The sequence below is a fragment of the Paroedura picta genome, chromosome 5 (genome assembly GCF_049243985.1).
Source record: "Paroedura picta isolate Pp20150507F chromosome 5, Ppicta_v3.0, whole genome shotgun sequence".
In the NCBI taxonomy this organism is placed as follows: domain Eukaryota; kingdom Metazoa; phylum Chordata; class Lepidosauria; order Squamata; family Gekkonidae; genus Paroedura; species Paroedura picta.
In genome coordinates this window covers 62,800,764-62,944,942 of record NC_135373.1, presented here as the reverse complement: position 1 = coordinate 62,944,942, position 144,179 = coordinate 62,800,764, and the positions used below count along the sequence as shown (strand labels likewise).

Below are 144,179 nucleotides of genomic sequence, written 5' to 3'. Positions count from 1 at the left end.
AATAAATACAACAGCACATTAAAAAAAAAAACCCACATCATCAGGAACAGTCCTACTCCAAAAGAAATCAAGCATGGATTTTTAAAAATCTAGTGCCAAACAATTCTCAAGTTTAGTTATGTAATAGAAATTTTATAAACAAGGTGCCATGACAATAGCAAAGGACCGCATCCAAGATCGTCCTTATTGTTTCCTGTACACAGAGGTGAAGCAAGGCTGTGTTCTTGAATGACTGCTATGATTGTCATGTGTTTACTGGTACTGTAGTGGCCAACAATACTTTTTTTCAAAAAAATTGTTTTCAGCAATACCTTGACATCATGCTATTCTAGGAATGGCTGGAAAATAAATGGTAAAACTGGGTTCCAGGTTTTCCCAAGAAGTGATGTCAGTCTTCTCTAAGAATTACCATAGTGTTTCTAGTGATTCCTAGATAGGTGTGATGTCACATCTAGGTTTTCCAAGAAATATCATATTATTGCTGATGGTGGCCCCCCATGCCCACCCCCCATACCAAGTCACCTTCAAGTTGCCAGGCCAGGCTTAGTAAGTCTATTCCAAAGTGGCCGTTTTCTCCAGGGGAACTGATCTCTGTCATCTGGAGATCAGTTGTATCTGGGAGATCTCCAGGCCCCACCTTGAAGGTGGTGACTGGTGGGTGGCCTATGGGCAAGCAGAGGCAAACTTTAAAAGAAAATAAGGCTTTGTTTACTTATATGAAGTCCTTGCAACAGAGTTCCTGGCATGTTCTTATCACAGAGTTTCCAATGATCCCTAAAGCTATCCTTTGTCACTTCAGTGTAGCTTTAGGAACAACTAGGAAGTAACTGAAGCATTACTTTCCTTTTAAATATTTCACCTGCCACTTCCCAGTAAACTTTTTTCTCCAAAGAAAACCACACCTTCTTAAGAGAATGCAATAGAGTTGGCAACTCCTGTTTGGGAAATTCTTGGAGGTTTGGGGGCAGTGATCTAGGAGGGATGGAATCTCAAGAAGAAGAAGAGTTGGTTCTTATATGCCGCTTTTCCCTATCCAAAGGAGGCTCAAAGCGGCTTACAGTCGCCTTCCCTTTCCTCTCCCCACAAAAATACCCTGTAAGGTAGGTGAGGCTGAGAGAGCCCTGATATCACTGCCCGGTCAGAACAGCCTTATGAGTGCTGTGGCAAGCCCAAGGTCACCCAGCTGGTTGCATGTCGAGGAGCACAGAATCGAACCCGGCATGCCAGATTAGAAGTCCGCACTCTTAACCACTACACCAAACTGGCTGGAGCTCAACAAGGAAGTGTTAGGTTTGCCAATTTCAGTTAGGGGGATTTATGGAGATTTGGGTGGTGGAGCATGGGAAAGGTACAGCAGGATATAGTACTGTTTAATCTATGCTCCAGCCATTTTCTCCAGGGGAATTGATCACTATGTCCGGAGATCAGTTATAATTCTGTGAGATCTCCAGGCCCCACTTGAAAGCTGGCAACCCTAGATGTGATGCCTAGAGTCTATTCTCCAAAGCAGAAATTTTCTCCAGGGGAGTTAATCTAGGTAGTAAGGATATACATTGTAATTCTAGGACAACCCCAAACCCTACCTGGAGGTTGGCCACCCTGGGCTGTAATCCTATAGGACAGAGATTCCAAAGGAAGTCCACAAGAGCTCTGAAGTGACATGGTATGGGAGTGTCTCAGCTGTCTCAGCACCTCCTCTTCTTTCTGGCCTACAAGAGGCAAAACCACCATAGTAGTAGTAAAGGCAGGGGGAGGTAGCAAAAGGAAGGCTAAGGGTATGGGCAGTGTTGTCACTTCTGGCAGTTAACAGCTTCTGTGACTCCTCTTACGTCTGAAAACTTATTATTGTTGTTGTTGTTGTTATTTCAATTTATTACCCTCCACTCCCAAACGGCTTATGGTGGGTTACAATTATCTGAATAAAATCTCAATAACCCCCCCCCATTAAAACCCCCAGACATAAAAACATAACACAGACACAACCAATCACAATAGCCAGTTTGGCATAGTGGTTAAGAGTGCAGACTTCTAATCTGGCATGCCGGGTTCGATTCTGCACTCCCCCACATCTAGCCAGCTGGATGACCTCGGGCTCGCCACAGCACTGATAAAGCTGTTCTGACTGAGCAGTAATATCAGGGCTCTCTCAGCCTCACCCACCTTACAGGGTGTCTGTTGTGGGGAGAGGAAAGGGAAGGTGACTATAAGCTGCTTTGAGACTCCTTCGGGTAGAGAGAAACGGCATATAAGAACAAACTCTTCTTCTTCAAAAAAAAGGAGATACGATGAGAAAAAACTAACTCAGCTTACTATCATTCCCCCAATAAAATTCTCCTAGAGGAGGGTGGGAAGAGGGGCACAAATAGAACCCACAAACAGCCACTCACATTGCTCAATCCTTGGAGGGGGGCCATACAGACCTTCCTTGCCATGGTGGCCTTAACCATAGATCTGGTGGAAGAGCTCTGTTTTGCAGGCTCTGCAAAATGGAAGAAGCTCCTGCAGGGCCCGCAGCTCCTCAGGGATCTTGTTCCACCAGGTAGGGGCCAGGACCGAAAAGGCCCTGGCCCTAATCAAGGCCAGGCATGCTTCCTTGGGGCCAGGAGTGTCCAACAGATTAGGCATAGGGCAACAGGTGGTCCCAGACCATGTAGGGCCTTAAAGGTTAAAACCAGAACCTTGAACCAGGTCCAGGCAGCAACCAGCAGCCAATGCAGCTGCCTCAGCACTGGCTGGGTATGGGCCCTCCAAGGTGTTCCCGTGAGGACCCTCACAGCTGCATTTTGAACCAGCTGCAATTTCTGGATCAAGCCCTAGGGCAGGCCCGTGGAGAGCAAATTACAGAAAACTATTCTGGAGGTGACCATTGCATGGATCACTGTGACCAGATGTTCAGAGGACAGGTAGGGCACCAGATGAGCCTGGCAAAAATGGACAAATTTCAGGGGATTCTCCATGGTTAAAAGGTTGAAAAAGGATGCTGTAGGCACTTGAAAACAAATCTGATTATAAGAACCTGCTAATTAAACATGCATAAGATTGTTATAATAGTGGTAAATTAAATTAATTTAAAGACACTCAGCACATGCTTTCAGTCAATGCATTATCAAAACTGCTGGAAAGAAGTAACTTCTGAAAGCAAAGATGCTGGGGCTCCTGAATGGATTGTTGATGAGAACAGTAGACAAGATATGCCTTCAATTTCTTCATATGACCAAGGGCAACCTTCCTTTATTTTCCATTGGAGCATGAAAAATTGACCTCTTGAGCTCCAGCCTGGGTGAACTGGACTAAATTGAGACCTACAGTGCTTGTTGCCTTCTTTGTCTTATAACTTCTGATATATATGGTCAGTTCTGGGATTTATTGAAGGCAGAGTAAGCAACAGGATTTCTGCCCTCCACTAAGTTCTCCTACAGTTGTTGTAAAAATACACTGGCAAACCAAGATGATCCATTAGACCAGCCTTTCTCAACTTTTTACAATTGAACCCCACCCCCCCTGAAACATTCTTCATGCTTTGATAAAACCCAGGAGTGGCACAATTGTGCAGAATATGGATGGAAAGCATACCTGTATACATGCCCACCCAGGACCCCTCCCCTTCCCACCATCACTAGCCCCATCATTTGGCCATAATGGGAGTGACGAGGTTGATATTGGTCATATTGTCCTATAAATGTTTAACAAATTATATGTGTGCGTGTGTATATATATATATACACACATGCCCCTGGAAGTGACATCACTAATGCACCCTTAGCCCTCCTTTTGCTCCCTCCCTCCACTTTTACTACTACTATTGCAGTTCTGCCTCATGCAGGCTGGGAAGAATAGTAGGAATGGAGAAAACAGCCCAGACCCCACCCCCCACCATAACATGCCAGTTCACAGCTTCCATGGACCCCCAGGGTCCACCGACCCGTTTGGGAATCCCTGCTTTAGGCTATGTTCTAGATCTGAAAGAATCACTTGAACCATGTAGCCCTGATGGGTATCTACAACATTTCCCTCCCATTACTTCCTGGATAGGCAGACAGTAGAGATAGAAATGTTCTCATGTATTTTGAGCATTCACGCATCCAACAAGATGCAGAAAACCTTACACTTCCAGAAATGAAGGGCTGAAAGTTGAAGAATTTGTGTGTGAATATTAACAAAATTTTGGATAGCTATCCATAACACCAAAAGCAGAGCCTCCACCCATGAGCACGACAGAACATGCTCCCAGTCTCCCTGTCCATTGCAAACTTGGCTACAGGTAATATCTTGCTATGCAGAGGTAATCAAGATGTACATTGTTTTAATACTACACAAGAATGTGCTAAAATATAAGTAGAGAGTCAGCTTTAAAAAAGGGGGGGAAGCATCTGTTAAATGTTTGACTCCATGACAGTTTCTGTATCTAATGTGCAGCCTTCTCACTACAGATGCTCACAGTGTATTGTGATTTGACTTGCACCCCTTTCAGAGGAAACATTTGTCCTATATTTTTCACCCTTCTGGACTAGTGACAGCTGGTTACAGGCTATAAGGGGCTGCCTTCTTTTGAAGTTTACCCTCATATCTTAATCAGATTCACTAGACCAGTGGTCCCCAAACTTTTTATCACCGGGGACCAATCAATGGTTGACAAATTTACTGAGGCCCGGGGAGGGTAGTCTTTTGCCGAGAGACAGCGCCCCTGACTTCCCGCCACCCACTGGGGGCACTGCCAGCAGCAGCTGCGCAGTGCCATGCCAAGTGGGAGCCCCAACCATAGAGACCACTGGAGAGCACCAAAGGTGAGCTGGCGGCAGAGTGGCAGGGCAGCCCCTCAGAGAGCAGCCGGGGAGGAGGACAAGGAGGAGTTGCGGCCCGGCACCGACTGATCCACAGACCGGTACTATTCCCTGGACCGGGGGTTGGAGACCGCTGTACTAGACCCCCCAAAAAGAAAGAAAAAAAACACCCAACAACTGCAATAACTACTTATGTGGCACTATTTATAACTGTATTTTTTACCTCTGAAAAGCAGTCAAATTACAAAAACTTTGGCTGCATTTGGATTTGTGGGGATTTAAAAATTTTTGAAATGAATAAATGTGTTTCCTATCTTCCAAAGAATCTTTGTCCTGCCTAAGAAGTCTTCCTCTAACTTAAGGAACTCTTCTGTGCCCAGTGGTATGGTGGGATCTGCCCTATTCAACCCAGATGGCAAAACATCTGGCCCTTTTCAATTCAGACAGCAAAACAATTGGTTCATGCTCTGGTCACTTCTCATCTTCACTCCTGCAACCTTCTTCTCTCTCCACTGTTGCACTGCACCGTCATTACATCAATCCAGCCTCACAATGCCACATAATAATTAACCTCTCGTCATTCTAAATATGTGACACACATCTGTAAATCCATACACTGGCTTCATACATGTTTCCAGATTCAACACAAACTCCTGAGTAGAGGCTGTGGATCAGTGTCAGAGCATTTGCAGGGCTGAAGAAAATTCCAGGTTAATTTTCTGGCATTTCCAGGTGAAAAGATTAAGTAGTAAGTTATGTGAAAGATCTCTTCTTAAGAGCTGGTAGAACTGCTGCCTTTCTGAGGAAAACTGAATAGACAATACAGATCTTGATGGACAAAGGATCTGATTTAGTAGAAGGCAACTTTTGTGTTCCTCATTCTTACTTCCAAAACCTTTAGGGATCTTTCTATCCTCCTACTGTTCCACACTAATATCCTAATGCTCCACACTCATAGACTTTGCTCTTCCAGTCCTACAGCCATCCAAAGACCATCTGCTCACTCTTTACTAGCTTCTCAAATCAGTCTCCTTGTTTTCTGATGATTCTGAATATCTCTTAGTGAACAGACATGCAAAAGAGTATAGTACATCTCACTTTATAATAGCCACTTACCTGGATTATATTGGACTCATAAACAGAGGGTATATAAGAATAAAATGGACTCCCCCAGCTGTGGCCATGGGACAACAAACTAAGGCCCTCTTTCCCTTCAGCCCACCCTTCCCTGAGAAGATCAGATACATATTTCTCACCTCCTTCTGTTTTATTCACACAACACTGTCATGAGGTAAGTTAACCATGTGACTAGTCCAATGTCACTCATTCAGCTCTGTGACAGAATGAGGACTCAAACCTAGGACTCTCCAGTCCTAAACTAGAGCTTTGGAGAAAGGTTTCTTTCTTACTTTTTTTTTAAAACCCTCTTTACATCAGGCAATACGGATTTACATTTACAACATTCAAAAGCCATAACAAATACTCTACCCAGACATTACATTATCAGCCAGAAATGTGGACCTCAGGCTAGTCACATATATTTTCGCACTGGCAGAAGAGGGACTTTTTTGCCAGTCCCCCCAGTCTTACAGCAGACCTCCCTCATGCAGTTTCTGGATAATTCCCACTTCCCAGGACTAGCATTGTAGAGGGAATGTGGTACTGGCAGCAGGAATGGGGAGATGATAGTCCCTTCCATCAGCATAGATTTACCTCAGGATCCAAGTCGTTCATACAATTCCATTTATCATATTTGGTTGGCCCTAATTCAGCTTTTTACTCAGTCAACTTAGTAGCTATCAGTAGTGACAAGCTTGAAACACTTTCATAAACAGCAGTTCCTCTAGATCTTTGGGTTTTCCATGATGATGATGAGGAAAATGCATATGCTAACATTAGGATGTAGGCAAATCCTAGAGAAACAAGCCTAGATGCTCAAAGACTTTGCTCACTCTTGCTTGCCTTCGTGCATATACCTAAGTGTTTATCCAGTTAAATGGGTAGGTTTGAAACACCAACACCATTTCTGCAAAAGTGCAAGCCTCTGTATCAGCAGTCTTAATTAATCAAAGTTTGTAAAACTTCCCACAAAATGGTTTGTCTTTGCAGGAGTATGTTCAAATTCAGTGCCCCATTACCCCTTGCTTTTGGAATTCTACTTTCCCTAGGAATTTTCCCCTCTTCAGCTCTGAACTCAGTTTTCCAGTGAGGAATTCTCAACTTTGAATTTTGTTTCCCACCACCCTTTGGTGTCATAAGAGTGACGTGTCGTGTGGCATTTTTGCCCCCCCCTCCCTCAGGTTGTCCCTGGAACAATCTGCTAATTTTTAAAAACCATAATGTTGATTGCGTTATGACACTATTTTTTAAATTATAATCTAGCAGTCTCATAATATTCGGACAAAGTGGGCAGCAAGGTTTCATTTAATGACCCATCCACGAAGTTCCTTTGTTTCATTGTGATAGATTTTGATGCCACACTTGTGTTGTTTCTTCATCATCATCCCCCCCACTACCTTTTTTTCTTATCCCCTTTAGCTCCTGGTGTGTTTTTTATTCTTTTTTTTGCAACGTTAATAATGTTATAACATTACTGCACATGCAAGAAGAACAAAAAAAGGAGCTTCTGTTGTTAACAAAGTACAAGGACACATTTTGTGTTCTTCATAAGTACTGAATGACACTGTTATGAATTGGAGCATATAGTCCTGACAATCGGCAGCCATTTTATTAGCTGTTTACTAAGGGGGAGCAGGGGATTTTTTAAATGGCAGCAACTATGCTGTTCCTCGCAATATATCTAGCCTTTTTAAAACAATGTTATCATGTTATACTATTGCATATGCACACACAAAAGGAGGTTCCGTTGCTGACAAAGTACATGACAACATGGCCACACAACCCCTTTTCAAAGGAAATATGGAACATATGGGGAGGTTGGAGCCAAACTAAAGAACAAATGGAAACCAATGCTGTTTGGTGCGAGGTGTGTCACCAAGTCGGAGCATCAGCTGGGGATTCAACTCTCCAAAAAATTGTGGCAACACTGAAGTGCAGAAAAGATTGGAGGTTGCTATCCTTTGAAAGATGGTAAATTGCTCAGGTAGTGATTTTTAGTAGAGGCCTGCAGAGTTTATTTTAAGTAATCCTCTGTGAATGATGACAGAAACATGCTATGAATAACTCTTCTCCTTGGAATTTCAAAACTGCTTTGAACTTGCAGGAAAAGCCTAAAGAATTCAGAGGCAGACTTCATCCATGTGCCAGGCCTGCACAGCAGATGATACATTAGTGTTTAAAGAGGAAATGTCACAGAGAGGAATGGTGAACATTGAGATCTCAAGCAGACAAACTATGCTGTTCCTCAGAACTGAAAATACCAAAATTTTGAGAAATTCAGAGTACTTTTTAGAGGTCTCTTTCAATATGTCATTGAAACCCAGAAATGCTTCATTTTATTTTGTGATTTCCAAAAAAGATTCAAATGCAATCTTTCCATTCTTCAACCCCATCTGTATAGCTGTTACACAGTTCTTATACTGGCTGCTTTATGATTACAAGGTCTGGCCGGAGCCTGGGGAGACCAGAGTTTGGGGAGGGGAGGGAGTTCAGTGGGGATGTCTACCTATATAGCCCATCCTCTTAAGCTGCCATTTTTCCTCCGAGGAGACAGATCTCAATAGTATGGAGACACCCCGGTGTCTTGAGTTGGTAGCCCTTCAGTCGATGGGCCTTATTTTTTCTAGTGAAGCAGCTAGGGATTGGAAGAAATGACTCCCCACAATTAAAGTGAGTGGGCAGTTGTATGTGTGTCTGAAAAGGCAGCATAATTTGAAGAGACAGAGAAGCCATCAGATACCTCTTGGAGTTGGCTGCAGCCCATGAAGGATGCAGATCTCTCTCTGAATCTGATGTAGAATAGCAGAACAGCTTCCCTGTTTCACATCTTCTTTGCTCTTATATATCTGTAAATGACGTAAATGCTATTTAAAGACTATATGTTTACAATACTCATCCCCCTGAAAGGAACCAACCAAGAGTAGGCACTTGCCTCTGCAACTTCTAAGCACTCAGAGAAGCAGACTGCAGGTAGTCATAATATACTTAAGTGCATTCAGTCATGCTTGAAAACATTTTAAAACTAAAATTCTAGAGCAAGATTAGGAATGGGGAAAGGAGCTGGAACTAGAGTTACTAGCTCCAGTTTGGGAAATACCTGGAGATTTGTGGGTAGAGTTGGGAGATGGCATGGCTTGGGGACAGAACTCAATGGGAATGTGACTCCATATAGTCTGCCTTCTGAGTCTGCCATTTCCTCCAGGATAATGGATCTCTGAAGACTGGAGATCAGTTGTGATTCCAGGAGAACTCCAGGCATCATTGGACGATACAATAGTAGCTGCAGTTTTACGGTCATTCAGAAAATGGTGGATCTGAGGGTACAGCCAAGCACAAAAGCAGCCTACATTGTTCTGCATACTTAACTAGGAGTGAGAACCATTCTGAGTAAACAGTCTATGGCAGAACAGCCCCACTGATCTGGAAGAATGGCTGTTTGCTGTTCTGAGACATGTAGGTGCCCAGTGACTGTACTGACTGTCTACCAGGCAATGTGCCATATCTGACACCCAGAGGGGTTTCTCTTGCATTTCTCCTTTGGTACACCACTGCTAATAGGTCATTTTGGGAATCACAACCCAAGAGGGCCAGTACTTCTAGTTTCCCTTCCGTGTTGCCATTCTAAGGCTACACCTAGTGCTTTAGTCTCCCTCTATCCAAGGTCTGTTTACCAAGGAGATGGATGGCAGCATTTGCACACTCCTGGGAAAGCCATGATTTAGCAACTGTCATGCTTTTCCTGGCACCCATTTTAAGTAGTGTTCTTGGATGGTCTACGTGGTTAGGAAATCAAATACCAGTATTTAAAATATAAAATAATTTATTAAAACTAAAAATCCAAGACACATGATCACTGCACAGCAACAAATTGGGCAAGGAATACAAAGGAAAGATGTAAGTCAAGTTTTCTCAGCCCGAGTGTTGTGAAATTCTGGAGATGGCACTAGTAGGATTTCCCAAATGGGAATTAATTTCTTAAATATTGGTCACATTTGTTAAACATTCATTTGCTGGGTGATATGACCATATATGGTCAGGATGACCTGCTCCCTCCTCCCTCCCAAAGTGGCCAATGATAGGCCTGGAGAGGTTGGACATGTATGCAGTTATGCTTCCCAACAATAGTCTGCATGATTACACCAGTTCTGGGGTTTCTCAAAGCCTGAACAATGTTTCAGGGGTTTCTCAATGGTAAAGATGTTGAGAAAGGCTGATATAAGTACCCAATGCTAATCTTTTTATATACCCTACCTGACCTTTTCTAAAGCAGGCTCTTTAACCTAGAAGTTACATTTTTCTAGAAGCTTGCCTATTACCTTGGGGTCTACATCTGGGCAGCCATCTCAGTGCCTGCTCCACATGGCAAAGGCTGCCATCCAAGATGGAGCTCAGTGTGAGAGCTCCTTCCTGCAAGGTAACCTCAAATGGAATAATAGTAAAAAAAAAAGAGGAGAGACCTCTGTAAGAAACCACAAAAGGTACTAAGTGTCAGAGGCCACACAAAAAAATCGGCAGTGGAGTCAAGGCATCTCAATGGTGCAGCTATAGCACTGAAGTGCTATATTTATGTATCTCTATAGCTCTCAAAAAACCTCCGAGGAAGACCACACAACGGAAAAGGATTGGGGGGGGGGGGAGTAACACTGTTTACAATTACCATTGTGCTTTAGAGACAGCTCATTAATGGAAGGAAATTTGTTGTATGAAACCGCCATCCCTGTATCATTTAACTCAAAATCTGAACAACAACAAACAACAGGTATCATATGACCAGGATTCTCTGGATCTATCAACCCACACAAGGCCTAGACTCACCATTAAATACAGGATTTTAAAAAACAATAATAATGAACATTTCTTTATACAACCATTTCATTATGGAAACAGCACCAAGTAATTCAGAACTCCCCAAACCTAGAAGAAAATTGGATGTAGAGAATACAGAAGTAGAGGATTAAGGTGCTCCTGATCCATCAGCTATGGTTATGGAAACGGGAACTATCATGTCTGGACTGAAATGTGCTGTCTGCACTAACAAGGGTTAAGCATTCTGTCTCCATCATGTCCCTATGATTCCATACACAGAAAACCATGCATAAAGACCTAAAACAGCTTGGTGCAGTGGTTAAGAGTGGTAGACTCTAAACAGATTAGCAGAGTTTGATTCCCTTCTCTTCCACATGCAGCCAGCATCATAGTGCTCAGACCGAGAAGGCCTATCAAAGGTCTCTCAGCCCCACCTACCTCACAGGGTGTCTGTTGTGAGAGGAAGGGAAGGTGATTGTAAGCTGCTTTGAGACTCCTTTGGGCAGTGAAAAGCAGAGTATAAAAACTAACTCTTCTCTTTCTTCTTTGTACTGAGCTAACAAAAGTCAATAACTTAGAGCCTGGCATGTAGTCATACCTCCCAGTTTGATTGCTATAATAAAAGCTGCAATGGCTTAGGTTTCAGAAATGTATTCTGCTCGGTCATGGAGCTTTTTGATGTCTCTCTGTCTCTTGAAAGCTGGAATCCCTTTAATCTTTCAAAAATAATCACTTTAAAATGTTTTTTAGGCTACGTACTCTTTACCACTTGATGAATCAAATCAGCTTCTTTTCTGATGATCACTTTTGGTTTGGGAATAAACAACAGGGTCATCAGATATCCTTACAGACAGAAAATAGCTGTTCACCACACAGGAATTAATCAGATGTTACCAGTTGAACCCATGGGATCAGAGGGAAAGCAGGAATGACAAACGCCACATGTAACAATGCATGAAATGGAGGACAACTCCTGATCCTCAGTCAACAAGTCACATCCTGATCTGGTTTGTTTTTGAATGGAAATATAGTTTGGCATAATATGATAAAATGGTCTACGCACTTGTGGGTGCATTACAGCTGGGTCAGTTGCGTTTGATGTTCTCCCTTTGATCTTGTGTGCAATCATTGCACTTTAAGCTTAGATCTAGAATACACATCTCTAGTAAACAAGACCGGTTCCAGGCCTTTTGATCTGCAAAATGACTCATTCATGTACAGTTCACACCAGGTTGGCACTTTAAAAAGAAAATGTCTCTACTATTTTGGGGGTTTGTCTGACACTCTTTAGCCAATTGCATTCTAACATTGGTGTACTCTGTAGTGCAGGATATCTGTGTATGGAAGTTTGTGGGAAGTTGTGTTGAGGCCTGCCTAGAACTTGTATCTGAGGATTTTATATTTAATCGTAAAAGATCAGAACACGGTAGCAGGTTTATAAAACTATGAATGGCTAAGCTAGAGTAAATAGACAAATTCCACCTCTTTCATAACACTAGAAAATGGAATCACCCACTTAAATTGAGTAGCAATAAGATGTGACTCCCCCATGAAAATTAATGTAGTAATGTCTGATTTAATAGGTGCCTAAAGGGGGATTTTATTCATGTCTGGAGAATAGGACTATCAGCATTATCAAGACCTTCCATGGTTATAGCCAATATACCTGTGAATGTTTGTTGCTGGGTCTAAATAGCAAGGGAGAGCTATTTCCTTCATGGCCTGCTTGAGGGTTTTTAACAGTCAGCTGGGCAGCCACTACAGGGAGTGCAAAACTGTAGCTAGACTTTTGATCTAATGCATCACAGCTGTTATATTCCTCCCTCTGAGCAAGAGGAATGTGTTGCTTCAGATAGCAAATTCTAGTGTGCCAACTTTTCCCTACTCTCAATCAATACCTCTGTGGGTACGTATGTTGAAAAGGCTTTCCCATTGACCCCCCCCCCAAGTAAGATCCTCTTACTGACATACAGCCCTGTTAGAAGGCTAGGGCAGAAATGAGTTGGATTTATCATGAGTTAGCAGGCTTACAACACAGCAGAACCCACCAGTTTTGTGGGTGCTAGCAAGAGACAAAAAAAAAAGGCAGAGACCTGGAACTACAAGAATCTTGACAGGATTAAGGGATCATCTGAGTTCTATTGACATTAATACAGTCTCTCTCTGGCAAGTTGCATTTGGGGGTAGGGTGTGGATCAGGGGTAGTCAAACTGTGGCCCTCCAGATGTCCATGGACTACAATTCGCTGGCAGGGGCTCATGGGAATTGTAGTCCATGGACATCTGGAGGGCCGCAGTTTGACTACCCCTGGTATAGAGGATGACCAGCTCTGAGTTTTATTTTTCAATATTCCCAACCTGCTCTTTGCTACGGTCTCCTGGCTTCCCCTGGAAGGGTGGCATCAGGCCATGAGAGGTACAATTGCAGGGTTTGGCTGGGTACTTCTCTAGCTTTGAAGCAGTTGCAGAGCTGCAAGACAGATGCTGGTTGGGAAGTTTGGAGAAAAGGCACCTATAATAGGGAAGGGTCCAATTGGCCTTCAGCAGGGTCACTATGCAGAGGCGGGCAAGTAGTCAGTTTAAAAAAATAGTGACTATTCTTAAATTGCCATGAACGTAAGCAGTGGCTTTCAACATCCCTTTCATGAAACACAGGCTCAAAAATGCAAGATTAAATCAAAAGACCTATGTCCTTTATTTCTCCATTCAAAGTTCTCTAAAGTTTAACACATGCTTAAATTAGACATATCGGATTTCATCAGGGCTCTACCTCACAGGGTGACTGTTGTGGGGAGAGGAAAGGGAAGGGAATTGTAAGCTGCTTTGAGACTCCTTCAGGTAGAGAAAAGGATCATATAAGAGCCAACTCTTCTTCTGCTTAAGTTCCTAGTGGCTGTTCTTTACAGGTTGATTTATACACTAAATTTTCTCCTAGAAGCAAACAGCCTCAATTGTAATTAGGTGCAGTTGTGTAGAGAAACTCAAGCACTTGTTTCCTTGGCAAGGAGAACCACCGTAACTAAAGAAAAAAATATGCATAGCCAGCGCTGTCTTGTCCCTCTCTTACCCTTACAGGTCCCTCCTTTGGATACCAAATAAAGAAGGGCATTCTCCTGAGATGGTCACTGGAATGATAAAAAAACTCTTGCCAATTGAAGGGCTCCCTCTACTGGCTCAAACTGAGAATGTTTCTAATGCTGCACTGCAGTCTATTAAAACACTGGAGGACGGAGTGCTTTTCAAAAGCCAATGATTATCCATCTGGATAACATCCCCTATGTAGTAACAGTTCCACTGGAAAAGGGGAATTTTGTTTATAACACTGTCCACATTTCTGACCTGAGCCAACCAAACCTACTACACTCATGCATGTAACTGCTGCTCTGTTGAGTACAGATGTTGATTTCTACTTTTCTATATCTGTAATTTCCTATTTTTTCTACAGACATGCTAATCATATACTATTAGCATGCCAAAAATTTGCTCATTACTGACCTTCGCTAGCCGATCATCTGAAGAAATAGTTTCCTTTGTGTAGACAAGTAACATTGGATCAAGATTATGTTAAGCAAGACAGATCCTACATCTGTTAAGACAGTTGCCTCAAACCTGTTAGCCATTCTATGGGACAACGTTTTGGGCATGAGTTCTGTAACTGCATAAAAATGTTAATGTCAATGTTAATGTTTTCTTTTTGTCAATTCTTTATACCAATAAAGGTATTTCTGATTCCAATTCCTACTTTTATCATCTCATTACAGCCTGCACTAGCTTTTACACTATCATAACAGATGGATGTTCCTCACATTTCTGCTGAGTGAACCAACTTCCTCTTGCAAGCCAGCTCCAGCCCTCTGCCTAGGTGTATCACTAAATAAGGCTTGCTATATTTATACTTCCATGCATCTGATGAAGTAAGCTCAGGCCCACAGAAGTTCTGCCAGAATAAGTTTTGTTGGGTGCCACTTGACTCCTGTTTTATGTTGTACACTTTGAGAAATCCTATCCCTGGTTCAAGGCTTATACTGTCTGCACATGCTGAATACACATGTTAAACTAAGGTCACTGCACAGCTCACTTAGAGCCACATTCGCATTTACCATCAACCAAAAAAGTGGCACAATTACTGTCTGCCAATATTCTATACATTCTATCCATTTGTTGTTGCTGTCAAGTCACAGCTGACTTATGGTAACCCCATAGGGTTTCCAAGGCAAGAGGCAATCGGAGGTGGCTTACCAATGCCTGCCTTTGCATGATGATCCTGGTATTCCTTGGTGAAGAAGAAGAAGAGTTGGTTCTTATATGCCGCTTTTCCCTACCCAAAGGAGGCTCAAAGCGGCCTTCCCATTTCTCTCCCCACAACAGACACCCTGTGGGGTGGGTGAGGCTGAGAGAGCGCTGATATCACTGCTCGGTCAGAACAGTTTTATCAGTGCCGTGGCGAGCCCAATGTCACCCGGCTGGTTGCATTTGGGGGAGTGCAGAATCGAACCTGGCATGCCAGATTAGAAGTCCGCACTCCTAACCACTACACCGCACTCCTAACCACTACACCAAACTGGCTCTCTTCCAAATACTAGCCAGAGCCGACTCTGCTTCATTTCTGAGATATGAGACTGGGCTAACCTGGATTACCCAGGTCAAACATATTCAAATGAGTACCCAAATATATGCACATGACCTCCTTAATTTCCAGAGTGCCTCTAAATATGTTGGGTTGTCTCTACCCTTCACTGTTAAGCCTTACCCAGCCTTTGACTACCTGAAGCAGTGGGAAGTGCTTCCTTCTCAGTATTCTCACTTTCTTTCAGATGCCAGACTCTCTGGTAGGGGCAGGGATTCCCTGTTGCAAGGCTCCACCTCTCCACCAACATTTCAGTGATGTGCTGGTTTTGTGACTTCAACAGGACCTGGAAGTGACAGAAATGTCTGGGAGATACTCTGGTTTGATGGGGGGGGGGGAACTCTACAGTAGAATAAGCAATAATATATTGGGGGAAAATGACTGAAAAACACAGAATGTATTCAAGCTTAAATTCCCAGTGGAAGCTAAGATCTATTAGGTGTTCTGCCTAACAAATTACCACAAATGTTATATAAGACAGTGGCTAGAAATATTTATTCAGCAGAATGGAAACTAGATGTCAATCCACATTTAGAAGAATGGAAAAATAAACTTGTTGAATATGTAGCAATGGCAAAATTAACAACCTATTTGAGAAATAGGTCTATTACAAAATTTGAAGGATGGTGTATTATGTATGTAATCAAAAAAGGCAAGTGTACTATGCTAGCAGCAGACAAACAGAATGAGAAGCAAACTAAAACATTACATACAAATGTATGGTAATAAAATAGAAGTAGATTTAAAATCTGTTTTAATTGTAACATCTCAAATACAAACTGGTTCTTGATATGAGATATAATAGATCTACCTTTGCACTTCAATTTATGAGTTAAAGGTTAAGTAAACTAATTTTTAGCAGTGGCAAAAATATGTGAAACTGAACACATAGTAATAATGAAACAAATAATATAATCAAAATAATTAGTTATAAAGTTTGAAACTCAAAATGTTGAACACAGTTGTATCCCAACAGAACTGCCATATTATGAATGTCTTAAAAATAACTATGGAGATGTAAGGGAAAATGTTTAGCTTTCTATATTTTGTACATGATTGTCCTTGACAAATGCAATTATGTTGTATAACATCCCCTTTTCTTTCATTTTCTGTATCCCCACTGTCTTCCTAAACAAAGAAAAAAATAACTGTTTGCTCCCAGAAACCCCCCCCCCCAACCCCTGCCAGCTGCTCAGAAGACTTAGTAGGTCAACTAAGGGAGAGATTGCCAAGATGCCCCAGTACTGTCTATGGAGAAAACAGAGTAAAACCACTACCACATAATTGTGGCTGCTGTACTCTTTTTCTAAGTAGCTACTGTGGTGTGGCATCTATGCATGTGGGGGCATAGCTGTACTGTTTTCCCTTTGTGAACATGTTACTCTCCTGGTAGCCACCTTGATGCCAAGATGAGAGTGCAAACACTGTGGAGATGGATAGTAGGTTTTTGAAGACTGACACTTTACTTTCATCTCTGGTCTGAGGCCTGAAGCTTGCAGCATACCTGTCCTCCAGTCCCTGCATGGCTGTTTCAAGGTGGAAACATACAGGTGTCTGTATTGGGCTACATTTTAGATGAGTCATAGGTCACTCCCAAGCCACTGAGCATCACTGATCAAAGATGACTTGTGATCACCCACAAAGGACTTACTCAGAACAGAAAATAAACAGCCAAGTTTGAATAACTTTGGCCTTTATAAACATTTATTATTAAAAGTAAATTACATAAATTTCCAACAAGTATCTTGTTTCACACAAAACACACTCATCTACCAGTGTCATAAAGTTGCAAAAAAGCTGACAAAATTGTCCTCATGTTTCTTGTATAAATCTCTTTTGGCTATTGCTGGTGCTTGTAGAATCCATACCTGGTTCCCCTTTCTAAGCAATAAATGTGTTGCCTACATATTGAAAGACATCTAAAACCACGTTCATCTTTGTCAGTTCCTGCCACAGTGTCAGTTGCTCTCTGGGGCCTATGCATAATAGATGACATGATGTAAAGTTGGAGCTGGGAACAACACCTGATCTTTGGGATGTGCTGGTAGAATTATTCCCTTTTTTTAAAAAAAGGAGGAAGTCTCTTTGCTCCCAAATCCAACACAGGAATATCATTATTAGCATACCAAAATTTGCTATTAACGTCTCCACCATGGTTCTTTCTATCCTCTTGAAGGATGCTTGAGATCTTTGCAGATGCAACATGCTGTATTTTGTCCCTGTAAAATTAGTTTCTAAAAATTTCTAGTTTTTAAAAAGTTGTACCCTACCCCCTTTGATATCAATGCACTGAAACAATTGTGCTCTTGCTAATTCTTGAACTGTGCAATTCATGAGGCCCTGATCTACAAAAACTATTAAATTCTACATGTGAGCTACAGATTCTTGTAGGAGATGCACTGTGCTTCAAGTTATCAGTTGAAGCACAAGGACCTACATTCAGTAAAATGTTCCTCTTTTAGGGATGGATGATAATGAAGGTAAAATGTCATCTGTGAGTTAAAAGTGCCGCTGGTCGCATAAAATCAATAAAGGAAACACTTTGCACAAAGTATACATAATGTAACAGCTAAAATAAAATCTTTATTGAATGCCCAGTTAGATGTTCTGTTTGCATGTACAAGAAGTCTCTTTCAAACAAAACTTCCATTTTAACAGTCTTGAAATATTCTAATTGTAAAAAAAGGTCTACGTGTCCAAAGTGACTTAAATTTGCCAATTCCCTTTACCAGATTGTCCCACAAAAGTTATTGGTCCCAGACTGCATTCAAGGTAATTGACTGTGGTGAAGTTTATTTACCTCCAGCTACCTCTAAGATAATTTAATGGCCATATATATATATAACCCAAATCCCCCCACAGAAACGCAGTTCTAAGGGCAATTTATCACCCACTATCCAAAAAGAATCATACTGGAAACCAGCACTTCTTTAATACCATGTATACACCCTAAAAATTGTTCTTTCCAATAATTTAAGGGTCAGGGTATCAGTGTCTCTCATCTTGGAATGAAGATCATAAGTCCTCATGGGTAGCACGTGAAGATGTGTTTTCTGATGCTGCCTCTTCTGTCAAAAGTAACATAATCCAGTTAAAAAAAACACACACGTCAACACTGTTACATTATCATCATCATCTAGAATATGGGAAAGAAAGTGTAAGAGCTGCAGGATCCTGATGTGTCCTTACCTGCTAGGGGCACTGTTTTCCCTCTCATGGATCTCAGACAGAGGACAGCAGACATTGTTCATCCTCATGCTCCTGATCCTGCTTGCGCTAGACCAAGGAGCGAGAGATGTCCTCTTGCTCAAGCAAGAACCCTATTTGACAGCTATTACTGTTTCCCTGGCTCAGGACTGCTTCCCAGGTGACTCTCTCATGATGGTTCATTGAAGGGCACATCACCACTAGCAGCATTAACATGAAGATGCAACTCTTACTACTGCCTTGGTGAGGCGACATAAAGGAGGGCTCCTTGGATCTCCCAATAAGATTTCTCTTGAAGGAAAAGCTCATACATTCTCTTGGCAACACTGGAAAGTGCAGGTGGGAGAACAGAATTTTCTTTGTCTTATCAAATCATCATTTTGAGCAACAGAGAGCACCAGGGCAATTTCCCGCTCCCCGCCCCGAATTTTGAATCCAAAGCAACGGCCAAGTTGACATGCTTATAAAGATCTTTGGGAGCCCCACGGATTCATAAATCTAAGAATCTGAGGGCAGAACACAAAGGCATCAGGTACAAGGAGCAGTCAGTGGGTCAGCCTGTCAGCCTGGGACTGCAAAGATGCCTTAGTCCAGCCCAGTCTTCACAGTTCCAAGCAGCTTTTCTATAAAATTGGATTTTCTATATTTCTCTATCTCAGTGGTTTGTAAGCACACTCACCTGTTTTTATAATTGGAGCACAGACACCATCCTGTTCTTCAAAGCCCTCTGAGCAGACACATTTGAAGCCCCCAGGAGTATTAACACAATCTTCATTTTCTCTCACACACACTTTTTCAGGCAGGGCACATTCATTCACATCTAAACAAAAGATATATGATCTAATATTAGGAATCCTGTAACATTTTCAAAAAAGGAATTATCAGCTTCTTGATTAGACAGGCCCTAATGAATTATTTTTAAAAATGTTTGAACAAGAAAATCATTGAAGTTCTGCATTCTATTTAAACAAAGTAACTGGGCCAACTGATAACTTAGAGCAGAGGATCTTAGCCTCTTTTAGCCTGTGGGCACCTTTGGACTTCTGACATCAGGTGGTAGGTACAACCACAAAATGGCTGCCACAAGAGGTGGAGCCAACCACAAAACATCATAGAGTGAGATTAAGCATAACTCTAATATTAACCCTTCAACATTTCAGAAAGAAATTTTATTTAACAGGATGAATATATTTTTCAAAATATATTCTTACATATTCACAACTTATCTTCAGTCACACAGTGAAGATCCTTGTGCTGTGGTGGTAGCTGCTTTTTAAAAGAATCTGTACAGCCAATCAAATCTCCAATGGTGAATCAGAAAAGCCCCATCTAGTTCTGCTCACTTTCTAGGCACCAGAAAAGTTGTTGGCAGACGCCATGGTGCCCATAGTCATGTTGGGGAACCATGACTTAGACAAACTCCTCCCAATAAACAATTACATTATTACAAGTGTAAAATCATGCTTAACCTTTTGTCCCCCCTTGTTCCCATTGTTCCTGTTTACAACTGAGAATGTCAGTCTTTTTAGGACTTCATACAACTTAATACAAATTGGTTGCACTGTGTCACTCCCCCCTCTCCCAAAGTATGGCTACTACCCGCTTGCCACTATGTGTGCTACCGAAGGAGATATGGGGCAACCTGAAATGCCCAGTTTTCCAGCTCAAAAATCTGTTTGCCAAAAGGCTGGCCAGTTATTCTCCTCCCCATCCCACACACATTATGGGAAGAAAACCAAGAGCTACGTTTTGAAGATTTTTAGGAATGCATTTCTTCAAACTCTTACTGTTGGGTTCGTGGCTTGCAAAAAAACAAAAAACAAAAAAACCAGAAAGCATATGGAACACGCAGATTTCATAGATTAATGAATCCCCTGAATGGCATAATATTTCAAAAAGATAACAGGATGGATCCAACCATCATTCAAGGACCTTCTCTTCAACTTAATTAGCTCATCTTCCAACAGAAGAGCCACAAGGTGGAGGAAGACTCCTTAGGCTGGAGGAATTGTTTCCAAGTTTGTTGAGCCAAGTGATAGAATGCAGGTAGCATCCACATCATTGTCTTGCATGCACTGTACTAGGCAGGGGGGAAAAACTCATGTGTAGCTTTAACTGCAGGAAGTATTACATTTTCGCAAAATTGAGAGGCTTGGATTAAAGAATAATTCTTGGTTTCCTTGAGAAAAGGCTCTTCTGCTTTTTTAAAAATTGTTTTACGTTTTATTAAAATCAATGAAGTTACAGACTTCCACATAAAGTGCAAAGCAATGAGACTCCTTTGCCACACATCTAGCTCACAAGTGCATGTGATCACAGAGCAGCCAAAACATGGGTTGAGAAATGAGTATGAACTTTTATTATAAGTTTATTACAAGTGCCTGAGAATCAATGGAACCCACCCCAAATTAAATGTCAACCTCAGTATACAGAAACAAACTAACCTGTGCATTTTTCATTGTCCATTTCATAGCCAGCTATGCATCTTTTACATTTGCCAGGACCTTCTCCTGTGCACTCCAAACAACTAATGTCACAAGCTGAAACACAAAATGCAAACTCAATAACGCACCACAACTAGAACACAAGGACAGTCAGGCAAAATCCCATGAAGGTAACACAGGCTGTGAGTACCAATAAGGAAAAGACGGTCAGTAACGGCTACTCTCATGCTTGAGATGTTACAGATGTTACTAAGAACAGACAAAATAAACCCTATAGAGCTTCTATCCAGATGTCTGCAAATTAATCCTTGCCATTTCAGCCTACATTGTTCCTTTGCCAAACATACCTTAAGTGATCAAAACAACCAGCTATGTAAAACACTTCAATTTTATATGAAAAATTGCAGAACAAAAATGCCACAATCAAAGCGTCATGTTAGATTCCTCCTCTTTTCATTCATTTTCTTAACTCCATCCTTTATTGCAGCCCATTTCAATTTCTTTTGCTCTTACTGAGCTTCACGCTAGGATTAGGGTTGTGCAAAGGGGTCCTGATTCGGTTCTATTTGGGTTCGGATAAACCCGATTCAGACAGATTCAGATCCGAATCGGCCCATTGGGATCGATCCGAATCGATTCAGATCAATTTGGAGCCATCTGAATTGATTAGGAGCCAATGCACGTCAATGGAGCCATTGACTTGCATTGGAAATCCTTTGCCCATCTTTCCCAGGGGCTGGGGGGAGGGAGGTGTAAGTTGCACCCCTGAAACATCTTGGGGAGCTCAGGGAGGGTCTTCCCTGACTCCTCTGCAAGTTTCAATAAGATTGGACCAAGGGATCCAATCCTAGGGGGTCCCAAAGAGGGTAGCCCTATCCGCTCCATTGGATATAATAGAGCATTAGATTCTTTGGTTTTAACTTGATTCCCCATAGACTTCTATGGGGAATAGTTTTGGGAGCCCCTAGGATGGGACCCCCTGGTGCAATCTTCCTGAAACTTGCAGGGGTTTCATGGAAGTCCATCCCTGAGCTCCCCCGCAAGTTTAAAGAAGATTGGACCAAGAGGAGCTCCCAAAGAGGGAATGTTGGCAGACCCTCTTTGGGAGCAGAACCCCCTGTTGCAATCTTCCTGAAACTTTCAGGGGACTCAGGGAAGACCCTCCCTGAGCTCCCCAAGATGTTTCAAGAAGATTGGACCAGGGGGTCCTGTTCCAAAAGAGAGTGACACCATTCCCCATAGACTTTAATGGTGGGGAAAAATAATTTCAGCAGGTTACTTAACTAGGAAATTGGTAATTAACCTGATGAAATTATGTTTTTCCAAACATTAAAGTCTATAGGAAATGGTGTCACCCTCTGTGGGAGCCCCTAGGATGGGACCCCTTGGTCCAATCTGCCTGAAACTTCGTGGGGAGCTCCGGGAGGGTCTTCCCTGAGTCCCCTGCAAGTTTCAGGAAGATTGCACCAGGGGGTCCCATCCTAGGGGCTCCCAAAGACCATTTCCCATAGAAGTCTATGGGGAATGAAGTGAAAACCAAAGAAACTAACGCTCATTATACCCAATGGCACGGATAGGGGTACCCTCTTTGGGAGAATGGAAAACTCCGTTGTATTGCTGTTTTCCTTATGATCTTATTCTCAAACTTCTAAAAGTCTATGCTGAAAGAAACCCAGAAGTCATCTTTGTTTTATCCAATAAAAAGCTAAACGTTGTACTGTTTGGTAAGGGTTAAGCATATGTTAAAAGGAAACCTTTGCAGGAGAAGGAGCCATCGGTGTTTAGACAGTACTGGTCACTGCTACAAGGAGAGTCTTCGACAGTACATTCATCCACATCTAAAAAGAAATGCAGAAGAAAAGAAATACTCAGACTAGGCAGATGAGCAGAAAAATCCTAGCACTTGGACTGAACACCAGACCACTTTGCTTGGTAGTTCTCTGGCTGAGGAGTGGAGGTACTTGCCTGGCCTCAGCATGTTGCCAGTACATTTAGCCTAACACTGTCTTTGACTTCCTGCCCTTCCTTGCTGGCACACCAACATCTTTACGTGTAGGCAGCCTAGCATGTTCTGATGTATGTCACCTACAAAGAGCATTGGAGTTGAGTGTAGAGTGCAGGACTAGGATCCGTGAGACTCAGGTTCAAATCCCCACTCTGCCATAGAAGCTTGCTGGTTGGCTTTAGGCCAGGTACACTTGCCCAGCTTAGCGCTGGTAGTACTCTGCAAGCATGTCTAGAAAAGTACAGTACATTTCGAATTGGGTCTTGAAAATTACAGCATGGTTAGAAGTTTCCCACTGTCAAAAGTTTGAGAACCTCTGCCGTAAAAAATGGTTAGTTGATAAGCGGGTTACAAGGTGGAAGATCAAATTCACCTGTGTTTGCATATTATCAAAAACTTTATTTTGAGATTCTGAAGTGTGACACTATAGACAACTCACACAGCTGAAAGCAAAGGCCATGTTTTTCTTTCCAATGCCCTATTATAAAACTGTATTTTTAAAAGTGTACCCAGTAAGTCATCGACACAACAGATGAACACTAAGAGGGGGAAGGTAAATACTGGGGGGGGGGGGAATGCAACACATGCTTCCACACATACAGAAACTCAACAAAAGCACAGCTGAAACACTGCCCAACACTAGCTTAAGAGGTGATTCTATCTAAAGATGGAAATGCTGTTTTATTTTTTGACTGCCTAGAGGTTGAAATGCAGAGCTAAAGCCGATTAGTTCCCAGTGACATACTTGATCAAAACACTCTCCTGCAATCCCAGAATTAGAAATATATCTTTAGTTGTGTCTTCATACAGGGGCTTTCCTGGTGGTGGGAATCCCCTTTATTCTGTCAGAATTCAATTTTTAAATTCAGCTCTTGTTATGGATTCATTCTCTTCCTGGCAGCCTTACTCACCCACACAGGCATTTTCGTTTTTGGTCCAGCCTTCCTTACAATCCTGGCAATCTGTATTTCCTGCGCCTGTGCAAGTTTTACATGAATCATGACAAGCTATGAAGAGAAAGCAACATTTTATATCCTTAGAACTTAATATTACATCATACAAGATTTTACGATTTTGCATGCTTCACATTTGGTTCACCAAAATATACAACTTGTAGACATAATTTACACACACGCTAAATACTCATACTTGGATTATAAAACAAGAATGTTTTCTCTCTTGATTTTCTCACACATTAGTATTTGGGGGGGGGGTTTACCACTCACACATGCACATATCATCAGTACACCACATAAAGATCCTCAGCAGTCATCTTGTAGATCGGTGGTCCCCAACCACAGGGCTGTGGCCCGGTGCCGGGCCGTGAAGGCCCTGGCACCGGGCTGCAGCTCCCTCTCCTCGCTCCCCCCCCCCCCCGCAGTAAGAAACATCCCAGGCCGCAAGCTTGCAGTCTGGCAAGCTTCTTACTGTGGGAGGGGGGGGGGAGAGGGAAGAAGGGCCGCGCACGCGCGCATTTTATGTAATTATTTATGTATTTGTTTATTTTGCGTGGCCAAAAACGCGCATGTGTGGCACTTTCGCGCAATCGCCCTCCCTGCTGCCACCGGTCCCCAGCCTGAAAAAGGTTGGGGACCACTGTTGTAGATCACGCTTCAAGCAATTCCTTGTGTCATGCACCCAGTTCCAATCACAACACCAGTAGTTTGTGTCTGAGGGACTAGTCCAGTGTCGTTCTAAACCCAGCAAAAGGCATGTGTCCAACCAGTTCAGTCTACATTTGATGAATGCCTACATCAGATTTCAACAGAGATGCCTTTTCTTTGGGGAGGGAGGAACCATTTGTGGATTTCAGATCCTGTGTTTGTAACATCCTCAGTTAGCAAAAAGCAACTATTGAACTTAGGACACTTACATATGGAATGGAAAAAAGAGCAACTTTAAACAAGATGTCATCTTCAAATTATCTAACAAGTTCACTGACATGTCACTTAACTTCTAACACAACACCTAAAAATAATGCTTATTTTTTCCAGTGCCACATTCATTCATTCTAAGTGGCATTTAACGGCCTTTCCTATCATGTATTGTGTTTAATATTATATTGCTTTGTTATTGTTATTAATTGTGGCATTGCTCAAGGGCTGATAGATAGAAGGCAAGGCAGTTTCAGAAGTACATTATAAAACATACTAGGGGCAAAGCACATTTTATCCAAGAATACAACGGGCGTTAGAGCTTGGCAGTGGGAAGAGGAAGGGGGACGGGTGCAGTCTGTAAGGGCATGGGGTTGAATGTCTGTGTTGTGTGCGAAGTTGTGGTGGCAAATGAGGGCATGGGTGTGGAGATATGGGTGTCAATAACCTGTGGTTTGCAATGTTCGTTGAGTGTGGGAGAGGACTGACCTTTGGGAATTGTGGCATAGTGGTTACAGATGAGCTTTCCAGAGCCATGTCTTCAGATATGTGAAGGGAAAATCAGACTGAAGATTCTTCTTAGGGGGAGATTACTTGGCAACCAATTCCTCCCAGTTCTGCGTCATTTCCCTTCTTTTGTGAATTAGGCCACAGACACCAAAATGTCCCCCTGCCCTAATACACATGGGGTAGTCACAGTAAACATGTGTCCACCCTGTTCCTTCTGTCTCCATTTTTTCACTGTTGATAAAATGTTGTGTGCACACATGCTTCTTTCATGGTTGCTCCTTAGAAGAACTGGATTTTAGTATCCTGTTGTTTACTACCCAAAGGAGTCTCAAAGCGGTTTACAAACACCTTTTCCTTTCGTCTCCCCACAATAGACAACCTGTGAGGGATGTGGGGCAGTGACAAGTCTGAGAGAACTGGGAATGGACTGCAGTGACCCAAGCAGGCCTCAGGTGTATCAAAGCATTTTCCAATTGTCTTCCCTTCCTTTCCCCGTAGCAGACTCCCCATGAGGGAGGTGGGGTAGAGAACCTCACATGGAAGCTGGCAACCCTATGAGGATGTCTCTCTGTGCACAGCAGTCTTGACCTTAGTAAGGTTTTTTATACTGGTTTTTTATTTGCCAGGCCAAGGTTGAAAAAGTCACTTCAATTCCCATGTCTCTCCAGCCATTTACTTGTTCACTATTTACAGTCTCAGGCTGTAAATATTTATTTAGATCTTCCTGCACTTTCCAGACTCACAGGACTGATGCTGGTCTGTCTTTCTGTACCCCAGAATGCAAACAGTTGCTGGTATGGGCTGGCCATAGCCCATAGCCCAGGAGGGACACACCTGCACCATTCACTCCCAAAAATGGCTCCTTTGAAGGCTGGACTCTGAGGCATTGTACGATTTTTAAGTCCCACCTCCAAACCTCCAGGAATATTTCCAACCCAGGGGTAGCCAACCTCCAAATGGGGCCTGGAGAGCTCCTGGAATTACAGCTCATCTGCAGAGTATAAATATCAGCTCCCCAGGCAGAAAGGGCCACTTTGGAGAGGGTTGTGGTAGAGAAGAAACATTTAAGGCCTCCCACATGGGTTGTTGTTGAACTGAAAGACTTGAGGCCTACTGCACAGTGTTGTTGTGCAGATGAAACAGGAGACAAAAGAACTTCTTCAACAGCATTCAGTTTTGTCTGCAGAATAACTCTGCACAGTGGTCTCAAATTTGCAGAGGGTTACAAAGAAGAAATAAACATGGCTTGGCTGTGTCTAACCCCCAGCCACAGCAGTATTTTAAGTGAAAAGGGGCTTTTCTGTGGCCTGTCAGCCAACTGTTTGGCAGAAGGGGAAAGTTCCCCCCCTCAAAAGTTAGGCCCACACCCATACCCTCAAACTTCCCTGTGTTGCTGTTGGAAATACCTCCCTCCCCTCAGTCAGGGGCTGCTAAAGGCTCCTTCCCAGCAGGCCTGAAGGGAGGGGGAGGGATGGAGAACACTCACCAGCCTCCTGATAGCTCTGTCATGGTTCTGAGGGAAGGTTACAGTTGGACATGACAGGACAGCCTTGGGGTGAAAAGGGCTGGCGCAGCCTGTCCAAGCCTCTATTCTCATTGCCCTTGGCAGCCCTACTGACCTCCTCTTCCTGCAGTGGTCAGGGGCAGACTGCCAGGCATGTCTCCAGATTGCCCCGGCTGGGTAGGCAGGCCCTGTCAGAAATTTGCCCTCGTGCCTCCCGACTGGCTAGAACTCTGGTGAGGGCCCGCCCACTCACCGTCCACTTAGGCCTTAGCCTTTTATGTTTATACAGCAACAGCTGTATAAAGATACTCAATACTTCCACTAATAAAAATCCGCATAAAAATTAAGAGCTCCACTACATTTTAGCATTTGAAGAACAGCAATTAATTGGCTATTATTCCAGAGAAAGTCTCAGGCTGGAAAGCAATGGAAGCAATGAGTTGGAGGCAATGAATCCCTTCTGCTAGCAGAGATGCTTCTCTTAAATTGGAGGAAAGAGCACTGGTCAGTGGAAGAGATCCGATCCATAAAGTGTTATTTTAAACTGAATATGGGTTGGTTGATATAAACTCATTTTAGAAGTCAAGCAAAATCCTGATCAAAATAATTAGTCAAGTTCAATTAGCCTTTTACAATAAAACTTGAAGGTATTCTATAAAATGCACAATTGAAACAGCAAGAAACAGAGACCATATAAAAGTCTTATTAGGTTACTGATTCTCTAAAAATTGCTAAATTTGGGCTATAACCAATATCAACCAAACACATAAATTGGTGGTTTTGCATTGTGCGTCAGTTATCCCCATTAGTTTCAATGGAACAAAACAAATTTAACCACTTACCTACCTAGTTCTGAATGTTAACCAAAATAGAATTTTTTCAATATTTAGAACCAGACAGTTACAAAAGTATAACCGATGTATCCAAAGTGCATGTGTGTACGTACCTGTACAAATGGAATGTGTGTCATTTCTGTGAGAGCTGTAGAAGCCATCGGAGCATTCTAAACAAAATTCTCCCTTGTATTCCTTGTTACAGCTGCATGACCCATCACCATCTCGAGTGCCATCTCCATCGCAACGGCCGTTTCCGTGGCAAGGCCTTTCTGACCCACCAAGGCATGCTTCAATGACAGAGAGCAGGGTTTTAGGAGCACAGGACCAAGTACAAATCTTTCAAAGACTTCTGCTTACTGTCATTAAGCTTGCTGGCAAGTTTAACTTCACTTTCAGCCAACTACAATAGGACGTCACTCGCTCAAGCCTATTGTGTCCTCGACCCCTGCTGATATCAAAACTCCCCACAAGCCAATACTCCCCCGCTACTAATCTTTTAGGCAATTATGAGAGCTCATTTGCCCTGCTCCAGTAATCACTAGAACCCCCTGCTCATCACTGACACCCCTCCTGATAATCACATTTCTCTGAAGAATCTTGTGGTACTCGAACGTAATACATTTAGTAGTCTTCAAGGTGCCACAAGATTCTTCTGCCGTTTTTGCTGCTTCTAGCTCCACAAGTCTCTGGAATATTAATATGACTTAAGGGATGTTCAGCAAGTAAAATGTTCCCAGGAATGCTTAGTTTGCAGAGGACAGTGCTGGGGCTGCTGGTTTTATACTTCTGGCAGCTGCTCCAGCTCTACCAGTCTTCTCTCCCCATCACATTCTCATCTAAGATTTAATCTTCAATATAAACTCAGCACTGAAGAAACAAAACTACAGTATCATGGCATAATGCATGTCAATACTTTATTACTATCATTCCTTCATTACCAAGACAATCAGGGCCATAGGTCCCAGCTGGGCAGCAAACTTCAATCTTCTCTATACAAAGCCACTTAAACAAGTCAGTGTTTTTGTTTCTCCTGTAAAGACAATGAGATGATTTTAAATAAGCTTTACGATGACTGGATTTCTAGTTTTATATATCTATAACAGTAACCTTGCTTTAAAAAAAATAGGACAAATAGTACAATAGATTAAGGCTAAAAATGCTTATCTCTGCCCATGACAGATCAGCCTCACTCCTTATAAAAGTGTGCAATTAATCTGAACAAACCTGCACATTTATAGGCTTATGACTCTTCTGCTACAAATTTCTTGATCTCACACCATTCTTCAAAACAAAAGTCATGGTCTCTATTGTAGAGAGAAGACAGAATGTGATGTTCCTGATTCCTCCCTTTGGGTAACCATCAGAGCTGTTACCCTATCCCAAAGGTTCACCACCTTTTTGAATTCATGGTCACTTCTCAAATGGTAGCAATCACAAAGCTCCTTTGGGGAATGCAATTTTTGCTTCTGAAATTCAGTTTTAGACATAATCATTGATTCCTCAAAACAGCATAACAGTTGTGCATGTGTTATTTTGCAAATTCAGCCTTCACAGGATTTGTTTTCTTTTATGCACAAGGGGTGTGTGTGTGTGATGTCCTCCAGCCGGAGGACAGGAACATTTGGGAGAGACATTGCTTGCCTCTGAATGTCTGCAGAATAAAATGTCTGCATAACCTGGAACTGGTTCAAATCAGACTTCGCATGCCAGAAAAAAAGAGAAGTGAAATTGCTGGATTTCAGGAAGAAAATGGATAAGGAGGTGCACAAAGTGGAAATGTGAGATAGTGGAGATGGGAAGTGACACAGGTGCTGGGCAGACCATGGGCCTAGAAAATTCAACGCCAAAGAACCTGTCTAAGCATTCCATCTCATTCTCATTATGCCTTTTGTCTGGATTACATCTAACTTTGGGGCACATCTTGATTTTGGGTGGATCACGAGACTCCATTTGATACAGCCCAAAATCCCATTTGCCTTTTTAGCCATCGAGTCACATTGCTGACTCATGTTCAATGTGTAGTCTAAGACTCCCAGGTCCTTTTCGCACATACTACTGCCAAGACAAGTCTCCCCCATCCTATATTGGTGCAGATGGGTTTTTCCTATCTAAATGCAGAACTTTACATTTGTCTCTATTGAATTTCATTTTGTTCAGTTTAGACCAGTTCTCAAGCCTATCAAGATCATCCTGTATTCTGATTCTGTCTTCTATCGTGTTTGCTAACCCTCCCAGTTTAGTATCATCTGCAAATTTAATAAGTATTGCCTCTATTATGATTATTATTATTTATTAGAAGAAGAAGAAGTCTATTTATTAGGCTTGTTACTTGCCTCTCCCTGGAGGCTTGAGGCGAGTTACAGCATAAAACCAGAGACCAGTAGTTACTTTACTTCTGGTATTCTCTTATAAATTTACACTGTTATATAATCATCACAAGATACCATCCTTTCAAGAATGTACACTCATTAGCACATGTGTAAATTATTCTAGTGCCTTTTGAACAAAAGAGATAAGATATGAAAAGAAATAGATGTTCTAGACAAAGATGGGTTAATCTTGTGTTTTACTCAAACAGGTAATAAGCAAAACATTCTCCAAGCAGTAGTTCACTTTGGCCATCTCCCTACAGATTGTGAGATATATGGCAACTGGCAAATATAATCTTCATTCATGGATGCTCTTTGAAATGCATGACCTCAGGTTAGTTCTGTTACAACAAGCTTCTTATCAGCTTTATTGGATAGAAATAGACAATATGCTAAGAATGACTTACCAGTAAGCTTGATACCATTTAGGACACCATACTTATTTTTTCACCAACATAAGGTTACAGTTTCAGATGTAGTATTGTACAGGAATATACTACCCACTGCACTTCTGGCCTGCTACTTAGCAGGTACTCACACCACTTGGGGATTTACAGACATTTTAAACTATTACTAAAAGGTATCATAAACCGCAGACTAAGCAGTTTTATTTTACTTTGTTACATGGTTAAGGACTAAATACAAAAATAATGCAATCTAGAATGAAAAAAAGTTGCAGATTTTGATTACATTATGCCTTGTAGACATTTTTCTGAGTTCTTGGGTAATAATCCCAGAATATTAGAACTAATCATCCCCAGTAACGCAGAATTGAACTACAAACCTCCCCCTAAAAAGAGAGAGCCCCTCCCACACACATATTTAAACACTACTGTTCAATGATGAAAGATGTTCCCATGCTTCTTTAACATATTTTGGGGTTAGTTATGTAAAATGTTTCGCTGCCTTTCTATTTTACAGAACTCAAGGCGGTTCCAAACTCATAGTCCTTTCTTTGAATGAAACAAAGACTGCCACAGGCAAGTTGGCCTAAATTCCTCCTGTTCCACAAAGTATTGAAACTGAGGATATTCAATAAATTTATCAACTACTGTCATGTAGTCAACTTCTGCAGATTTCAGTACTTCTATGTACAGTACACTTGGAAGAAACTCCATTTAATAATTAATATCATTGTATTGGGTACAACTATTAGACACGAATATGCAATTTTTAAAGGATTCCTGAGTTATTACTGTCACATAAAACACAATTTGGGATATGAAGGAACCGAAATGTACGATGCCAGCATTTAAGTTGGATCCTCCCTATCTTTTTAACCTCACATCTATCAAGCCATAAAGCTCAAAATGTCAAGTTTGATTCTAACATGATTTACACATTTGCATCAAAAAAGTTTGCATAGCTATTAATGCTTGAGGCTTTTAAAAATGGCATTGAACAAAACTAAAGCTTTATAGAGGTAACTGAAGACAAAAGCTGGCTTGGAGATTTCTAGAGCTAAGTGAGGATATACAAGGAAGAACAACTTGCCCTTCTGATCCCAGGTGGAGCTGTCAGGGCTGGCAGTTAGATAAACTTCTTATTTCTGTAGTGGCAAATGAAGCAGGTCTGATCTGGAATTAATAAGAACCTTATCACAGATTCCTACCAAGCAACACTGACAAAGTTCATCAAGCACACTGCAGGAGCATTAACCCAGACTTCTGAATTCAGCTGAAGGCTGCTGACATAAGAATACTTTGGGCTCACACACAGAAGTCAAGCTTCTCACTGGTTCCTTCTGTAAGATGCTATAGGGTTGCTACTCTAACAACTACCTGCACTAGTCGTGTGAAAAAACAGAGGCTAGCCTGCTGATTCTGAGGGCAAAACACAACAGGCCATTTTGCTTCATGCTCTTTTTCAAACCCAAGACTGGGGAATTTGCCAAGAACTATAGATTTAACTGGGTACTCCACTAACTGTGTTTTACAATGCCCCAGTTGTGCTGTTTGAGTTATAACTACCTCCATTCTAAACATGCTACATTACAGGAGTCAGGAGTCTTCTACAGGAGAAGACAGGAGTCAGAATCATCAAGCCCATTTCATATTTATACAGAATTTTCAAAATACCCCAAAATACACAGCTGCTCTGTAAAAGAAACCTTTGGCAATCTTGTGTCTCATCTAGCACCCTCAGACATACTAGATCATTTCATCTAGGGAGTCTATTAACCTGGCATAGCACTGCTAGTTTACCTAGACCTTAAAGCCTATGAGTAATGGACTGTCCTCTTACTTCCAGTAACAAAATGTTGTGCCAACGCCTTCCTGCTTACCATTTGAACCACCAAGCTTCAATGTGTTCTTCATGCTCTTCCACCAGGTTGTTGCATTCAAAGTTGCTACTGTCACACAGGTTCTCTATTATCTCTACAAGTCGGATTTCACTAAACAATGAAAAAAGGGAACAATACTGATGATAACACATATGCAATATTCAGGTTGCAGTTCAGGTTCTATCATGTTACATTAAAACTGTATTTGCAAATCCACAAGCCTCACCAAGAAGTTGAAAGCATAAGGGACTGATACTACAGTAAGCAGCAAACAGAAAGTTTGATGTATTTAAAGCTTTGAGTGTCTGATGGAGATGGAGAGAGACCTCAGTTCGGGGGGGGGGGGGCTTCCTAGTTAATATTTCAAATTCATGGCCAAGAGTTGGTGTATTACATAGCCAAATTGGTGTATTCAAGACAAAATAACATGCTGGTGCAGACAACCAATAAAGTGACTTTCACAAGTTGACGGTAGGCAGTGCACACCTTATAATCCAAAACAGCAGCATTTTGCATGGAGGACGGGCAGTCAACTGATAGGCCAACATGTGCACAGGTGGGAGGAAGGGGTTACATACAAAGGCACCTTTAGGGAAGACATTTCTATTGAACTGAATATTTGATTATGCTCAACTGCCACTATTTGAGATAAGAATTCATACTGAAGCAAGAGTTGGAAGGGTGCCTGGTAGCTCTTAAGCAACAAGAAGCTTTTGTCCTTGCAAGTAACAAACAGTAGTTTGAGAACCACAAACACCTCTAGGACAGAAGAGATCTAAAATGTACCATTCTTTCTCTTGTTTTCCATAGCACTACACCCACCTCCCCTCCCCTCCCCTCTTCAATCTACTCCTACTTCTTAGCCCAGATTCCCATGTAGAGTGGATTGGCCAAAACTAGCAGCACAGAACTATGGAGATTCCTGTCCTCACTTGGATGGCCCAGGCTAGGCAGGGTCAGTACTTAGTACAGGGTCAGTACTTAGGCAGCAGAAAACTACCTGTGAGCCTCTCTTGCCTTAAAAACCACACAAGCTGCTCTAAGTCAGCCATTAGTTGATGACACTATATTTCCATGGAAATTTGTTGCAGGGTTCTGCCTCTGGATTTTGAAATAAGAACAAAGACCAGGGTAGAAACACTATAGAACTCAAAACAGTCTCACAAAGTTTGATGACTGTCAGGGACAGGCAGACAGAAGGGACAAAACTGGACAGCAGAAGGACTTCTGTGAGGAGAATGGTTTGCAGTACTTTCCATTCAAGACAGAAATCTGTTCAAATGCCACTTATCCCACGGGCCTACATACTCTCCACTTCTTTTTTTCATCCAGTTTCCAATTCTCTCCCCTCTTCTGTCATCAGGGCATGTTGTGACTTCTGAACCAGGATTTCCTACCACACATGGCTATAAACATACTTCAAGTCACTTGAAGGCAAGTCCAAATGACATTTAAGTACAGATTGCCATATCTGGAGATGCCAGTAAACTACCAGTAACATAAACCAAGAAAAGAAGGTGGAAATACACATGCAAGAAAGTACATGTGAATTGTGACATCTGAAGTGATTGACAGATGTTTTCAACCTGCAACCCAGAACATGATTTTTAGTCCATTTCTTTCTCCAACAGAATTGCATGACACTATGCAACAGCCTAGTGACAAGATCTTCAAGTTTGGTTTCAAACATCAATCATGTACTACAGAAAATCACGTGCTACAGCTTCTACTGGCTACAAAGCTTGATAGTTCGTTACTGATACAGTTTAAAAGATTTTTTCAGTAGATTAAAATACTCCCTACTTACATATACTGCTTCATGTAGTCCAAGGCATATAATAAATTGCAGCCAAGAATTTTCCCTTGTTGAAAGAAAATGCACCCACACTGTACCTGGTCTCATATTTAGATAGCGTTTTTTCTTCCCAGGCTGTATTACCACCTCCAAAGTTCTTTTTGGCTGTATCTGTTAGACCCTGCAGAACAAAAGTCCATACTTTTAAAATGCCAGCATTTCCCCAAAATAGGCAGCTATCATTACTGCACCATCAAAAGGACACGAAAAACAATATAATAATAGCGACATCTGGCCTTCATATCCAAAATCCACAGACTGGGTCCACACAGCTGCCAAATAGACATTCCTGCAAACATGGTTTGCAGAAAAATCTGGCTTTAAAAAAAACAAAAAGAGGGAGAAAGAGAGAACATTGTGGAGTTTAAATTTCCCCCATTTGAGTTGAACGACATTTTGGCATTGAACATCACAAAAATAATTTCACATTAAAAGTTTTTTTTAAGAATATAGGTCATGTTCATACACTCACAGCTTACCTTTGTAAGCTCTTCCAAAGCTTACAATATTTATTAAAAAGGAAGGCAACCCGCTGTTTAAAAAGGTTATAGACAGAGACCGAAGAAGTCACGGCTCACAACCACACACGAAAAAGAAGCCTAGCCCCCGGAACGCACACGTCCTCTCGCTCCAGACCCTGCGGTCAGTTTCCAACTCGGCTTTTTCGCGGAGGGAGGTTCGAGCCCGCTGCTCGCGGATGACATCCCGTGTGCCCAGAACGGGCGCGCTTACCTGCTCGAAGCGGTCCGCTATCCCACGGCAGGTGCTACAGGCCTGCCGAAGGCGTCGCTGAGAAGCGGCCAGCCCTGGCGGCAGGGCGAGGAGGACGACGAGGACGAGGGGCGAAAAAGCGGCCGTCAGGCGCCACGTCCGCCCAGCCCTGTTACGGCCCAAGCCGGGCACCCGCCTCATAGCTCCGACTGCCGCCCAGGGCCCCGTTCCCCCGTCAGTCGGCTCCATCGCCGGCCCACCCCAGCCAAGACATGCTTCGACGAAGGGCCGGCACGAGCGCCGGGCTCCGCGCTGAGACCATTCCGAGTTCTGCTCTAGCTCCGCCCCCGCTCGCCCGCTTTAACCAATCGCGAAGCACCTCGCTGCTCCGACTGCCGGCACGTGGCCCAATCGGACCGTGCCACGCTCCGAGCCAATGGGAAGCTCACATGCGAGCGAAGGGGCGGGGGAGAGACGCCTTGACGCTTTGGGTGGCTGAGGGAGGAAGCGTACCTGGCCTTCGTGTTCTTCCTGGGCAGGGATTCTCGGCTGCCATGTTAAGTCCGGGCAAGTGTTCCTTGGCCTGGCACTTGACGCTCAGGCAAGTTCTTCTGTCTGCCACGCTAAAAGAGAGGTGAGCGGCGGGGACTTCCCCCTGGACAGGGATTTAAGGGGAAATGCCTTCTGAAATGTCGTTGCATGACAAAATAATGTTGAGTTCCTCCTTGCCCGGGTAAACCATGGCAGGAAGCGCCTGCCTCGCTCTTTCAGGACGGAGGGGTCATCTGACTGGCCTGGTCCCTCCTCCCCGTAGCGGGAAACAGCGGGTATCACGTGACTCCTGGAGTTCCCTGTCTGGAGAGGCCACGTGGGTGGTTTTACGGGTAAGTCGCGGGGAGGCGGAGGGATGAAAGTGGCCGCCTTGGGGTGGGTTCCAGGGGTGCTGGAAGGCGCTCTGGCCTGGCGCTCAATGTAATCCCGCCGAGACGATAGGGAGGAAGGAACGGCATAGTCTGCAGCTGCTTATCCCGGGGTGGGGGATCGAGGGAACATTGACTGGAAACTCTCCTACGGCATGTGAGTAAAATTCTGAATCAAAACACGGAGCCAGAAGGAAACTGGAATCAGATCATAGGATTTTGCAGCAGGACGAAGACAAGGATGATTTCTGGAAGTTCTAAAGGGCTCCGTGGTGAATCTCCTACATTCATTTTTTTTCTCCTGAGTGTGTGTGTTTTGCCCGAAAGACAACGTATTTATGAAGATGCCCTATCAGTTGACGTTAGTACAAGTATGCATTATACAGAACATGCCCCTTTAAAATGTCACAGCTGCAACGAACATCATGACTAATTTTTGAATCCTCTTAAAATGAATAAGGGCCGGCACGATTATTATTTGCAATAATAATCCTTGCAAAAAGAAATCTAGCCTAGCAAGAAAAGAGCTTAGGTAGGAAGAAAGCCAAAATAGCAGATTGGGATCCACTGATATGCTCAAAAGTGATGTGGAGTCCTGAAAAAACAATCACATGTAGGGAAGTGAGCAGAGTTACAACTTCACTCATGCTAAAACCAGTGGGCAGTAGACCAAAAGAGCTAGGGATAGGATATGCAAGCCAAGCACTGGGAGATACACGCAATTCTCATCACTATCTTGCTGCTCCTTTCTGGATGCCTGCAGAGAGAAAAAGCTGCATGGTATCTTGTAACAGGTGATCCTTCTGAAAGACCGAAAAACACCGCTCTGTATGATGTCCGTGAACCAGCAGGAGGAGCACCACAACCAACCAAAGAGGGCCTGAACTATGGGTTGGAGAGCCCTGGACTAGACTATAAATTGAATGCGGAACATTGCACGTGGGGGATATTAATGGTTCCTGATGAAATAAGTTTTTCAAAGGCATGTGCCTGGCTGCCATTGAGAACAAGATGCAGGGAAAGACTGACGGTACAATCCTAAACTGGTTTCTTCCAGATCCTACTTACATGTATTCAATGTGGCTTACTCCCAGAAGATCATCTTTAGGACCGGGATGGCTGTCAGGTTACAACGTGAAAGGCCAGAAGAAGCACAAACTGGATTTCATCTTCAAATATCATTTTCTTCTCTCCCGTTCTTTTCCCTATCAACTGACCTGAACTAATCTAATCCCCACTCCTTTCCCACAATGTAAATGTTCACCTAAACCAGTGGCTTTCTACCTGGGGGTCAGGACCCCTTTGGGGGTTGAACGGCCCTTTCACAGAGGTCGTGGCAGGGCAAGCAGCTTGGCCGGGGGGATGCCATCCACACAACAGCCTTGTGAGGTAGATCGAGATAGAGCATTCGTCTGTCTGGAGCAGCAAAAAAGAGCAAGATCAGCCTGGTGGGAAAAGAGCCAGAACTGAGAAACCCCTGGGGAAAAACAGTTTATATTCAATCATGAACAATGGATCTTCACAACATTGGTCAGTTTTGGTTTAATTTTTGTGAAAGAACACTTGCATAATTTTATGGTTGGGGATCACCAAACATGAGGAACTGTATTAAAGGGTTGCGGCATTAGGAAGGTTGAGAACCACTGACCTAAACCCTTTAAATCAATTAACCTTCTATTCATTCCAACCACTCACCCCAATTCCATCAGCCCTCACCATCTCTCTTTTTCTTCTTTGAGAAGAGAGTATTGAACTAAGGGAGTCATGAAGGGCAACTTGGGGTACCATCAGAAGCAGTCACTTGTACCTTAAGAATCAGCTTGCCACTGCTACCACCTCTCTCATTACCTATTTTTCTTCCAAGGACATCAGGAGTTATAAACTAATAATGACACAATCATCTTCACTCAAGGCTGGCAAATGTTTGATGTCAAGCTGAAGTTTCCTAATATTTCTTTATTGGGGCGGGGGGGGTACTAACCTCCCACACAGAAGGGTTTTTGTAGAATTGTGGTACGGCAAGGATTGGAAGTAGTGCTAGATCGAGACGGGAGGAGTTCATGCTGGTGGATTGCACTTCTGTCTCAACACCAGAGGAAGTGTATATCATGATCTTCAGGTCACTTAGACCTTCAATGCAGAGGAAGGGGATTGTATTCACTAGTGCTGTTCTCCCATTGGGGTGTTCCCTACTTGTTCCCTCAATCTATTTACTGACTTGGGAAGGCAGCAGCACCAAGCACCTCCTCTGTGGCCAGTGGCTGCAAATATTTTAATAGGCACTTTCATGCCCCACCCCCTGATGCCTGGGTTAGTTGACCATTGGAGGTTTCACATGCATCTACCTGGCAATCGCCACCCCCCCGGCTCCTCTCAGCCAGTCAGCCCCTTAGCCATTATTTTGCTCTCTAGCTGCTCCAAGCTGCTAGTGGGGCCCCAAGGTCATGATCTCACCAGTCAGCTGGGCCATGGTGAAGTGGCCAGTCTTCATATCACAGGCACATCTATGTTCATCAGTTGAGCCATGGGGATGTTATTGAACGAGTCTCCAGTAGCCCCCTGAATTGTGCAAAAGCTTTTTGAAAAATAAGATGTGACTCTGCTTTTGAAATGTATGCAAGTGAATGAAAGGGGGGTCAACATAGAGCATCTCCATGTTTCTTTAGAAGCAAGAATGATACCATATAGTCTACCCACCCAATGTGGTGTAGTGTGGTAGGTTCATTCTCAGCCCTGGTGATCTTGGGCCAATTATTTTCAGTCTAGCTTCTACCTTATGGAAGTGTTTTGAGGAGTAGCTGGATGGAGGGGCATGAGCTATTCTGTTCTAGGCTTCATTGGTAAATGGACAGAAAAATGTGAAATAAATGCCCAGATACTAGTACAGAGGTGATGCAAATAGATTTTGTGATATTTTACTGTGTCAAAGCATTCATAGTGAATGCTCAGTCTTACAGTTTTGGGATCTGCCTTATGCCCACAGTGTGGACATTAAAAATGCTTGTTTTCACTTTTGATCTCACAATGATAATATAGATCGGAATTCTGAATCCAGTATGGCTGAGAAGAAAACTACTGGAGGACAGCTCCTACTGCTTTTCTTGATCATCACAGTTGCTTTCACGCATTTAGCCATTTGCCCATTTACCAAAGTAGAGGAAAGTTTTAACCTGCAGGCTATTCACGACATTGTGTACCATAAATTGGACCTTAAGAAGGTAAATTTAGTCTTCAGCTCTCTCTTTTTAAAATTATGATGAGCATGCTGTTGAGTTGGGGGTTTGCTAGAACTAAAAGTGAGTTTCAGACAACCAGTAGGATCTTTAAAGTTTATTAGGATTCCATATTATTAGGCTTCATAAATTACTTCTCCTCCCCTGGAAGTGGGTACAGAAGAATGAAAACAAGGACTTGAATACTACCTTCTTTCCACTCCCCCCCCCCTTATAAATGTGGTTTTGTGGTGGAGTGTTCTTCACGCACTAGGTGCTGCTCATGTGTTTCGCATGAGCAGAAAGTATTTAATGATGAAGGAAAAGCACTCAGCAGTCTCTGTAAGGGAAGACAGTACTGCTCAAGCAGAAGAAAGGTACAAGCTGTTGGAGTTAAAACTTGGAGGCAAACCCTACCTTCTTATTTGTTAGTTATGCTGCTTCTACATTGATGTACCCAAAGCAGCTTGCAGGTTTACAAAGGATTTAAAATATCACCTATAAATCTGGCTCCACACTTGGTTGGACTTGAGAACCAGCTTGGTATGGTGTAGTGTGACTTCTAACCAGTGACATCTTGGTGTCGTATGAATTAGCAGCATGACTTCTGACCTGGCAAGCTGGGTTTGATTCCCCACTCATCCCTCACATGTAGCTAGCTGGGTGACCTTGGGCTTGCCACAGCACTGATAAAGCTGTTCTGACTGAGCAGTAATATCAGGGCTCTATCAGCCTCACCTACCTCGCAGGGTGTCTGTTGTGGGGAGAGGAAAGGGAATGTGATTGTAAACCGCTTTGAGACTCCTGGTAGAGATGTCATATAAGAACCAACTCTTCTTCTTTGGGTGGCTTCAAACATCCTATTTTTCTACAGAAGGTGGTGATGAAAGAATAAGATAAGTTAATTTGTATGTGTATTTCACATATACACAGTTGAATATTAATGGAGAAAAGAATTGTGTCCCTTCAAAGGTTTGACATCTTAATTTGACTTCCTTTTCACCAAGATTATAAATAGTCAATCTACAGGCTAGTTAAGCAGAAATATTTGACTAAAAGGTAGTCACGGGTGGTCTTCAGATGTGAGCCTCTACTTAATTGTTCCTGATAATCTCTGAAGACAAAGAACAAGAAGATTGTATGTAACAGTACTCCAATGTTAGGATGAAGGATTTGGATGGAAAATAGTAGATATCAACCTGCTCCATGTGAACGGATTCCTTGAGTTCATTCCTGACCCTCCCTGAGAACAAGGGCCACACAGATTGTGTGAACTGGTGCACCAAGGCTACTGTGTTCTACAGTATTCAAGAATGTGGCCACAGTACAGAAACTGTTAAGAGAGTACCTGTGGTGTTGTTGGTATGTACTGAAAATTTCTTCAGAAAAACCCTGTATGAGGATGTTCAGGAAGGACTGTGTAAGGGCCATACATGTGTGAACTGACTCTTAGCTTGCAATCCTGTGCTCATTTACTGGGGAATAAGCCCCAGTAACCTCAAGAGGACTCTGATGAGTGAACTTATGATTGTTCTTGAATGAAGTGTTTCATCTTAAATGGATTGTGATTCTCAGTAAAAATGAGTTGAAGTGTTCATTCTGGGAAGTGATAGTTCTTTGTGTGATTGTAAGTCTCATTGGAGTTGTAAGACTTTGTTGTTGTTCTAGTACACATTTTACAATGCATTCCTGAACTAAGCTAGACTAAGTCTATTGAAGTCAATGAGTTTAGAAGCCTCTAATCCTGTTTAGAATTGCTTTATTAGAGTAGTGCCATATATTTCAACAGAACATGTATGTAGAGAACTAGAATTAATTTTTATTTCCAGTTGTGACTGTTTCTGCATTTTCTTTATTTATTTTAATTGCAGTATGATCATCATGAATTTCCTGGAGTTGTCCCAAGAACATTCCTTGGTCCAATATTTATTGCCCTGCTTTCCAGCCCAGCCATCTGTGTGCTGTCTCTGTTGCATATGTCTAAGATCTACACCCAGCTGATAGGTATTCAGACTCTTATTTAAGTGAAGGAGGACTTCTTATGGTTGGATTGTCTCCCTTAATGTTATCATTAATTGACTGTAGAGTCCAATGGCGTTAAATAATCAAATTATTGGAAATGTTTGTCATGTAACATTCAGCTTTACCATTTCTACCACAGATGATAAATCCATTTTCTTTTCTATTCTAATCGAAGTTCGCGGAAGCCTGGGGCTGTGTGTGATTTATGCTTTGTGGCGGTTGCATAAAGAAGTCAGGAAGCAGTTTGGTTCAACCGTATCTGTGGTTTTCTGTCTGATCACTGTGACTCAGTTTCATCTGATGTTTTATTGTACTCGGACCCTCCCTAACGTGTTTGCCCTTCCTGTTGGTAAGTTACTACTGTAAGTCTTGCCTTTTGACCGAATTTTGTTTGGGGGGTGGTAAAGTGCTGTCAAGCTGCAGCTGACTTAAAATGATTTTGGTGGAGGAGGATTTTATTTATTTATTTAGCTAGCTAGCTAGCTTTTTATTCCCCGCCACTCCCGGAGCCGGCTCATGGCAGGTTACAACAGTCCCATTAAAAACCCCAGTAAAACTCCATTGAAATCTTAACACAGCCCGCTGCGCCACAGGCGCCGCGGACTAATGTCCGCGATGAGGAAGGGTGCCGGTTGGCCCCTTCCTCTGGACAGACTACTGGAGGGACCAATCCCTCCGAGTCCCCGCCGGAGCAACTGCGAGCCGCGTGCAGCATTTGTTCCTTTGCCGGTGGCCTGCCCAAGGGAGCCCCCGGCAGCCGCGCTCTGCGCGACTGCCGGGGGCTCCCATGCCTAGCGCCCGCTGTATTTTACGTACAGCGGGCTTGATTACTAGTTAAAAATAGGACATAAAAATTACAACTTAAGGAGAAACATGGTAGTGTAATCAGCTATCCATCCCCCCCCCCATGAACATCCCTAAAGGGGGAAATGGTGAGAGGGAGCCATGACCCAATGCTAATAGATGCCCCTAGTATACTGCTGCCTTTTCAAGGCAAGAGACACTCAGAGGTGATATTTTTACCTATGGAAATGCAGTTTTGCCTTTGTGGATCCTGTGGCTATGACCCAGTGTTCGGGAACAGTGGCAGATGCCATGTGCAGTTAACCACTTAAACCAATCTGCCAATTTATGTCTGCTGCATTGATAACTGGTTCCATTATGTTCAAATGCTGTTTATTATCTGCTTATCTGTTTATTATTTGCACAACCACTTGTTGCCTGTCCGGGTTATTTCATGGAATGTGAACCCCCTTGTCCATTAAGAGCTCCAATTGCCCCGTTTTATGGTAAGTTGGGGGTGAGGGGGAAAAGGACAAAACAGAATCCTGTCAGTTTTTCACTGTCCCAGGGGCCTGCATCTTTTTACAATTAAAGAGCTATATCAGAATTCACAGCAAAGGATCAACCAAGGCTATGTAATAAACTGCATTTCCATAACTGGAAATATGCACCTTAACATTACAGGTATGTTGATTAATAGTCCACAGTTTTTCTGCAGCCTTAACATGGTTCTTTACTAAGTGCACATGTGGTCTCACAATAAGTTATAAACAAACACAGCAGCTCTCTGCAGAGTAGTTTTTATTTGAATGAGTTTTCTGCTACAGACTAATTGAGGCCATTGTGACCACTGGGCACTTTCAACTATTACGATTCTTTTTCAAATGTATGTCTGTTAAGAAGCTACCTTGTCACTTCTGAACTGAACATGCTCTTTTTTTTTGTAACTAGTTCTGCTGGCAGCTACATCATGGATTCAGCAAAAGCAATTCCCATTTATCTGGTTCTCAGGTTTGGCAATTATTGTCTTCAGAGCTGAACTCTGTATCTTCCTAGGCCTGATGCTTCTAGTGACCCTGTTTAATAAACGACTTTCTGTTCTGAAAATGTTTTCCTATGCCATTCCTGCTGGGGCTTTTTGGTTAGGTAAGTCCTTTCGAAGTCAGCAGGTCTGATTTCCTGCGTTCCTCTTCAAAGTTGTCGAGTGATGGTTTAACTAATAAGATTTTATGTTTGGTTTACAGAGAGCCTGTTTGTGTGCACTTTACCCGCAGGGAAATGTTTTTTTATATGAAGTTGATAGTACACATGTAGATTTATATACCTTGTCCATCTGCTGTGACGATTGCAAAGGAGAGTGTGGGCAGGCTGATGTCCTGTATGAGTGCATAAGTCTTAGTTACTATGGAAAGTTCCATGTGACCTATGAGTATGGTTATTTCAAGCCCAAGGCTTAGTTTTTTAGCCCACTGTGAAGAAGACCTGACACACTAGGGCCACTTATAAGCAATCTTCTGCTTCCATTCTGCACCACTAAACCATTCTTGATCCAGTGACTTCTTGATAACAACACTGTGGCTCAGATGGTACAAAGTGGTGGAGTCACCCAGTAGGACACTAGTAACATTGTAGTATACACATCCTTATCCTACAAGTGTCAGTTTGACATGAAGGCTTTCAGTGAAGCTTTGTCCAGATCAGTACCACTGTTTAAGCTTAGGTATGTGTCAGATTGCTGTAAAACGGAGGTTTTGATGCTTAGTTCTGTCTTCTTTTGATTTTTCTTTTAGGACTAACAGTGGCCACGGACTCTGTGTTTTGGAGGCAAGTTTTGTGGCCTGAAGGAAAAGTGCTTTGGTATAACATTGTTTTAAATAAAAGTTCCAATTGGGGTGTATCCTTTAACTGTTCAATGTATGACTTCCGGAGTCAGATCATTGGTCTGTCAAGGTCCATAATGTCTACCTTGACTGCCAGCAGTTGTCTTTCATGTCACCACCTACCTGATCTTTTTATTTGGATATGTCAGGGATTGAATCTGGGACCCTCTGCATGTTCTACTTAGCTATGACCCTGTTCTAAGTTGAATCAGCAAGTCTGAATTATTCAGGAGGTTTAATTACAGGTTGTTAAAATAGTTTGAACAAAGAAACCCATCAAAAAGTTCTCCTTGGGACACATTTTCCTATATCCAACATCATGGTGTAGTATCAGAAGCCACAGTTCACATGAGTTAATTGTATGGACGCAGGTACTTCCATCAGCTTCCCTGTTGAAGGAATACTCCTCTCTTGCAAAAAGGAGTTCTAAGGTATGACCCCAATATAAAATTATAATTTTTCTCAATGGCAAATTTGGATGATAGGGATAATAAGGGCTATTAGAGCAAAGCTGGGGAAGAGGCACTTTTCCTTCTTCCCCTTTCCAAAGGACACCTGTCCAGAAATTTGACCAGTGACCTACCATGAATAGCACAAGCAGCAAAGTGGAGATTTGCAATGGAAGGTCTAGACCAGGGGTAGTCAAACTGCGGCTCTCCAGATGTCCATGGACTACAATTCCCATGAGCTCCTGCCAGCGACCGCTGGCAGGGTCTCATGGGAATTGTAGTCCATGGACATCTGGAGAGCCGCAGTTTGACTATCCCTGGTCTAGACTGGTGGAATTCTGCCCCCCCCCACACACACACACAGTAGAAGTCGCCTTTCATCTTTGGAAGCCACTTGTAGGATACAAGCTAGTATTTGTTTGAAAGCATCCTTAACTTTTTTTCAATTGAAGACATCTCCTTTTTTGTGGTATTTTTATTCAGCCTTGCCTCGAGGACTGGGGTGCAGCATTCTTTTCATACCACTAGGTGCACTAGACAGAAGATCCCGAGTTTTGATTCTACCTACGATTGGCTTCATTTTCTTATACTCATTTCTGCCACATAAAGAACTTAGGTTTATCATATATACTTTTCCAGTTTTCAACATAGTGGCCGCCAAAGGCTGTTCCCGAATGTAAGTTTGGTATTACTTGTATGTGTAAATATATTGCCTTCATACAGGAATACTGTTCATAGCTCCTTTGGTCTTTAACCTCTTAAAAAAAATGAGTGTTAATTTGTTCCATTATGTTCAAGAGTTTAGTAAGCCAGATTCAACTGGAATCCTGCAGTTAAGATATACATTGGCAAGCACAGTGAAAAATCGTAGTCTCAACTTGTGAGAACTTCTAATACACAGAAAAATAAACAGCACAAATGTATAAGACATAAAGAGTTAACACACATAACAAACTATGAATTTCAAACCAAACTTCGCTTGAGTAGGTCTTCCTCAGACCAATTCTGTTTATCCTGTTTATTCAGGTTTTTAAATACCACCAATTCAAAACAAGAGCCAAAAATTGTCTTTCACCCATGCCACTCAGATAAAGGTTTATGCCAAATAGAGTTTGGCTGGCAATCTGTAGGTAGTCATGTGTGTTCTCTTTTTTGAGTATATTTCTACTGTTCGTTTTTCTGTGTATTTTACACATCAGTTATTCATACATTACATTTGATTGATTGACATACATTACATTTGATTATTCATACTGTTGGTTCAGGTGATGTTTTTTAATTTTGTTTACAATGCAGTCCTATATTTTATGTACCTTCTTGTACTATTGTGTTTTGTTTTGTGTGATTTGAGGGTGTTCCTTTTTGTTTTCTCCAGCCTGTGCCATTAATGGTAGTCTGACAGAGTTACAGCCTACTAAGTGTGTTTCACTGTAAGACCGTTTATGCACTGGGAACTTCACTGCCCCAGCTCCCGTGCATGAGCAGATATTGGGAGCAGATGAGGCCCACTGGTCCAAATGCTCCCCCGTGTGGGTGCAGGAAGAGGTGGGGCAACCTGCCACGATTAAAGTTCCAACCGGCAGCCTGGCATGAAACCTCCAGTGCGTAAATGGTCTAAGAGGGTACAGAACTTTGCAGAAAACTCAGCAAGAATTCTGGCTGGAAATACAAAAAGCAGCATGTAGAGTAGATAGATTCATTTGCGCGCACTAGTTGATTGTATTTAATTTAGTTGGGATTTATATGAGTGGAAGGGATTTCTGCAACCAAACAAAGGGGTGATTTGTAAGTGTGTCCCTCTATGACAATTACACATCATGCCAGGGGATCTGTGACCCTCAAGTTATTTAAGGGGGTGGTTAAAGGAAAAGCATGATACATATGTTCTTTGACTCTTGAGGGAGGGAGGAATTCTATAAACTGCTCTCTCCAGTTTCAGTGTGCCAAATTTCCAATCAATTACAATTAAATATTCCATTTAGTGGGAAAGATCTGTCATTGTAACTAGGAAGATACTTGCCCACAAGGCAAAGTGTTGAAGAGCTGTTCTTACAGACAATAAAGTTGTCTCCAGGGATACCTTGGGCATGTTAATTAATTAATATCCTGCTGCTTTCAGCATGCTTTTACTGGGATAAAACCCCAATAAAACTTACACCAAGTACCCCATTAAAACTATAGTTATCCTCCCTAAAATGGTGATAATCCAATCCCATAATCCTTAGCTGTAATCTGGTGTCAAGGGGATCCCCAAGTACCGACTCAGAACACACAGCAATAGTCTGCTGGTGGATACTCTACTGGTCTTTAGATATCCTATTTCCTCATTCTTCACACTACCCATTCTGCCAGGGTTGCTATCAGGTCTTCCGGGCCTGGCCTCAACCATAGACCTAGCAGAAGAGCTCCACCAGGCAGGCCCTGTGGAATACTGAAAGCTCCCGCAGGGCCCTCAGCTCTTCTGGGAGGTCATTTCATCAGGTGGGTGCCAGAATCGAAAAGGCTGTAGCCCTGGTCAAGGCCAACCAAACCTCCCTGGGGCCAGGAATCACCAATAAGTTACTACCCACGGAGCGTAAAGCCCTGTAGGGGGCATAGGGGTCCCTCAGGTATCTGGGTCCCAGACCGCAAAGGGCCAAAACCTTGAACCGGATCTAGGCTGCGAGCAGCAACCAATGAAGCTGCCTCAGAACTGGCTGGATATAGGCCCTCCAAGGTGTTCTAGTGCGGATCCTCGCAGCCATATTTTGCACTAGTTGCAATTTCTGGGTCAGGGACAAGGACAGGCCCACATAGAGTGAGTTACAGAAGTCAAATCTGGAGGTGACCATCGCATGGATCACCGTGGTCAAGTGCTCGGGAGACAGGTAGTGTGCTAGTAGCCTTGCCTGACAAAGATGAAAAATGCCTTGTGAGCTATCTTCATGACTTGCATCTCCTTGGATAGTGAAGTGTCCAAAGTCGCCCCCAAATTTCTGGCCACAGGTGTGGTAGTTGCTTGCGTCCCAGACAGAGTGGGTAAGTGCACTTCCTGCCCTGCCTCCTCCCTACCCAACCACAGGACATGCATCTTGGAGTTTCATGTGACTGCTCTAACTATCCAGCTATGGCTTCCTAACATCTGGCAAATGGTTCCCGGGGGGGGGGGGAGAGATCCTGTCCATCTGTCCATAAGGAGATAGAGCTGAGTGTCATCTGCATACTGATGATACCACAGCCCATATTTACGTGCCAGCTGGGTCAAACGGCACATAAAGATGTTGAAAAGAGTGAGAGAGAGCACCGTGCCTTGCAGAACCCCACAAGGGAACCAACAAGGCCATGATAACTCCTATCCCACTGCCACCCTCCCAGAGCAAGTCAGCATTTGAAAGACCTAGGTTCATATCCCTAGCTCTGCCACAGAAACCCTTCAGTGGGTTTAGAAGGATGTAAAATTGTTTAGGATTACAAATTTGGCTCCTTCAGGATACTCCATATTTATTCTCTCCTGTAACTTTATTGTGAAACCATTTTTAACTATTCTGGTACATAAGCAGTAGTAGGAGCACTAACTAGTGCAATTTTTGTTCTCTCCACAGACTAAACAATTACAAGAAATCTTGGTTGTATAAGCTGGGATCTCTCTTTGTTGTAGCACACCTGCTAGCAAATGCGGCTTACTCGGCTGTGTCACTCTACGTATCACACTTCAATTATCCCGGAGGAGTTGCAATGCAAAAACTGCACCAGTTGGTGCCTCCAAGCACATGTGCGTAAAACTCCAGGAGAAGTCTTGTGGTCTGCCCATTTGACACTCCTTAGGTCATGTGATGGAAACATTTATATTGTAAATGTTCGGAAGAAGGAAGAGGTAGGACCTACTTGGAGAAGATAAATGGGATTAAATGGGCTGTTGTTGTTATGGGCATTTATTAGTCACTTCTCAAGAGCCTAACTTGAGGTAAGTTAAGGATCCTAGGTTTTCTCCACTCTGAAACATCAAAATTGTCTTTTCATTCTTTTAGATATGAATATCCTGCTTTTCTCGTCAGTGGGCATCTAAAGCTGCTTTCAGCTTTGTTCTTCATAGTAGAGTAGTGCCATGTTGATAGAACAGTTGTCATATTTGGTGTGTAGGTCAGTATTGTTCACACAGACAAGAACCATAGTTGTCATTTGTGGTGAGATGGAGAACTGTTTGGCAAACTACTGTCCCAGTTGGCTGAGTGGCCTTTCAAGGAACTTTAAAGCAGGATAGCAGCAAGATAGAAGATTGTGAGGGGAAAATCTCCTGGCTGGAGCCCAGTAGCAAGGGAAGGGGCCAAACCACTTCTCTCTGTAGAAGTATAGCATTCCCAATAGATGTCTGTGCAGACCATCAAGTGAGAGAGATCTCACACTGCTTCCAGAAGGCTGAGGCAAACTTTATGAGAGGACTCTGAAGGAAGGCTTTCAGTTGACAGAAAGTTTATCCTAACATACTTGGGAGAAGTCTGCATCCTTCAGGGCCTGCCCCCTTCTCCCTGCATCCCATCTCACTCCTTCCCTTGTAGTCCTGTTTCTCCTTTTTCATTCCTGTTCTCCACTGCAACCTTTAAGGCTCCTATGTAGTACATCAGAAAGGTAGTGGAATTATCAAGAATTCATATTCTTATTCAAAAGAGATTCTTCTAGAAGCTTGTGTAGACTGAGCAGCCCTCTGTATTTGAAGAAGTGCTAACAAGCAGATGTACTTCTGTTTTTGCATCTCTACAGTGTCTGAGAGGAAATCTATGTGAGGAAAACAGATTGCATCCAAATTGGACTAGTATATTGTTGCAGAAACACACAAACTTTTGTTTGTTGGCTCTTTCAGTTATATACTGCTCTGAAATATTCCTGTCCTGAGACACAATTTGTTCTTGTTTCAGATGTTTCTGTCCACATTGATGCAGCCTCAGCGCAAACTGGAGTCTCTCGATTTTTAGAGGTCAATTCAAACTGGAAGTAAGCTTTCCCCCCCCCCCCCCCAATATAATTGCTTTTCCTTGTCCTTTGTGGTTGTCAATACAGGGATACTGTATGCAAATACTTTTTTTTAGACAGGTGAAAATGGTACTTATGTCCCTTTATACCACTTCTGACCTAGTTGGAGCTATTTCCCAAGATCAGAGTCACTACAAAAGAGTTAGAGGCAGAAAGTACCATGAGGGTACTCCACAGGAGCCTCCAAAATGTCTCTTTATGTTGCGGAAAGAAAAGATGTAGTTAAACTGGAGACAACCCTCACAGTCTTGTGCTCTTTAGGCTTTGCATGACATAGTCAGGCCATTCCTGTTAGACTGAAAGCAGCATAAAAATCTCACTTTGTTTCAGCCATTGTCATTTCAGTGTGGTGTGACAGGAGACACCTTGAGGGGGTTGCCTTGTCCTATGTGTTTCATTTCCTCCAATGGTACATTGTGAGCATTAGAAAAGTGGAGGGAGGAAGCTCAACCTCATTTGTCAGATGCGCTTCTTAAGTTTGACAAGACTTGCCTAGAGGTGTTGCTTCTTTTAGGTTATATAGTTTCTAGCCATCTCTACACAAGCTGGAAAATACTATTTGACAAATTTATACGTTTACTTACAGGGTGTAACTCAGAAAGGGGATTCAAATCTCCTTAATTTTTTGCATGGAGGTAAAATATTTCCTATTTATACTCTTAGCAAAATTTAAGGAGAAATTTTCATTTAGTCCAGAAAATATGTGTATGCTTATAACCTAAGGAAACTAATTTTTACATTGATGCTTACATTTGGCATTGGGATGTTTTAATACCAAAGACTGTGGAGGTGTGAAGCACATTATCTAGGCCAGGAATTTAAACAGGTTTAATAAATTTACAACAAAAATTTATTTCAGTAAAAAATCTGAGGGGGTTTCAAAAGTGGAAAGTATTTCACCTTTAAGAAACTAAAACATTGTGATTAAACAGAGACTATCTTCAGTATATTTGTTTGTTTGTTTTTTTAGTTTATACCCTGATTTGTATTCTATTAATTTTTACTCTTGATGATTTTATCCTCACAATAACTATCTGAGGTAGATTATGCTGAAAGTGTGGGTCGGCCAGGGTCACCAAGCAACTACCTGATCCTAGCCTAGCACATTAATTATTACACTAGCTCCGTATGCCAAGGGTCCCTGGGATCACATTTGGAATTTTAAGAAGAGGTAGTAGGTGCCATAAACAAATGGTTGCCATGATAGTGGTAATAATGAAAAAATGGCTGCCATGGGGTTCATCCAACTACAAAACCTTGGCAGATTCCTATAATGGGGCCAGCTGTTTCCTGGTGCGTGAGCTCCAGTGAAGTGGCAGATATCCAGGAATGAGCATTAGAGAAGAGATGCCTTGGGGAAGGCACATATAGGTGGTCACCATATAGGTGGTGAAGACATATAGGTGGTCACCATATAGGTGGTGAACACATATAGGTGGTCACCATAGCACCCATGGGCACCACATCAGGGATCTCTGTATTATGCTGTTAAGTAGACAATGAGGCACTTAGGATTGGACTATTTAAATAAGTTTAGTGATTCATTGGGATCATCTGAACTATTTCATGGCCATGCCTATATTTGCCAAGGTAAAAACAAACAAACAAACAAAACAGGCAGGAACTTGATTATCTTTATCCAAAGAGTTGTCTGCAACTAGCTTGACATAAATGCTAATTCAAGGCAAGCTCCTTGCATCAGTCAAAAGGATTTATTCATGCAGAGAACTTTAGAATAAATAGTATTCAGGGAAGTTTCCATCTTAATAACAGCTTCTGTAGTAACCAGAAGCAAAGCATTGCTCGAGGAGTTGGCAGGTGCTCAGTTTTCATAATAAACTGTCCGAACTTTCAGTTAAATTGGCAGATGAATGTGTTGTGCTACTTGGCATCCTGAATGAAATGTCTGAGGATTGTAGGAAGTTTGTATTGTGATCAGCTTGCAAAACCAAAATCCACAAAAGTGTGCTCTCTGGCATTTTGGACATAAAAACTCAACATGGCATAGACATTTTCTCCCTTTTTTGAGACTAATCTCACCTAGCTGACCACACTAATCCCAGCTACGCTTTCATCAAAATTGTATTGTTAGAATGTGCTGGGGGGGGGGCTGCCCTTGAAGAGAACATGTATGGCACAGATTGTACAAAATGTAGCAGCTAGGGACAAACACATCACCCCCTAGCTGAAGATTGCTACATTTGTTACTAATTTGCTTCTGTGTTCAATTGAAAGTGCTGCTGTTTTCCTTTAAAGCCCTTCATTTTTATTTTATTTATTATATTTATATACCGCCCTCCCCAGGGGCTTCATGGACTGGAACTCCCATGTCTGCAGAACCTTTTGTCCTCAAGGTAGCTTCAGTCATAAAACCAGAGATTACTAACATATCCCCCCCCCACACACACACACACAGAAACAAGTTACTGAGAACTGTTTCTGTTCAGGCTTAGACTTCCTTAGTGGCCAATCATGTTTTATGGAATGGAATAGGCTTTCTGAGGATCTGAGGAAGATCCAGCCTAGCAGAGATTTCAGAGGCCCGCCTGACCAGAAGCTAAGCAAGGTTGGTCCTGCTGAGTACTTGGATGGGAGACTGCCAAAGAAGTCCAGGACTGCTATGCAGCAGCAAGCCACCTCTGAATGGTTCTTGCCTTGAAAATCCTGTGGAGCTGCTGTACACTGGCTGTGACTTGATGGCACTTTACATACACTGTAAGGGGGAGTATTGCCAATGTGCTTTTAGTTGCTTGTTAATGGAGGTCAGTTATGACGGAAATAATTTACTCTCTTTTGGTTAGCGGCATTGTATTTTTAGCTGGTTTTACTGACAAACTTCTTTGAGTCTCATTGCAAAGCAGGATAGAACAACTTTTTTTAAAAAATAAAGGAAAATACATTGTCAGTGTTCACAATCTGCCCAAATAGCAGGAATGTCCATGAAGGAAATTGGCAGGAAAAAGTGACTTTGTAGTGAAACAAAAGTTATGGATAGCAGAGAATAGTGCAACATTCAGCATTTGTAGGCTGAGCCGGTGTAGGGCTGAGGGCCTTTAATTGGTGTGATTAACTGGAGCCAGCCAGCCAGGCTCTTCTATTACTCCCCATTGCCGATTTCCTAATGCTACCTTCTCCACCCTTTGCCAATGCTGGAGGATGTTTGTGTTCCACCCAAACTAGTATTGCCAACTCACACCATAAGAGCAAAGAAAATAAATTGGGAATAACCTTATCATCCATTGGAATTACTTTGCATATTGAAGGAGAGAGAAACTCAGACGCCTCCATGGAATGTGCAGTGGAAGCTTCTTTGAGGCCAAAAGAGGTTATTTTGGAACTCGAAGCTGCAGAAGAGAGGTGTCTTCTAGAAATGTTTTGAGATTCTGCAGCATAGGGCTTCTTACCTCAAATAATCTGCTGGCTAAAAATAGTTTGAAATAATGTAATGGGGATGTTTTGAGATTCTGCAGTATCAAGGTTACATTACTTGACAACTCAAAAGCAACTTAATCAAATTTCCTTCTCCAGCTAGATACCAGTTTCCAGTTCTGCTGTTACAGTTTATGAAGATTTTCAGTACATGTACCAGATTACTATATTCTAATATATGTAACAGTCTCCTAATGAAACTGTTCCTGGTATTGTTGTTCTTCACTGATATTCCTACTGGTTGTCATGAAATATAAGAGGGAAAGTGTCTACCAAGAAGTGAGCCTGTTAGGGTTTCCCCACTGATGCCTAAAATAATATAGAGCAGTTTGGAATTGACTAGAATTTAACTGAGAAGGAATACTGAGTATAGAATACCAGCTTTGACTACAGTGCCATCTGTGAAGCAAAATTTTCTTGCCTTCCATTACAACCCCAAGATGCCCCCACCCTGGAAGTTATGGGCTGTATTTTGGCCTGCAGCATGAATGAATGAGAGATGAGAAATTAGTACGCTGCAAGCCTCCTTGAGATGGGAGTGGAAATAAATGTAGCTCCTTTAGTTGATGATGATAACTGTGAATGTGTCCTGGCCTGGATAGCCCAGACTAGCCCAATTTTGTCAGATCTTGAAGGCTAAGCAACGCTAGCTAGCATTTGGATGGGAGACATCCAAGGAATATCAGGGTCATGACATAGAGGCAAGCAATGGCAAACTACCTTTAAACCTCTCTTGCCTTGAAAACCCCACAGCAACCTTTCTCAACTTTATTACTGTTGAAAAAACCCTGAAACATTCTGCAGGTTTTGAGAACCCCCAGAAATGGTGCAATCATGCAGAATATAATTGGGAAGCATAGCTATGTATACACCTGCCCGGGGCCCCTTCAGGCCCGTCATTGACCATTTTGGAATGGGTGGGTGGGTCAACATGGCAATATATGGTCATATCATTCAATAAATGTTTAACAAATTAGAATATATATTTAAAAAATAAACTGTTTCAGGGCCATCAAGAACCCCAGGGTTTCAGGAAACCCTGGTTGAGAAATCCTGCCCCACAGGGTTACAATAAGTCAACTGTGACTTGATGGCACTTTGCACCACCAGTTGTTAGTGCTCTCTGTGAGCTGTGGAGTGAGTACCACTGCTTTCCATGTATTTACAGAAATCTAGGTGCCTTGGCCTTCTGAGGTGTGGGTTCAGGATTGTAGAACGTGATGGTGCCATTATTGTGAAATTATGTTTTCCTGTGACACTGATCTAGTACCTTCTTTGGTTCTGTTTTAGGCATCGAGTGATAACTTGGTTTCATTTGGTATTTGATTGAGTTGTTGGTCTCATTTCCTTGAGAAGTGTTGTCAAGTTTTTAATATCCTGAAATATTATCCTTTTTAAATTTCAACAATCAATCACTCATGTATTTATTGCAAGTAAGCCATAGCAACATTGATATCCTTATCCATGGTTCCTCTATATATTTGTGAAACAGCCTTGGAGGTGGAACGTGCCTGGCTGTCCAAGTTGGAATAGGGCTAATCAGGGTGCAGCCGACTGCACCCTGATTGGCCCTGCCCCTGCAGCTCCCACCCTCCATCCCTGGACTCTAGCCTCTTTGCTCCTCAATGCCTGGAGCCATCAGCATGTAAGGGGAGAGGGCCCTGGACAAAGGGTCGTGGTGGAGGGCCTGCTAACGAGGGTATCTTGGCCTATTGACTGCCTGCTAAGGAGCTCTGTCTCAGGCCTGCTGATGAGCTGGCCAGCCCCCACCCGCCCCACTTGATCCGGCTGCAAGCTGTGGCCCAAAGCCATCTTAAGCTGCCTGGCCAGGGGCCAAGGTGAGGGGATCCTTTCAAGGCCCGTTCTTAGGAATGGGCTTTGAAGCTAGTCATCAAAATAAAATAAAAACATTCCTAGACATATTCATAGGAAAAATTGATCATTAAAAAAATCTCAAAACAAAATTACCTTTTTACTCTGAAGGATTTCCCTCCTGTTGCTGGTCTCATTCTTCTATGATGACAGTAAGTAGGATATTTTGTTTAGAAATCACATTTGCTGAATTGGAAGGCTATGCACAACAGTAGGTGCATCTGAACTGGTTGTGGGCACCCATTAATGAATGGGTTCGTTACAAGTTCCAAAGCTGAGCTGGCAATGTTGTTCACATCCAGCGTCAAAATATTAACACAAGAGGGACAATTATTCACAGAGTTCAAAGAGGGGATTTAAATCTTACTAGCTTATACAATGAAAGGAATACATAAAATCCAGTTTCAGTAAACATTGCTGCTGTTGTGGCTTGCTCTCACCTGTCTTAAGCAAGTGTTAGACCATATATAAACATAAATGCATTTCTCTTCTATGTCACCAATAACTCAAATGGAAGTCCTTATTATGTATGCCCTAGTGAGCCTGTTTCTGTAGCTTACAAGTTGGTGCAGATTTCTCCTACTATGTTGTATTCCCTGTTCTGTGGGAAAGGGCTGCCACAAGCTGCACCAGACAAGAGCCTTGCCCACCTTCCTGAAACATTGGGGAATGAAGTTCAGAAGAGCACTGTGTGGCATGTCAAAGAGCACTCCTGGCACTATTATGAATGTAGGGCTCCATAATAGCTATAAAACTTTCAAGGTGGTGTTTTCAGTGTCTCTCTGTTGGAACTGAGCTTGCAACAGATATTTTAAAGTTAGGTTCTGTAATATTTTCCCTAATATTTTGAATGTGCTGACAGTTGGGTTTTTCCAGTTTGGGGTTGACATGCTCATGATGACAGCTTCCCAAGGTATAGGTTGTGACTGGCTGGAATACTGGTTGCTAGGTCCCTCAAAATGGTGACCACTCGAAGTCTTCTTACCAATCAGTTTTATAATCAGGTGCTGTTTTTTGTTCATCTGTTGTGAGCTCAGTCTCACAGCATTTGTTCTCCCAGTGGCAGTAGGAATGGGGTAGTTAGTTAAGGGGATTAGATGTTATCTCCTTACCCCTTATCAGAAAATAAGCCTTATACCCCTTGATACTGTACACAGAGCTGAGGGTCATTAAAAGGTAAAAGTATCCTCTGTGCAAGCACCGAGTCATGTCTGACCCTTGGGGTGACACCCTCCAGCGTTTTCATGGCAAACTCAATACGGGGTGGTTTGCCAGTGCCTTCCCCAGTCATTACCGTTTACCCTATAGCAAGCTGGGTACTCATTTTACTGACTTCGGAAGGATGGAAGGCTGAGTCAACCTTGAGCTGGCTGCTGGGATTGAACTTCCAGGTTCATGGGCAAAGCTTTCAGACTGCATATCTGCTGCCTTACCACTCTGCGCCACAAGAGGCTCATTAGAACAGGACAATTGTATTCTTAATCCTTTTTTGCAGTGGTTATTTTTTGTTCTGTTACAGGTATGACAAACGGGAAGATCTGAAACCAGGTGACCAGCTCATGTTCTCGTATACACACATCCTTATGGAGATGGACCCTGTTCAGGTGTCACATTACAAGATGACCCACCGCATAATGGCACACATCCCTGGGACTACTGGGATCACCTTGAATTTCACTGTATTACCTCCATTTACTTTAAACTTGAAATCCCAACTAGTCTTGTTGGAAAAGCTTCCCACTTCAGGGCCATAATCCCTCCCCCCCCCCCCCCCCCCAAGATGGCTTAACATTTTGCAGAGAAATCGATGCACCCATTCAAAACCGTAAAGTAGGAACTGTGAGAGATCGCAAGAATCTTTTAGTATCTTTTTCCTTCTGTAGGCAGTTGGCATCTAAGGTTGTGTACATACACATTTATATATAATCCAGTTGTATATATTACCATTTTGCAAAATGGTTGTGATATGATATACAGTTTAAAGTTACATGATATCCTTCTAATAAATTGTGTAGCCCTTTAATGTAGTTAGTCTATGCAAATTTATTATGCTTGGTTAAATGATGTATTACTGTAATTGCCCTACTAACCTGACATGTGAAATGTTAATTTCATTGTGGTTAACATCTTATCTACATGCATGCTAAACTACTTCAAGCCATCTAGTCTAGCCACTCATAATCTTAAGAGCAAGATTACGGCCTCCTGTTCTATCCATGGAAATCCTCAGTTGCTTTAAACAAAGTCCAACACACATTCCTCCTAAATTATGTGATTGATGATGCTCTGTCTAAAATTTGGGGCATCTGTCTACATGTGTGGAATACTTTTGCCAACTTACTACATTTTTTGCTATTGCCCTCATGTATGGTTTCTGTTCATGCAGATCTCATAGTGGTTTGCACCTGTCTGCACCAGTGGAAAAACTGGCTGGACCCAACCTAGACACTATTCAAAAGCAATACTTGTTCATGGACATCAGATGGGCAGGTGTATTCCCAGCCAGATCTAATAAGAAATTTGGGGACATTTTATCATCATAAAATGGCATAATGGAGAGTGAGTTGCTCTTGAATATGTTGACAAAAGATATGTCAATCAAGAGCAAAACACTATATCCCATTGCTGAGAACAATGTGTCCTTACTAATGCTTCCATTAGTAAGTTTAAAGAATCCCTGCTGCAGAATATACAACTTTTCAGTAGGGTATACTTCAATGTGACCATTTACACAAATAAATATTTTCACTACTTACACTAAGTAAGATTTTAAACAGTAAGGCACGTTCAAAACAAGCAGATAAATGATCTCGTATTTCAAGTCATGGGTCTTGTTTTCTCAGCTGCTGCAGCAATAATGCCCACCTTGACACCCATGGGTCTTTACAGGAAATACAAATACATCCTCACCTGCAATCACTGCTTTATTATACTTAGGATGAATCAGCAGTTCAGAAAAAAAAACATGCTGCTTGAAATTACTCATTTCTTTTGTTTCTTTCAAAGATTTAATCATAGTGCTGTGTGTAGCCCTGCAGATTTACTTAGATGCAACAAATGCCAACCAGTAAAACCAGCCTGTCCACACTATCCTGTTGTTTCCCCTACATAGTATGCTACACATTTGATCAATTCTATTGTTGTGCTGTTCTCTTTGATGCACAATATTTTTTCCTTGATGACTGAGTTTTCCAGATATACAGCAGCTGCTGGTGACAGTCACTAATTAACCTCAATTATTGAATTTATCTGAACATTTTTATGTCACCCTGCAGCCAAAGGTAGATTCAAAAGGGCAGCTGTGTTGGTCTGAAGTAGCACAATAAAATCAGAGTCCAGTAGCACCTTTAAGACCAACAAAGATTTATTCAGGTCGTGAGCTTTGAAGTGCAAGCACTCTTCGTCAGACTATGATCTCCTTACATGACAGGGAATATATAGTAAAATCAATTCTGTTACATCAGTAGACTGTGTCACAACCAAATACAGCCAATGATAATCCTTTTATCAAAACACTACACTGAATTCAGAGGATTGATTAGCTGTTTTGATAAAGGATTATCATTGGCTGTATTTGGTTGTGACAGTAGACACAGTCTACTGATGTAACAGAATTGATTTTTGCTATATATTCCCTGTCATGTAAGAAGATCATAGTCTGACGAAGAGTGCTTGCACTCAAAAGCTCACACCCTTAATAAATCTTTGTTGGTCTTAAAGATGCTACTGGACTCTGATTTTATTGTGCAGCCAAAGGTGGTAAGCATAAAAACATTTGAACAATTAAAAACATAATCCAAAATTATGAATTAATTCAAAGAAAACACAAGTATACCCCAGAACCAGGTATGAGGGCCAATAACTCTGATTGGTGTGCTGAATGAAACAAAAAGAGTTTCACCTACTGGTGGAAGATAGCAAGACAAATATCCCTGAGGAGGAAGTTCCAAAGTTTTGGTGCCACAACTGAGAAAGCCTTTTCAGATTGCCACCAAGTTAGTCTTATATGGCAGGAGCAACTGAAGCAAGGCAGCTGAAGATGACTGGAATAATAGCTTCCCATGGGAGAAGGTGGTCCTTAAGGCTTGCTGGTCCCAAAATGTATAAGGCTTTAAAGGTCAATATGAGCAACTTGAATTATGCCTGGAAGTCTGTAAACATTGAACAAGTCTGTAATATGGTCCCTATGATCCATTCCAGTCAACATGATCTGTAGCATTTTGTACCTACTGTACCATCTAGATGAGGGTTTCTCAACAGGGGCTGAATCTGCACTTACTTTGTATATTCCGTTGTGGATCCGGCTGAATCCAGATCGATTTGAACTCGGGTCTTCCTCTATTCCGCTCTGCCATTGAAACAGAGTGTTCTGCACATGATTAGAGAATCTTAGAACATGCTTGGAAGACAGGCGCAGCAGGAGCCACTTTCTTTCTTTTCTTGAACCGGAGGGGGGAGAGAGGATTGGAGACAGCGGAGGAGGGTAAAAAAAACCAAGAGGCAAATCTCTGCTGAGAGAAGTTAGGGCTTCCCCTTTAAGGGAAACCTTGCAGCTTGGAAACGAAGCCTTTGAACTGATGCCCTGGCCAATCAGAGCTTTTCTACGGCATTGAAGGTAGGATTGGGTGCTTTGGCGCCCAAAGCGGCTGATCTCTCCCAGAACAGCAAGCACCGCAACGCTGGGGGGTGGGAGGGGAGGCATGGGCATCAGTGCCTCCCCCCCCCCCCGCAGTGCGGCGCTTGCTGCGCCAGGAGAGACTGGCTGCTTTGGGCACAAAAGCGCCCAACCCTAATTGAAGACTCAGCAGCTAGTTATTTCGGGGAAAAGCAGTGAGCCGCATGCTTTCTCATGCCGATTTTTCAAATATTGAGGGTTATATCCACTCTAGGATATTGTGGGGGAAAGGTAGGGTCACTCCAGTTCAATCATGGTTGTTGCAGAGGGAATATTTAAATCAGCCAAAATCAAAATGGAAATCGCGTTCAGTGGAGACAGCAGGGACTGAATCGACCTGGGATTGGAATAAAAGCTCTGTGCAGATTCAGCCCAGGTTTTTGTGAACTCCTGGGGTTTCTTGACAGCCCTGGAAGAATTTGTCAAATGGGTGGGTTTTAATTTTTTTATATATTTTTAAAAAATCATTAAACATATAATATGAACCCACCCTACCAAAATGGCCAATTATGCACCTAGAAGGGGTGGGAAGGGGAGAGGCCCTGGGTGCATGATCAACTACTTCTGGGGTTTTTCAAAGCCTGAAGAATATTTCAGGGGGTTCTCAATGGTAAAAAAGTTGAGAAAGGCTGGCCTAGACAGCCTTCAAAGCCAGCCCCACATACAGCACATTACACTAATGTAAAAGTTACCAAGGCATGTATCGAAGTGGCATGATTTTTCCTCACCAAGAAAGGCCACACCTAGCTCACCAACCAGAGCTAATGAAAAGCATTCCTAGCACCACTGCTTCCTGTTTATCTAACAGGTCTGGGTTCAGGAGCACCCCCAACCTGTTAACCTTCTCCTTTAGGAGAAAGAGGACCTAATCCATAATCCAGGATAATCCATTTCATTGTTCAGACCATCCCCCCTCCATTTGGTTGTGATTTAAGTGTTAGGCTTCATCCACACCAAAACCGCATCCAGGCACAAATTCATTATTTCCAAAGCCTCCCCGAGATGTGTTGGTAGCATGTAGAGCTGAGTAGCACCTGCAAATTAGAGGGAATTCATCTTAAATAACTGGATGACCTCTTCAAGTATGTTGAATATCTTGAATAGCATATTCATGTTGAATAGCATATTTTTGGTCCGGGGATATTGACCCCCCCCCCCATAGGCATTTTGTGAATCCCAATACTGGTATGGTATTTAGATTCAGTAAATATTTGGGAATGCTGAGTTTTTAGCTCCACCCTAGCCTGTGGCAGGGGTGGCTAAACTGGCTCTCCAGATGTTTCCTGGACTATAATTACCATGTGCCCCTAGCAGGACTTCATGATAATTGTAGTCCATGGACAGCTGGAGAGCCAGTTTGGCCACTCCTGGCCTTTGGGGACCATTATAGTCAATGGTCCCTATAGGCTGTAGTGGAGAATTGACCTGGGATTATCTGGGACAGCTGTTTTTTGAGGTAGAAGCGCTAAATTTGCAGTATAACTACTGGTTCCTTTACAAAAACAACCCCCCCCCCCAATAAATTTTAAAATATTAGACCAGAAGGTACCCAATATAGAGGGAAAGGCTTTTAAATCTTAAAACAAATGTGGTCCCTTTAAAAATTAAATAACTTTTTCAAGCCGCAATAACAACTGAAGGCCAAAGTCTGTTAAAAGGCTTGCAGTCTCTTTAAATGCCTTTTTCCAAGCTCAGTGTTCATTCTGAAAGCATTTAAAGGGACTGAGAACACTTAAAATAAGTTCAACTTTCCTTCAATATTTTCAGGATTTTCCAGCCATTTTGGAGAGCTGACAAATGCCCCCCCCCCCCCCCAAATTGGGCTGAATTCATTCCCACCACCATACTGATAAGGTATTTTTTGGGTTATTTTCAGCTCGGATTAGCACACACCTAATAAAAGCAGGCTGCAGAGCAATCCACATTCTCGACTGCCAAAACCCAATATACCCCTGACCATTCAAGGAGTTCAGAGAGTCTGTGCAAATGAAATGGTGGCAGAGAAATATTTTTTCTCCAGTTGCTGTAGCAATCTCCCCTGTCTTTTAATCAGGTCCATGATTGTTGTGGAGACCATGAAATCTTGTGTTGCCCTTGACAAGGCAGCCTTAGCATGGATGCTATAATCTCACAAGATAAGCAGCCTAGGAGACCTCCATGTGACATCTGAGACCACCTCCACAAACTCAGGCAGGGAGATTGTTGGGCAGCAAGGTGGGTGATACTCAAACAAAATCCAAATCCAGTCTTAAGTTCCCTCCATCAGATACACACATTTGAAGTTAGGCAGAATCCTGGACAAGACGTTGAGCTGGCAAGATAAATCCCAGTAAGACTGCAGTGATACCACCAATAAACAGTTTATGCCAGTGCTTATGAATATGGCTCATGTTAGGCTGTACAGACCAGTTCTGCCCTACTGCTGAATACCTCTCCTGAACCAAGCAGAGTAGTACTGCTGAAGGGGTAGCATACATCTTTCCCCTATTTCCACCTGCATTAACTGCAGCCACTGAAAATCCCTCTTCTTGAACTGATGCTAAAAGTCTTGCAATCTAGTACCTGTGCCTAGGTTTGGTCTGTGTTGAGTGACTTATAAGACAGCACTTGTATCCCAGATCAAGTATTAAGACAGCCAGTTTTTGGACATTGTTTAACTAGGTTTATTTCAGGTTTCAGCTGTTATCCAAATCTCTACTAGCATTAGGGAGATCCAAGTGTCTTTCACATCCTAATAAGAGTATCCTGAACATATATTTAATAACTGTTGCTGGAAATCACTATCCCCTTTTATCACTGATTTCAGGGGATGAAGGAAAAATAGAACTAGCACAATTAAAAATTCAGCCCAATATGTGGTGGGTTTTTTTTTTAAATAAACAGCTTCTGAATGTGGACTTGATTGCCATCAGCTAAATCTGATAAAGAGTCTAGATGTGCAACTGTTACTGATGCTCCAATTTTGTAGTAATAGGCTTCAAATTAGGTTAGGGAGGTCGAGAACCTTGGGCAAGATGCCATATACACAGTTCCCAAAGGCGGGTTGGAGTTTATGGAATAGAAAGAACTCAAACTCATATTCCTTCACCAGTACATATAACAATGAGATATAAGACCGATTACTCAAGGTGGGAAGAAAGTGATGAATTGATAACCTTGTAGTTACAACCTCTTGTCTATCTGTGCTAATGACTCTATAGAATAGGGTAAAAGGCTTTTGTACTCTAACTGGTATCATTCAGCTAACACCGGTAACTTATGGAATATGGGCGTTCATAAGTAAAAACTTTGTTTTACCCATGCCTTGCTGGGGACTCAGACCAGGGACATCCTCTGTTGGCCCTTTCAAGCCCTTACTAGGCCACTTGCACTATATACTAGTGACTGACACAGTACTTTTAATGCTTGTACCTGACCTTAGTGTCTTCTCACGGTGAATGGTTGTAACCCACTGCGAGCCTTCGGGGAGTGGTAGGCAATAAATTGAAAAATAAATAAATATAATAAATAGTCCTTTCCCCTACTCAAGTTTGTTGTCCACAAGGCAAGCTTCCTTCTCACAGCTCCCTTGGCCTCCTTGCTGCTGCTTTTGTGCCTCACTTCCCTGGACTTCCCCAGTGGGCATTTATATCACTCAGACACAATAACGAAGTACAAAGGTCAGGATACAAAAACAGCCTTCTTGCAATGAGTATGCTCAAAGGGATTCTTTCTTGAATGACAAGACTCCTATGCCCTATCATGAACAAGGGTGCGGATTGGCTACACCAGAAGAAAATTTGCAATGTCATATCTGATATGCAGACTCTGCTGTTTCAATTAAGAACTGGAATGTGCAAGCCTTTAAGTCTGCTTATAAAATAGCTTTTCCAGACTGTGATCAGTTTTTACCCCTTTCCGAGTTCTGAGGTTTTGACTAATTTTCTGTAAGGTTCTAAATGTAATCAGTTACACAGTTTGACTTTTAAATGCAAACCTATATTTCTAGAGAATATTTACAATATAAATGAATGAAAGCTTATATGGCAAAATACTTCAAAAATGTAGCCATATATAAGCTGTAATACATAATTTTGTATTGATTCATTCTATCCATATTGACGTTTATAGCCTTAGGAATGCAAGGGACTTACAATATCTGCAAAACTCAGTAGTAGTTTGGGAAACTGTATTTCAAGTGGAACTTAAAACAGTAAGGAAGTTTGGAATGTAAGACTGTGTAGAAAAAAAAGCCTTCTTCAGTGTAATTCCAAAATAATTATTTCCTGCATACTGCTAAGAATCACTTTTCAAACTTTTCAAACTGGTAATCCTCAATAATGTCCGGGCGGGGGGGGGGGGGCAGGGGCATGAGATCACAACTAGCACTAAAAATGGCAAATAAAATGTTTAATTTCAGAAACTCAGTTCACCATTTATAAATACACTAAAACATAGTAAATGCAAAAAATATTTAGGCAGAGGTACAGTATTTTAACAAAACTACATCTTTCCTAAAGATCATAGGCAACTCCCATTTCCCCAAAGAATTTCATCAATGTACAGAAATGGGAAGAGGAACCTTGAATATTAAAAACAAAACAAAACAAAACAAAAAAACAAACACAGAGCATACCGTTTACCATTTAAATGCTGGCTATTCTTAAACCTCCGTTTGAGGCTTAGAGGGTTCTACAATATTTTTATTTGCCTGATCAACAGTGTCAATTTAGGGCAATTCTAGCAAATAACATTCTAAACAGGGCACTGTTCTATAAGGAATATTTGATGTGAATCAGACTGTCAGCTACTTGCAACAGGAAATTAAAACAGAGGACATCGTACATGACTTTCAGTTCCATGGAAAACCAGGACTTTTTTACACCAAGGAGTAGTACTGGATGTTTGGATGCACTCTGTTTTAACAGAATATAGCATAATGCTGACTCCTTGTATTTCTTACAAATACATTGTATTAAATAAACAATTGGAAACAAAACTGAAAATAAACACCCCCCAAACCTTATAAATACTCAAGCTCTAATTCAGTTACAGTGTAAAAAACCTGAAGGACCACTGAATGGCAAGATTATAGGTTACTGATAACTGATCTTCCATAATACCTCTAACTTTATTCCAATACTAACTCAATAGCCACTTTTAGTTCATACATCATACTTGAATATTCTCATAACCCTTTAAGTACATTAGACCTGCAGTTAAAACCTGCTATGTAAAAAGATGGCTTCAATTCCACCTTTTATGTACAGATTTCTTGACAGCTTAAACAAATGTGTGTTTTTTCATTGTAATTAAAGCAATATTTAACTAATATACAGTACCTGGTTTATGGTTTTTACATAATTGAATAAAAAACTACATAATAGAACTGTTTACATCTTTGTTTGCCTTTCTATTCAAAAAACTGTTTTAAAACTTCATTTACAATTCTCAATTAAAACCTACATAATTTTGTGTACTAGGGACAAAGACAAGCTAATTCTAGTAAGAACTTTAAAAAAACACATATGTACAGTATCTGGCCTGAAGGACAATTAATAAGGCACATGTAGACATATAGAAAGATGAAAAATAAAACTAGAATTGGGAACTACTGTCACTGATTAGATGTCATACATGGCCCCTACTGGAGCAATTTAACAAACCAAGTTACAAATACAGTAATTATCCAGTGAGCAACAATAATTTTAGACTGGCAGCTTGTTCATTAGTTTCAATACTGGAAGTATATCAAAGGAAGATTTACTTTCAAAAAAATAAGTTTTTCAAAGTGTTCCATTGCTAGCCTTGATTGGCTAAAGCTGCTGTTTTCATTGGATGTACTGAACAATCTTTCCGATGGAACAATACTTGGAGGACAACCCAGGAATCGGACAGCCAACTTTGACAGTATTGGCCAAGATGACTTCTTAAAATTCCAGTAGGTCAGAGGATCACAGTTATGCTCAAGCACTTCTTCCTCCAAGTACAAAAGCACCATTTCTTCTGGCAATTTAGCCCTCTCTTTTGGAACTTTTGCTTTTTTCATGTCTTCCATAAGTGACCATAGATTACTGTCCCCATAAGAGTTTTTAGATGGTGAACCCATACCACACCCATTGGAAACAGGTTTCTCATCATCTGAGGTAGCACTTAATATTTCTAGCTCCCTGATTAAGTCCTGTTTATACTGTTCAGCCTCTTCTTCTGTGAATAATGAGGCCTTATAACGAGGGTCTAAAAGAGTAGCGAAAATGTACCTTGGATCATGAAGTGTAGAAGCGAGCCTACTCACCATAGCTTCTTTTAAAGACTTCAGCATGGTATCTATACCCATTGTTTCTTCAAACAGTAGTTCGATTTTCCTGTTGAGTATGTGAATCATTGGGATTACTTGGCTTAAAGTAGACATGTGTGTGCTCATCTCTCTGCTTGCAACTTCAAAAGGCTTGAGAGCATGACAGACGGACTGCATCACTTCCCACTGATCACAGCTTATTAATTCCCTGAAACTGCACTCTATGGACATTTCATCAATTGCTCTTTTCTGTTCAATGAGGCGTTCAAGCATATGGAATGATGTATTCCACTTTGATGGAACATCTTGAATTAACTGATGCTGGGGCAGGTGATACTCTTTCTGCAGCTCTGCCAGTTTCTCTCTTGCTTTTGTTGACCGATGAACACGTTCACAAATCTTTCTTGCAATACTAAGCAAGTTCTGAACCATTCTCTGGCTTTTGATAGCTTCATTGACTATGAGGTTAACTGTATGGCCAAAGCACTGCACACTTGAATGATCTCCCTCATTTAAAGTTTTTCCTATAGTCTGATTATCCGTAACAGTAATCCCAATCTGAAGCCCAATTGATGTTATCCAGGCTTCCCACCAATACTCTAGTTGCTTCTGTATGCTAATACCATTGTAGTCACAATCAATCTGTGACACATTTAGCAGAGCTGAACAATGGTAATCTTCACACTGTGGTCGAACTCTTGACTCAAACGTTACCCAATGAGCAGTAAGGGTTAGATATTCTCGGGTTTGGTTACTCATCCATATTCCAGATGTAAAATGGACTACTCCACTTTCAGCTTCTTTAAGATGTGAAACAATGATTTGTTTTACACTTTCATACATATCCGGAATTGCAGTCCTAGAAAAATAAGATGGTGAAGGCAAAGAATACTGAGGCTGCAAGTATTCAAGCAGTCGATTAAAGCCAATATTGTCTACAAAAGAATATGGCTGAAGGTCAAGTGCAATCATTTCAGCTACAAGACTTGTAATTTTTTTGGCAACAGGGTGAGTGTCAGAAAATTTATCATTGGCTTCATCAAAAGATGAAGACCTCAACAAATCTGTGCTCAGGGGCACACGACTATTTGTAGATGAGGACAATACTGGCGCTGAGGCATCTGGTTTCAGGACATTGTTATGAAATCGTTGTAAATGTCTTAGAAGGCAACTGGTACCTAGATTGGTTGGCTTTTTCCCCCGACTTATTGTACGTCCACAGTGCATACATATTACTTTAGTTGAATCTGCAGAACAAATTGAAAAATGATTCCACAGTTTTGAGGTCTTTTTGCTACTAACTGGAAAGATGACCTGACTATCATTAGTAACCATTGTGGGTAATTCAGTCAGTTTTGAAGATGAACACTCTGCAGAGGCCAGAGTTGCATAAGGAGAATTTGCTAAACTCACATCCATAAAATTTTTCTGAATACCAATGAGTTCAGGATGGCGTCTATATAAATGTCTTGTCAAACAGCTTGTGCCCACATCACCTTTCCGTTCACGATTGATCATACAATTGCAGTGTCTACACACAACTTTTAGACTATTCCCTGGGGACAAAGAAAAATGATGCCACACTTCGGACTTGAGCTTCCGCATCATCCTTTTATTCTGATGAAAAACAGCACCATGTTCAAATATTAAAGGACTTTTTTCAGGGGAAGAAACTAAGGAAGTCTCACCTATATCATCAGATGACAATAATGACGAGTCTTCCATGAGAGCATCTCCCAAAGGTAGATGTGAATTGTTTTCTTCAACCATTCTATCTGGAGAAGAACAAACAGATGCTGGTTCTTTAGCCAGTTTTCCAGGGGATGACACCGAACTCAAATCACCATCTGAAGGCAATAAAGGTGGAAGCAGAGTTGGAGGAGCCGTGTACAGTGGGGGAATGCTTGAACCACCTCCATTCTCCTGTAGAACGATAGAACGATGGGCTCTCCACATGTGCCGTATTAAGCAACTAGTTCCGAGGTCTTTACCATTCTTTCCTCTACTGAATTCATTCATGCAGTGGATGCAAACGGCTTTTGAGTTATCTAAAGGAGACAAATAAAAATGTTTCCAGACTGCAGATCTTCTTCTAGAGCCAGATGAACTCTTAGGAACTTGAACAGTTTTCTCTGCTATGTTCTCCACTGTTTCTTCACACTGGTTATTAGGAAACTGTTGAGATGACACAACAACAATTTCTTCTTTATTGCTGTTTTCCGTAAGTGACAGATCTGAGGGCATGTCTTCAGTAGAAATTACAGAAAAAGACTCCTCGGTTATTTGATCTGGTGATGGAATTTTTGAAACTGTTTTCTTAACCAGTTTTATAGGAGCTAACATGCTGGTTAGATCTCCAACGTCTGCAGACTGAGGTGGCAGTAACAATGAAGGTGAAGGAAAGGAAGATATAGTTGGGATACCTCCATTTTCTTGAATGAGTACAGTAGGATGGGCTCTTCTTACATGTCTCATGAGACAACTTGTACTTAAGTCTTTTTCATTTTTACCCCTGCTAAACTCTTTCATACAGTACATACATATTGCTTTTGTGCTGTCTCTAGGAGATATAAAAAAATGATTCCAAGCAGGTGACTTTTTTCGGGAGCTTATGCTTCTGCTTGATAGAAGGCTCTGTGTTACAGCTTCCATTGCTACGTCATAAAGAGTGCTGCTGTACTGGGAAAACAGAGATCCATAATCATCTTCATTTTCTGCAGAGACATATTTGCTTGGATTGTTATGGACAAAAGTCTTCTCTCTGTCATCTTGCTCATCACTGCTATCTGTCTGTCTTAAATCTTCTGGCTCGGGTTTGATATCCACTGTTTCTAAAGCACAATTACTATCATCTTCTGGTTCCACTTTTAAATTGTTGATTTTATCTAACACAAAGTTTCCATCAATTTGGGGGGAATCTGCCCTATTTGTATCCATAGTTGACTTTTTATTTCTGCTGTGTCTTCATACCTTAAAGTGAAGAACTGTACTCAAATTCTAACAACTAATGCAAAAAAAAAAAAGGGGGGGATATGGTAGGAACATAAGTTTGTATTTTCTACTTTGCTGTTCGAGAAGAAATGTTTTTATGTAAACTTATGGAAAATAATTTGGTTTAATGCACAGCATCTCATTCTCTCTTCCAGGATTCTGAGATTCTAAGTCATCAATTAGCTTTGATGGGTGCTGGTATTAAATGTTTCATGTTGCGGGGAGAAGTCTTGGGTTCCTTCCCGGTAAAACCATACACTCTTACAGTCTGTTCACATCATCTAGAACGAAAAAAGAAAATATGTAAGTACAGCTATTCAAGTCAGCTTTCTTCTCTGAACCAAATGATTACACTTTCTTCCATGCTTATCCATTAAATACAGATATTCTTATAAATTAACTGAAGTGCAAGAACACATCACTTTAGAAACAATTGAACAGTGCCTTGGAATTACTTTTTAGGTATTGTATTTTATAGACATAACTCTGCACAATTTGTAATGACCAAAGTCCAAAGAGTTACTTCAGGTACTCAAAAGCTTAGATATACCCAGTGGGTGTTATATATGAAAACAGAATTTAAGTAGTGTTACATCTCATGCATTCTCATCAAAAATTCTCAGTTTTAAAAGCAACTTGCTATGCAACAGGGAAAGCAGCTGTTTTGAGAAACACAAGCCAAAGTCCTGCTGGCTGCACAGTATTGTGCAGTTCTTTGAACTCAGGCTCTTATTTGTTTGTAATCCAGTTAACATAGGTCAGAGCAACACTTTTGGAGCTGCAGTCAACAGTTCTCCAGGCCCCACAGTTCTGCTGGTTTACCATCTTTATGCCCGAACAACACTTTTTAAAGATTTTAAGATTCAGCTGGTTTAAAATCTAAAATATAAAATTCACTTAAGGTGCTTCACATGATCAGACATATTTCAAAAGAAACTTTAAATCTTCCATATAACAAAATATTATATTTGCTGAAGAAACAACAGAGGAGAAAAGATAATCCATATTTTCATTATATAAAATATCATGAGTGTTATAGATACCAGGACATTCTTAATGAAGTTTCGCTTTTACAATAGAAGGGGTTGGATCCAACCAGTTTTGCTCAATGTCATCCAATTTTCCTGTTTCACTGCAGTTCCATCCAATTTGCTATTGTCCTTGCAGGCCCCCTGATCCTCAGTGTACTCTTTTTGGTTGATCAAAGGGAATTTCTCTTCCCTTTTTAACCAACTGAAAGGCTGATTGGTTGAAACCCAGCCAGTGGTACAGTATCCACAAAAACAAACAAAAAAAATACCATCCAATGTCACAGTGTTTCAGAAACAATCCTCAGTTAACAGATATCTAACTTTACATGCATGCTGAAAACATGCACCATAGACTGATCCTGGAACTTGGTAAATGTTGCCAAACTGTTTTAACTTTATGTTCTTGAAGAAGTATCTGAAGAAGTATGCATGCAGACAAAAGTTTATATGTTGAATAAAACTTAGTTGGTCTTAAAAGTGCCACTGGACTCAAGCTTTGCTCTGTTGCTTCAGACTAACACAGCTACCCACATGAAGGTATGTTCCTGAGTAAATGGATATTGAGTACAAACGATTTGAGACTTATTGCTACTAGCTTTCCACTCAAGCCAATTCTAAACTATGCATATATTTTTGATTTATTTGATGGAATCATGGCATACCGTAATTATGATTGTCTGGATCTGATGGTTCCTTAAATACACAAGTAACTTGCACTGTATAGAGGGAAGGCTTGCTAGAGATAATGGGAGATACATACCAACCTGTCATTCATCCTAGTTACCATTCATTTTGCCTGCATATACTTAGACAAGGAAAGAACAGGGCTCAACTGAGTCCACAGGATACCCCACATATGGTGTTACATCTGGAGTGGATTTAGTCATATCCGAGTTTAAGGCAGGTTAGCAAACACTGATTACGATAGAACATCATTAGCATTAGCAACAATTACTGTATTTGCTGGCGTATAAGACTACTTTCCCCCCCTGAAAAACATGGCTTCAAAGGGGGGGGGGGTTGTCCTATACGCCGAGTGCACTTCAGCTGGGATAGACATAGCTGCCCATAATAGCCTACCAATGCCCTCCCACCTCATTCTACATACCATCTAGTATCGCGCGGTATCCAGCGCAGCTGTGGCGGGTCATTAGCGTGGCTGCAGCAAGCATCAGCAGCGAGACGGGGTGCCAGCCTTTTCGGCGTGACCAGCCCATTATGCTCGGTGGGAAGCAGCAGTGCTCCGTCCTGCCCCTTGTCTACACAGAGCTCACACATGCGTACTTGTGCACTAGTGCCGGTCACAGGGAGATGCAGGGGCATGCCGGAGGCGCTGCGGTTGCGTTGTGGCCATTCAATGGTGACAAACTCTATATTTTGAGTGGAAATGTTGGGGGGGGGGCATTTTATATGCCCAGTCGTCTTATACGCTGGCAAATATGGTAACTCCTGTTCTAATAAAATGTTTAACCATTACTAAAATGGAAGGAGAAATTCAGGCACAAGAAGCCAGGGAGCACAAGTGCACAATTCTGTGATGTGGCAGTTTCTTCCCCACGCATAAGAAGAGTTATGCCTGCCCCACTTCTAAAATGGCAAAAAAGTATTTCATATGATATGCAAAATGATACCATGTTGCTGTTATCATGAAAGTAACTCACATGAAACCTGTAACTGAAGAGCATGCTTTGAAATAAGCAGCATGTGCTCACTAAGAAACAACTGTGAGTGGCAACCTCAGTGACAAAGACAAAACCTTGTCATCTAGGTACAATAGCAGAATGGGGTAGGAAAGCAAGAGAGCTTATCAATAAGCAATTTAATCACTGTTGCATGTGTATGAATTTGCATGGAAAGGAAATTTTAGTGAAATCATACATGGTTACCAGACAGAAGGTTCATCTACTCCTTATTCCTTTCTTTTAAATCTTCCTCCGTCTACGTGGCATACAGCTGGTTAAAATTTTATGATGCCACTCCCATCATTGACACAGCGCCACCCTTGCCAGTTAATTTGAAATGACTGTGGCAACAGCTCCAATTTCTGCCCACCCTGGCTTCTGGCAAGCAGCCTGGAGTGAAGGATGTATGCAAGAAAATTAGATAGGAAGTGAACGGATGCAGCCTGTCTACCTGGTATGCACTATCTTTAAATAAGGAGGCTTATGGAGAATATGGCAAGACAAAAAATGCTGAACCTCTCATCTACTTAATTCATGCCCGGAACATAGGAAGAATCATGTGGGTGGTATAGAAGAGATGGCAACACAGGAACACACCCATAAGAATGTAACGGATCTTTTCCCATGCACTTTGAAGATCCAAGGCCATTTAAATGAAGACACTAAACCAATGTGAAAGCACTAACCGTTCTAAAAACAATATAAAAGGGGGGAAATGTGTATGCTAATAAATAGCAATTCTAGAAAAGAATTCGTATTTACAATGACTTAGTGCGATACAAACTGAGCACGCCTTATTGTATAGCAATAGCTGAAACTACATTGAAAGGTTAGAAATGTTCATGACTTTTAAACTTTACTATCTCAAAAGATAGGACTTTACTATCTCAAAACAATTCTGTAGCTCAAATAGTATGATAAAATAGGTTTTCCCTCTCTTTGAATATTTAGCAAGCTAGCCAGAGTTGTAAAACTTTATTTTCCATGAAGATGCTAACTCTAATGGCATTCAGGGCAGAGTGGTAACTTGTGACAAATGAACATTCAGCAATTATACAGGAGACAGTGGGGGGGGGGGGATGTCCTTCTATTCAACAACAGGCTAAGATGAGAATAGTGTCTGCATTTTAAAAATTACACATTAAATAATTAGATACAATAAATCCCTTTTCCTTACTTTCATTTTACCCCACAACATTTGGGGTGATCTGAAATGTATTCTATGCAGTAAATATTGTTCGAATTTATACTTCACATACCTCATACCTCATAGGCTTCATCCTCCTGATGAGGTCCCACAGTAATAACTGGGTGTGGGAACTTCCACAAACTGGACTTACTGGAAAAAAAAACAGATCAGCACACTCAAGCCCTATACAAAGTCAAGTAGCACTCACATTACAGCACCTAATATATTTGGACACACCTAATATATTTGGACACATGGGAATTACAGATTTTTAGGACACTGGCACGTAAAAGTATTCATCAACATAAAACTTCTAATTCTGTACTGACTTATTCACATGGTAAAGTTTCCTGGGTTCTGAAATAATGTTGAATAGAATATTTTAAATCGCTACTTACAATTTTAAAACTATTCAGGACATTTTATACCTGATGAGCCCATTTCAAATAGAAACATGAATACAGCAGAATAAACAAGATTTGATAAGGTACATACCTATCTGATCTACTCTTTCTTGTTGGCTTCATTGCCAACAGTATCTGCAGATCTAGAAATCAGGTAATGGGGAGAGAAAAGAAAGAAATATACTGTAGGCTGTATGTTTCCATTTTGGAGCTTATAATTTTTCACCTGGTCAGTAGATCAGCTTTCAGGTGTGAATACACCAGCTATATTCCATAAAGCCACTAAATCATTTTGGTCCAATAGTACAATGCAAAATGTATTAACAGTCAATAATACCTTTTGCTGAGCTTTACCAACACTACTCATGGCCTCTCTGCAAATTTAGTATAAAACCAAGAGACCACCTAAGCCCACTGAATCAACCCACTAAGCTGCACACAGTGTCCTTGGTACAACAATTAGACACAGTTATACACAATCTCCAGCAGCATGGGCTCATTCGGGGAGGAAGCTCCCAAACTATTGGGTGCTTTCTTTCAGCAGTTTTGACAGTTTGAATACAGGGATATTCTGCTTACATGCTTAGTTCAAAATTTAAATTGCATTATATGGTTTAAACATTCATATTTAATATATCTTGCATAATGGTTTTCCTTTATCACCTTGAAACTACAGTATCATGCAATCAGTTAAGGCTTTTCAATGCATATGTCAAGTGAAGCAAGGATTCTAATCAGCATGATTGTGCTTGGACAGATGGCTCTGGTAGCTATTTCAAACTGCTGACCTGGGCCCAAAACCTACTAGAGTTAGTTGTAATCATGTCTGGTCACAAGTAGCTTACATGTAGTCATTAATAAGGCACACTGATCAGAGAGTGTTCCAAGTGTTGTGGTACTTATACCCTATGATGAACATTTACTAATAAGCAAGTACAAGTGAAAGCAAAGCAGGATGATTTAGCCTCAACTAGTCTGTTACAGCAGTTTTACTGGGATTTAATAACAACTACCTTTGGCTGGAGTAGAAGCATGTGATGTTGTACACCTGGTGTTTGTGCAAGATTAGTAGTCCAAAACTGTTACTACTTTTCTTTTCTATTCTATGTTGCTCATTATGTAGCAATGCTCAAACGAGGACATTTAAAATTAATATTCTACTTGTATTTTTATGACAGTTTATACATTCAAATTGCAAAAGTAACCTGATTGATGAACAATTATTCATGATATTGTCAAGCTACAGCAGAGACTACTCATCATTCCGTAGTAAGCCAAATTGCAGCTACAGTCACACTAGAAACATTTCAGATTCTAAAAGTCTGTTCACATTTCATGACAGATGAATTACTATAGTTCCGCAACCCCCTTTTTTCTTCTTTACTAAGTAGTATCATACATCTTACTGCACTACACAGAAGAGCTATGGCTGGACTATATACACATGCATTAGACACACATTTTCAAGTACCAAATAAGCATAACATATGGAAAAGGTGGGCCTGTCATTGATAGAGACTATAACTGGTAAATAATAGATTTAAATTCTCACTCCTTCATAAAGTCTGTTGGATTACATTGCGGCAGTAATTATGTTAACTTAAATTACCAAAGTTAAATGACATTTAATACTTGATAGACGACTGACAAATTAAATACCTACAAAAGAAGAAAAAAAGGAAAACCATCAGCTTATTCCTTCTATACATTCAATTTAATTTACACTTGACACTAAAAGATATTCTACAGTTCTACATAGTAATTATTTACCATGGGGTAAATAATTCAGTTTGAGAGACCGTTTCTGCTGTTGTCTATCCAGCAAACCAAGATAGCTTGAGCGGAAAGTAACACACACACAGTTCTGAGTGTTAAATCCAGCATAGAGACAACCTCAAGTCTGGAAGCTTTTAGAATCAGGAACCTATCAGTATTACTAATATCATAATTTTTTTGTTCTGAGTTCCTAAAACTGACAAATTTTCACTAGAAAGCTAGCAGTTTTATAAGCCCTTAGAAGATTCTCAGCTCTTTGACATTTTCTAGTTTATTTAATTATATCCTACCTTCATTATTTCCCCTGGATGGATGAAGGCTGAAAGAAGCATTTCCCCCATGGCAACACTTTATGTAGAAGACAAATGTTTAAAAGCCCCCTAATGATTCAGTCCAAACCTCAGTGACACCACACCAACACCAGGGGTTATGCTGAACCCAAAATGCTGATATACAGACAAGAAAATATTTTAAATAATGAGACCACCACTAGCAAGCATTTTACAGCAGCTCACATGTTTATTCGCACTATTTACATCTCACCTTTCTCCTCACAACAACCCTATAAAGAAAGCTAGGCTGAGACTGTGTGACTGGCACAAGATCATTTAGCAAACTTCCACAGTAAAAGGTAAAGGTAAAGGTAACCCCTGTGCAAACACTGGGTCATGTCTGATCCTTGGGGTGATGCCCTCTAGCGTTTTCATGGCAGACTCAATATGGGGTGGTTTGCCAGTGCTTTCCCCAGTCATTACCGTTTAGACAGACTCAAAATTGGATTTTACAGTTCGTAACCTAAAACTTTAACCACCACACCACGCTGGCCCTCAATCTTAAGGCTGTGGATGGGTTTAACTGGATCATACAAAATAAGACCATTGATCCATACAAATTATGTCAACTGATAACTACCACTATCACTCAGCATCGGGGCCTCTTCATCAGTCATGTTCCCTCCTCTCCCATGCACCAAAAACAATGCCTGTACAAGCATTTACATTGCTGTAGGAACACTTGCAAAGAAGTCCCTACTGCATGAAGCAGCCTTAAGTTGCCCATCTGTACAGCAGAAACAATCCCTGAAAGTACTTCCCCCACTCTGAACTGCCTGGGCTGTTAAGAAGATTATCCAAATAGGGTTTAGTACCTTTTGGTGGTGACAACAGGGGCACTATACCATTTTAAAGACAAACACATCTCAGGAGGCAACTTAAGTTATTGACAAGGCAACAGTAAACAGGAGTCTAATGGCATCGTAAACAAAATGCTATCCTAGCATAAGGTTTTCTGAACTAGAACACATTTTGACAGATACATGTAGCTGTTCTGCACAAGACTTACTCTCCTGTGTGCATCTTACCAAGTGGGCAGTAGAAACCTATGCTAAGCTAATATTAGCCTATAAAAGGTACCTAGACTTTTGTGGCAACACAGTAACCTGGATACCCCTCTGGAATTATTAAAACAGAACAGGCTGCTACAAAGTGGGGTGGTGTATGATATCTTTTTCAACCTTTCTGCAACTGGCCACCCATCATCTTTATTCCCAAATAGCTACATTTCCCAGGGTATGTGAACACATCCCACAGAAGCCCTGTTCACAACTGTCAATGTACACACGTAATTCCACATGTACATGAGTGCAGAAGAGATTCAAAGAGTATGTAAGAAACAGCCACCACACCTTCACTTTAAAATTACAAATGAAACTGGGGGTCAGAACCTGGAGAAATGTATGCTTCCATCCCACATTAGCCAGCTGTACACTTTGAATGTAACACAAGAATTATTCAATGCACTTCTAAAGTGAAAAAAGCATACGGACTACACAAGATTACACAAGTATTCAGTGCAACTTGTGAACGGGACTACAATGTGTGTGTGGGAGGATAAACAAATAAGTGAAAAATTAGAGGTTGTATATTGACTGACACGGAGCAAAGAAAGAGAACAGGAGAAAGTGCTGTGCTCCAGAGACGGCCCCCTTCAGCGAAGGTGACACGAGCGAGAAGGTAAGAGGACGCTGGACAGAACTGAAGGCCAGACAAAGCCGAATTCGTGTTTTGGTAGAGGAAGTGCGGCCCAGCACTTCCCAAGGGGGCTTCCTACAAGAGAAGTGCACAGGGAGGGACCACAGCAGCTCCATCATCCGCCGCGCCTCACGAGGGGGCTCTGATAGAACCGGGGAGGGGGTCAGCTCCTCCTCCTTCCCGGTGTCCTCGCAGACAATAAAGCTGGCGCGCGCGAGGACGCGGCCCGGGGGGGGGGGGTTAGGGCCCCGGACGCTGTTTCTTGCGCTCGCCCGACCAAAGACAGACGGCGGCCTTCAAAGCCCGGGGGGGGGGGGGGAGCGGAAGGATTTCACCTCGCGCACAACTCTGGGGAGAGAGCCTTAAAGGAGTCCGGAGCCGTCCTCTCTCACACCCCCTCGCAGCCAAATCTTTGCCTCGCCTCACCCGTCTTTGCCTTAGTCGCTGCCTCCTCCGCTGCGGCTTCGCTAGGGGGCCGGTCGCGGGTTAGAGCGAAGGCTCGAGCGGGCCCATCCCATTCATTGCCCGGGCGCTTTGTCTCCCGCTGCCGCGACGCTCAACGCGAACTCCCCCGGCTCGGCTGCCACGACAGGACTGCGCATGTGCCACACTCGGGGCAAGCAGACAAGCAAGAGGGGAGGTGGAGCTGGGGCCATGGCACGCAACCCGCGCGAGGAGGGGAGGGCGGTTGGCGGCCGGGCATGGCGTCACGCGGGTGTGTGGGAGCCTGTCGCACGGAATCTGCGTCGCTGAGTACCGCGAGCCGTCGTCAGCGGCTTAAGGAAGTGGGGGGAGACAAAAGCGGAGGGCGCGATCATAAAATGGCTGCTGCAGGGGTGCTCGCGGGCGGGAGGGGCGCGAAGGGACCTAAAATGGGACAGGAGTAAATACACGGAAAGTGTTATGTCTTAAAGGTAGTGTATGGCCTGGGCCGTCGTTTGTGTCCTGTACCAAGCACCCGGGGCCGCCTTCATGCAGGATGGAACGTCATAGGCCAACTGGCTGTGTCTAAAGCAGTACTTTGTTTTGAGCTGTCCTTCTAAAGTTGTGTTTTCATAGTCGCGGGTTAATGTTTACTTTCGTACACTGACATGCTGCCCTTGCTTGTGGACTATAAGCTTTAAGGGCCGATTCTAGCAATCGTTTTAAAAGGATTCTGATTCACAGTGCAATGCGATGTAACATTCTTGTCTAAATTAACTGAAATCCATAGGTTTAGACTGGAGAAAATCTTTATATGATTGCGCTATCCAATTATTGGTGTATTAATTTTCATATTCCGGATGTCAGCTGCAGACCCCGTAAACGGTGATCTTTTTCACTGGACATACCAGAGATTGAATCTGAAATTGTACGTATTCTGGCCCCCTTCCTCTGACTGCTTATGTAGAATTCATCTTTTGTTGCCACTTGTTTTACACCATTTCGGGGCAGTTTACATGGTTCTCCCTATTGCTATTTGATCCTCACAACTTTGTGACTTATGTTAGGCTTAGATAATCAAAGACCCAAGGAAAGAATTAAACAAGTTTCTTGACAAGTAAGGACTGCAACTCAGCCCTCCCCACTCCTGGTCCAGTCATTGCACCACATTGACAAGAACTCCCAAAATGTTCTTTGCAATCCAAAAGTAGCATTCCTCTCTTCATCTGGCCCTGTGAAAAGTGAATGAATGAGGTATTCTTGGATAAATTCTCAGGATAACCATTACATTGACATTCTAGAGTTTCTGAGCCATAAAATTTAGCCCAGCAGCTGAGTGGCCTCAGAACTTTCAATATGTCCTATTAATTTGGTTCATGAGATACATATAATCATGTTGAAGCATCTGCTGAGGGGTCTTCTTTAACTATTGTTTGTTTAAAGATTTTTACCCTGTCTTTCCATACAAATACAAAAGTTAAAACAGAAGTGTTGAGGGGGCAACTAGAAGCAATAGAAGCCTGGTGTTGTGTATCTCCACCTTCAAGGAAGAAGGTTCAGAGAATCTCACCCATCTGGTGTTTATAACATGGCAAGCTGCATCTGCTCAGACACCTGTTTCTATCTAAATATTGGGGCTCCTGACCAATATAAATATTAGAGGTCTTTCTTTAACAGTGCTAATCCTGAGAACCAAAGTGGAGTTAAAGCTGGCTGAATAGTAATTTAATTAGTGTTTCCAGAATGAATCACAATAGTATTCTATCTTATTTATTTGACTTTGAAATGCCAGAATATGGAAAGCATTTCATTGATTTGATGGTACTTACTGCCAAATAGTTCTTCATTCCCATAGAAACTTATCTGAGAATAAATACCATTGAAAATGGTAGTTGTTTGTGAATACACTTGAACAGGATCGGGCTGTAGCCTGTGGCATGTATAGTCTTACATTCAAAACAGTGATGTACAGACTTATGCATGTTCCCTTTATTAGTATTTATTGCAATGTAGAGAAGACAGCTGGCATTCTGGTATTAGAGGTCTACTCCAGTATTGCTACCTGAGAACTTTTTGAATTGGGGATACTGCATAAACTGTACTAATGACCTATCTGTCCTTTGCTTTAACAATTTTTTTAAATATAATTTTGTATAGCAGTGGAGGATTGTACCTTGCCATTCCATTCAATAATTATGCAAGCTTATCTTCCAGAAAGAGACACTCATATGTTAGCTAAATACACATATGACTCTGCCAGACTGGGCTCAACCATGCAATTACCAGATTACTGTTTTAATTCACTCCCAAACATGAGCCTGCTCAGCACCTGAAAAGGTTTTGCAGGAGGTTGTCCAGTATCTTTAGTTCAAATCTTTCCTTGCTTCAGTACTTTTAGCATCTCACACAACAGGACTTTTCTTCACTTAGCTGCTGGGCTTATGTGACTTTGTGCTTACACAACAATAAAAACACTTTAGTTCTGCTAATTGTCTCTCTGGAATGTGAGAGCACTGTGTGTGGTATAATTTTGTCTGCTCAAATCTTAAAATACCTGTTGCACGTAGACATTGATTAATTATGCTAAGTAATGTCTGAAAATTGGGTGTAAATTCTGGAAGCATTCTTAATGAGTTTTGTGTAAGTCAAGGAGATACAATTGTGCAGAGAAAACTGGTTGAGATGACTCATGGAGTAAATTTTGTTGGCTTACTCATTTGGTTTTTAACTCCTATGTCCATAGTGTATATCTAGGTCAACCTGTCATCTGAACTAAATACATTATTAAGTGATTCCACTGGTGACCATTACTGTGTGATCAGGCTCAGGATGTATGATGCATTACCTTCCACTAATTATACAACAGGGATTTTCTCTCTTTTTTAATAGCAGCCCTTGCGGAATGGGCTTCTCTTTTAAAAATCCAGTGCATCAAAGCAAAAACAGTAGAGCTGCTTAGGCACACAACATGCCCTGCAGCCTGATCCTCAGCATATTTACTTGGAAGCAAGTCCCAATTTATGGGGGTTACTATTAATAAATCTGCATATATTTGCAGGTTTAAGGGCCAGGAAGAGTGGAAGACCCCAGTAGATAAGCAACTCTCAGTGTCCAGCATATGCAGTGGAAATGGAAACGGGATGCTTCAGAACTTAAAGAACCACAATTCCAAAGATGTTTAATTCAGACTCTAGCACAGAGGCAGAATCCTTTTCAAGCATGCCTAATAAACTCACTTAATCTACATTAGCGTTTAGTGAGGAAACTAATGAAGGGCCTACAGCATAGTAGGTGAGACAGTAGATGGTAATAAAAACTGCATGTTATGATAAAGTAAGGGGGGTTGCAATATGTTTCTGCAATAAAGTAAGCTTTACAATCTTTTCAGTTGTGCAACTTTCTTGTAGTACCAGAATGGTGGCCATCTAAATTGGTTTTGTTGTAAAAATCTTTTGTTGTTGTTTAATCTTTTACATACCTACTACACAAAAATGCATATTCCGATACTGTCTGATAGTGAACACATTCAGGTGGGTAGCCATATTGGTATGAAGAACAGAAGAGTTTGAGTCCAATGGAAACTTTTAAGACCAATTTTTTAAAATTCTGCATATGTAAACATTTATCTGGAATAAAACTTGGTTGATCTTTAGTCTCATTGTGAGCAGTTTATCAAATAAATTACAATTTTTTTCTAGGCTAAATTTCAGGGGGAGCGGCATGGCAGGGTGGCATGGTCAACTGATTGTACTTCCAGGGCTCAGTGAAACCTGAAAAATTATTTCAGGGGCTCCTGCATGGTCAAAAGGTTGAAAAAGGCTGAGTTAGAGACAGGGTTTTGTTTGTTAAATGTCCACTCCAAAATCTATCAACCACAAGCATGTCATTGTTACAATATATACCATGAGCTGTTCATCAAGGTACTTTTACTTAGGAATATTAGATTAATTCAGCTCATTTCTCTTGTCTGAGTGGATGGATTTAGTCATTGTATTGGTTAACCATGTCAAATGATGTGGGGTCAACCCTTAGAAACACAGAGCTGGTGAAACATGCTTCCAAAAATGGGTTTTGCAAGCAATATTCTGTGGGTGTTGAAACTGATGTGCGTTTCTGCAAAGGGAGCAGAATTGTTAACAAGGATCTTGCCAGCTGCACAGCATCTTACCTAAGTTACTCTCCCTCCTGGCTGCAGATATACATCTGTCCAAAGAACTGGGCTATGACCCAGAGAAGTTCATAACTGAAATAAATATTGCTAATTGTTCAGTGCCACTATATTTTTGTTCTGAGTAAGAAGCCTGGACATAGCCACAAGCAAGAGTCAAAGAGCAACTATGACTATTGAGTGACCAGGTGCCTGTATTTAGAACCTTCATGGGGGTTCTTTTTGTGTTGTTTGATCATTAATTACATTTTGCTTGTTTAAATTATTTAGATGGTGAGCTGGTTTACACCTCAGTCAAGGAAGACATCAGAGTATTGATTAATTGAAATATATGTAATGTTTAATAAAACACAAGCCATAGCAAATTTTAGAAAACACTGCTGCTAAATGTTCAATACATATTTTAAAAATATACTATATTACTACAGTTGGGAAACAACCCTAAGCAAGTGGAATAAAGTCCCACACTATTCAATGGAATTTATACCCACAGATGTGCCCTTAGGATTGCAGACATTACATCCATGTATCTTCAGTAGCTATCTTCACAACTGATTGTTCTGCCACTAAAATTATTTATTTGGTTTTCCATCGTGTGTTGATACTAGCATACTTGTACTTATTTAGAAAATCTGTGTATTTCTTATCCAATGAACTTGCTTGGCTCACAAAGTAAAATAAAATCATAAAGCAGGCTGCTTTATTTAAAACATTTTAACATTCACATATTGCAAAAACGTTAAAACCCACAGAAACATCACTAGATATGTGTTTTAAAATGTTATAGAAAGGTTTAACCTCCACTTGCTCAGACTGTGATAAATTGACCTATAGGGAACAATCATTAAAAAATTAAAATGGGAAACATTGACAGAACACTCTAATTTCCTGCCTATTTTGGTCATTGTCCTACTTATGTGCTTCCAAAGGGGTCAGGGAATCCCACACCCTTTTTGAAAGTGGAGGCACATGTGATGACCAAAGGATTTTCTTTTACCCCAGGATCTATTCCCCACTCATAGCTGGATTATTGAAATTAACTGGTGAGGTTTTAAAATAGTAAATAGTTAAAATGACTGTGATTTTACGTAATTGCTGTAATATTCCCGCCTTGGATCTATTTATGTGCATATACCATGTCCGTGTGCATAAAAAGTGTGTTCTTCATGTCACCACCCCAAGTTAAAATCCAGCCTCCCAGATTACCAGTGACTTGGGGAACATGGAAAAAAGCTGACTCTGAGGAAGTACAAGGAACTGAGTTTTCCCAGGTTAGCCCCTTCCCCTACGTATGAGTGTTTAACCATAAGTGAGTGCCTAATGTATGGGAGTTTGAAGCACAGTGTGCTTTCCTAAACAAATGAATTACAATGCATCATGCTAGAACAGCCATTTTCAGTGGAAACAATATGGCTACCTGGGGAACCCTGGCAAGTTTGAATGCGAAAAATATGACAAGTGGAGCCCAAAGGGTTTCTAGGGGGGTGCTGGTAACTGAACCAATTAAATACTTTTTGTCCCATATGATGTCATTAATTGCTAGAAGGGAAACAAAATGAAATGTAATCAGTTTCTGTATGTGTGCTTGAAGTAATGCATTTAATTTTAAAAAATGAACACATGCTTCTAGTCAATCATGTAGAAGTCTGTCTTGCGTATATATAAGTCAGGATATTTTGAGTATAGTTAGTTCATTCTTAGTATAGAACCTTTTAAGTCTAGCTCAGTGCACAAGCAGACAGCCTACTGCAGGGGCCCTGGAATCTGAGCAGAGCTCCTAAAAAAAAAGACTGAGAATGGCTTTGCTAGAGCATAGGACAGGGAAAATAACTATTGAGCATACTGGTTCTCCCTCCGGAGTGGAGGACATCTGCAGAATGGATTTTGCTACTGGCTTCTCAGGGATGCAAGAATTCAAAAGAAGTCCCTCCTTCCAGTTTTGGTCCTGCGCCGGGGCATCTCCCCAGTTGCTTTCCTGCCTTGATAGCAGGGAAATCAGAATCCAGTAGCACCTTTAAGACCAACAAATATTTATTCAAGGCGTGAGCTTTCGTGCAAGCACTCTTCCTCAGACTATGAACTACCATCATGACAGTGGGAATATAAAGAAAAATTATTTCTGTTAAATTAGTAAACTGTCACACATCCAAATATGATAATCTTTGCCAAATATGATAATTCTTTGCAAAAACAGCCAACCAGTCCCTTCAAATTCAGTTGTAGTTCACAAAAACAGAGAAAAAAGACCTGCAGTCCTTGATCTAACACCCCCACACACACATCCTATCACCCATCAAACACAAAGAACAACTAACAGTAAAATAAGAAAATGTCTAGAAAATGTCTAAAATACTTTTTTTTTTTTTTTTGCAAAAACTGCCTTCACTCTTCTCCAGGCAGAAGGCAGACAGGAGCAAGAATCAGGCTCAGAGCAGAAGCTGAAGCCAAAGCCAGTGCATACTCTCTAAACCTCTGTCTAGAATAGCCAGACCCTTGCCTTTATGCTCTTTGCTTATGCATATAATTTAAAAAAAATAACAACTTTCTGGGACTGACTAAAAAGTAGCATTCCCCCCTAACCTGACATCCTATTTGCCAAATTGCCACTGCTCCTTCCCCCTCCATTCTGTTTCCTGAAAAATAGGTGAGGAAAGTGAGATAATTACTTAGTTGCACTTCACATTTGAAGCCAACAACTTTGCAGGCTGCAAATCTGCACTGCAATACTATTTGCAAAGCATTGCAATGACTGACTTTAAGGTACAACAGCTCCACATAAGGTACTTATGCCACAGGGCTACAAAGATGCTTCTCCCTCCCTCCTGCTGCCCTGGGAAAGCAAAATATAAAGCAAGTAAGAGCCCAGGAAGAGAACCCTTCCAGTGGTCCCCAACGTTTTTATCACCGGGGACCACTCAACGCTTGACAATTTTACTGAGGCCCGGTGGGGGGGGGGGTAGTTTACTCCTCTACTCTCAACCACTGCCCTAACGCTCTCTGATCGCTATGGTAATGTTTAAACATCCCTTCAAAATAAGATACAGACACGCCACAACAATGAACATAAGGAACATTTTATTTTCATGGAAATTTTAACTCATGACAATGACAAATCAATGGGAACCCTGAGCTTGTTTCTCTGCAACGAGATAGTCCCATCTGGGAGTGATGGGAGACAATGACACCCGAAGTGTGTTGTAAAGGGTCGGGGAGGATGAAGTAAAGGGCGGCGGTGGCGGTGGCAGGCCCACCTCCAATTAGTCAACGGACCACATGTGGTCTGCGGCCCACAGGTTGGGGATTGCTACTTTAAACTTCTCCACCATCAGCTATTCAGTATAGCTAACTAGCTGGGGAAAAAACAGAAAAATTCAACTTTATTTGGAATCAACTATATAGTTAACTGGTCAGATTCTCATATCTGTATGTGGCTTTAAAAATATCAATTAGGTATTTTAGGGTTTTTTCCCAAATGCACACCCCTATTCTAATGATACTGATCCTCCAGAACCCTTCTCTGTATAGTTTTATACAGAATGGAGAAGAATAAGGAAGTAAAGTGAATTGTGCTACTCCATAACATCATTGGAGAATCATGAAAGTTCATATTTTACAATGATCTCATGTTTTAAACACACTTGCAGACAAAACTATAACAGCTAGCAACAGCCTTCCTGTCTGCTGTGCTAGCTTTCTAGTTGTAATTTATTTCTAAAATAGAATTCACAGAGATAGAATTCACCACCTATAGCCTGAAATGATGCATTCCATTCTACTACCTTCTTCTCTGGCATGTAGAATGTTCTATGTATGAGCCAGCTATGCTGGGAATGGCAGAGTATAAATTTAAATAATATAAATATTAGGTCAGAATCATATTTTTAATCAGTTTGTGGTAGCATCTATGCAAAATTGGATTCACATAGAGGCAACAAATACTCCCATTTAATTTAAATTATTGAATCCACGTATTTATATATAGATATGGGTATTATGATTTAGGGTTGCCAGCTTTGGAGCAAAGCCAGGGGGGACAGATTGCTCAGCAGGAATGCGATGTAGCATTACCAACATCTAAGTGGGGCCTAGAGATCTCCAGACTACAGAGATTAGTGCTCCCGGACCCGTTGTTAAAATTCTGGGAGAGCCCCTCCTTACAATTGCTTTGGACTCAACAACTTGGGTCTGAAAGCTCTCGGGAAAAAGTGTTTTGCTAATGCGGCCTGACTCTACACATGTATTACGCTCTCTGGATTTAAGGAAACTATTAAGTTTGCCAAGGATCACAACAGCAAGCATCGTCTCAAATTACAGCCGAATGAACGTACTGCTTGCGTATCATCGACCACCACGGCAAAAAAAATGGAGTAGGGAGGATCTAGCAGCGGTATGAATCCAATCCCAGCTTCATTTTCAAGAGAGTAAACATGCCTAGTAGGCAACGGCAAATCACCTCTGGTCCCCTCTCGCCTTGAAAACCCGATATGAATCAGCTGGGACTTGAAGGCACTTTCCACCTCCAGGGTCCTATTGAAATCCGGTTTGCTCAGTTTCCACGCTGACTATCCGTTCATTCTTCGGCAGGAATTCCACAGAAGAAAACGCATCATAGTTGGAAACCGACCGTTATCGCCGAGCGATACGAGTCCGGTCCAGTCCGGCCAAACCCCCTTGCTCGCTCGCTCGCTCGCTCGGAAGGCGCCTAGTGAACTCCTTTCACGCTTTTCCACGAACTTGACCGGCCGCGACGCCGGCCCAAAGTAAGAGCTGAGGCGTCGGGCACAGCGATTGGCCGGCGAGGCTTATGACGCCAAGAAGGGAAGGGAGATGGGCGGAGGCCTCCCGATCGTGCCGCCTTCTCAGCGCGCGGAGCCCTCGCCTGGCGTCGTTGTCCGCGGGGCTGGGAGGTGCCTGGCGCCCTCACGTCCTGCCCCTCCCCCCTCTCCTCCTGCGCGCTCCCTTCCTCCCCTCCCCCGCCGGCGCGAGCGCTGTGGTGAAGCCGCCGCATTGTTTGTGCCGAGGGGGGGAGGAGGGGAAAGATTCTCTCGGCCACGGGAGCTTCCGCGCCCAACCCGCAGCCGGACTGCGGCCCTTCGCGACGCGCTCCGCCTCCCGCCCCGAATGCGTCGCTGCTGCCTGAGCCAGCGACCAACGCCGCGGCTACCGCCGGCAACTCGCGGGTGGCCTCGACAGCGCGGGGCCCTCCTCTTCCCCCTCCCCCTCTTCCTCCATCCCTCTTCTGCCCGGCTCTAGCGGCGCCAGGAGCGAGCGCCGCCGCGGCCGCGGCCGCCGCCATTAGCCCGGACTCAGCCCGGTGGTGTCTTCGAGCGAGAGGAGGGTCTGTCAGCCGCGTCCCGGCGGCTCCCTCAGGTGAGTTCTGGAGGAGGCGAAAGGGGGCGGGCGGGCGGGCTGGCTGGCGGGGTCCCTTCTCGGTCTTTGGCGGCGGCGGCGGCGGCGCTGAGGCGCCTGTTGTGTTGGGCGGGCGCCATGTTTGCGGCCCGAATATTGTCCCGGTGGGTGGGTGGGTGTGCGAGGAAGGGAGGCCGGGAAGAAAGAGGGGCGCCTGTCGGCGAAAAGGGCTGCCGAGTGTTCTGGGCCTTGGCTGGAAGGAACCATTCGGTGAGCGGGGAGGGTGGGAAGGAAGGGAAGCAGCGCGCTGAGCCTGGGCAGGAACCATTGGTGCGGAGGCGGGGTGTGGGAGGGGAGAGGGGGCGTGCGCTGAAGCTATCGAGCGACCGTGTTTATGTCACGGGGAGGCGGGGACCGGGCCGTGGAAGTGGGGGCGGGGGAAGAGAGAAGGGGGTGCTGGATGCCAAGGATCCCTCATCTTCCCATTTCATGTCGTTCTCAATTTTTACGTGTGTTTCGTCAGCTGACCTTTTGGATTGAATTTATTTGGGGTGGAAGCGGGTAGGTTCGGTGACGTCAGGGAGGATGGGTTAGTTCCGGGAAGTTCACTTTCACTTTTTGCCGTTGTTCTGGCTCCTTTTTGAAAGGGGTTATGATTCTGTGGAAGCATGTTTGAGAATTTTCCCACTGAAAGGTGTTGGATTTGACATCTAAGTAAAGATGCATAGGATCATATTCAGTATGTGTTCTTCGGTATTTCTTGGTCTTGGATCTCACTTGTATAATATTGATAAAGGTAAGATTTGCATATTTGCATAATATGAATGATGTAGACACTGACAAGTGTGTCCTATGACTCACTTGTTTGTTATACCTGTAGTGTAGCAAATTGTACTATTCTGTAAACATGCACTTTTTTAAATGGTTCCTTAACTCATTGGTTATTAAATATTTTCAAAAACATTGGACTTTTGAACTTGTAACATTTGGGTAGAGTATCAGGGAGACTTTCTGTTGGTATCCAATTATATTTTTGCTGTATAATTCCTTTATTTGCAGCAGCTCTAAATGGTTTCCTGCTGGTTCATTTTTAGGAAAAATCATTAGAATGCATACTCTTTTAGTTTCTTCTCCTTTTGTTAAATAAATGCGGATAAGTTATATTTTTTTTCAAGAAGTGATTGTTTAACTCAGAAGTTTATCAAATGCATTGCTGCCATGCAGTAAACTAAACTCCAGTGGCATATTTATAAGATAGGCAGCGTGATCCAGTTGGGCCTGGATCTGAAACATCTAATTTCAAGAGTTGTTTCATCACATGGGTGTAGTGGCATGTAGATGCTTTTGTATATCTTCATACACTTGGAGTTTTTTGTGCCAGTTTGGTGTAGTGGTTAAGAGCGCTGAGGTTTCATTCCCCATTCCCCCACATTTAGCCAGCTGGGTGACCTTGGGCTCACCACAGCATTGATGAAGCTGTTCTGACCAAGCAGTAGTATCAGCCTCACCTACCTCACAGGATGTCAGTTGTGGGGAGAGGAAAGGGTAAGCGATTATAACCCACTTTGAGACTTCCCCGGGTAGAGAAAAGCAGCATATAAGAACCAACAATTCTTTTTCTTCTTCTTTGTTGTGTAATGAAAATTATAACATACACAAGAGAAAACTGTATTTCCAATTTGGTAATTTTTCAAGATTGGTTTTGCTTTGTATTATTTCTGTGATCAGTTAGCAGATTCTGTTGAACAATCTGTAGTGCAGTTACCTTGTCATGAAGCTGCAAATATTGTATTATTTATGGTATATGGTATATTATATACCGTATTTGCCGGTGTATAAGGCGACCGGGCGTATAAGACATTTACACTCAAAATATAGAATTTGTTACATTACATTACAGTACTATGGGCCACTATGGGCAGCTATGTCTATCCCAACTGAAGTGCACCCGGTGTATAGGACGACCCCCCCACTTGGAGGCATATTTTTCAGGGGGTAAAAGTAGTCTTATATGCCAGCAAATACTGTATATATTAATATTATACTCTACCTTTCTCACAGGGACTCAAGGTGGATTACAAAAAGTAAGTCAATGCAGTTAATAAAATGGGGCATTGAATAGGCAATGCATTAAGATTAGGAATGTAGAAATTCAAAAGACAACAGTGAAACATAATGTCATCATGACACCTTAAGCCAGCCTTTTTCAAACTTTTGACCATTGAGGAGCCCCTGAAGTAAATTTTCAGCCTTCAAGCTGGCCACACCTCCCTGCCATGCCCCTGAAAGTGACACAACCATGGTTTCACCTCATGTAGAATGGACAGAAGGGCAGGAGCTGAGAAGACAGCCTGGATTTCCCCTCCCCCACTATACCATGCCACAACCAACTCTCCCCCTTTGATTTTTACACCCATGGCTTACCCACCAAGCCCTCTGGGCAGAGGCAGCCAGTTGGCACCTGCAGAAGACCCTGCTGAGATGAGTGAGGCTGATATGACAGAGCATACAACAGAGGCCATTCTGCAGATAAGACAAATCAAGACTATGAAGGGTTTTGTATCTTAAATTGTGCTTGGTAACAAATGGCCAGTGTCTGCAGAACCGGAGTAATATGCATGCTCTGTATTGTTTCCACTAATAGCTGAGCCATGGCATTCTGCAGCAACTGGAATTTCCAAATTAATTTTGAGGGGAGACCAGTGTGCAGCTCATTACAGTAGTCTAGTGTCTGTTGCTGTGGCATGGATCCAGATAAGCTCTATTGAGGTAACTTGCCATCTCAAGGGCTAGGGTTAGAAGAAAGCATTCTTTGCAGCTGCATTAACTTGTTCTCCAGTAATTAATTTGGAACCAATATAAACCCATCTAAATATATAACTTGTTTATGTTTAAATAGGTATCCTTGATTTGAATAGAAACTTTAATATTTCAGATGGATTTGCACATTTTTGAAAATTAGCTTTAAAATTAATATGACTGATTTTAAAATATTTTGTGAGCTACAACTAGGATATTTTGGCTTATTTTGGTGAGAGTAGTTTGGCTGAGGAGGTGCACTGTCATTCTGCTCTTTTCCTCACCACAGCCTTATTCAATGTGGCACTTTCTCCACACAGACCCCATAATCCTTGGCATAGCTTTTTTTAGGAGTTGTAAATTGCAGGCTGTGACACAAGCTGGTAGGATCTATCCATTTATTACTACTGTGTATTTCAAAACTATCTCCCCCGCCCCACCAAATTACCAGTATTGTTGAAAGAGGAAAGCTAGAGAGGTGGCTCAAAAAAGAATTGATATTAAACATTGTCCCATAGTTATGTATTTTAAAAATTCTCCTAATGTAGACATTTGTTGGGCTTGAATTGCTTGTTCTGTTTTCCAGTTTTATAACTATCTTCTTTTTCCATAAGCAGCTGCAATTGGTAGAAGAGAAATTCGTTAAAGCTGATGATTGCTGACCAGCAGTCTTTTTGATTATTTTTTTGTTATTTATTTATTTATAGTTTGATTTCTATACAACCCCTCTGAGACTGGTTGTCTCGGGATGGTGAACAACAGAATGCAAAACATTCTACAATAGAATACATACAAATTAAAAATAAAAAGCAGCTGTTTTACATTTGCTTCTGTTGCATGCCTTCTTCTGGATAGCTTTCTATTTCTCCCAAATGCAAGCACTGTGAAGATTACTTTCTAATTCGTTCTTATGTGTTCTAGTTTTTGATAAGTGCTTGAGAAGATATTATCATAATCATTATCTATTATTACTTAGATTTATTGCCCACCGCTATCACAAAAGCTGTTTCATGGTGGGTTACATAAAAATACCCCACAAAAACATATTAAAAATCCTTAATCCCCCATTAAAACAACTATCCTGGCAGAAAAAAACTCTCCTCTCTTAGCCAACAGTTCCTCTTCTCTGTGCCTCAGGGACAATTTATGAATACCAACTCCATTATAGATGGTCTAATCTAGAGGGGCCCATCTGATCTCCCATGGCCTGACCTCAATCAGAGACCTTGCAGAAGAGTTCCATCTTAAAAGCCCTGTGGAACACAGAAAGTTCATGCAGGGCCCTCAGCTCTCCCAGGAGAAAAATCCCTGGACCTTGTTGAGGCCAGGTGAACCTCCCAGGGGCTGGGAAAGACCAGTAAGTTGGAACCTGCAAAGCGTAACACTCTGTGGGGGGTATAAGGCAGCATGCGTTCCGTCAGATGAGTAGGTCCCAGACCACGTAAAGCCTTAAAGGTCAAAACCTTGAACCTGATCCGAGCTGCAACTGGCAACCAGTGCAACTGCCTCAGCATCGGCTGGATACGAGCCTTCCAAGATGTTCCTGTGAGGACTCTAGCAGCTGCGTTTTGTACCAGATACAACTTCTGGGTCAGGGACAAGCATAGAGTGAGTTATAGAAATCAGTTCTGGAGGTGACCATCTCATGGATCACCCTGGCCAGGTGCTCTGGGGACAGGTAGGATGCTAGTAGCCTCACCTGGAGTAGCTGTTAAAATGCCCACCGGGCTACACTCATGATCTGCGCCTCCATAGAAAGGGAGGCATCAAGAATCACCCCCAAATTCCTGGGAAGGGGTACAATATTAAGTTGTCTACCTGCGGGACCGCTTGGTTGCTTATGCCCCCCGCAGGGCACTCCGCTCTGCGGGTATGAATTTACTGGTTGTCCCGGGCCCACGGGATGCTCGCCTGGCCTTGACCCAGGCCAGGGCCTTTTCAGTCCTGGCCCCAACCTGGTGGAATGAGCTCCCAGAAGAGCTAAGGGCCCTGTGGGATCTACCAGCTTTCCGCAGGGCCTGTAAGACGGAGATCTTCTGCCAGGCATATGGTTGAGGCCAGGGCAGCTCTCCCACAAATCCATCAGAGGATCCCCTCCAATATTGAGATCTCTAACATCGAGATCATTGTTAGATCTATTGTATTGGTGCCACCCTCTTCTGAATATTATTCTCCCCACCAGGCTGAACTTGGGGGGAACTCAGGTAACTAATATCAGAATTGTGACCACCGCCGTTTATATGTTATATGTAACTTTTGTTGATGTTAATTGGGGTTTTGATGGGGATTTTATTGTGTTTTAACTATTTATGTTGTAAACCGCCCTGAGACCTGTTTGGAGAAGAGCGGTCTAAAAATCAAATAATAATAATATTATTATTATTAGTTGCGTCCCAGCCAGGTTCAGTAAATGCACTTCCTGGCCTGCCCCCTTCCTCCCAAGCCATAGTACTTCCAACTTGGAGGGATTGAGTGTCATATGACTGCTTAAGCCATTCAGCTATGGTTTCCAAACATCTGCCAAATGGTTCCAGAGTGGAGTCTGGGAGGCCACCAATCAGGAGCTAGAGCTGGGTGTCAAATGGTAGCAGTCTGAGTTTCAGGACCAGAATAAACAATGGACCCATAAAGTTAATGCATGATATCAACATTTATCTATGTATTTGAGAGCTAGTGTGGATTAGGGTGCTGAACAAGAACTTGGAGACCAAGTTTGAATTCCCCATTTTGCTGTGGATGTTTTCTGGGTGACCTTGGACTAGTCATATACTTTCAGCCTTATCTCTTTCACAAGATTCTTATTTTGATGATAAAATTGAGAAGAGACCGTATAAGCAGACACTTCCTCCATGCACTTGTACCAGGCATACAGAATCCATATCTGAATATGTAAAGCGATTCACAAGCCAGTTCTCAGTGAAAAAGGCGAACTAGGCGAACCATATTTGTGCTTGTTCTTCTTACCTGTATGTTCAGTCAGCGTACTGAGGGGTCATGTGTACAAAGTTGTTCATGTGCTTGAATAAACACATATGTTCATTCGTATCAGAATAAACACCTTTATATATAAGCCATACTTTTGGGGTGTCAGGCTGGGAGCATCATTAAGATCTGCTAGTACATGGTAATCATTTGTATCATCTTTATAGTGCATCCTGTTTCAGTAAACTTAAAAGAGGTGCTACTCTGAATATCTACTTAACATATTCATAGTATGATTTTTCCCAGTGTTGCCATGAGAGAGGTGGAGGAACTGATCATTTCATTATATTATAGGATATAATTTAGTCACTGCTGCTGCCCCCCCCTTCCCGGTGCATGTATGCATAGTCATCAGCAGATTGTATTTCTTGAGTGAGTAAAAGGTGAAGAACTGGACGGAGATGGTAGGCATGCACTAACTTATTACAACTTGTTGCTCTGGCTTTTTGTGTGAATGACAAGGGGAGGAGAGAAAACAGGGCGGTGTGGTAAAGAATTATGTCCAGTATGATGATTAAAAATAGATGTTGTCCTGCCCATTATTTCAATATATACTTGTATACAAAAGCAGTATGTATAGAATTGGTTTTCTGAATAAATTAAAATATTCATGTGACTCTGAATATTTAGAATTTGTTCTTCAGTGCACACCATTTTATCAATAGCTGGTACCTCTAACCCGCCCTCCCCTAAGGGTGATATTTAGAAATATTTAAGACATGGAAGGCCATACATTAAATACAATAAAATTATCATAGTTCTCAGGAAACCGGTTATTTCTTGAGTTCAGCTTGATTTATTTCATTACTTAATTAAGGGCTCCAGTTTCCTTCCTGATGCACACTAAATACAGCACACAGAAACTCAGTTTAAATAAAAATTTAAGTAAAAATATTTAAGCAAGCCATGTGCCAATAGCACCGTAGCTCATGTCAAAAATCTTGACCTAGGCTTACACTTTTATATTTTAACTGCTAACTGGAAGAAGGCAAACACTTGTGCTTTCGAACTAGTAATGTGTTGCCCAGCCAGCCATTCTGCTTCTTCTGCTTATGACTAAAGGGACTCTCATCTCAATATACAGAGTCAGAAAACTTCTGAATACTGAATTCCAGATGGCATGTCAATGCTGTACAAGACAATTGTTTTGGCTGTTGTATAAAGAAAGCTGGACTAGAGTACCTCTGTTTTGAACCTGGTAGAGTAGAATAGTACATGTTTTGAACCTGGTAGAGTAGAATAGTACATGTTTTGAACCTGGTAGAGTAGAATAGTACATTTGTTGGTGAAGCTTGATGAATTGGAGCTTGGATCTGGTGTCATAAGAGAGTATTTGTGTAACTCCAGCTTCCTCCCCCTCCCCTGCTCCTCTACTGAGTGCTCAGCGAAGAAAATGTTCTGTGTCATATGGGGGAATTAGATGGAACATCTAGGTCCTTCTTGTTCAAGCAGAAAGCATCTAGGATCGATGGTACTGCCCAAGAAGAAGGGACAAAAGACAACCATGGCATCCCCCCCCCCTTCCTTTACTATTTTGCTTTTTCTAGTTCTTCCCCCTGTTACCCATTGAGTGACATTTCAGATCCTTCACAGCATCTGCTTGGGCCTTGGATCAAGGTGTAGTTTTTGTTGCTTGTGATACAAAATGTAAAGATGAAACATTTAAACAGCTCTCCAAATCTGGCATTTACAGATCTAGGCTTAAATCTGTACATTATCCAAAATGTGTTTATAATAATAGCAGTGTATTTGGACACATATGCCTTTTGGCTATTGGGAGAATAGGATAATATAGGATTCTTTCTGTCCTGTAGAGTTAAGGAGAGTAAAAAAAATCATTATTGGACTGTGATAATTTTTACTCTCTTCCGTAATTTCAAGGTGTATAAAACCCCTAGAATATATTACGAATAAAGCAAATGTGAAATCGTTATCTATTGTTACTCATAATATTTGTGATCAGCCTTGGGGGTGGAGAGTATTCTCCACCCCCAAGATGAGAGTCCAAGATGGAATAGGGCCAATCAGGGTGTGGCCAGTTTCGCTAGCTGCACCCTGATTGGCCCTCCCTCTCCAGCTCCCACCCTCCTTCCCTGGAGACTAGCCACTTTGCTCTCAGGCACCAGAGAGAGAAACACAGAGATACAGAAAGCCCTGCCAAACCGTAAACGACCCTTGTTTACCTGCTATGGCTCCTGCTGCAAGAGAGAGAGAGAGATCTGTGCCTGTCGGTATCCCCTGGGATACCCATTGCATTCCTGGTTGCAGTGATCTTTCTTGCTAGTATAAAAATAATTTTCATGGATGTGATGCTCTAAAGAGTTTGTTCCTGATTCCCTTTACCCTGAAAAAGGAGGAGGGTTTTTATACCCCACATTTCATACCTCAAGAAGTCTCAAAGTGGCTCATGGACACCTTTCCCATCCTCTCCCCACAAGAGATTACCTTGTTAGGTAGGTGGGGCTGAGAGAGCACTAACTGAACTGCTTTGTGAGAGCAGCTCTAAGAAAACGTTTCGTAGCTCAAGGTCACCCAGCTTGCTGCATATAGAGTAGCGATCCCCAACCTGTGGGCCGCAGACCACATGTGGTCCTTCGACTAATTGGAGGTGGACCCCGAAGGACGCCTCCCCCCCCCCCGGCCCTTTACTTCATCCCCCCCCCCAGCCCTTTACAACACACTTCATGGCGTGTCTGTATCTTATTTTGAAGGGATGTTTAAACATTACCATAGCAATCAGAGAGCGTTAGGGCAGTGGTTGAGAGTAGAGGAGTAAACTAACCCCCCCCCCGCCTCAGTAAAAGGCGTTGAGTGGTCCCCAGCGTTGAGTGGTCCCCGGTGATAAAAAGGTTGGGGACCACTGATAGAGAGGACTGGGGAATCAAACCTGGTACTCCAGATTGGAGCCTGCTGTTCTTAACCACTACGCTACACTGTTAATTAAGATACCCTCCAGCTGGAAAGAAAAAGGGCAATTTCTCTTTCCCTAAAAGTGAAAGCGTAAAGTATGGAACCTTGGAATTCTAATTGCTTGTCACGGTGTGTTTCAAAACATATATTGCAAAAACAGTGGGTGTGAAACAAATTAGAAAATAGCATGCTAAGTGAGTCATTCATTATCATAAGAATACGTACATAATACATACATAATTCTGTCACTGTTGTTTAAATACTGATTAACAAGTTGTGAGGTTAAATACTTAATTATAAGTACACCATTAAATATTTTATTGGGTAAACAGAGCTGAAGTTTTAACCCCCTCCACCCAATAATTATAACTTGCCTCAGTTGTATTCTGTAAAGAAAGCGTGAGAGTGACTGCTTCCTGTGGTTTAGTTTTCTTCTGTCTGTTGTTTCATATACTAGGAGAAAGATAAGTTAAATAAGTTAAATATAGGATACCTATTTCTCTATTCCATTCTCTATAGAACATCATTTTAGATACAATTACTCTTGTTTAATTATAGGAAATGTGTATAATTTATGTAATCTGTAGTGAATAAGTAGAAAACTAATGTTTAGCTATAAAAATGGTGATGTTGAATTAATGTGTCATAAATTGTAAAGTAATCCAGGAATAATTTCAGTTACTTTATGTTACTGAATAATTCAGATCTTGGCATGATCTTTTTCCAATAATACTGTTACTACATTCTTTTGGGGAAGGCACTGGCAAACCACCCCGTATTGAGTCTGCCATGAAAACTCTAGAGGGCGTCACCCCAAGGGTCAGACATGACTCGGTGCTTGCACAGGGGATACCTTTACCTTTACCTTACATTCTTTGGTTTCAGAACTTTTTTCTTAGTGTCAAAGCATATATTTCTACTGCAAAGCAAGGACTTTTTGTATTTTTAAAATTACTTACAGGGTTTTTTATTACAAAGGTGTGTGGAATTCTTAATGTGATCGGTGAAATGCAGCTTGATTAAAATACATTAAATGCAATTTAGAATGAATGGTAACAGGAATAAATGGGAGAATGTAAAGGAGTAAATGGGAGATTGTAAGGGAGATATTAGAATTTTAAACTAGTTTTTTTTTCAATCTAACTTTAAAAGAGAACTTCTTACAATCATAGTTCTAATTTTAAATTGTTCTAATTTTAGATAATCAGTACCAAATGAGGAGGAAAGGAAGATGTCATCGAGTACCTTCAGCACGGCATTCTTCTTCTCCCTGCAGTATTAAACACTCTCCTACTAGAGAAACTTTGACTTATGCCCAAGCTCAAAGAATGGTAGAAATTGAAATTGAAGGTCGGTTGCATAGAATCAGTATCTTTGAACCCTTGGAGATTATATTAGAGGATGATCTTACAGCCCAAGAGTTGAGTGAATGCAACAGTAATAAAGAAAATAGTGAGAGACCACCAATATTTTTGAGAACAAAACGACATAGAAACAACAAAATTAAAAAGAAAAACGAAGCTCTTCCAAGTGCACATGGCATTCCATCTACAGCAAGTATTCTTCCAGAACCAAAAGTGCATATCGTTGAGTATAGTCCACCTTCCGCTCCTCGAAGGCCTCCAACTTACTACAAATTCATTGAGAAGTCTTCAGAAGAACTTGATAATGAAGTGGAGTATGATATGGATGAAGAAGATTATGCATGGTTAGAAATAATTAATGAGAAGCGAAAGAGTGATGGAGTCTCTGTTGTATCACAAAATATGTTTGAATTTCTTATGGACCGTTTTGAAAAAGAGTCTTACTGCGAGACACAAAAACAGGGTGAACATCAGTCTTTAATTGATGAAGATGCAGTTTGTTGTATTTGCATGGATGGAGAGTGTCAGAATAGCAATGTAATTCTTTTTTGTGATATGTGTAATTTAGCAGTGCATCAGGAGTGTTACGGGGTGCCATATATACCTGAGGGCCAGTGGCTTTGCAGACAGTGTCTGCAGTCCCGTTCACGGCCTGTAGATTGTGTACTGTGCCCAAACAAAGGAGGTGCCTTTAAAAAGACTGACGATGATCGCTGGGGACATGTTGTGTGTGCTCTTTGGATTCCAGAAGTTGGATTTGCCAATACAGTTTTTATTGAGCCAATAGATGGAGTCAGGAACATTCCCCCTGCACGATGGAAATTAACATGCTACCTCTGTAAACAGAAAGGCGTTGGTGCCTGTATTCAGTGCCACAAAGCAAATTGCTACACAGCATTCCATGTTACATGTGCTCAAAAAGCTGGGTTATATATGAAAATGGAACCAGTGAAAGAACTGACAGGCAGTGGCACTACTTTCTCAGTTAAAAAAACAGCATATTGTGATGTACATACACCACCAGGTTCTGTTCGGAGACCTCTGAATATTTATGGAGAAGCTGAACTGAAAAATGGTCTCTATAGAAAAGAGGGCTTAGCCAAAACAAGGTCTGCATCAAAAATCAAGAAAAAAGCAAAGAAGTCCAAGAAAGCAACAGCTGAACCCTGCTCTGTTATGCCTGCAGTGTCTGCTCCATGTATCCCTCCTCAGAGGTAAGAAAAAAATAATTAAAGATGCATTAGCCACATTGTTGTCATTTGTCGGCTTATTTCCTATGGAATAAAATTGAATATACTTATGGGAACTTTTCGAGTAAGCAGTTATTTGATGGTCTGCTTTATGCATTATGTTAAGAATATTTTCAGAATATTATACATGAATTTCTCTAGAGAAAAAAGAAGGAATAGTTTTCACTGTCTCTGTTGATGGTCCCACACATTGGGTAAAGTTTTCCTTATTACTATCTCCAGTGAGAAATAGTCATCTTTCACCAAATTTCTTGTGTTATTGAGGATTCAGATTGTGAAAGCAGAAGCTACTTGAATTACTGTTAGGTATCCCATGATGAGTTTACTTCAAAATTACTTCTTCTGACATGGTGTTAAAATTGCACCCATAAATATGATCTCTGCTTCTGTTTATTGTTATTAAATACAAAAGCCCTACACATAACCTTTTTCCTCCAGAACTTTTTAAAAAGCCTGATTTAATTGGTTAGTAGTGTTTCTCTTCTCAGATACTCATTTTAGGTGGAAGTTGGTTTTCTAAAATGTACATTTAATTGTCAAATAAATTGGAAAAGGATCTTTAGATGCAGTACGTTTTGTTACAGGATATGTATTTTTAGTGGTGTCTAAATGTTAATAAAAAGATTGAGAAATTCTTATGTGCCGAAGCTGCTTGTTGTTTTCCAAGATTTGAGACAGGAACTTCTCTCCGAAGGATTTACTCAAAGAGTTGCTGCATACAGAACTGCTCTTGTATGATAGATTGTCATCGTAGATATTACGTGTGTATAAGCCATGTTTACTGCTTCAGCTATGCCTTTGAAAATTTCTGAGTGGCGGTGTAATGTTTGCTGCACAGTTGGGATTTGCTGTTTGACATGATAGCTACCAATAAAATAGCCTTGATGGGATGAGGATGTACCCAAACTCGTAATAATAAGTGACAAGGTTTATCCCCAACACTCATATACACACATGCACAACCCATTTTAGAATGCATGATGAGCAGGTCTATATATTGTGGCAATTGACTGCTAAATATAACTTTCAGATTGTGCTATAATTATTTATTGTTTTCTGCTTTAGAGCATTTTCTGTAAATGAGATTTCTGGATCATTTTAAAAGTTTTTTTCCTCTATCCAGCAGTGCCATCTTCAGGAATGTAATATTGTGTCATATTGCAGTGCTCTTCGAAATATAATGAAAAAGGCTAAGAAAAGTATAGTGCCCATTTCTTTATGTCTAGATTCTGAGATAATATATTTTTGGCCTAGAGTTCTTCCTGTCCTGTATTGAAGAGGCTAAACAAAACCAGTAACATTCAAATGTTGGGAGTCTACTACTAAGACTCCAATCTTAAGCCCACTTATTAAGTAACAAATCTTATGGAGTAACATATTTTGGATTCCTATGTAAATCTGTGCTCATAATTAAAATATTCAGAGTGTCTTAAATATTTGGTTTATCTGAACTTTGGAAAAATACTGCAGTTTCAGTATGTGAATAATTTTTAAACAATGTATGCCAATCTTTTAGAACAGCTTTTGTAGTTATGTAGTGCTGCAGTATAAATGGGTAGCAAGAAGAGTCTGGTGATTGCTCAATGCTGTGTGCAGACCTTGAGAGCCTACTTGCTGTGTTAATCTCTTTGTATAGAATTAATAATGAAGGTGCTTGACTTAATAAATACTAAGAGTGCAGTCATGTCTTTAGCTCATTGATTTTAGTCGGCTTATACTAGAACAACTCTGCATATGATTGCACTGTTAGGTGTGTTTTTGAAAACTGTGGCGTCGAGGCTGAATACTATTGCTTTACTCAGCTAATAATCCCTCCTTCCCCCAAAAAACACCCTGAAATATTTAGTTGTCTGGCCCAGGAACCTTCGTTTCCCACCATCTCCAGTGGAATCCTTTTATTTTTGTGTATGTGCCATGATGGAAGCAAAGATAGGAGAGGATTAATGCTTCTTCAGACTTCTAGCCTGTTTCTTGGATGCCTGTAGTAGTGAAGAATTATATCTAGGTGAACAGGTCACAGAACAGGGATTCTTGTGCAAACTGGAAAGGAGTCTGATCTTTTTCTAAAATCAGAGTATTAGTGGGTCAGCTAGTGTAACTTAACAGCAAACTTAACAGCAAAATGTGTACATATAATGTGTACATTGATATATATATATATATGTATATGTATATGTATATGTATATGTATATGTATATGTATATGTATATGTATATGTATATGTATATGTATATGTATATATATCAAGCCAGTTCTGGCTTTATTGAATCAGTCCATCTTCCAGCTTTTCCTGGCATTTTCCCAGTTACTCTTCTCAAATGAGATCAAAGTATATTAACCTCAGTTTAGTCATCTATAGAGAGTTCAAGCTTGATTTGAATCATAGAGTTGGAAGGGGCCATACAGGCCAGCTAGTTAAACTCCTGCTTGATGCAGGATCAGCCTAAAGCATCTAGGATATTTGATTTACTTAGTTGTATTTTTGGCATTGTACCTGTCCATGATGGCTGTAAAACTGTCATCCAACACTACATTTCAAAGTAATCAACCTTCTTCTTGTCAGCTTTCTTCATTGTCCAATTTTCACGCCCCTACATAGTAATCAAAAGAATCTCTTGTGGTGCAGGGTGGTAAGTCAACCAACATGCTGTCTGAAGCTCTGAGCATGAGGCTGGGAGTTCGATCCCAGCAGCCAGTTCAAGGTTGACTCAGCCTTCCATCTTTACCGAGGTCGGTAAAATGAGTACCCAGCTTGCTGGGGTGGGGGGTGGTAAACGGTAATGACTGAGGAAGGGAATGGCAAACCACCCTGTATTGAGTCTGCCAAGAAAACGCTAGAGGGCGTCACCCCAAGGGTCAGGCATGACTTGATGCTTGCACGGGGGATACCTTTACCTTTACATAGTAATATAGAATACTACAATATGAATTATCTTGACCTTGGTTGTCAGTGACACATCCTTACACTTAAAGATATTTTCTACATGACTGCTCTTTCCAGTCTCCGTCTCCTTCTGGCTTGGGGGCCAATAGTTCTTCTGCTAAACAACAATCTTCATCCATTGGGGGGGGGATCACTTTGTCAGCAGGCATCTCACTTAGAGAAAGGGGTCTTTCAATCTAATCCTTTATTTTGGGCTATTTCTGATAAGTCACAGTGTAACTATGAAATCAGATTTCTCTTTGTGGGCTTTTTGTTGTTGGTGGTCTGCCCAGTTGTTCATAGCACCCTGAATCAAAAGAACTATACAACTAGTTCCGTATACCTAAGAGATTTGGATTTATCCCCCCCCCCCGAATTCTTAAGAGAAAGTTCAGAAACAGTTTATGATACAGGATGAGAGTTTGGCATTGAAAAGAGTAACAGCCAAGATCTGTAAGAACTTTGATATTTAAAGTAGTCCATATTATTATAGTCCAAAATCTCTCTTAGAACAAGAAAAAATATTTTTTTATGTTCAACCTAAAATTAAATACTGACAATAATCTTTCATTTTCTTCATGTTTTAGATTAAATAAAATTATGAATCAGGTTGCCATTCAACGGAAGAAGCAATTTGTTGAAAGGGTTCATAGTTACTGGTTATTAAAAAGGCTGTCTAGAAACGGTGTTCCTTTATTAAGAAGACTACAATCTAGTTTGCAGTCACAAAGAAACACACAACAGGTATGTATGTTCTGAAGCATAGTTTAAGCTATTGAATATGAAATCTGACCCACTGGCTTTTGATATACAGTACTGTAGCACTTATACTGTTTTTATACTTATACTATTTTTTTCTTTTTATTTTAAAGAGAGAAGATGATGAAGAAACACAAGCTTTAAAGGAGAAGTTGAAATACTGGCAAAGGCTACGCCATGATCTTGAACGAGCACGATTGTTGATAGAACTTATACGAAAGCGTGAAAAATTAAAAAGAGAGCAAGTACGTAAATGACTTTTTATTAGGAATTTAAAGTTGTTACATCAATAGCCAGAGGCAAAATAGAGAGCACTTTCTTAATTCTGCTGTTGAATGTTTTAAGGCTTCTGTTGTATCAAATCTGGGAAAACAGGGTGGAAACAGTTCCATGAAAATTACTGAAGCAGCTGTGGTAGGAGAAATCATTTGCTGACTAAAATTTTAAAGAGGCGCTGTAGGTCTTTTAGGTACCATCCAGAGTTCAGTAGAGGGGTACAGCATTTGAGTCAAGGAACATCTGTCATCTCTGTGAAAGATCTCTTGCTCCTTATTTTAGCCTTGGTTAAGCATTGCATTGGCACCAGTTTGTAATTGGTTTAAATACTGAGTCTCAGCTATAGTTGACATGAGGGTAGGAGGGGAACTGAGACAAGGGTGTGTGTGGTCCTGTCCTGCAACAATTAAGCCCTATAATTAATGTGCTCACTAGTCCCATTTAAATTTGTACTTGCCATCCAAACTTAAATTATCTTAAAATTTTTGTGCATATAGATCAAGATGGGTAGTTGTGTTTGTAGCAGTAGAAAAGAGCAAGAGTCCATTAGCATCCTAAAAACTAGCAAAAATTGTGCCAGTATGAGCTTTGGTATCTTAAGAAGTGATCAGTGACTCATTGAAACTCATACTCTGCCACATATTTTTTATTGTCTTTAAGGTTCTTGTGCACATAATGAATCATTAATTGAGAGTTCTAGAGTATGACCATTTGTCTTTTTATAATTAAGTAATGCTAACCTACATTTTATTGACTTCAGGCCACTAAAGATTATATGGGGGAGACATTTGTGTGATGAAATATGCTAATTCTCTCAATTTTTTGAAAATTTATCCTGGTCATTGTGATGTATTATGTGTTCTGTCTTGCTGCCTGTGTTACTGTGGTATTATAATGTTACAGTTTTGCTCGTATGCACACTTGAAAGTGGAAATTACTTCTGATTAAAATTGTTTGTGGAATCTATTTTTATGGCTGGCATGTTAAATGCTTGTTTTTGTATTTTTTAGTATTTTTTAACTTTTGCCCCCCTTCTGTTTTTGTTGTGTAGATCAAAGTGGAACAGGTTGCAATGGAGCTTCAATTAACTCCTTTTACTGTACTATTGCGTACCGTACTGGATCAGCTACAGGAAAAAGATTCTGCTCGTATTTTTGCCCAACCAGTTAATCTTAAAGAGGTGAAATATTACTTTTCCTGATACAAAATATATAGTTTACTAGCATTTTGCAGTATAGCTTTTAGTTTTCTTGTTTTGAGAAACTAACACTTAGATACAAAAACATATAAGCAAAAGTCTGTGTTTAAAATGGAATAACTTTTTCCATTCTCCTATCCCCTCACCCTCACACATCATTTAAAAAACCCAAACCCTAACCCAGCTCCTAATATTTAGAGAACTCAATGAAAATATACTTTCAGATTTTTTTTTCTGGTAGTGTTCTTTCGTCCATTTCAGAGAGCTTTAAAATAGAAGGGAGGGTAGTAAAGTTTGGAAAGCAAAGCTCCAGGGCTGAATCTGCACTTACTTTGTTTATTCCATTGTGGATCCTGCTTGAATCCAGATCAATTTGAACTCGAGTCTTCCTCTATACTCCCCCCCTGCCACTGAAACAGAAAAGTGTTCTGCATGTAGTTAGGGAAGCTCAGAAGGGGGGGGGGCAAGCACAGCAGGAGCCTTTTTTTTTGAAGGGGGTGGGGAGAGGATTGGAGACAGCAGAGGAGGGAGAAAAAAAAACAAAAGGCATATATCTGCAGAAAGAAGTTAGGGCTTCTGGAACTTCTGCCAAGAGAAGTTAGGGTTTCCCCTTTAAGGCAAGCTTAAATGGCTTCTCTACCACAGAGGCTCAGCAGCAAGTTTGGAACAGGCAGAGATCTGCATGCTTTCTCATGCCCATTTTTCAAATCTTGAAAGTTATATCCACTCTAGGATATTGCGGGGGAAAGTTAGGGTCACTCCAGATCAATCATGCTTATTGCAGAGGGAAAATTTAAATCAGGCAAAATCAAAATGGAAATCACATTCAGTGGAGACGGCAGGGACTGAATCGAACTGGGATTGGAATAAAAGCTCCGTGCAGATTCCGTCCAGGTTGACAAGAGACACTAAATTAAATATTTTCATTCGAGTAATTAATACACAGATCTATTTTTCTGTAGAGAAAGCAAACAACTGTAAATTTCCAAAAATAATTCACATTCATTGTCATTTTTGTAAGACGGAATCTTTCATTTGTGCTGTATTAAGTCATAAAGAGAAAAATGAAGTCTTCATGTCTTTTCTTTTTTCAAAATTGCACTTTAGGTTCCAGATTATTTGGATCATATTAAACATCCAATGGATTTCTCCACCATGAGAAAACGGTTAGATGATCAAGGGTATAAAAATCTTATTGAGTTTGAAGAGGACTTCAACCTGATTATTGATAACTGTATGAAATACAATGCAAAAGACACAATATTCTATAGAGCTGCTGTGCGGTTAAGAGATCAAGGAGGTGTTGTTCTGAGGCAAGCTAGACGAGATGCTGAGGCAATTGGCTATAATAATGAAACTGGAATGCACTTACCTGAACGGCCTAAACTTGAATCTCCTCCACCTTTCTCATGGGAAGATGGTAAGGACACTAAATGGTTGGATAACTAGGCAGATTTTCAAAATTGTTATTTGCAAGACCCATGTGCATCATTAAGTGAGCATGTTGCAAAGGTTGTATATGTTTTCCACTGTACAGTAGTACCCTCCCATGTGTCATAGTTTGTATTTGAAATTGTGGTAAGAGAGTTCAAGAAGACTGACTGTGTAAATTGCTTTATAGGGGAGAGCACTGGTCTATGTAAAGCCTCCCCTCAGTTTTACCTTGTAGGCATTGGTATTCCATTTGCAGTAGAAAGAGTGAGAAATATGACACCACTAAAGGCTAGTGTTGATAGATTTGTCCCATTATTTTGTGCAACTCTTCTAGAGGTTGATTGAACTCAATACTGTGCTCTCATTGTTTATGGAGAGTTTAATGCTTTGAAATCAGTGCACATGCTGCAACTTCCCACTTATTCTGTTTGTTTGGGGTGGGGGTTCGGAGTGGGGAATCAGAATGAGAGCAACTGTGGTGTGGTGGCTAAGAGTGTCAGAGAAGTATCTGGAAGACTCAGGTTCAAATCCCCACTCATGCCATGAAAGCTCACTGAGTGACCTTGGGCCAATCACATTTTCTCAGCTTAACCTACTTCATAGGGTTGTTGTGAGGATAATATGGAGGAAAAGAGACTGGTGTAAGCTGCTTTGAGGTCCCATTGGGAGATAGATGGGGTATAATTAAATTAAATAAGATTTGAGCTATGCGTACAATAGGTTTTTTTCCAGTTGGGGTGGGTACATTAAACCCTTCCTAAACTCAGGTACCTCCCTTGCTTCTATTAAAAGGACATGTATTCATAGCAAGACTAATGTTTGCTTTACTTAAATGAACAGTACTGATGTTTTGGAAAATTTGCTTCTGCAGTTTCTCTAAAGATCTGCTCATGAGATTCCAAGAAAGGGCAAGGCTTAAAACTATACCTTTGGGCTACCATCTTTTAGTATAATCCATAGTTAGGAAGTCAAACACATTCATTATCAAGGAACTGTCAGGAAGGATGTTAAAGTAAAAGGGCATTTAGAAGATAATGGTCATGGAAGCAATGCAGTTAAAAGGAATAGGGTGAATTTTGCTTACAGAAAATAAAAACATTGGAAGTTAGCTGGTATATACTTTATTTTTTTGTAAGCAAAATATGCTTTATTTTTTATTTGGCTATAAAGTAAGACGTCATAAAATCATGAGACACACCCAAAAAGAAGAGGATATATATAAATATTACAAAATACCAACCAAAGAATAACCAATCTTTGTATATAGCCAGTGTAATACAACTGATGCTTTTGATGAAAGCTCAAAGGCTGAAGTAGGTTCAGTTCTCACTTGGTTTATTCCCAATTCTCCAAATTCTGACAAGTTATCCAGATTGTAGTGTTTTGAACTCCATTCTTTGTCAGATTTTAATGATAAGACAACATCCAATGAGTATAGACATCATTACAAATACCATTGCCAGTAAGTCCTACACAGTGGAAATACCGAAATACATAACATTGAGTTTCCTAAAGAATTTATAACCTAAAACAAAAACAACTTTTGACTGTTACAATCTTGAGAAGCACATAAACATAATAACAATTATTGAAGTACACTTAGAGTTGGCCTGACTATATTGCTTGCAGTGACAAGATAGAATTCTGCAACTTGGATATTCCTAGTACAGTATCCTTGTGCTGTTTTTAAGCTGTGTTTTTGCTGTATTTTAAGTACTGTGAAAAGCATTTTTTGAAATGCTTGTGTTTTAACTTTAGTGGATAAATTACTGAATCCTGCTAACAGAGCACACATGTCTTTGGAAGAACAGCTGAAAGAATTGTTAGACAAACTTGATCTTACGTGTGCAATGAAATCCAGCGGTTCTAGGAGCAAGCGAGCAAAGCTCTTAAAGAAGGAGATTAATATGATCCGCTGCAAGATAAGTCAACAACATCATCAGCCCCCTCAGACTGAATCAGGTATTGGAAGTTTTGAAGAAGAAAATACAGTATTAGAACAAGAAGGTGAAGAAGAAGGTAAGAAGGCTGGTTATACAAATATGACTAAAAGTAGATAACAGCACAGTCAAGGATTCTTTGGGGGTTGGGGATGCTTTTTATTATTTGGAATTCTTATAGTTTTAAACAGTTGTGTAATATCTAATTGCAATACTAGAACTACTTAGTTTCTTTTAAAAACATTCTTAAAATCACATTGCTTGAATTGCAAGGAATCTGTGTACATTTGTTTGGAAGTAATCCAGTTGAACACAGTCAGACTTGACTCGGAGTAAGCATTCTGAGGATCAAATTGCACTCTGGCTGTGTACTGCAGAGATGGTGAGCTTTGGAAAATAACACATTGTATAGAGCTGTGCTGAATTTCTACCTGTTTGAGGCTAGTGGTGAAGCTCCAAATTATTTCGCTTTGAATAAGAACTCAAATTTCTTACTTTATGGTAATGAAAGAAGTAGGGATATCCTGAATAAACAAAAAGAAAATGGTACCTTAACCTGTCAGCAAGCATTTTGTTGTCTGTTAACTTGTTTGTGCATACACACATTTGTGTGCATGCGTGTACACTCACTCTCAACTGTAAATAACCCCAAGCTGAAAGAGGTACATATGAATGGAAGCAGTAGGTAAACAGGGATATGAGAATAAATTCACATGACTACATAGCACAGTGTTGCTTTCAGTTATTCTCCAACTGTCATCCTGCATAGGACGTATATGCAGAACTGCTATCTTTTTTTTTAACCAGTAGCTTCTCCCTTTTGCACACTGGGAACTGCTCCTGACATTCCTTTAGCATAATTGCTCATTTAATGTAAGGGCAAGCCAGCTAGCCATATAGCCCTGGAGATCATGGAGATCTTGATTTGTATGAACTTAGTACATCTGTTAACTCCAATCTTCTGTGTTCTGATATCTTTCTCTTTATTTGGAAACATATATCCAATCAGATATTATACATGGAATCCCCATTTCAAAATAATAATTTACAAAAACCCTGCTTTTTAAAAAAACAATTTTTGTCAGTGATGTTTTAAAAAGTAAACCTTTGCAAAAGAAAATTGAAATTGTATGAATAATTTGTCTTTGTTAATTTCTTTTACATATTTTTACACAAAACACCTCACTTTTTAGTGTGGTATGACACTAATGTTTAAGAGGAGCACCCTCAGGCAATGCAAGCTATTTTCAAGGCTGGTTGGGGAAGTGACTTAGAAAAGCACCCAATAGTAATTGAAGGTGTTGGCAGAAAACTCTTAAAGAAGTAGATGTTCTGTTGCCCTTCTCAGTTTGTGTCATTCATGAATATTTGATCTTGAGTAAGGACATTATGGTATTGTGTTTTAAAAAAATCAAACAGCAGGCATTCATACTAGCATGGAATTGCTGTGAATGTCTCAACTGGCATTGAAATAGTATGGAGAAAGTGGAAAAGTGGGACCTGTAGAGCAGTGGGTTTTCTTCCAGATATTCTTCCAAATAATACCTGTAAAATTTTCTGCTAAGTATCAGTTGCCGACAGTAAGTCTCAGTTCAGCTGTAACTGTGAACCATACATTCTTGCTGTTCAAACAAATCTGGAGGGAACTTCAACTTCATTCATGTATTCCTTATTCTCTCTCCCTTACATAAGCAGGGCTAGTGCTGGCCAGAGTTTTCCAGTTAGGATAGTAGTATAGCCTGGAAATGGAAGTAACTAGTATATTTTTGGCAAATCACATAGTGTGGGAGAAGGGCAAAGCTTGTGCTGAAATGAGCTTGAAATTCCTTCCAGGCTTTTTTAGGTAGCAGTGGTTTGCTGCTATGTCTGAAACAAGCTTATGGATTTTTTTTTCTGAACTAAAAATGGTAGCTATAACTATAAAGATGCTCTGCAGTATCTATAAATATATTAATTTAGGAAAGTTTATAGGTCCCTATTAATTGTTGTAGTTTAGGAATACAAATGTAAAAATAATCTAGCAGAAACAGTTAAAAGAGTAAATTGTATGGCTATGCATCTTACTGAACAGTAAGTGCTTTAATAAATGTCAAATTATGAAATACAATGTAATGTAATGTGAAAAGTAATTTTAGGGGCTTAAATTGTTGACTTAACTCTTCACTGTCCACAATACAAGTGTAAGTCCTTTCATTCTAGAGTGACTTACTGTGGAATGAATGTGTTGAGGACTTTAGCTGACCTTTTTCATGCCCATTGTATTCCCCATGTAAATCCAGGCATTAACTAGGACAGATTTGTATAAAAGTCTCTATATGTAAGGTGGTATATTCTGTATCAAACAACAATACTTATTGTGGGCTACATATTTGATACTTTTATGTAGTAGCTCTTATAACTATCAGTTTTCAAAACTCCAACTTTATTAATTTTTTCAGGAGATAAATCTCCCCCTAAACTTGAACCATCAGATGCATTACCTCTTCCTTCAAACTCGGAGACTAATTCAGAGCCACCAACCCTCAAACCAGTAGAACTCAATCCAGAGCAGAATAAGCTTTACAAAAGAGTAAAATTTGACAATGAATTGTATAGTACTTCCATTCAAAAAGAAATAAACGGACACACTCCAGAACACTTACTTGACAATAATCTCAGTGATTCGACCGTTTCTGCTGTAGCTGAGTCATCAACTGATGTAAACAGACGTACATCTGTTCTCTTCTGCAAATCGAAAAGTGTAAGCCCCCAAAAGTCTGCAAAGAACACTGAAACCCAGCCAACTTCTCCACAGCTAGGGACCAAAACCTTTTTGTCTGTAGTCCTTCCAAGGTTGGAGACACTACTGCAGCCGAGAAAAAGATCTAGGAGTGCATGTGGAGATTCTGAGGTGGATGATGAGTCCCCTGTAAAGCGTTTGGATACAGGTAAATGTTTTCATATTTCTTTTCAAAGACAACATGGATAAATGACACATTTAGTATGCAGATATATATTAATTAAACTGATTAAATAAATCTAGAACATTATGTTTGACAGCTTGATATCATGTATTGCTAGTGAATTTGTTTTATCCATGTTGTCTGACTTAGTATTGGAAGGTGTGAAAGGAAAAGTGGCTTGTGTGTGCAATGCTGCTATGTCTGCTCCCTTTCAAACTGTATGACAACATAGGCATTTCTTCTGTTTTTCCCTACTAGTAATTTTGAATGTCTACTGTCCAGATGTCATCTTGCATATTGTGTGCGTTGTCTTTTATCATAAGTAAAGTAATAATTTAATGATCTTTCAGAAGGCAGTTTAGGTGATTGACTTTCTAAGATATAGCTTCCCAGCTGATACTTTTTGGTTGTACCATTTCTGGCAACAGCCACAGAGGAGGAAGGGCATCTGTAGACTAACGTTTATGTTATAGCATACAAAAAAATCTGTTTATTTATGCTGTTAATCTGGGAGGGGAGAAGAACTGAGAAAACCTCTAGAATTTTGATTCATGTGTAAAACCAGCTGTTTGACTTTACTTTGTCTAAATATATCTTGATCAACATTATTGCCAGGTGGTCTAGATGTGCATATCAACTCCTGCATGCTCAAGGGTTTCCCTGCTGATTTCAAGAAGAAAAGTCCATTTAAATGGGCATTTGTATAGATGACGGAATGGATGTGGGGATTTCCTGGAGGCTGGAAATGTGTGGCAGTGCTGACTACAACTTGTCTAGGTTGTTGTCGATACTTTCATGTGATAAACGAACTATTCGTTTCTAAAAAGGAAAAATGCATGCACTTTAATTTGACCTAATTGTATAAGTACATATTTGCAGAACAAAGTTTACATGTTGTGAAGTTACCAAATTATATAAAATTCATTCTTGAAATACAAAATATAGTCAATGGTGTATTATCATCACTTTATACTTGCTTGTCAATATATCTTGATCAACATTATTGCCAGGTGGTCTAGATGTTTATCATTGTAACGGGTGCTGTTTATCATTTTAATTGACTGCTTACAGTTGGTGAATTTATCTTCAGACATCCTTGTTCCAAATCCACTGTTAACGCCCATCTTTAAACAGCCCGTGGCGCCACGGGCGCCACGGACTGTATAATTCGTTAAGCCCCCTAGAGGTGGGCTTTGTCTGTGATGAGGAAGGGTCCGGGTTGGACCCTTCCTCACAACAGACAATCGGAGGGACCAATCGGCACGCGCTTCGCGCCTGCCGATTGGTCCCTCCGATTCCCAGGCCGAGCAACTGCGAGCCGTGCGCAGTGCGGCTCGCAGTTGCTCCCGGTCTGACGCTGCGGGAGGCGCAAAGCGCCTCGCGCAGCGTCAGACCGCCGCCCGAGGGAACCCCCAGCAGTCGCGCGAAGCGCGGCTGCTGGGGATTCCCTCCTTGCCGGTCTGACACTGCGGGAGGCGCGAAGCGCCTCGCGCAGCGTCAGACCGCCGCACAAGGCAACCCCCCTTTCAAAACCCCTTTTTATAAAGGGGCTTTGAAACTAGTTAGGACTATAAAAAGACTAGTGAATAAAAATAAGACCACATCTAACAGGTGGTTTATACACATCTCTTCCATTTGTATTAAAAACTAATTTGCACAGTGTATATCCAGGTAAAATCAAAATGTTCAAGTAGGGAATGTTTAGGCACACTCATACTTTCAACTGGGTCCAGTGCAGTTTTAGATCTGATTTTACATGGGGCTTGGTGATCAGCATCAGCTGGAAACGGGGTGTTGTATCGCATGAGCTTTAATCAGAGATCTACTTGAGTGCTGTCATTTACCCTCTCTGGTTTTGTATCCACATTTTTTTCTCTACCTGAATGTAAATTCTTAGGTTGATTGGGCTGCGATCTGTATATTTAGCAGCAATGACTGTTCATTTGCAGCATCTGGTGCCCTGCCTATGAATAGGGTCACTGAAAATGTATCGCATATTAGAAAATTTCTTTGCTCTCTTGTAACTCATGTTATTGGAGGTGCTATCTTGAGTCACAAAGCTAAAAAACTTGCATAGTATATTTCTAAGAGTACACATGTTGTGTATTATTGCACTTCATAACATTGGTCCAAATAATTGCAGTACTTCTGTAATTAATGCATATATGGAGTGTGCAAAGAATTTAAATAAAATTCACCTGGCAGTTTATTGTACTAAATAACTGAAATATATTTTTGGGGTTGTTTTGATGGAAAATAGCTACTGGCTGATTATATCCTTTCAAAATTTATATTTTACAAATTAAACCCACATTTAAAAGAAATTCTTCAAAGAACCCTATCATCATAGCTTTCCTGCATCTTCTCATACTTCTCACTTTCAGCCGCAGCTCTTATACTAGGATTGCTGCAAAATTAGAATCTGTCTACTGAACAGTGGCTGTACAGTGAAAGACGGAATAATGATAAATTCAGCAAGAGCAAATCCTTTCGGTCCTATATTTCTAACATAAATTGATGTTACAAATTTTTAAATGTTATAGGATATAAAAAACAACATAGGCTATAGCCCCAGTCTAGAATATAGGGTTTTGTTGTTTTTTATATCAGTAACAAAGGAGTTAAAAAGTTGTAGCAATGGTATTTGCCTCTAGTTCAGAACATTTATGTGTATTCATATTTTATATCTAGAAACATCATAAAGAACTCCATATAATCTTGTGTAAAAGTCATTTCAGTCAGGAACTAAATATTTTCCTCCTTAGTTTGCTTTTTTCAAAGCCCTAGACATCTTGCTCAGTTGCCTTATTTTGTTTTTAGGTACCAGTCTTTCAGTCTTTACTTTCATTTGGTTGCATATGGTGAAGAGATTTCAACATGTCTACAGACTTCTTCAATTAAATGTTCTGAAATTTATTGTGAATATTAGTGATCCTTGTCATTGATGGGTGGGCATGAGCTGAACCTTGAAGCAAGATTCATCACAAATTGGGTCTACTGTCATGAACTTTGATGAACTTTTAAAGCAGTTCATAGTGGTTCATGGTAGTTTTTGGATAGAGCAGAAAGCAGGGGATTTAAAGAGATTCTGAGTCCCCTTGAACACCTGCTTTCCTCCCCTCATGAAAGCCACAGAAGCAGCTGATTGGCAGGGAGGTTCTCCCCACCACTCAGCTATTACAGAATGTCTTGTGTATTCCATTTAAACATTCAAGCTTTCTGTAAACTACAGTCCTTTTCAGTGGGGTTTGCGGGGCTTCACAAACCATTATTTGGTTTGGTTTGCAAGCAGACCTTGAACCTCATTTTCCAGGTTCATACCCTTCCCTAGTCACTGATGATTTAAAAAAATCTAGGACACATTTTGCTCTTTTTGTTTCGTTAGTATTCATGCAACATTTTGTTATCTGTTTGTAGAAAACATGTTATTGTGTTAATTAGAATTATAGCTTTGCTGTCATCAGTATAAGATTGACTATATAAAAATTATAGGCTGTCCACTAAACTGGAAAATGTTAGGAGAAAGATTGAAAGTGCCACATTTTGCAGTATTTCAGTAAAAAGTGTAAGGAAAGAAAAATGAATCCATTCTGTTAATACATCTCCATGAAAAAAAACAAATTTGCTTCTGTAGGTTTCTGCAGTATATAACTTGAAACACTTTCTTTCCCTTGGCACAGTTGATAATAACTAGGAAATGTAATTGACTGAGTATGTTTAATCTTTATTTTCATGGCACAGTAACACTAGGCTGATATCCAGTGCATAGATTCTAAAAATTTTCAGCAACAGTAGCTCATTCTAAATTTTCTCTTATTCAAACACTTAAAAAACAAAATAAAAAGTCAGTCTTAAAAATCCAGATCTGAAATGTGAACAAACTCCTCCATTTAAAAATATCAATTAAATCAAAGTCTATTTACAGTATTTGCTGGCGTATAAGACTACTTTTTCCCCCTGAAAAATATGCCTCCAAGTGGGGGGGTCGTCCTATACGCCAGGTGCACTTCAGTTGGGATAGACATAGTGGCCCATAGTACTGTACTGTAATGTAATGTAACAAACTCTATATTTTGAGTGGAAATGTTGGGGGGTCGTCTTGTACGCCCAGTATACAGTATACGCCGGCAAATACGGTAATAATGATGTTTTCTTTTTATTTCTATGTGTTGAAAGTTAAACTTGTTTCTTAGGTGTTCAGTAGTGCCCTGCAAGTCTCCTGAGCACATGATTCTGTTCATCCACAACACTCATTACAAAACGACAAGTGTGAACTGCTTTCTTTGCAAGTATCTTTTTTGTGGTGTTGAGGCATCTTCAGAGTTATCCAGGCTAATTTCCATAAGGAGGAATTAAGAGCATAGCCAGCTTTTAGAAATTTACAGAATAGATTAAGTTAGTCATTTTACTCTCATTGGAAGGAATTTTTGCAAAGTAAGAAGTCCGTGTTCTTGGTATCTCTTGTGACTAATGGCTCCTGATTGCTCTGCTGCTAATGCTTTCAATAATGAGCAGCCGATTCAAAGTGAAGACTGTTTCAGTCTCACTTGCAAATTTTATGTTAAGTAGTAGGATATGTGGAAGGTTTGCTTCGCTTTTGCTAATCTTGCTCTGGATACTACTGGGAGGATGGCTTATTTATTTACAGCACTTTTCCTTTCAGTGAGACTAAATGGCTTTTTCACTGTCTTCCAGGTTCTCATATTAACTAATATGCTGAGTATTTATCTATTTGGATCCTAATTATTTTCTATTATCCTGAACACGGACTGGAATTCAATGTAATGATCATTTTGGAACGCAGAAAGACAATTACATTTCAAGTAATTATTTTGGATCATGTTGGAGACACCAGCCATCCTTAAAACAAAATCAATATCTTGAACACTGTTGGAGGAAGTCTTTGATATATATGAACCTATGCTCTTCATTCAGTATATTTCCCTATCTCCGTAAGTTATAAAGTTGTATGTTACAATCTATGTGACATAATTTGTCGCAATTTTACCAATCCCCAGGATTCTTACCTCAGAAAATACTCCTTGTGGGTTGACTGGTTAAGAATGTTTCTTTCCCAGTCTCCATTCCTCTGTAAATGAGATTTCTTGGCCAGGATTTAGATTCCCTTAACTTGTGCATCAATTATAGTAACTACTTTCCCCCAGCTTTTGGTTTCATAAAATATGAGCATCTATGAGGAATATAGTAGTTACTAAAATTTCAATTTTTGTACAAGTGCTGAATGGCAGAAACTGGCTTTTTGGGAGTGCCTCCTTTTACTTGATGAACATACTTGTTTGCTGTATGTGCACTCAACAGTGCAGAAAAGGAATTATTCAGACAAGATCTGAGCCTCTTAAGAAGGCAAATCAAATTCCTAAATGCAACATTTGTATTTTTACACTTTTAGAGATCGTCTTCACTTTTCTCCCTTCTCCTCTTTCAAGATTTCTTGCTTGCTTTCTGCATTCTGCATTAAGTTTTGGATCACTACAGTTCATACAGAGAGATCAGTATCAAGTCATAGTTAGGAGACATGATCTGTATTACTTATATACATTTCTTTATTTGTGTACATATTTAAACTCTGAAAATGCACTCTTCAATTTTACTTGTTAGGGGTATATTGTCTTCTCCCACCCCACCGCAATTCAGAAATACTGCTGTACCCCACTGGCATTTCAAGTCTGTTTCATATGAAAACTAACAAGATCATGGATTTTTGTTTCAGCAAAATCTAGAATACATTAATTGTGAAAACTACTCATTAATTTATGCATATATTACTTACCTAGAGGAATTGTTGGTTTCATAGTCTCCCCCTACGCACAGCCACTTTTGTGGAAAGCCATAGTTTTCTGTTACATCAGAACAGGAAAATTATATTTCATGTCACAGTTTCTCTTTTGAATCCCAAAAGAGAAAAAAAGTGGCTTGATTATAATGACAAAATGTGTCTTGCCACATAAGCAAAAATAACAAATTAGCATGCTGGGATGAAAGGATGTGTGAGAGCAATTTCATAAAACCCCAGATCTCCTTGTTCTTGTGTTATTTACATATAATAATGTAAGGTTGTTGTGCAGGACACATTCATTAATAGGCAAGTTACCATTTCTATTTTAGAGGCTTGATTTAAAAAGTCCTCTAAAAACCAATGCTGTGTAGGTTTGGGGTTACTATATGATTTTCTCCTTTGTTTCTTTCTATATGACTTGCCTTTCAGGTAGCTTTTGAGCACAACCCTAGACCGCTTTGAAGGCTTAAATTGACAAACTGTGGTTGATGTGTCTCCTCCAGCTATGGTTCCTGATTTTTGGGTTGTCAGGAAAGTATGAATCATAGGGTGCTGGTTTGGACATTATGGTAGTTTACATGATTGTACTAGAAAGAAACACAGAAACAGAACGTTAATGGGTCTTTGAAAATAGAGGGCAAACTATTTTTAGGGCTTTGGGACAATTTATCTTTGTGCCAAAACGTGGAACAAGTTGAGGTAGTTTCGTGGATGCCCCTTGTCCTCAACAGCACAATTTCTGAACGTCATAAAGTTGCCCTGAATGTTGGTAGTTCTTAAGCTCTTCCGTTCACCATTCCCTGTCTTCTCTTGTGAATCACTATGTTGATAAAAGTTCTGTAGACAGTGTTAAATTGAACTTTATGATCACTGCTTATTGCTTACAGTTTGGTTTTCATTTTTGTGTATTTTTACTGTTTGTACATATATTTCTGCATCTCCAATGATCTGTTAAGGCTTGGAGTACTGGGGAAATATAACAAATGAAACTTCAGCCTGGTATGCGCTTAAATGAAATCTGCATAAAAGTTTTGCTTTGTTTTGAAATACTACAGTTTCTGCTGTGCAGTTAACAAAGACATTCAGGAGATAACAAACTGATCACTAAAGATCAGACAACCAAAGCAATTGTTTCCCTAGCCTCCTAGAAATTGTAGTGCCTGACCTCCTCCTTTACCAACTCCCAACACATGTGCACATGTTGAGTTATGGATAAAATCACTAACTTATTTTATTGTGATTGTGTTAGCTATGTAATGGTTAATTATTTTAAATGTCATGTCTGTTTGGCAAGGAATGTTTATTTGCAGAAGGTTTTAGTCCTTTAATTGCTAATGTCCAATAACAGCTTTTCACTAAAATGTCTGTTTGCTCTTCTGAGTCATGGAATCATTTTGCTTTGGCATTATCTTCCCATGATGGTCATATGCACAACTGTGAAATTTGAAATCTCCATGCTGCTTCTGATTTGTACATTTTTAAAATAGACGTTTGCATTATTAATAGATCTCAAACTATTTATTACAGCTTTCTTTGTCATAGTTTTCTGATGCCTAAGTATACTCCAGTGTCTGCTGTCCACAACTGTATATACTTTATTTAATAGGGCACTTTATTTTTCCATGCTGTATGAATATCTTTCCTGACACCAGAATATTTGGGTATAGGGCAGTGGTTCTCAAAATTCCTAATGCCACGACCCTTTAATACAGTTCCTCATGTTGTGGTGACCCCCCAACCATAAAATTATGCAAGTGTTCTTTCACAGAAATTAAACCGAAACGGACCAATGGTGTGAAGATCCATTGTTCATGATTGTATATAAATTGTTTTTTCCCTGGGGTTTCTCAGTTCTGCCTCTTGTCCCACTATACTGATCCCGCACTTTTCCGTTGCTCCAGACAGACAAATGCTCAATTTGATCTACCCTGCAAGGCTGTTGTGTAGATGATGTCCCCCACTGGCCAAGCTGCTTGCCCTACTTTGACTCCTGTGAAAGGGTCGTTCAACACCCAAAGGGGTCCTGACCCCCCAGGTTGAGAACCACAGGGAGAAGTCAGGTCTTTCCTAGGATTCATGTGTATCTTATGTAGTTCTAGAATTGGTTTCTCTGGACTTTACTGCCACTGATTTATAGACTATTGGTAGCTCGGGTTGGCCATTATGACCTTAATATAGCTTGATTAGCCTTATGCTGACTGGTATTTCTCACAACAAGCTTAGTTTTTTAGAAATGATACATTTATTTTATTTTTTTTATTTTTCGATTTATTCCTTGCCACTCCCTGGCCGGTTCGTGGAGGGTTACAGCTTCTTATAAAATCCTCACTAAAAGTCATTAAAAAAAACCCCAACATGGCGGAAAACTCACTCCCAACCCCCACTACTAGTAGGGTGGAGAAGGAGGTCTGATGATGTACTACTCAAACTCCAGGGGGGGGGCGCGTTGGTCTACCTCGCCAGCCCCAGCCTCATCCATAGACCTGGCGGAACACTGAAAGATCCCGCAGGGCCCGCAGCTTACCCGGGAGCTCGTTCCACTGGGTAGGGGCCAGGACCAAAAAGGCCCTGGCCCTGGTTGAGGCTAGGCGTGCTTCCTTGGGGCTAGGCGTGCTTCCCTGGGGTCGGGATCCTATTTAAGATACTCAAAGATACATAACTTCCATGTGCTTCCACTATTCACCATTTCTGAAACGGAAAAAAGTGGAAAAGTATTCATTCAGGTTCATATGTACAGCAGTACTGATGACCTGCAGTGACAATATATCAGCAGTCTTGATTGGTCAATAGTTGAACTCTGGTCAAAAATGTTTCCTTCTAAATTTTAGAACAAAAATATCAAGTTTAAAATGTAGTCCAGTCAATATTACTGTAAGTTGGATTTGTTCAATAATGGAGGCTCATTGACTTATGTGCAGCCCTATTTATGGCTTCATAAACCTCTGGTGCTCTAATGGACACAGTGTGCCCTTTTATCTCTTGGGATGATTATTTACGTAAAGGCTGAGATGTTGAGGGCATCATCTTTTCATTTTGTTCTGACAACTGTTCTGTAGAATGTGCAGTGTCACAATTTTCATAGTTTTCATGCTATATAATTATACTGTTGCAGTTGTAGCAGGAAAGTTTTCAAAGGCATAATATTTGCTTGCATGAGATTTTAGTTGATTTTGTAAGTTCTATCAGATTTTGTTCTAAATGTACTGTATGTTTTTTCTTAATAGTCTCTCTTATGTGTGTTTCAGTTGTATTAAGACGCTCTGTGTATATTGAACAGCGTGTGAAAATATCATTCACTTCCAAATCATATCTATTTCTCTCTTAACTGGGCAGGCCTTTCAAATGGTTTTGGAGATGGCAGTAAAGACTCAGAGTTAGATGACACACCAGGAAGAAAAGTAGAACCTCGTCGCCGTTGTGCATCTGAATCTAGTATATCTTCAAGTAATAGTCTTTTGTGTAACTCAAGGTAAAAGTGTGTTATTTTTAGTCTAAGTAAAAATCTAAACTGAAACACTGAATATGCTGGCTAAAACTGGAGTGAAATGTCTAAATTAAATGAGCATCTACAAATCTAAAAAAAAAAATCCACCTTCATTTGTTAACTGCAGAATGGATACTGACACTATTTCTTCATCCATTCAGGCTGGCATATACAGAAGATAGACAAACAGCCCAACTAAAAATCACCAGTAACCATGTGAAATCTGATAGTTAAATTGTCATTTTTGTAACCTTCCATGAAGAACTAAAATATTATTTATCTGCAATCAAAAATAATGATCCATATTATTTTTCTAGTAACTCTTCAAATGCTTGTAGTTTTAGCCTGCCAAAATGTGGAAAAGGCAAACCAGCGCTTATACGAAGACACACGTTAGAAGACAGAAGTGAGTTGATATCATGCATTGAAAATGGAAACTACGCAAAAGCGGCGAGAATTGCAGCTGGTAACTGACACTTTTATCAACACACAGGATAAACACATAAAATCCAGAGTTGACAATTTCAAGGGCTTTTTGCGTGTTCTTTGGAACCAAAAGAATTGTATCTTCCAAGGGCAGGTGCAACCTAGTGCCCAGCTAAACGGAAGCCTCTGCCCTATGAAAACCAGTGTGATTAGAATGTCTGTGTAAGATCTGACAATCTTAATTTCAAATTTACTGAAAAATCACTGGATGATCATTTTTCTCAGCCTAATTTAGCTCACAGGTTGTTGTTAAAATAAAATGGGAGAAGGGGGAGCCCTGGGCTGTTTAGAGAAAGAAAAATAGATTGGATTAATTATGTGGGATAAATGACTCCATTCCATTAGGACTTTTTACTGGTGCAAAAGTTTCTAGCAGCATTAATTTAGTTCTATAACATTTTAAGGATCAGCAGAATCTTACAGGGCATAAGCATTTGTGACACAAAGTTTATTTCATTAGACAAATCTATTGAACTTGAATTTTTGGTTCATGAAAGCTTATATCTTGGGAGAAAATTATTAGTCTCTGGTGTTACTAGTCTCCAGTTTTGTTTTGGCAGTATAGACTAACAGCTACCTACCTGAAACTATCTTGCAACATAAGAAGTTTCCATCCACTTGAAAAACCTATATGAGAACAGAGATATTGAATCCAACCATTTGTGTGAATCTTGATTTATTATGGCACTAGTAATCAAACTCGTTGTATGAGTAATACAGCGGGCGCTAGGCACTTACCGATTGGTGGGGGGTCCGTCGGGCGGCGGGGCCTCCCCCGGTTGGCAGTAATTTGGCGGGCAGGGAGCCCCCGGCAGCCGCGCTCTGCGCGACTGCCGGGGGCTCCCTCGGGCGGCGGCCTGACTGAGCTCCTGTCCATTGAGATGAATAAAGGTAAGGGCAATAATACAGTAGCTATAACACTACCCCTGTGTGTAGCACTTGAGCAGTTCTCAATAGTCTCTGCATTTTGAAAACGTTGCAAAGTACTTTGTGGTTGCCAGTTAATGTTAGGAAATCTCTGGAGGTTCAGTATGTGGACTTGCTCCCTGAAGACCACATTGAGGACAGTTCAGTGAGCACTCTACTGCTTGTAATATCAGTGGCCTCCAGGGTTGATCTCAAGAGAGTGTTCTTACTACAGTTGCCTTCAGTCATAAACCGATTCCCTCTGTAATCTGTTTTTTTGCGCGAGAAACAGACATTGAGCCTCCTGTAACTGACCCACCTTCAGAACTCTGGAATTGTATCTGCTGATGATACATTCTGAATTTCACCATTTTGCTGCTACATCCATCATTCTGTCCCTTGTGATACCCAATAGATCATAATTAAGGATGAGCACTTCAGGCTGCCTTGGCTGAAAAACCTCCGAAGCACAGCTGCTTTGAAGACAGATCACCCCGAGGCAGTCCGAAGCACCAAACCCCATAGCCAGATGGATCCTTGGCAGCTGTTCTGACTTGCGCTTCAGGGTACCTCTGGCCACCTCAGAACGCTTTGGGATATTCTGAGGTGCTTCCGACACAACGAAAGTCAGGGACGGCCTTTCCTCCCCCCAAAGGAGGAGGTCGACAATGCGTCTGCCTGCCCCCTCCGCTCCCTCGTCCCCCTCATGGCTCACCCAGCAGCTGAACTCCACTCCAGCATGTGGCTGGTGTGCTTCGATCCACCCAACAGTGGTCCTGGGCCTGGTGATGCACGTGCACACCCTGTTCATGCCCCCCCCCCCGACGGCCAGGCAAGAGAGCTGTTGCCGCTGCCGCGACTCCTGATCTCCTCAGCTCAGCTCCATGGCCCTGGTCTCCAAAACGCCACCTTGGAGATCTCCAAGGTGACCGCGGTGGTGTCTCCCAAAGACGAGGCAGCACAACCCTAATCTTAATCCATTGATCTGTTTCTGGACTGAGCTTTTACTTCATAGCATGAGCCACACTCTTTATCAGTTCAGGACTGAAGAGCCTCTTCTACTTAATGTTCTCTTCAGCCCCACATTCATGACCATCAAAGCCTTAGCTTCCATTTCTGATATGAGATGCCTTTACCAGCATTTTTCTTTTGATAAACACTTGCTCACCAGGAACTAAAGCACATGCCCATGTGGCTATGTCCATGCTGCCTACCCTCCTGTTATCAGTTGCATAGATTAAATCCTCTTCTCCAACCTCTACTAAGTATCTCAAGAGCATGTACATGGTATAACAGACATATCTTTTTTTAGTTACACAGTCTACCACCAATTCTGTTGTGAAGGTGACTTTATTCAAAAATAAGCAAAAGATCCACACTAACTCTGAAAGTAGATGAAAACCTCTATTAAACCATCTTCCCTGGAATGATCACACTTTGGCTAATGCTTTAGATCAGTGATTCCCAAACTTTTTGGAGCCATTGCACCCTTGGTTCCATGAACCCATCCCATGCCCATTACCATATAAAAAATATTATTCAGTGGTTTGCACAACGGGCTAAAGAACATAATAGTAAATTTCAAAAGACTAACAAATCATTGCACATTTGTTTAAAATACAATTGAAACTTTTAAGCTTAATTTATTCAACAATGTTTGAGCAGAGACAGATAGGGCTAGTAACAGGTCTGTTTTAATTACTCTGCTCTATAACTGGGAATGCATCTGCCATAATCTTTATATTTTTTATTCCATCTACTGTTTTTGAACTGGAGTTCAACTCAAAGGACTGATAACTTTATAAATTCAGCTTGTTACTCTAGCAAGGCTCTTGAATCCACTAAACATTTTCATTATACTGCATATTTGTTGGATATTTTCATGATGCTAATTTACTGCTAGTCTTCTCTTTCATTCTATATCTAGTCTAGCGATTTCCATTTCATTTGTCTGAAGAAGTGAGCATGCATGTGAAAACTTGCATCTTGAATAAAACCTTGTTGGTCTTAAGGGTGCCATCGGACTTAAACTTTGTTCTGCTAACTCAGACCAACATGACCACCCACCTGAATCTTATTCAACAATTGATGAACTTAATCCAATGAAGAATCACAAATACCACATTTAGTAACTACTTCAGTTTTCATTAAATTCCGAATGCAGTGTATCAGCTTTATGAAGTGATACCAGTTTTCCAGTGTCTGGTTTAGAGTCACTGAGCAGAGTCACTATGTTCAGTAATCTGGAGTAAATTTTTTTGCTTGGAGACAAGTTGGAACACCATACTAAATCATGTTCCACAAGTACATTGGAAATGCAACAAAAAGCTTCTTAGTCACTGTCCATAGCACAGAATAGTGAACTCTTGGTATGATTTCTTAAACATTGGCTTCAACTCATTGTCATTTTGTAGCTCACCAAAAGCTTCATCATCTGGTATTCCATTATTTCTAGCTAAGACATGCTCAGAAATTGGTATAGCTCAATACAGCTTGTATTGCATTTTAATAGAATTGGCCTTAATAAGATTGGCATAATTTCCTTGCAACTGCATTCATTTCATTGAATTTTGCAAGTACTTCTAATAAATACACAATGTGATGGCTAATCTGTTTCAGTTCATCACTGAGCAGAGCATTCTTGTCTTCAAAAAAATTCCACAACGATATCTAAAAGGTTGTAAAAATCTCAATTCCCTTTTGATAGCCAATAAATGTCAGTATAAAGCAGCAGACATTCAAAATGTTCAACTCCTATACACACACATTTAGACACCCTTTCACCTACTACAGATGCATGGTAACTAATGTATAAGGAAATAACAATTAGCAATACTCGACCATCTTGTAACTAATGGCAACACAAATCTTTATCCATTGTTCCCTCTTGATATTTGTAAAACAGCCCTGGGGGTGGAGAGTGTCCTGGCTGGCCGAGATGAAATGTCAACCAGGGTGCAGCCAGCAAAACTGGCCACTCCCTGCTTGGCCCTCTCCCTCCAGCTCCCACCCTCCCTCCTTGCCTGCTAGCAGCGGCGCTGCAGCCTCCATACAGGCCAAAGGGATGCTGAGGGCCAAAGGGACGCTGGGGGGGAGGCTTTCCAGTATCCCTTTTGGTGCAAAGCCCTGGTGCCGCCTTGCAGAAGTGGCAACAGGGCTTAGCGCCTCAAACGGACGCTACCACTAAGCTTGGGGGGCAGGTGTCCCTTTGGGCCGCAAAGCTCTGTTGTGGGCTCCTCAAGGGGGCGATGACATTGCGACCCGAAGGGACGCCTGACCCCCCCCCCCCCCGGCTCCCTCAGTGGCAGCATTCCTTCAGGGTGCAGAGCCATATTGCTGCCTCATGGAGCCAGCAACAGGGCTTTCCGCCCCGAAAGGACACCCATGCTGTGAGGGCACTGGCGGGGGGAGGGCATAACTAGCCTGAAAGCTTGTTCCACCGAGGAATGCAATGGGTGCTAGCGCCCCCCTCCCCCAGTGACAACAGTGCCACCCTATCTTTGTGAGCTGGTGGCAGCATGGGCAACATCCCTGCAGCTGGCCGGCCTGCCGTGCAAGCTGTCGGCCGGCTCAAGTGGCGAGCTGGGCAGGGCACTGCGAGAGCAGCATCCTTGGTGGCTGGGGAGCATTGGGCGGACACTCCAGGGGCCAGCTTCTGGGGGCAGACGCTCCAAGGTCCATCCTAATCCGGGTGCGCCCAGCTTTGCTGGCCGAACCTAGATTGGCCCCATGCAGGTGGAAGCGGTGTCCAGACACCCGGACGTGAGTCTTGGACACCAGTCCTCTCACAGTGGCTCTGCGAAATGTTAGAGCTGCTTACTAAAGGATAAATATGTGACCAAAAGAAAAAACTTTAAAAGCAGTAAGAGCAGTCAAGATGAAGCGAGGAAGGTGTTTTGCTCTAGACACTATCCTAGAGTAAATTGCATTTGTCTCAGAAACGGGTCTCAATGCCCCAAATGTCATGAAACAGAGTCATCATGTTGAATCTGCCGTATTATTTCTCTACCATATCTGTATTTGTCTGAATTCCAGGAAAATGTTAGTGAGATGTATTAATACTTAAGAGTAAAAATGCTTCTGTTTGTATGTTTCCAGCATTCATCTGGACTCTTTCATTTGTCCAGTTTATCCCAAAGTGTGTGACCAGGTCACTCAAGAGGCGTAGGTACTGCAAAATGTGCTGTGCTTATATGACTAGGGTCTTGCAATATTCTAGTGTGTGAATCTCTTGGTTACTTCTATGCATTGCCCTGTTGTTGCAGGTTCTTCTGTTTATTCTTGGTCAGTGATTACACAGGGTTTTCCAAGATTTATTGAGACTTTATCAACCAATTCCAAAATTGGTTTGTTTTCCATTGCTGAAATGCCTTTTTGAACCTGTGGTTTTCTGTTACCTCCGTTTGCTGTGGTTGAATTTGGCCACTATGCTTAAACATTTGAATGTAAAGGGATACTTTATGGTCAATTAGTTTCTCATCAAATTCTCTGTTTTTGGGGCCACAGACCTGTTCAAAAAGTGTACTAAGTTTGGTACCAGAATGGTACAAATGGACAATCACTCTCTGTGCCCATTATGCTTGGGTGAATCTCATACATTGGTACATGCAATTCTTGTGGGCAGTTCATCTCTAGGGGCCTTACATGAGAGGGCTACTGGATCGAAAGTAGCATTATGGGAAAACAATTTGGCCCCTGAAGCTCAGCTACAGTCCAAGCCTTGGACTCCATGGCCACATATAGTGTTGAGAGTCCTTTTTAGTTTTGAGGATGGAGGAGGTTTGGGACCCGGTCCTGTGTTTGGCAGCAACCTTGGTACCCTTGTCCAATGCCCATGTATATATTCATCAAAGGGGTACTCCACACAACCAGTATTCAAAACATCAGAAAGCTATCAAAGAGGCCCACAAGAAAGTAGAAGATATTCAGAGCTCTGCCAGTTGCCTCCTTCAACTTTTGTTTGCATCTTTTTCCTATTGGTTCTTTAGTATGCTACTCCCCCCCCCCTCGTGTGTCACCTTCTCCCATCAAGCTACTCTTATTTCCAAGTAAATTTTTTATACATTTCAACATTAAGTATAGCATATTTTCCAAACCTATCTTTTCCCTTATATGTGATTCCTAGTCTGTCACTCTTCATAGCTAGTATAAATTGTGAGTCTTGTATTGACAGGGTGTTGCTTCCATGCTCACTGCATTGGCTAGAACATAGCCAGTAAAATAATAGTGATGAGGTCAATTAAAAACACAAATTGAGCATGAATAGTCTTCTAGAATACACTTTCATGAACTCTTTCTTAGGGAATGGAATACAGTGATTATTTCAGCACAACTTGTCTATAGTTTATGAAGCAATTTATAATATTCCTGGTAATATAATAAACTAGTAATCAAGCCCGCTGTATGACCAATACAGCGGGCGCTAGGTACTTGCAGTCTTGTGGGTGCTCTGTGGCGGCGGGCTGTCAGCGGGGGCTCCCTCGGGCGGTGGGGCCTTCCCCGGGCGGCGGTCTGGCAGCGGCGGCTCCCTCGGACGGCAGCCTGACTCGGCGAGAGGCGCTTTGCACCTCTCGACGCGTCAGGCCGCTGGGCAGGGAGCCCCCGGCAGCCGCGCTCCGCGCGACTGCCAGGGGCTCCCTTGCGGGCAGCCTGACACATCGGAGGCACAAAGCGCCTCCGATGCGTCAAGCCGCCGGCAAAGGAGCAACTGCGAGCCGCGCTGTGCGCGGCTCACAGTTGCTGGGGCTGGGAATCGGAGGAACCAATCGGCAGGCGCAAAGCGCCTACCGATTGGTCCCTCCGATTGTCTATCTGGAGGATGGGTCCAATCCAGACCCTTCCTCATCCCGGATATATCCCGCCCCAGAACCCCTTACCGTATTATTTAGTCCGCGGCACCCGCAGTACCGCGGGCGGTGTTGGGATGCTTCCTGTTTTCACCAAGATTAACAATCTGATGAATTGACAAACTGAAGGATATAAATGTTGGGAAATTGACAAACTAAAGGATATAGGTGTTGGGAAAACAGAACTGTAAAATTGCTAGTTATTGGGAATCTCCATTAATAATCTGAAAACGGCAGAGACATAACATTTCTTCAGCTCATATGTCTGTGACCCTTTTTAGTATAAGTGTAATAGTTAATAAGTGGTAGAATTACAACATGATATATCTGCAGTATGAATAAGGCCTTATTTGCATGGAAGTATTGCATGAAGCAGTTCAGAAAAGGTTAGGATTATTTTAATTCTGTATAAAGTATGTGTGTGTAGGGGAGAAAGATAAATGAGCTGAATATATTTGTCCAAATAATATATAATGTGCTTCATTCAGGCTGGTACCTACATAATTTGCATTTTGAGAGGCTACCATGCTGCAAATGTATTAGTTTGAATTAGTCTATGTAATTAAGTTCTAAAATAACTTGTGCATTCATTTTAGAAGTTGGACACAGCAGCATGTGGATTTCAACTGATACTTCTAATTCTGTTCTTGAGCCTCTAAAAGTTGTGTGGGCCAAATGCAGTGGATATCCTTCATATCCAGCACTGGTGAGTAATCAGTGCATGAGTAAAATTTTTAAAATAGATCTTTTCTAGCGCTGAATATAAACTTGCACCTACTTATTACAATTGCATGCCTTCCCCCCCCCCAGTAGATGGTAACTCCAAATATGCCCTATGTTTCCAATGTTAGAAGTATCCCTCTCAATATATAGCGGTGTGTAGTAAAATAAATAAATAAAACCATTTTTCGGGTATTTTTCGGGTTCGGATATGTATTTAGGTTTATTTGTAAAATGAATTCTTAAGAATATGAGTTTTTAAAAATATTTTATAGATAATTGATCCTAAAATGCCTCGTGTTGCTGGTCATCACAATGGTGTTACAATACCTGTGCCACCCCTTGAGGTGTTGAAAATTGGAGAACAAATGCAGACCAAATCTGATGAGAAGCTTTTCTTGGTTTTGTTTTTTGACAATAAAAGAAGCTGGTATGTATCTTTTCCCTTGAATCTACTTTAAGTATAACCATTATCAGGATTTCAGTAAGAGGTGGTGGAGAATGTAAGGAACTAAGTTTTACAGTTCCATACCATGTTTAGAGGTGCACCCGGACAAAATGTAGAAGAAGAAAAAGAAGACAATTTTTCTCTACCCGAAGGGGTCTCAAAGCGGCTTACAGTCACCTTCCCTTTCCTCTCCCTGCAACAGACACCCTGTCAGATGGGTGAGGCTGAGAGAGCCCTGATATCACTGCTTGGTCAGAACAGTTCTATCAGTGCTGTGGCAAGCCCAAGGTCACCCAGCTGGCTACATGTGGGGGAGTGCAGAATCGAACCCGGCTTGCCAGTTTAGAAGTCCGCACTCATAACCACTACACCAAACTGAGCAGAACTGCATGCTATTTGATGACAGCAGCAGAGATACAGAATTGATATATCATCCATAAGTACATAATCTTGTTTGAGAGTTTGTGCTCATACTGAAAGTCCAGGTCTACACTGAAGCCAACATATTAAAGTATTTGTCATGTCCAAATTTGTTCTTTAACAAGAATTAGATCTGAAAAGCTGAGGATATAAAAAGATCTGTAATGCAGTGAGATTGCACCCATTCCCTGCTGCTGCCACTTTCCTCCAAATTTGTAGTCATGCCAGGATTATCAAATCTCCATCCCTTCAGTTGCTAGACAACCCCACCAAAATTTATCTTGTGAGACTTTTCAAGTTCTTGGCTGGCATTTGTTGTGATTTTCTTTTGGGTGGGGACTTCAGAATATTTGCTGTGCAGAAAATCCTCCATACATTGCCCCCATTATATGAATTTTTCAGTCCACATTCTGTGGCCATTTCTCAAAATTAGATATAAATATATTTCTGGAATATATAACTAAGGTTTGTGCACCCTTGCTGGATTCCAAATAAAGCAAATGACAAAGAGCACAAATGTCCCAGTTAATGAAAAGCAAATTTCTCTATCTCTTTGCACATCAGGCATACAGGTTTTTATTGTTGAGGATTTTAATTGTAATTTTGTGTAGTGATCCCTGCAGAAAAATACCCAGCTGCTAAATGAAAGGAAATGAAAATAGCCAAAATTACTAAGCAATATATAAAAGGAACTGCCAGCAAGTGTGCTTCTTATTTTTTTTTGTTTTAGCTAATAAATTGACACTGTATATTTTGGTATAATATGGTAGGCAGTTCATGCAATACATGGTAGGTATTGTTGTATAATCTGGATTGTATCACAGTTTCCCTGATAGAACTGGTTCTGTAGGTCCTTTTGTTCATTACATCTGACTCTGTCTCTGTTGAGCAAGGATCTTATGACTATAATTGTGCACTTCGGCCACCAAAGCAGCCGTTCGCACCTGAAGCAGCCAGCACCGTGGCACAGGGGAGAGGTGCGGCGCCGGTGTCGGTGTTTTTTACCAGGAAAATTTTTTTCACAGTCAGACTAGTTCAGCAGTGGAATAGGCTGCCTAAGGAGGTGGTGAGCTCCCCCTCTCTGGCAGTCTTCAAGCAAAGGTTGGATACACACTTTTCTTGGATGCTTTAGGATGCTTAGGACTGGACTAGATGGCCTGTATGGCCCCTTCCTACTCTATGATTCTATGATTATACCAGTTGGTGCCTGTGCGTGTGTGTGACTGGTGCGCTAGTGCCGTCCCTCCCCCACCCCCCACCTGCTACACCATGGCGCTGGCCACGTCTGGGTTAAGCGGCCGAAGTGCACAAGCCTGCTTATAACCATTTATGTCATTATAATCATTGATAAGCCTTGTGAATCAAATGCTGGGGAGTGATGTGTATGTGAGATTTTGATTCAAAAACTCTTCAAAAGTTATAGCTGGTACAGAACCCTATTGCCTGGCTTCTAGTCATCATTGATAAATAAAGGAGCAATTGCTTAAGGCCTTGCTTTGGCTGTATTAGCTGCTTGTTTGCTTCCAGGCTACTAACAGTGACTTAATGAAGGACTGAGTAGCTCTGCTTCTTGAACTATAGGCAAGATTGTTTCGTTTACACAGGGAAAAGGGCTAAGTGCACAAAGAAGGGACTATTTTGTTATAATACTCGGTGTGAAATGTTCCACCTGTTGAAGCCCTGCTGGATTGCACAGATTTAGGCAGCAGATGCTTCGTTATAACCTTTATGTTTTCAGCAGATACTTGTATGCAGTTTCTCATTGTTTTATGTGTATTTCTATTCTATTTTAAACTGTCTTGAATGTTTTAAAATGGAAAACAATAGAGATTGTTAAAAATAAATTTTGCACATTACATACTCTGCTCAGGGTTCTAAAATACTGCATAATTATTAATTTACTTTGTCAATTATAGGCAATGGCTTCCAAAATCAAAAATGATTCCACTTGGGATTGATGAAACGATAGACAAGCTAAAAATGATGGAAGGTCGGAATTCAAGTATTCGTAAAGCTGTAAGAGTTGCTTTTGATCGTGCTATGAACCATCTAAGTAGAGTTCATGGTGAACCTGTCAGTGACTTCAGTGATATTGACTAGGGCACAACGAAGGCACAAGAAATATCCCCCACCCCCATCTTGTATAGAAACCTACAGGCTAACCTCTGTCTCCAAGAATGTACCGAATATACAAATTTGTAATCACTGATCCAGTGGCAGAGTTCTACCAACTTAACTGGTTGAGCAGTTCTTCAGAATCACCATTGCCATACTGATTTTTATTGCGTTGCCGTTGAGAGGATTTCCCACTAAAATAACTTGTTCATAGTGTTCATAAAATGTACATATATGTATATTCATCTCTTAACTTATTCTGATTTTACAGGTAGCTTTTTATTTCTTTGTTTGACTGGGAAAGGATAAATAGTTATGTTTCTTTCTGCATTTTGAGGAATAAATCTTTAGCACCACCTTCCAGCTTAGGGTGCTGAGAATTAAAATAACATGAAATAAGTTTGCCTAAATCATATGATATGGTGCTGCTTATGTATAATTTTTTTTGAGATCTGTAGCTTTTTAACAAGACCTCTGAATGTTTGGTTTTTGCATAAATCTTTGCACAAAGTACTCCATAGTTAAGGTGTAAATTTATAACAACAAATGTGTATTTTAAGAGAGTAAACAGCATTATTTTGCAGAGTACTTTGTGCGAAAGATGATGGAAGAAAAATTATGCTCTGTATGTCACTTGAAAAATCACCAAAAAACACTCCATTGTTCCCCAAAATATCACTTTAGAAATTCTTTTGTGTTTTACGCAAAATTGGCTTAAAGCCTATGGGTATATTATTTCTTGCAAACCATATTCCATCTATCTCCCCTAGATTTTATGTGCCTCCTTGTGTTATATTTATTGTAGAAAATGTATTAATTTGCTTTATAAAGAAAAAATAAATGAGAAAGTATATTGATATACATTTTTATACAGGCACATAAGACAATTTGCTTTTGGGGGGGAAAGCTGTATTGGAAATGGTTGTATAAAATAATTTGATGGGTTGTGTGTAATTTTGACTTCTTTTGTAACTTGTAATCTTTGTTTCCAATGAGGGGATTTCTGTAACTTTTAATTTTAGAACACTTTGGTAGCAATAGAAACTTTGGATACATTTTTGTATGGTACATGTGATGTATATAGAATTAGTACTTTATTTTTATTTCAAAGAAGTAAAAGCATTACATTTAGGGAAGGAAAATGGTAGGGTGGGTTTGCAGTAATAACATTTTTATATTAAAAAATAAAGTCAAAATATTGATTGTTGTAGCTATTTTATTTCTATGTTCACTGGAATACTGAATTTGTAACATGAAATGGCAAGGTATGTTTTCAATGTGATTTATAATGACTACATTATTTATAAGTGCACTGCATTGAACTCTTCAGTGATATCTTAAATACTGTACCAAGGTATATAATATGCAACACCAAATAATGCATATGAATGCACGAAATATTTATGCCCAAGTTTTTTATAATGGGTTAGCAAAATATGGCAAAGCCAATATTTTAAATCTTTTTAAACAATTTAATTGAATAGCTTTCTTCATTGTAAAACCTGCTTGGATTTTTATTTTAAAGCTACAGCCAATTTTGGAATAGTTTCTAATGTTTTTATTATCTATGGTTTGTAATACCCCCTTTAGAAGCTTGAAATAAAATTCCTTTCTCAAGTGATACTTTTGTCATGCATTTAGCCCCTTAAAATGTCTACCTGAGGCCTCGAATGGCCCTTTCTAGTTCCAGTTTTTAGAATGGACATTGAACAGGACAGTTTATATGAAGGAACTAATGAAGACTTATACATGAGACTATATTTGGATAGTTTCCAGGGAATGGTAGAGGACAGGAAGTCCTGGAGGATCATTGTCTATGGGGTTGCGATGGGTTAGACATGACTTCTCAACTAACAACAAATATTTGGATTTGCACCCAATGTAAAACTGACTTGAAACTTAGAGTCATAAAGCAACATTCGTGATCTCCAGGAACAAATAAGAAAATTACAGAAGTTGCAGTAATCAGTTTGTGCATTTTTGTATACAGCAGTCTTTACATAAATATGGCTATTGCAGAGCCTCTTTTGTAAGTTCACGGGAGAAGACCGGTATAATCAGGCCAAAGATACTGAAATAGTTGATTGGATACTTTAGCCATGAAGCTCCTGAAAGCTTATGTTGATCATAATTAAAATTGACTTAATAGTATTTGCCACCTCCATATTTGATTTTTTTTTTATCATGATGAAAGTTAGTAGGTTGACTGGATCATATATTAAGTAAGCTTTTAGGAGCTTTGTGGCTAATGTGGATGTTGATCTTGATTAGAAATGAGTTTATATTTTTCATTTTTATAGTCATGAAACTAGGATGGGCACGAAACTGACTCATGATCCAAAATTCAGCATAAACTTGGTCAGGAAAGTGTCATTCCTGAACATTTACCCAGCTTGACTCAGCTGTTCAGGGCCAGCTATTTAAATCTAACAGATTGGTGGGTCTACCAGTTAGCTCTTTGGTTTAAGTGGCTGGCAATCCCTCTCTTTCAGCCACAACAAGCCGTGACCAAGAGAAAGGAGAAAGTAAGTCCTTTCCCAGACAACGCCCTTCTTTCTCTTGGCCCTAGCAAGTCACAGTCAGGAAAAAGGTTGGAAGGGAAGTCCTTTCCAGGATAGTCTTTGGCCCCCTTAAGAGCGAATCCTATTTTGGTCGTTTGGGGTTCAATTCATGGGCCGCCCCAAACTAAGCTGCCTTTTTTAGATTTAGTAGCGCTCCCTACTGAGAACTATGCTGAAAGTATGTTGTCATTTACCTTTGTTCCTACATTAACTGCATACAACTTTCTGCATCTCTGTCATAGCTAGTGTTTATATCCACTGTACTGAAAGCAATACTTTAAATGTGGGGTAAAAGGGCAAGAGGACCTAATGACCCGTGGGCTTGTCATGTCAAGCTTCAGCACTTGATCTTAGCCAAAAGGCCGAGAAGCTTCAGCAGATCCAACAAGTCTCACAGATCTTTGTGTGGCATCACACTTGAAGAGAAATATTCATTAGCCTGCAGAGAAAATATAGTTGATAAGCAGATTTTCTCAGCAGGGTTGAGATCTGAATTACAATATATGAAAGGAGGCATTGGCAGTGGCGTTGGTCAGGGAGGGAACTGGAAAGGAAAGTTAAAGGCTAGTAGGAAGACGCAAACAAAACATAAATTGGAAAGGATCACTGAGGGAATGCCAGGTAAGACATGATTTTTCACCTTATAGTATTTGTATGTTCATACTTTTATACCACCGCTCATGAAAAGTCGTCTCAGGGCGGTTTACGCTTATAAACCAGTAAAATACAGCATAAAACCCTCAGTTATACAAGAACTAAAAATAAGAGAAAAATTATGTCATTCATTAACCCAATCACTGTTCCAGCCAGATCAGCATAGATGTACGCCTAATCCTGTCCCATCCAGGGTGGATCACATATATCGGGAGGGATCCACAGAAGTCATCACCGGTCACTGCCCTGGCCTCAACCAAATGGCTGATGGGAGAACTCCATCTTGCAGGCCCTGTGGAACCCTGCGAGTAGTAGAAGATACCAACAGCTTGGGACTGGTGATTTCGACTGGAGGGAGATTCCCAGAGTTTTGGTGCCATGTTCAAGAAGATTTTAGGTTTCAACTCCTCTAACCTCAGAATGTGAACATATATAATGTAGAGCCTCAGAAGATAACCACATTGTGTGGGTAGGTTCATAAGGGAGAACATATTGGATTCTTGGGGGGGGGGGTAATATAGTAATGTTTATTTGTGGAAGCAGAGTCTAAAGGTAGAAAATTAGAAAAAAATTTAGTCAAGGATGAGCACCAAAAACTGGGTCACAGTTGTTAAAGCTACTCTCTGTACTTCCCTTTCCCAGATTAAAAGGCAGAGTAAGTCATAGTCGAGAACTTCCAGGCATTCCTGGATGACACATCTGCTATTCAGGCTGGATTTTGAGATTTAGACAGCTTGGGTAATTGTGTAGTGAAGTTTTCACCTGTAAACTTTTGACACCTTTGATCGTGCAGTCTTATGTCAACAAATCAGGTGGATGCAAAACATGCCTTTGAAATGGTTCTAATCCTGACTGAGTAAACATATGTTGGTGTAAGCAAACTGAGTAGGATCACTGATAGTTGATGTGGGCTTTACAGGGGTTCTGTTCCCAGGCGTATTCAGTATGTATGTAAGGATGCTCTGTGATGCCATATAAAACATGAAGTTGGATGTTAGCAGTATGTTGATGGCATAAGGCTATATATACACATTTTAGGCTACCAGAAGATGTCTTAGTTTCTTGAAGCCTATGGTTTGTCAGCCAAGAGAACCAGCTAAAACAAGACAAAGGCAACACTGGCTGCAAAGAGGGGTGCTAGGAAAGGGAACGTTCTGTCAATTTTAAATGGTGAATTCAGTTAAGAGCTTGTAACTATTTCCAGCTTTGCCATGTTGTAAGGAATGCCTTGTTATGGTAGTATCTGCCATGTAAACTGCACACTCCTGGATCCAGCTTCTCTGGCCATCATACTGAAACTTGCAAGATTAGATCACCCCACCTTACTTTACGTAGGACAAAAAACTTCAATTAATTCAAAATGCAATAGCTAGGTTTTTGTCTGAAACAAGTAGGCCCAGTCATATTACTGGCATTTACATTTACTTGCCAATCTTCCTGTGTTCACTTCAAAGCCCTGGTTTCCATAGTTAAAACCTTGTGTGGCCTAGCCCCACATACTTAGTGGACTGCAGCATCAGTTGACAGCTCTTGAGGACACTCCCCTCCTTTCTGCAGAACTCATTAATCATCCCCTCAATGATAGAGGGAAAACCTGTGGCAGCTCATGAGGGCCCCCCCTGGAGTGGTCCCATCTTAAAACCGCCGCGGCGCCACAGGCGCCACGGACTAAATATAGCACTAAGGCCTTGGGGGGGAGGAGTTAGGGCGGGCTCTGTCTGGGATAAAAAACTCAATCCTGGACCAAGGAGGCAATCCTGGACTCAATCCTGGACCAAGGAGGCAATGGGGAGGCGCGCCAAGCGCACCTCCCCATTGCCTCCTTGGCCGCCATTGCCTCAGCATCGAGATGGCCGCCCTCGACCCTCACCCGCCGGTAAGCTCCCCTTGCCACTCTTCTGTCATTCGGGAGGGTGAGGGGGCTGGAGCCGGCCTTCTGTTGGCCTCAGGAGCGGCCTTGCCCGGCGAGGCCGCTCCCGGAGCCGACAGAACGCTGCTGGAGCCTTTGGGGAGGGTGGGGGGGCGGGAGCCGGCCTTCTGTCGGCCCCGGGAGCGGCCTCGCCTGGTGAGGCTGCTCCTGGGGCCGACAAAATACCATTGGTGCCTTTGGGGAGGGGGGGCCAGAGCCGGCCTTCACTCGGCCCTGGGAGCTGCCTCGCTGCGGTGAGCCTGCTCCCGGGGCTGAGAGAAGACCGGCTTCTAGCGCCCATTTTAGCCGGGGCCGGGCTCTCCCTCGCAGCCACGAGGGAGAGCCCATCCCCGGCAGAAGCCTCCGTCCCCCTCCCCCTTTTCTCTCCGGCTTCTGCCGGGGCCGGGCTCTCCCTCACAGCCGCGAGGGAGAGCCCGGCCCCGGCAGAAGCCTCCATCCCCCGCCCCCTTTTCTTTCCGGCGACAAACACACAGGCCACCTGAGGAGCCGCCAGCGCAGAGAAAAGGTAGGCCGCTTCCCCCGAATCCAGCCCCGTCCTCGCTGAAGCCTTCCCCGGCCCACAGGGGGGAGGAGGAGAAAGGCTTCTGTGGCCCCACTGCGGCCCCCCTACGCTGAAGCCTTTGGGAGTCGGGAAGGAGCCCCAGCCTATCTAGTGCCCATTTTATTTAAAATTAAAATGGGCTTTAGATCTAGTCCGTACATAATGGGATATGTGATAGTCTACCGCTCTCCAAGAACACAAATCTACATAAATCTGGCCTTTAATTCTGGCTTGATTTGTGGTTGTCTTTTAATTGTATGTATGTATGTATGTATGTATGTATGTATGTATGTATGTATTTATTTATTTATTTTTTACCGCCCTCCCCAGAGGCTCAGGGGAGTATAAGTCCAGCATGATTTTTCTTTTTTCCCTTTCTCTTTGTGTAGACCCCCCCCCCAAATTGAAACATCTCTGACTTTCCAGAACCCGTATGGAAAAACTGCTGGACAAGAAATACAAGGTCAAAGCTCCATTGAGATAATATAACCATTTACACATCTCTTTGGACTTTTCCTTTTGCCTTCTATTGGCTGTTTGGTTGAGTTTTTCATATGCACAATATGCAGATACACTCTATTTTTCTCTAGCCCTAAGCAGGCAGTAAAAATATTCTACTCAGCTCCCTTGGTTCATGTTATAGTAATGATACTTATTTCTCCCACAATGTGTTCATGTGTTCCCTCCTCCCCTGCTGGCCTAGAAAACTGCAAGCACAGAGTATTCATCAAATGAATGCATTAAATTAGCATAATGATCTTTAAGGGGTACAAGTATTCATAAACCGAGATGGAATTACAACAGACCTTTTAAAATTATTTTTTTCCATGCAGAAAACGTTCCTTATTAACATTAGCTCAGCTGGCCAGTACAGTGGAGGGTAAAAAATTATTTATGAATAATACCCCCCAAATGAGTACTGTGCAATGTTAACATCAAGAAAGGGAAACCTCTTAATGGAAGCAAAATAAGAAAACAACTTGGGGAGGGGGCGACTAAGAGCACATGGTGCATTTTCAACTTCAGCATGCTTTGTACTGCTAAACAATGTTAATTTATTTTGAGAGTGTATAATTAGGGATGCTCATACACAGGCCAGTTTAGCTTGCATCCTGTTCATCAATTCTGAGCAGGAAGCCTGTTTTTCAACAGCCTGTTCATAGGCCCATTTGTGGCTGTTTGCTAAGCTGCTTTACTGGATTTCTTCCTCATAGGGTAATGCAGTGCAGTCCGTTTCTTGTTTATGCACTTCCCATGCAGCCTGATTGAATTCTCCTTCTTCTCCATGCCACTGTTTCTGTTGGCAGGAAACAATTTAATCAGTTAAATCAGTCACAAATCTTATAGATGTCATAAACACTGTGTTTCAAAAAAACCCTACCATTCTGTGTTCATAAAGGAAATACATTAGCAACACAAATGACTACTAATTTGCATGAGCAGCACATTTCTGCACATGCACACATTTGAACAGATCCAATGTAAACGTGTTCAAGTCCTTGTATGAGAGCCAAGTAGGTCATTGACTCACATCTGGTCATAATCAAACCCTTACAAGTGGAGCATGGTAAAAATTGATAAACTGAATCCATAAACATTAGGTACTTCCAAAAATCTTGATAACTTTGCAGTCATGGGAGAAGATGGTATGGATTGTTAAAGATGAAGATAGCAGTCAATAAGCACAATGAAAGTTGTTTTCAGGGTCTGTGCTGTTAGCAGAAATAGACCTGTCTCCTGAATTTATGATGGGGGGATTAGCCATTCTAGGACACTAATAAGCAACGTGAGAAGAGATAACAAGCAAAACCATCCACCTTTATATACCAGGGTCCAACTACCAGAATTCAGACAAAGCAGATTAATATCTGTAACTTATATAAAACTAGTAAAAAAGCCCGCTTCACTCAAAATGCAGCGGGCACTAGCGGGGCGTGCCATGAGGGCGGCGGGGCTCTGCGGCTCGCGACCTACCTGGTGTTTTGGGAGCCAGTGGCAGGCAAGCTGGAGGGCAGGAAGAAGTCGACGGGCTGTGGCGGCCCACACTGGCTCCCCAAGCTGGTGGCTGGCTGGGCGGTCAGGCGAGGTCTCGTGGGCGGCGGAGCATCCTGGGCTTGCTGGTCAGGTGGGAGTGGATGCGTGCGGTGCTGCTGGAGCCTGGTGGCTGGCGGGCCGTGTTGGAGTGCGGCGGCGGGGGGGGTCCCCCGAAGGCTTCCCCGGCGGCCGGCGCTGGCTGGCTGGTCCAGCGGCTGATGTGTTCTGGACGGCGGCAGATCGTCCGGCACATGTGCGGCAGGCGGGAGCTGCTTCGGGCAGCGTCGGAGGAGCTGGGCGGCTGGTGCTCGTTGGTGGAGGAAGAGGGAAGCTTCGCGTCCGCTGCTGGCTGGCTGGGCTGGGGGGCAATGTGTTGACGGCGGCGGCAGCGAGCGGCGCTCTTGGAAGTGGGGTAGGTAATGGCAGCGGGCGGGTGGCCGGCTGCGTGGGAACTCAGAGGGAGGCGGATCAGGAGGGGTTTTGCGACTCCCAATTCATCAGTCCAGCGGCAAGGGACGAATTGTGAGCCACGCTGCGTGCAGCTCGCAATTGGTCCCTTGCTGCCGGACTGTCAATTGGAGGGCGCGAAGCCTGCCGATTGTCAGTCCGGGGGAAGGGGCCAACTGGCACCCTTCCTCATCCCGGACAGGTCCCTCTGACAAGAGGCCTTACTGCTTTATTTTATCTGCTCTGCGAGGAGCGGTTAAATATGTAGTTGAGGTTGTGGGAAGAGTTTTTGACCAACTCACTGCCTACCTGATTGGCTGTCTGTCCAATGAACATCCAGTCAGATAGGCTGTCCTGCCTCTAACCGTACACCTGACAATACTGAAGTTTCTGAAGCCTCCTATTGGTGGAATATTCCCCAGCCAGGGCTAATTGCTGCTCTTACTCAGGATTCCGCAGACATGTACCCCTCCCCTTCCTTTCAGGCCTGTTGTGAAGGAAGCCTCTAACAGCCCTGGACTGAAGCAAGGGAAATGTTTCTGAGAGCAATGCAGGGGAGTCTGTGGGCATGTGTGTCCTTTCCTTTTGAGGCGGGAAAGCTTTCCCCTTTTGCCTAACGGTTGATTGACAGGGAGGCCACAGAAAAGCCCCTTCTCACTTAAAATACTGCTGTAGCCAGCCTCACTGCTGGAGGTAAGACACTGCCAAGCCATGAATGTCTCTTCTCCACAACTCTCTGAATGCTTGAGGCCTACCACACAAGGTTGTTGTGCAGATGAAACTGCTGGGGGGTTCTTTTTCTTCACCTGCACAAGAACTCACTGCAGTAGGTCTCAAATGTTTCATCTTCACAACATCCTGTGTGGGATGCCTCAATTGTTTATTTTGCACAAAAGCCCGCTCTACCCTCCAAAGCAGTATTTGTTTTGTACAACAGTCCTGTCCACCCTCCAAAGCAGCCATTACTGGCTAGAGAGTTGATCATTCAGTTTGGAGATGAGCTGTAACTCCGGAAGATCTCCAGGCCCCACCTGTAGCTTGGCTATACCGGGTAAGAAAAATTCCTTGAGGATAGGAGGTAGGGCCTGAAAATGTTACAAGACCTCAGAGTGCATCCTCCAAAACAGCAATTTTTGCCTGCAGTGCAGATCTTGACAGTCTACAGATAAGCAGCTATAGTAGAAACAATGGCAGAGGCATGCAGGATGAGGTTGGGATGGAGTGGTGCAGTTGTGTCCAGCCCAGGCTGTGGGCTCTGGCCAGCCCTTACCAGCAACAGATATTATTTTTTTGTGCAAACAGACAGAACAGCAAGGATCCTACAAGTCTGGAAACTGCAGGAAGATCTCAATAGGGAATATTTAGACCCTGTACCAGTTAATGGCAAACAAGCAATTGAATAAGAGACATAGGAGCTAAAGAGACTTTGCTTAAGCATTGTCTGCTAAATAAAAAACAATATTTGCCACAACGGTCCAATTAAATAAAAGGCATAATTGGCCCAGAATTTCGAGTGGAGTTAGCTTGGGAGTTGTCATACAAAGAGTTTACAGGAAAGTAAACAGTGAGACTTTGGAGGAACTAAGTTTTCTAGTTTTATTAGGCAACAAGCAAGAAAGCCCATTGCAAACTTATGCTGGGACCTGCTGGAGGGAGGGTGGGAGCTGTGGGGGCAGGGCCAATCAGGGTGCAGGCAGCTTTGCTGGCCTTTTTCAACTTTCTTAAGTGTTGAGAAACCCCTGAAACATTCTTTAGGCTTCGAGAAACCCCATAAATTGTATGATTGTGCAGAATATTGTTGGGAAGCATAGCTATGTAAATACCCACCTGGGGCCCCTTCCCTCCAGGCCCATCACTGGCCATTTTGGGAGGGGGTGGGTAGGTCAACATGATCATATAGAGTCATATCACCTGATAAATGTTTAACATATATTAAAAATATATAAGAAATTAATTAATTCCCACCCATTTGGGAAACCCTTCCAGGGCCATCAAGAAATCCCAGGATTTTATTAATTTCTGGTTGAGAGAGCCTGGTGTAAGAAATAAAAAGGTTGGGTGATTTCCTGTGTTGGCATGAGACAAAGTCCAGGGATCTGAGATAAGTGGGACAATTCCGAATTTTCTGCCAGGTGATGATGAGTCAATGTAGGTAGATTGGGGTAACCAGATGGTCTTGGAATAGCTTATTACAAGTGACAATAACTTTGATGGCCTGCAATCCTTATCAGGGTATAGTCTCGATTTTCGGCACTTTAAATTTTCCCTTTGCAACAGTGTTGTCACCCGCTTTGTTTAGCCTTTCATCCCTGTGCCCACCATTCCAATTTAGATTGTAGGTGTGAATGCCCACACTTTCTGCCTTGCCCCTACCAGCAGGGCATCACCTAGGAGATTATCTCAAAGACTTTGGATGCCAGAACTGTTTGGCCAACATGGACTATTCACACCTAAATTGTTTGGTACAGGGAGGGGATATGGGTACTGGGTAGAAAAGGGGGAGCTTGCTTTGCATCCCTAGTCTTAGAAAAGATCCTGTGAAAATCTGTTTACTTCCTCTTCAATAAAGCTTTTTCTTTTCTAATAGAAGCCTAGTTATTGGGAGCATAGATTGTCACATTTCTCAACGAGGTAGCTTCAAATTTCTTTCAAAAGTTGGGAAAAGGACTGAAGATGGCGCCATAAAAAAGCTGGACTTCTGTTCAGCTCTTAAGCCATGCCGAGGGTCAGGAGCTTCTGCACCTGGCTGACCTGAGCAGATACGCAAATCTGCTCACCGGTCGCCCCAGGAACCGGGAACGGCATCCTGAGGGTCCTACAGATCCGTGGGGAGGTAGGGGGACCGAACTCCCCGGATTAATAGTGGCCTGTGCTCAAGGTCACGATGGCGTCCTTGTCGCAAACAACTTTACAAGCTTGAAACGACCAGCTGACCTTACATTCTTCCCAGACCATCTTTTACCAGATTGACAGGAACGCTGACAGAAGCTGGAATCTGGAACAGTAAGAATTGAAAGCTTTCTGGCTTTTCTCTTTCTTCTCCCACAAGCTCTTCCCTCCCCCCCCCCTCAACCAATTCACAAGCGAATTCCCTCTTTCGTCGAGTGAGAGACTCCCAGCTAATTATACCCACTAACCAAACAAAGAGAGAGCTTTGAAGATTTGTTGGTGAAAGTTTAGTGGGAGAATTTGACTTGATACGGAGATCGACAAACTGATAATTTGGGATCGCTCGTGCTCCCGCGAGACCTCACGAGACTTTCTGTTTATAGTTTGTGACTGCCTAGAACTATGGAAGAATTAACTAAGGCACAGCTTTTCCATTTGTTATGCAAAGGAAACTCAAAGATACTGAAAGCAGTCAATAAGCTGGAAAAGGAAATCCGTGGGACTAAGGGGGAGCTTTTGGATGGAGCCCATGGTCCGGAGAGACCAGCTGATGACGTAGCTCAGCTAACAATAAATCAAACGAAACTGCAATGTCTGGAAGTTAATCAACTGGAGGGAGAGAGTGCCAGAGATGTAAAAACCCAAAGTACCTTTGAAGAACCTGGGAAAACAGATTCAAGGAAGGAAAGTACCGAAAACCTGGAAGTCTATTTAGAGCAGGAAATGATTTGGATCAGCAAAATAAAAAAGAGTCTATTCAAAAGCGACAGCAACCAGGAAGCTATCAGGAGATATTCCTGTGCGACCAGAGGAAGAGATCCAGATTGACAAAGGATTCAGAGCCTACTCAAAGGCGACTGCAAGCAAGAATCAAGTAAGAGATTTCTTTGGCCCTGACAGAAGGACAATCAGAAACACTCTACTATGGAAAAAAACACAATTTCATTTTCTGCGACCACCTGAAGGATGAGTTGAACAATGGAGTATTCTCCTGGCTTCCTGTGGGAAAGACAGCAGCAGTAACTTTTAGGACAGGACCAATATATGAAGGGAACTGACTTTATATCATCTAAGACAATAATAGAATATATCCTTATAATAGATTATACCCTCATATGTATCAACAACTACTTTGCTAAGAAAGATGGTAATAACTCCTAGATCAGGATTAATATGCGATGGGAATTGAATATGTTTGTCAATATGTATGCTAAAAGAGGATGACAAACCATACTTCATAGGCATTAACAAGACGGCAGTAGTAATTCTTGAGTCAGGGCCAATTTATGAAGGAGACTGACCTAATATCATTTAAGATAATAACAGAATGTATTCTTATAACAGATCATACTCTTATATGTATTAACAATCACTTGGCTAAGAAAAATGGTAAAAACTTCTAGATTAGGAATAATATGTGATGGGAACTGAATATCTATGTTAAAAGAGATGGCAAACCATATCAGCTGGTCGCTTTTTCTTCTCAATTTCTCTGTAAATGCTTTATATAATAATAAATAATAAAATTATATATATATATATATATATATATATATATATATATATATATATATATATATATATATATATATATATATATATATATATATATATATATATATATATATATATATATAAAGAATAAATAAGGAGAAAAGAAAAAAAAATTCTTTCAAAAGTTATTTAAAATTTTCACTTGATACAAGTTGTGTCTCTCTATATGTTCTTCCCCAGCTCTTTAGATGGAATTTCTTTTATATTAATTTCATCCCATTCATTCTGGTCTGTCCCTCTGGGGCAAGAGAGAACAATTCTGCTCCATCCTCCATATGGCACCCTTTGAAGATGGTTATCAGATCCCCTCTCAGTCGCCTCCTTTCTAGGCTAAACAGACCAAGCTCCCCCCAACCTTTTTTCATATGTCTTGGTCTCCAAACCCCTCACCATCTTTGTTGCCCTACTCTGGACATGTTCCAGTTTGTCAACATCTCTCTTCAACTGGGGTGCCCAAAACTGAGCACAGTACTCCAAGTGAGGCCGAACCAGAGCAGAGTAAAGTGGTACCAGTGGTACCTCCCGTGATCTGGACATGATACTCCGTTTGATACAGCCCAAAATCCCATTTCCCTTTTTAGCCACTGAGTCACAGTGCTGACTCATGTTCAGTGTATGGTCTACTAAGACTCCTAGATCCTTTTCGCACATGCTGCTGCCAAGACAAGTCTCCCCCATATTGGTGTATTTGGTTTTTCCTACCTAAATGCAGAACTTTACATTTGTCCCTATTGAACTCCATTTAATTCAGTTTAGCCCACTTCTCGAGCCTATCAAGATCATCCTATCATCCTATCATACCTGTTATTATTATTATTATTATTATTATTATTATTATTATTATTATTATTATTATTATTTAATTTCTAGACCGCCCTTCTCCCAATAGGTCTCAGGGCGGTTTACAACATAAATAGTTAAAACACAATAAAATCCCCATAAAAACCCCAATTAAAAGTTACATATAACATAACATATAGCGGCGGTGGTCACAATTCTGATCTTAGTTCAGCCTGGTGGAGAGAATAATGTTCAGAAGAGGGTGGCACCAATACAATAGATCTAACCATGATCTCGGTGTTAGAGATCTCAATATTGGAGGGGATCCTCTGATGGGTTAGTGGGAGAGCTGCCCTGGCCTCAACCATATGCCTGGCGGAAGAGCTCCGTCTTACAGGCCCTGCGGAAAGCTGGTAGATCCTGCAGGGCCCTTAGCTCTTCTGGGAGCTCGTTCCACCAGGTTGGGGCCAGGACTGAAAAGGCCCTGGCCCGGGTCGAGGCCAGGCGCACATCCCGTGGGCCCGGGACAACCAGTAAATTCATACCCGCAGAGCGGAGTGCCCTGCGGGGGGCATAAGCAACCAAGCGGTCCCGCAGGTAGATGGGACCCAGACCGCGTATAGCCTTAAAGGTCAATACCAATACCTTGAATCTGATTCGGAAACAGACTGGTAACCAGTGCAGATGACGAAGCACCGGCTGAATGTGGGCCCTCAAAGGTGTTCTAGTGAGGACCCTGGCAGCCGCATTTTGGACCAGCTGTAACTTCCGAGTCAAAGACAAGGGAAGGCCCGCGTAGAGCGAGTTACAGAAGTCTAATCTGGAAGTGACCGTTGCTGTAATAGTTACTCATCTAGTTCTTCTCTGTTGCTGTAATAGTTACTCATCTAGTTTTTCTCTGTGCAAGCACACATTCCCATTCTCCTTTCCCACTGTGAGCTCATGCTGTATGTTGTCCCCTCCCACCATTTCTTAGAGGAGTTCTGGCTGCATGGAAGAATTGAGCAAAGAATGGCACCTCTTACCCTCGGTGTGTGACATTTTGGAGGGAAGGAGGGGCATGCATGCCTAGAAGGGAGGGTGCCATTTCAGAGCTTTGAAGCTAGAAATTTCTCCCCAAAGGCCAGCCTGCATGTGTGCAGTCCCAAATGTGTGCCGGCACAGAAGATTGCTCAATGAACAATAGGTACTGTTAAATGCAACCATGTTTTCCAAGGGATCCAACTGAGCGCTTGCCCTTGCACCCCTGACATTAAACAAAAAGGATACTGAATGAATTACAACTATGA

The 144,179-nt window shown here is 41.5% G+C and overlaps 4 protein-coding genes across 20 annotated transcripts; 2 read left to right on the top strand and 2 right to left on the bottom strand.

Annotated features, from left to right (window-relative positions):
• Positions 1 to 17,890: 17,890 nt before the first annotated feature.
• Positions 17,891 to 35,277, bottom strand: CRELD2 (CRELD disulfide isomerase 2). Of its 2 annotated transcripts, XM_077338276.1 has the most exons (10): positions 34,953 to 35,277; positions 34,259 to 34,341; positions 32,366 to 32,476; positions 28,651 to 28,742; positions 27,823 to 27,999; positions 23,900 to 23,995; positions 22,738 to 22,821; positions 20,984 to 21,079; positions 19,219 to 19,359; positions 17,891 to 18,400 (listed from the first exon to the last, which is right to left on the bottom strand). In XM_077338276.1, exons 1-10 carry the CDS (start codon positions 35,178 to 35,180, stop codon positions 18,348 to 18,350), a joined length of 1,161 nt encoding a protein of 386 aa, XP_077194391.1. In that variant the 5' UTR covers positions 35,181 to 35,277; the 3' UTR covers positions 17,891 to 18,347. The 2 variants fall into 2 exon arrangements, with proteins under 2 accessions (XP_077194391.1, XP_077194392.1); XM_077338277.1 differs by lacking the exons at positions 20,984 to 21,079; positions 22,738 to 22,821.
• A 112-nt stretch (positions 35,278 to 35,389) lies between these two features.
• On the top strand, positions 35,390 to 56,532 carry ALG12 (ALG12 alpha-1,6-mannosyltransferase). Of its 6 annotated transcripts, none has more exons than XM_077338271.1 (10): positions 35,390 to 35,565; positions 38,888 to 39,069; positions 40,935 to 41,067; positions 41,261 to 41,434; positions 42,820 to 43,014; positions 43,659 to 43,762; positions 44,650 to 44,873; positions 47,779 to 47,948; positions 49,090 to 49,165; positions 56,025 to 56,532. In XM_077338271.1, the coding sequence occupies exons 2-10, from the start codon at positions 38,908 to 38,910 to the stop codon at positions 56,257 to 56,259; spliced, it is 1,473 nt and encodes a 490-aa protein (XP_077194386.1). In that variant the 5' UTR covers positions 35,390 to 35,565; positions 38,888 to 38,907; the 3' UTR covers positions 56,260 to 56,532. The 6 variants fall into 6 exon arrangements, with proteins under 6 accessions (XP_077194386.1, XP_077194389.1, XP_077194387.1 ...); XM_077338272.1 differs by lacking the exon at positions 35,390 to 35,565 and adding an exon at positions 35,664 to 35,815; XM_077338273.1 differs by lacking the exon at positions 35,390 to 35,565 and adding an exon at positions 35,847 to 36,008.
• Positions 56,533 to 63,554: 7,022 nt separating this feature from the next.
• Positions 63,555 to 77,158, bottom strand: ZBED4 (zinc finger BED-type containing 4). 5 transcript variants are annotated; one of them, XM_077338265.1, is made up of 5 exons: positions 76,987 to 77,151; positions 74,364 to 74,413; positions 72,846 to 72,897; positions 72,421 to 72,500; positions 63,555 to 68,729 (listed from the first exon to the last, which is right to left on the bottom strand). In XM_077338265.1, the coding sequence occupies exon 5, from the start codon at positions 68,392 to 68,394 to the stop codon at positions 64,894 to 64,896; it is 3,501 nt and encodes a 1,166-aa protein (XP_077194380.1). In that variant the 5' UTR covers positions 68,395 to 68,729; positions 72,421 to 72,500; positions 72,846 to 72,897; positions 74,364 to 74,413; positions 76,987 to 77,151; the 3' UTR covers positions 63,555 to 64,893. The 5 variants fall into 5 exon arrangements, with proteins under 5 accessions (XP_077194380.1, XP_077194383.1, XP_077194379.1 ...); XM_077338268.1 differs by having other exon boundaries at positions 72,428 to 72,500; XM_077338264.1 differs by lacking the exon at positions 74,364 to 74,413 and having other exon boundaries at positions 76,987 to 77,158.
• An 8,946-nt stretch (positions 77,159 to 86,104) lies between these two features.
• BRD1 (bromodomain containing 1) lies at positions 86,105 to 131,121 on the top strand. 7 transcript variants are annotated; one of them, XM_077338261.1, is made up of 13 exons: positions 86,105 to 86,521; positions 96,392 to 97,769; positions 101,317 to 101,473; positions 101,602 to 101,733; positions 102,816 to 102,944; positions 104,070 to 104,382; positions 106,155 to 106,415; positions 109,159 to 109,263; positions 118,409 to 118,544; positions 118,877 to 119,025; positions 126,394 to 126,503; positions 126,793 to 126,947; positions 129,302 to 131,121. In XM_077338261.1, the coding sequence occupies exons 2-13, from the start codon at positions 96,406 to 96,408 to the stop codon at positions 129,483 to 129,485; spliced, it is 3,195 nt and encodes a 1,064-aa protein (XP_077194376.1). In that variant the 5' UTR covers positions 86,105 to 86,521; positions 96,392 to 96,405; the 3' UTR covers positions 129,486 to 131,121. The 7 variants fall into 7 exon arrangements, with proteins under 7 accessions (XP_077194376.1, XP_077194378.1, XP_077194377.1 ...); XM_077338262.1 differs by having other exon boundaries at positions 86,107 to 86,521; positions 118,898 to 119,025; XM_077338259.1 differs by having other exon boundaries at positions 86,108 to 86,521; positions 108,775 to 109,263; positions 118,877 to 118,965.
• Positions 131,122 to 144,179: the final 13,058 nt, after the last annotated feature.

Bases quoted from the DNA above. Each gene is read 5' to 3' on its own strand.
- CRELD2 (XM_077338276.1), bottom strand. From the start codon at position 35,180: ATGGAGCCGACTGACGGGGGAACGGGGCCCTGGGCGGCAGTCGGAGCT. The intron at 32,477-34,258 runs GTACAGTGTGGG...TTCATTGTTTAG, and splicing joins CTATCTAAATATGAGACCAG to TGAAATCCGACTTGTAGAGA. The intron at 28,000-28,650 runs GTAATGAAGGAA...CTGTCATTGAAG, and splicing joins CTATGGCCCTGATTGTCTTG to CATGCCTTGGTGGGTCAGAA.
- ALG12 (XM_077338270.1), top strand. The intron at 41,068-41,260 runs GTATTCAGACTC...TTCTAATCGAAG, and splicing joins GATCTACACCCAGCTGATAG to TTCGCGGAAGCCTGGGGCTG. The intron at 49,166-56,024 runs GTAAGCTTTCCC...GTTCTGTTACAG, and splicing joins GAGGTCAATTCAAACTGGAA to GTATGACAAACGGGAAGATC.
- ZBED4 (XM_077338264.1), bottom strand. From the start codon at position 68,394: ATGGATACAAATAGGGCAGATTCCCCCCAAATTGATGGAAACTTTGTG.
- BRD1 (XM_077338257.1), top strand. From the start codon at position 96,406: ATGAGGAGGAAAGGAAGATGTCATCGAGTACCTTCAGCACGGCATTCT. The intron at 104,383-106,154 runs GTAAGGACACTA...TTTTAACTTTAG, and splicing joins ACCTTTCTCATGGGAAGATG to TGGATAAATTACTGAATCCT. The intron at 126,948-129,301 runs GTATGTATCTTT...TGTCAATTATAG, and splicing joins TTTGACAATAAAAGAAGCTG to GCAATGGCTTCCAAAATCAA.